Source organism: Malaya genurostris, chromosome 2, assembly GCF_030247185.1.
Source record: "Malaya genurostris strain Urasoe2022 chromosome 2, Malgen_1.1, whole genome shotgun sequence".
In the NCBI taxonomy this organism is placed as follows: Eukaryota; Metazoa; Arthropoda; class Insecta; order Diptera; family Culicidae; genus Malaya; species Malaya genurostris.
Window position 1 is genome coordinate 337,263,213 of NC_080571.1, and position 144,179 is coordinate 337,407,391.

Here is a 144,179-nt window from a genome sequence, read left to right on the forward strand (position 1 = left end):
AAAATTTTTGGGATTCCGGCGAAGATCAGTTTGTACCCGCATAACGTAGGCTTTGTATAACCCCGCATTCAACCTACGATAGTTTTCACTAGAACTTTTGAACATTCGTAGTGTTCCAGAGCTATGCCATCGACGATGTTTACGCTGCCAAACATTGCGAACCCGTTTTAATTCACGCAACCTTACTGTGGACCAAGGAGGATTGATGGGCCGTTTAACGAATGGTAAATTTGAGCTAAACCATTGAAGTAACGCATCGCAGAAAACGCTTGCCATTTCATTAACATTATCGATCCCTTGTAAATATGTCCAATCAACATTCCGCAAATGTTCTAGTAAAGCAGTAAAATTAGTTTTACGATAATTTAACATCCTCGATTCATGAATAGGCTCCGATTGCCGTGAATTGTTCACACAGTCAACTGGCACCGAAACAACTAGAGGCGGATGATGCGGGTCGACGGGTAACAGAGGAGCAACACTACGCTCAACGACTAATTGACGCTCTGAAGAGCAAAAAATTAGATCGAGTACTCGCCCGAGATGGTTTCTTTGTTGATTCGCTTGACAAAGATTCAAATAATCCATTCCATCGATCAGTGCCGTACTTGCAGCGGGTAGCAAAGAGGAACAGATGAAATGTTCTTCCTCATGCCGTTGATTCCATACAATCCGGGGCTGGTTGAAATCGCCGCACACTAAAATAATATCATTAGCAGAACCTTTACTGCACAGCTCAGAAACAGTTGAAACGTGTGCATCTATCAAATCGACGTTTTTGCTTTTATCAGGAGGAATGTATATACCGCATAGAAACAATTTTATTCCACGTACGGTAGCGCTAGCACACACTTGTTCAATAGAGTGTCCATTCCGCGTTTCGATGATAGAGCTGGCATATTTTTGTGAGATGGCAATTAATACGCCACCAAATGTTGATTTCTCACTATTTGCTGAGCTGCGATCGCAGCGGAAGACGTTGAAGGAGTTCTCAAACAGCTGCTGGGAGTTGATACGGTCGTCGAGTCCAGTCTCAGTTAAAATGATTATGTCAAAATTACAATCAGCTGTTGTCAAGAAAATTTCGTCGATTTTTGTCCTCAAGCCACGAACATTTTGGTAGTACACACATATTTGTGCCTCGTCTCGTTCCTCATGCTGCAACGCGGGATCATTTAGTGTAGTGAAAGAAAAATCAGTTGGAAAATACTCGCCTCTGGTGGAAACCCGAAGGTTTCCACCGTCCACAGTACAGCGCACGGAAATAGATTTATTTAATAACTCTCCGAACTGGTGGGAAGTACACGGCGATCTAAGTTTTTTGGCAGATGCACGAATTCCCGGAACAAGATTCCGACGGGCCAAGATGATGGGTCCAATGCTTTAGTTTTTAAGCCAGGCTCCAATCCAATTTTAAATGATATAAACGAAAAGCCGGTAACATCCTGCCCTTTTGGCACAAGCCGAACTAGATCCATTGGTTCTGTTACATCCAAGCAGCGAGAAATAATTTTCCGTACGTCGTCGTCCGTGATCAATGGATTGAGGCCAGAGAGGTAAAGCCAAAACCTATCGGCATTTTTTGCAACATTACGTACCGACAGATCGCTTAAATCGATCTGATTGGTACCACAATCGGTAGGAGCTTGAACGGCATTATTTCCTTCTGTTCGGCGACGCTTTGCACCCCTTGGTGTTGCTGAGTTTAGCGTTGGCCATCTAGGCTGAGCAGACGACATACCGTCAATTTTTTTATTTAATGCAATTACGGCTTCTGAAAGCTGCTGGACTTGCGCAGGCAATTGGACTAAATCGCTATGCGAGTCCGGCGACACGGTTGGTGCTTGTTGAGTCTCAGTAATATAGGTGCGAATGCTTCGACCATTTAACTCTTCTCTGCAAGCGGTACACAAGAGAATAAGCTTACCTTGGGTAAAGGCATCTCGCAAACCTCTAGTGTTTATGCCACAACAGTTTTGGCTGATGTGCAAGTAGGCATCACAGAAGCCGCAGCGCATCGGTTCGATGTCGTTCACATCGAGTTTACATTCGCCGCATTGTTTTTTATCCATCTTGTTGTCTCCACTGCTTCGTGATACACGGATGGTAGATAGCGAGACAGTAAGAACTTAACGAAGCCAGATACAGATGATAACAATGAAGTTGCTTGGCGCGTAAACAAAAACAAATAACCAGGCACTTTATCAAAAATGACACTGGGATTTCTGGCTAGATACAACACAACCAGGTGGTATTTCACGCTAGGATTGTTCCGAAGAGTCTTCCAATAACGATTCACGGGTTCTCGGTTCCGAAACGAGAGTTTAACAACGATAATTTTGAAATACTTTTTGCGCTCAACAATAGTAAACAAACTCAAACTTAACGAAACGATCATACATGATAGATAGAACCATAATCTCTTCAGTAAACCTTTAGTTCAGTGACTCCAAATTATGAAGATTCAGTTAGACGGTTTCTTTGGCAAAGTGTATTAAAGTTACAAGATCTATTAGATGATTAATAAAATACTTCTCATAGTATCTAGCGTTAGCGAGAATATGGAGTTCTAAGCATTTATAACTAGGAATGAGAATTGTTTTGAAGAGGTTCTTCGACACAGTTTGTGGACTACTTAGGAACATACAAATTACACATATATTTACTTGGTGGCTCCTCCAAGCCACTAAAGTATTATTAAGAATTAGCTCTAGGTTCTGAAATCTGAGACATTCAATGTTCGATGTTCGAACTTCGTAAACAATGAATTTTTCCATAACTACTGTTGGATATAAAGTTATGGATATTTTCAGAACGGGTTTGGCGAGTAGATTATTTTCGCCATCCAGGTCCCCGATTTCTGGATGCACTGAAAATAATGGTCTAATCGAAATATTTTTTTAACTGAACGCAAAAATTGTTACAGGATCGGATACTTAACGTATCTAGAAGGAAATCGATGACGTCAAATATATTTCTCATATCAAATTCTGAAATAAGCTCCTTCTACGGCAGACGATTAGCGAGATGGGAATGCCAAAGCCACTATTCAGATTGACCTGCTTCAGACAAACGTGGTACCGATGATCGCCAACTTACCTAATGCCTCACAGACGTGTGGTTTGACACCAATATTCTCGTGGTTAAAAAGGAAGAGCATTATTTGCGTTAAAGTTGAAAAAATGTTGAAAAAAATCGTTATGGTTGCGGTCAACTGCAGGATCTCGGCAGGATGTCAAAGCATTTTTGTAAAAGCCAACAAAGGATTGAAGGTATAATTCTTCCATTGAAACTTAACTTTGTATTTTTGTGCTACCATTTAAAATTTGCTCTATTTCAATGGATTCACTAAGTTGTTGATTTTAATATTGTAATTTTTTGAGTTTCACAAAGCTATTGCCTTTAAACAGCAAAATGATAACACAATGTGATATTAATTGAAAATTTGATGAGTCGATATCATATTAGGATTTCAATCTGATGTTGCTATCATAATCAAATATCAATTTGTTCTAATTTTGATGCTAGACTTTACTCGGGCTGTTATACCGGTTCCCAGTTTCTGTTTCCGTAAGTACAGGAAAATAGTGAATTTTCTCAATGAAGATTTCTCAGAAATGAATGAAGTGATTTTCATAGACTGAACGGTATTCGAAAAAACGAATTTTGGCAATCCGGTCAGTAGTTTCGTAGTTATGCCGTTTTAAACATTACAACCCTCACCTATAAAAATATCCCTATGGCCATCTCTGAAGCGCAAGAAGTACCTGTGCCAAGTATGAACTTCTCACTAAAATATACAAAAAAATGAGAGAAAATGCTGACAGTGGCACTTTAATACATTCATACATTTTTCACTGTCTGAATAGGAAAATAATAACAAAATGAGCTATCATTGTAAATTTATTCATTGCTTTACTATTTCCAGCAATTCTTGCAACATTTCGCAACCCATTATGATAGCTAAATAAGCAATGATAACTAAATAAACTATAGTTATGATATTCGTTTGCTCTTTCCTTATGATCGGGTTGTAGAATACCACTGCTGCCACCACTGGTTCTACGACGTCCACTAGGACAACATACCGATACGTACAACCTTAGTTTCAATTGGAGTGTCGTAGGACTATATGATTTTTTCGAATTTGTTTCGATATGCACTCACCTATATTCCTCATGCGATGTTATAATCGTTGAGATCGTTGAATCAAACACCAAACTTCTGCTGCATTAAAAATTTGTATAAATATCCTTTTACCATCCGTTGGGGATTCAAACACCTATTTGAGCATTGCACATTTATACTCTTCTGTATAATCACACATAATTTTGAACACTGAAGCAGACATCATTGACGAACAGCTGTTTGCACACACCGAACAATTCTACTCCAAACCGGACTTACACTTTCTTGTAGATCTCGTAGCAAAAAAATGAAAAATGACTTCGTTGGGTCAGGTCATGATCATTATTTCCACACGTCAAGTAATTTCCCTCTTGCCTCCGGAACTTCGAATGCTCGAATATCGAACGCAAACCACGTTCAATAACAAATCATATTTTATTTGTTTTCACTTCCAATCATTGGCCGTCTCCGCACCATCAGCCGGGTTTTGTGCTCGCGCTCGACTACCCGGCAGGAACTCGATGTGAAAGTATCGATTCACTAAACAAACATGTATAAATTCCCGGTTTTTTTTCTGCTTCTTCGCAACCAACCACAACCGATTGGTTGATGGTTTCACTAAATTGCACAACTTTACGATATTTCACTGATCGATCAACAAAACAAAACGAAAATAAAAAGAAACTTCCTCTTATGTCAATCGCTACTCGTCGCTACTTGCAATCACAGGACGAAATCACATTCAATTTGCTCCGTTTTTGTTGTTAGCGTTGCAGGCTAGTAGAGAAAAAAAATCTATCGAAAACCTTCTCTATCCTCCAATTTCACGTGCTGCCACACGAATCTTCGTCAAAAGGTGTAAGCACTTTTTCACTTCTTTTTCGCAATTACACTGCGCTCTGCTCCCATCCCAGCACTGACTGGCACTGGTAATCCAATTCCGCACTTGATCCCAGCCTCCCCCAGCGCTTCATATAAACGTGGTGTTGTCGGTTTGGTTATCCTCGCAGCATCCAGTTTCGCTTCTGCCAGCAGCGGCCACGGCAGCATCCGGGTGAACTGGCTCGAAACTAACGGCATAATCATCGTCCCCTTCGTGGCCGAACTGAACCCCTTCACAGCAACAACTCATTAGCCACTCGAAACACGTTCGCTGCTGCTCGGCATTCAGCAGCCAGCCCCAACCCAAAAGCAACCCCCAACCAAATCCTGTTCCACCACCACCACCCCACATACCGCCAGTGCTGATGTACTTCTTTTTTTTCTCCTCACTTTTCCACCGACAAGATACTTTCCAGTGTCAAACACTTTGTCCCCGCTGTCAGGTGCGAAAATACCACGGTCACGGTAACAACATATCTACTGAACGATCGCCGTGCGGGAACACAACCACTGCGCGTACATCCTCCGGGCAAAACCGCATCCTTCACGACCGACCGCAGATTCGCTACTACCGGGCTGGGCTATCGTACCAGTGAAACAATTTCCAATCGGATTCCAACCGGATCGGCCGAGCTCCTTGTTTACGTCCGCCCCGACGAGGAAAATGAGTGGAGGAAGTTCCTTCCGGATTTTCCGAACAACACCCGCGAGAGGCGCCGGGCTGTCGAGAGCGAGAGAGACATTTTACCCAACCAGGAGATTGACATGAAAACTGTGTTGCTTTGATTAGTCGTCGGTGCGTGCGGCAAACGTTTGTAAACAGAGAGTGAGTGCGAAGCCGATGAGAGCTGTTTTCACTGGGAGTTCGTTCACAGAACTTTCATATTTTGGGCTGATATGAAACGAATTTCGAAAGAACTGCTATAATGCGGGGACAGTTAGCGAAGACAACAATCATTACATGTAGTTTATCTAGTGAACGGTAGGATTCTGTTATAGATTGAACTGCTCGTCAACATTCCGCACCACAGAAAACAGAAATTCAGTTTAATTTGAACGGACGAAACGTAAAGCAGGGGGCACTTCACAGTATTTTTTCGGTGACCAGGTTCAGGAATGTAATTTTCTTTCAATTAGTATTTAAGATGCTTTAGTCACTAGATTTTGTTAATAGATAACCAAATAAACTCTCTTCTGTTCTACCAGTCCTCGTTTTCAAAAGTACCAGAAATAGTGATCAAAAACTGTTAGAACTTTGATCAATCTATCTAAAATCACAGATAACAGATATACAGGCTCGAACAAAATTTTTCAAAATCCTGTGTAAATTTCAAATTTGCTATACGTTGGAAACACTATTGCCACCTACTCGACTGTTCGCCGCGATCTTTCAAAACGTTCCACTACGTTCCGGAACGATAACAAAATCCTCCTGCCAGTTGTAGAAATATTCCAACTACAACCATTTTAACACTTATCACACGATTTCCCTAAGTGTTAAAGACAATTTTATTTCCATGTTGCATAAATCACACGAGAATTCGATCGGAATAAAACAAAAATAAACTTGTCATTTAAACCAACAGCAAAACAAAAATCTAGCGAGAAGTGAATGTTGCACCCAAAGTTGTGTCTCAAGTGAAAGTGGCACCCAAATAGTGGTGGCACCTCGTGTCGATCGTGGTGACATCTGCAAGTGTTCGCCATGTTGATTGAGCAAATTTTACACACATTTCATATGTGAGCCTGTATATCTGTTATCTGTGCTAAAATCTATGAACGGCCCGATTTTCACAAATGTCAATCTTTGAAATATCAAAATGAGTATCATTTAGGAGAGATCATTTCTGATATGACTGGAACCAACAAACGGGAACGGATATTAGTGAGGAAACGGTAGTGATTGCCACCAAATAATAAAATCGATACACTAGAGAAAGGTACAAATCTGTTTTAAGAAATTTGCTTCTTTTTACATCGTCACTTGAAATAAAATCAAAAGAAATTGAATTCATTCGACCTACCGCTCTGTAACTCCGCAGCCGGAAGTTGTATATGGATGATATTTAGAAATTTTTCATGATATTGTTATGTCTATAATTCGAATCTATGTTTGAAAAAATCGGTTTAGGCATCTCCGTGCACATTGAGTGTATATTTTTGTTACATAAAGGGTGATTTTTTAAGAGCTTGAGAACTTTTTTAAACAATAAAACGCATAAAATTTGCAAAATCTCATCGGTTCTTTATTTTAAACGTTAGATTGGTACATGACATTTACTTTTTGAAGATAATTTCATTTAAATGTTGACTGCGGCTGCGTCTTAGGTGGTCCATTCGGAAAATCCGCTTTTTTATCGACAAATTTTGTTCAGCGATGAGGCTCATTTCTGGTTGAATGGCTACGTAAATAAGCAAAATTGCCGCATTTGGAGTGAAGAGCAACCAGAAGCCGTTCAAGAACTGCCCATGCATCCCGAAAAATGCACTGTTTGGTGTGGTTTGTACGCTGGTGGAATCATTGGACCGTATTTTTTCAAAGATGCTGTTGGACGCAACGTTACAGTGAATGGCGATCGCTATCGTTCGATGCTAACAAACTTTTTGTTGCCAAAAATGGAAGAACTGAACTTGGTTGACATGTGGTTTCAACAAGATGGCGCTACATGCCACACAGCTCGCGATTCTATGGCCATTTTGAGGGAAAACTTCGGAGAACAATTCATCTCAAGAAATGGACCGGTAAGTTGGCCACCAAGATCATGCGATTTGACGCCTTTAGACTATTTTTTGTGGGGCTACGTCAAGTCTAAAGTCTACAGAAATAAGCCAGTAACTATTCCAGCTTTGGAAGACAACATTTCCGAAGAAATTCGGGCTATTCCGGCCGAAATGCTCGAAAAAGTTGCCCAAAATTGGACTTTCCGAATGGACCACCTAAGACGCAGCCGCGGTCAACATTTAAATGAAATTATCTTCAAAAAGTAAATGTCATGTACCAATCTAACGTTTAAAATAAAGAACCGATGAGATTTTGCAAATTTTATGCGTTTTATTGTTTAAAAAAGTTCTCAAGCTCTTAAAAAATCACCCTTTACATACGATTATACACACACATACATTTTTCGATCTTAACGAATTGAGCTGACATGCCACTTGGCCCTGGTCGGTCTTCACTATGATTACATAGCCCTATTTACATAAAAGAGGAAAAAGCACGATTACATTAAAAAAGATAATAATTCTAAAGTTCTAATAATAAATACAAAAATAAAGATGATGGTGACGTGGCTACCTAGAGTTTCATTGATTCAAGGCTTCAGTCTTTTTCAAGGCTACCTGAATCATTAACAGTCTTTTTAAAGACTAACAATTAATCAGCCTTTCTCAAGGCTGTACAAAAAGTGATATTCTAAGATAATCAGTCTTTTTAAAGACTAAGACATTAATCAGCCTTTCTCAAGGCTGTACAAAAAGTGATATTCTAAGATAATCAGTCTTTTTAAAGACTAAGACATTAATCAGCCTTTTTAAGGCTAGCCATTAAAAGAATTATTCTTCAAACTAATCAGTCTTTATTAAGACTACCACAAAATCAGTTTTTATCAAGACTTATCCGAACTAGGAATAAATCACAATCCGTTATTCAACATTTTTCTAATAACATTCACGATCTTATAGAATCTGAATGTAAAAATAAAAGACAACGGACGGATTTCCCTTCCGTTGATCCTATGCCGTCTAACAATATTTACGAGATTCTTCCTGAATCCGATTGTAGCGACATAGAAGAAAATTCTTCAAAAATTCCCAAAATGGACGCTTGTCGTTCTGAGAAGAAAAAAAATCTCATTTCAAATCGGACGAAGAGGAGAATGTCGAGTCTTGGTTGATGGATTGGAAGATTACGAACGTCTTATTCGATATTTGTCCGAAAAACTTTATAAATTTTATTCATATGATATAAAATCAGACAGACCCTTCAAGGCTGTCTTGAAAGGCTTATCAAATGATCAAAGTACTGATGAAATTAAAAATGAACTAAAAGAATTGCTTGGTTTTGCCCCTTCCCAAGTAATACTTATGAAAAAAAGAGCGAATGGTACTTCTAAACCACGCTCTGGAATTTCCCATGAACTTTACCTAATACACTTCAATCGAAGTGATGTAAACAATTTGAAAACTTTAGAAAAAGTACGTTTCATTTCCCACATTAAAATTCATTGGGAACATTATAAACGGCATAATCGTATTGCAAACTTAACGCAATGTCGTCGTTGCCAAGGCTTCGGTCATGGAACCAAAAATAGTCATATGGATATACGGTGTTTGAATTGTGGTAAATCGCATTCGAAAGACGTTTGTCCAATGAATGAAACCACTGATAAATTTTCATGTTCAAATTGCAATGGAAATCATAAATCCAATTATTTGAAATGTCCTGTCAGGGAAAAAATTATAAACGCTCGTTCGCTTCGACAACAAGTCAAATCAACGACCCTAAACTTACAGAACATACCTGAAAATCAAAAAACCGTTACAAATGCCACGCCTAATTCTTTTAAGGCACTGATTTCTTCGAAACAAAAAACAGGTACGCCTGTCAATTCGTCTTCTAACGAAAACAATTTATTGACAGGTAGATCGACCTCGTCATCATCTTCTTCTAATGTCAGTTATGCTGGTATATTAGGTAAAAATCTACCACCTATTTCTTCTAATCTAAATAATCAAAACAAAACAAAACAAAACACGCCTTGCAGTTCATCTTCTAACGAAAACATCTTATATATAGGTAGATCGGCCAAATCATCTTCTTCTAATGGCAGTCTACCTACAAATATTCTTTCAATGCCATTCGCTTCTTTAAATGAAGTCGATTTAGGCGATATAACTGAAAATAAAATTATCCACCTACAAGATCAACTTTTTCAAATGATCATTCGAATGAATTCGACTCGATATTTGTCTATACTGTATACAACATTTTCAATCCAATAGAAGATGCTACAAGAACTGTTTCTCAATGCATGAACCGAGAATTTTTCTACATTCCTTCGCTCCACTTCATACTCTGAGTATTTCACGGCCCTTAAAAAACCTACAGTCTGATAATGATCGGTGTAGTGTGGAATTTACCACGAAATAATCGTAAGTTGACAATTCTCGTAGAAAATCGAATCGATGGTCCGACTTGATGATTCTCACACTAGGTTGCAATATTTCAAAAACCTTGTGTGGATCATTCACATACATTTTCATAGACACAACTTATCCAAAGGTTATGTGCACATAATTAGAACAAGCGGCAATAGTAAAATGATTCTATCACAATTATCCACTGCCGCAAAGAACGGGGGAATGATTGGACTTGAACTGCTTTCAAAGTAAATGAATAGTATCCCAAGCCACCCGTTTTCAAGTAGTGATGCACAAATTAACCCAACGCAACTGAACGAACTATATGTAGTAACTGTATCTTCAAGTTTCCAAAAATTCATCATCTACTTTAAAGCAGCAAGAAAGTGGTTATTTTCATATAACAGATCGGCTGAAAAGTTCGTATCGTTTCTATGAGAGGGCGCCACTAGAATTAAATCCATACCATTTTCAGTTAGTACCAACCTTCAAAAGATACGTGTATGAATTTGACAGCTGTCTGATTATTAGTTTGTGAGATATTGCATTTTGAGTGGAGCTATTTTGTTATTGTAAAAAATGGAAAAAAAAGGAATTTCGTGTGTTGATGAAACACTACTTTTTGATGAAAAAAGTGCCGCCGATACCAAAAATGGCTTGATGAGTGTTATCCAGACTCTGCACCGGGCGAAGCAACAATTCGTAAGTGGTTTGCAAAATTTCGTACTGGTCATATGAGCACCGAAGGCGATGAACGCAGTGCACGACCGTAAAGTGAAGTTGATCGAGATAGCTGACACCCTAAAGATATCAAAGGAACGTGTTGGACATATTATTCACGAATATTTGGATATGAGAAAGCTTTGTGCAAAATGGGTGCCGCGTGAGCTCACAATCGATCAAAAACAACAACGAAAAACCATGCTGAAATTGAACGAATTGGGCTTCGAATTGCTCCCTCATCCACCGTATTCTCCAGATTTGGCCCCCAGTGACTTTTTCCTGTTCTCAGACCTCAAGAGAATGCTCGCTGGTGAAAAATTTAGAAGCAATGAAGAGGTAATCGCTGAAACTGAGGCCTATTTTGAGGCAAAGGACAAATCGTACTACAAAAATGGTATCGAAAAGTTGGAAGATCGCTATAATCGCTGTATCGCCTCTGATGACAATTATGTTGAATAATAAAAACGAATTTTGGTAAAAAAATGTGTGTTTCTATTAAACGATACGAACTTTTCAGCCGAACTGTTATTGTCATACTTTGGATTGCTTAGGGAGATTCCGCTATAATTTTAATTTGATCTTTATCTTACCAATTTGAAAATACTTCACAAAAATAAGCAACAAAAAATGCCAATGTAAAATCTTTCCGCTAATCATTATCTACACACTGGCATTTAATTGTCATTAACTATGTGCGCCTATCTAAATAATTTGTAAACTAAATATGCTAGGAACATCTTTTTCAACGGTTTCCAACAGCTTGGATTACTTGTCAGTCTTGAAGTGGATTACTTTGATTACTTACATTATTACCCTGATTATTTCTGGATTACTCGATTACTTTCAAAATCTGATTACTCGGGATTACTTCTTGTTTATGGTAATATTTCTTCTGGAATTACTGCATTACTTTCAATATACAATATTTCAAAAGAGGATTACGTCAATATAATTTTTTTGTTTCAATTATAGAGGTTTTAACCTTAAGGTTATTCACCTCTCCAGGCCAGAAAATCGGGGTTGAGAATCGAACCCAGGAGGGTTGCGTGAAAGGCATCAACTAACCCATCAAGCTATATTCGTCCCACTAATATACAACTTTTCTAAAAAGCTCAAAACACGAAATATAACTATTTCACATTTTCCGATTGTTTACATTTTTGTTTGTTGTATGAAAAATTTCCACAATCCTGTGGAAATAACAAACACATTCATTCGGAACATCGGTTCCGTGCAGGTCCCACGTAGAACCATTTATTCAATATAGCGTTGCAACAATCCAACTTGAACGATTTTGAAACCCCTTTGGTTGGACTTTGTACAGGAAAACGAGACACTTGAGCGAATTATTTCTGATTCCTGCTCTTCTCTGGCAGAACTTTGAAACAGTTTTAAAATTTACCGACTTATTGAATTTCACAAACTATTCCAATAATTGTCATAGAGAAAGGCTTAGTAATCACTGCGTTTGAGTCGACTCAGTTCTTCGAGTACGTACAATGTGTGTTTGTGTATAAGTAAAGTTTGACTATTCTCGGAGATGGACGATTTTCAATAACTTAGATTCAAATGAAATGTCTTCTGAACCCATACAAAGCTTCTGAAGTGTTGTTCGGATCCTACTTCCCGAATAATGGTGAATTGTTGTGTGGAGCAGCGATACAAAACACGGAAAAAAAATTTGGCTTCAATCAATTCTAAACGACAGTCCTTGTCAGTTGAAGTCCAAACAAACCGACTTCGGCTATATTAGTCCCAAACTTTGGATCCCGGAAGCATCGAATACAGTGGTCGAAATTTTGAAATTGGACACACTTTTCGCAGCCATAACTTGAATTATTTTCACATATTTAGGTTTAAATGGAAAAATGGTTTAAATCATCCAAAATTCCTTTATTTCATCCGAATAAGACTTCCGGCAGCAGGATTAAAAGGAGATGAGTGTCAAAATATTCAAACTGAACTAGCATATGCACACGTGCTCGTACGGATAAACAAAACACATGCACATGCACATAGAACATCACCGGTTCTTACAAACTCAGTGATCCGTCGTCAGTTTACGTCGCAGAATTAGCTGCTATTCGGTACACCCTCGAGATCATTGAAGCCTTGCCCAAGACCATTACTTCATTGTCACGGACAGTCTAAGCTCAATAGAAGCTCTCCGGGCAGTGAAGCCAGGAAAGTATCCCCCATATTTCCTGGGGAAAATACGGGAACACTTGCGAACTTTATCTGAACGGTCTTATTTAATATCGTTAGTCTGGGTCCCTTCACATTGTTCCATTCCGGGCAATGAAAAGGCAGACTCATTGGCTAAGGTGGGCGCATTAGAAGGTGATATTTACGAAAGACCAATCTGCTTCAATGAATTTTTCAGTATTTCTTGTCGAAGAGCACTTGAAAGTTGGCAAACTTCATGGAGCAATGGCGAACTGGGACGATGGCTACATTCCATTATCCCTAGGGTATCGACGAAACCTTGGTTCAAGGGGATGAACGTGAGTCGCGATTTTATTCGTGTTATGTCACGGCTCATGTCAAATCACTATACATTCAACGCACATCTCCTGCGTGTTGGGCTTGCGGAGAGCGGTCTCTGCACCTGTGGCAACGGTTATCAGGACATCGAGCATGTCGTGTGGTCATGCATAGAGTATCGCGATGCCAGGTCGACGCTATTGGAATCCCTCAGGGCCCGAGGTAGACCACCTGAGGTTCCGGTTCGGGATGTGTTGGCGAGTCGGGTTAGTTTATATATGCTTCCTATTCCTACAAGTATAATCTGTTATATCTCGCTCAGAAAGTATAACCTCCACCTACAAGTTCGACACTAACATCCGCCCGATTCTCTCGATCTCTGTCCCTGTCCACCATCTTCATTGGAACTAACAAGATATTTTTTTTGTCACTAACTTTTTCGTTCCTCCTTCCCTGTCTCTTCACCATCTCGATGGCAACTAATTAGCTCTCTGTCGTTTTCTGACATTTTGTTCCCACATCCCCTTTTTACCCCGTTTCCACAATGTTTACTATTTTTTCCGTAACATCACCATCGACGCCCACGGAAGACCGCTCCAGTTGATGACCAGCATGCGGGCCACCCGCCGGGCCCTTGGTTTCCCGCGGACCCACACCGGCCGAATGATGGCTTCTCCAACGCCATCTGACTGACAGAGCCCACATGTGCACGTGTTTCCAACCGTGTTGAAGAACCAAATGCACGGTGCAGATATGAATTTTTGCTACCGATGTGTAATTTAAAATGAAAAATGAAAGGATTTCAATGGATTGAACTTCATTTGAAATGGCATGTATCGGAATTCCATGCTTCGCGATACACAACTCCCGTAGTTTTTCACAAAAAAAACTTTCTTCTAGAACATTTACAATACACATTATTCAAACATTTATAATTCTCAACACTTCGCAATGCGCTGATCTCACTGCACAGTGGTCCGGATCCACAATTAAGGGGGTCAAAAACATTTGTGGCTTAGCCTTATACTTTAGAGCTATGATGTCTTCGGAACAAATGATCAGTGAAAGATAAGCCATATTTTGAAGCATATGGTATTAGGGTGGTTCTAATTATTACGGTGATCCAAAAAATTATTTTCCGTATGTGTTGAGATAGAGGACTGCATCCTTCGGCAAAATTGTAGGAAAACTTATATCAAGCAACTTTGCCGAAAACACTATTGTAGTATCTCTAACGGTTTTAGTGTTACAGCTATTTTAATAGAACAACTTAGGGTGTTCCTAAAAAAATCAGATTTTTTTGCTCTAGCTTTCTTAATATTCACTTCTCGATTTTGGTGTCTTTGAATATCTTTTAGAGTTTGTTGAAACAAATTTTTTCATGACTAGCGTATTCAGGTAGCGTTTTCTGAACCGAAGTTATGATCAAAACTAGTTCAAAAACAGATCATTTTTAAACTGCTATATCTAACATTGGAGCAAACGAAAAAAAATCGGTTTCTTTCATTTGATAGAAAATACTTTCGAGCATGTTTATAGAAAAAATGGCGGAGGAGATATTTTTTTAAATTTTTTAAATTGTGTTCAAACATTGGGTTTTTTCATTGAAAAATGCTCTTTCATGTAAGACATTTATTAGCTATACATATTAAAATAAGGTATTGCTGTCTTCTAGCGTGTTAAAATTAAAAATGTTAATTCAGCTGCATAATCGGGAAGATGGAGTATACTCATGTTGGTTGTTACTCTATTCGATAATGCTAATACAGGATCAGACGTTAAAAGAAATCGTTTGAATACATTCTCTAGATTCACTAACTCTCTTGCGCTTCCTTACTGTACATACCAATAGGAAGCAAAGCATGTTTTATAATTGCAGTCCCGTGCACCAGAAGTTTAGGCACGGTTGGCGACAGAGCATACCATCCATACAGCTCCACAAAACGAATTCTTGTTTGTTCAGTAAACTCCTGGAAAGCAGGTACCGTAATCTTCACATTGCGGTGCATCAACGTTAAGATTATAAAAAACCGTTCAAGTATATTTCCATTTAACTCGATGATTTGCGCTACTGTGTTATATTTTTTGAAAAATCTACGACCCCAGATACCATCATTCGAGTTCCAGGTAATGGTTCACCAATGCCAGACCCTGTCAGCTTGGAGCGAAATCAATCTTCAGTATAGGAACGCCATCGCACGGCATCACATTCAACATATCATGTCAATTGTGTGGGTGCGCAGTGCTGCTATTTTAGCGCGCAAGAATTTGACATTTCTCTTCCCTACTTCTATTTACGAGATTCGATGCGGACTCACCTGAAGGCACCATGCTTGCAAAAAAGGATGTTGTCAATGATTTATTCTGGAAATATGAGAGCTGGATATCTTGTTAATGTGATGTCTTTGCCAATACGTAACCCTAGCTGCTCTTTTAATGCCCTTAGTATGTTTGTCTCTTGCTCCTTGACATGCTGATTTCATCGGGACACGCGCCATGTCGGTTTCTCAATGTGCAAACATTAACTCACTTTTAGCCAAAGTTCCATAGATCGAATCATTGCGTGTAGAGGCGAAATTCCAAATTGATATTTGTTTGGATTATTCTCATTTGTTTCAGTTCTTGAAAAATTCAGAGCTTTTCCTGAGCGCTTGCATATGTACCAAGCTTGGGAGTGTGTGCCTGTTATGTCGTTTAACACTTTCGTATCGTTCATGCAGAACACTAGCTTCGTTGCTACACGGAACCACCCGCGATCCCATTTCAACCAGAATATTAGTTGATTTTCTGAATTCGATTGGTTAAAATTTGGTACAACTAATCGATTGTTGTTTTAACTAAACTGTCATTTTTGTTTTTCGATTAGCAGAAACGATGATTGAAACAACTAATTCAACTGTTTGAAAAAAAAAAAAATGCTGTCAATTAGTGAGGACACATACCTTTCAATTTCAACAAATATTTTAGTTGAGATAACTGGTGTTGTTATTGAAACAAAATTCTGTTAGTTGAAAAATAAATCGGTTTTATTTGTTTTAGACATTGCAAATAGTTGAATCAACTCTGATTCGATCGGAAATGATTGATGTAGAAAAACGTTTTTTATCAGCAAAAGTGCCCGGAGGGGCGAGTAAATTAGTGAAATTATTAAATTTACCTAAAATGATGCCTTCAAACGGTTGAACTAAAGTTATGCACTGATAATTTTAGTCAATTCATATGAGCTTGGATACATCAATCGCTGGGAATTGGAATTTTTCGACGGCAATTCAAACGCGCCATTCAATCGCAGCGCGTTCTGTGTGTTTGAAACCCTTCGCTCCTGTTACTTTCATAAATTAAATTCATGTCAAAAAGCGTTTTATTGCTAATGCATGAACATCATCATCGGTATCAAACAGCTGGAAGTAAAACCGTCTGCTGGAAGTAAATCAATGATCGAATTTGAAGCATAAAATTTTTGCGCATACCTGAAAGATTACGAGATGATCATTCATTAACCTTTTTCTAATTTGTCAACAAATCTTTTTCATCTTAAACAAGGTTAACTTTATCACAACACCGCTGTTAGATAATCACTTGTTATCATAAATTTCTCAAATCGAATGGACACAATTTCACCAAACGCTTTAATCAGCGATGTTGTTTTCATTGACATTTTGAAGCGACGCGAACAGATTTCAACTAAAAAAGTTGTTGATTTTGCATTGCGATTATTGTTTTGCTTTCAACTGTTTCCGGCATTTGACAGCATTCAAAACAACATTTTTTTCAACTACTTGAATATATGAAAATCAAAAACCGTATTGGTTGAATCAAAAAGAAATTAGTTAAATCAACTATCGCAAAAATCAAAAACTGCGATATCGCAATTTTATGATCGAAGGGTTCTCCGTGTACAAATACTTTTCCAAGTACTGTGGGAGAAAGCTCTGCAATTTCTGCATTTACTTTGTCCACTTCATGCTGCTGGTTCCGTGTTTTCCCTTTTGAAAGATTATTATTCTGGGCAGCAAAGGAAATCAATTCGCAAGTATAGGCAGTTCCATCCGCAGAACTTCAATCGTTTAGTAAATCTAGAGAATGTATTCAAACGATTTCTATTAACATCTGATCCTGTAATAGCATTATCGAATAGAGTAACAACCAACGTGAGTGTACTCCATCTTCCCGATTATGCAGCTGAATTAACATTTAATTTAATTTAAAATTAATTGTTAATTTTAACACGCTAGTAGACAGCAATACCTTATTTTAATATGTATAGCTAATAAATGTCTTTCATGAAAGAGCATTTTTCAATGAAAAAACCCAATGTTTGAACACAATTTAAAAAATTTAAAAAAATATCTCCTCCGCCATTTTTTCTATAAACATGCTCGAAAGTATTTTCTATCAAATGAAAGAAACCGATTTTTTTTTCGTTTGCTCCAATGTTAGATATAGCAGTTTAAAAATGATCTGTTTTTGAACTAGTTTTGATCATAACTTCGGTTCAGAAAACGCTACCTGAATACGCTAGTCATGAAAAAATTTGTTTCAACAAACTCTAAAAGATATTCAAAGACACCAAAATCGAGAAGTGAATATTAAGAAAGCTAGAGCAAAAAAATCTGATTTTTTTAGGAACACCCTAAGTTGTTCTATTAAAATAGCTGTAACACTAAAACCGTTAGAGATACTACAATAGTGTTTTCGGCAAAGTTGCTTGATATAAGTTTTCCTACAATTTTGCCGAAGGATGCAGTCCTCTATCTCAACACATACGGAAAATAATTTTTTGGATCACCGTAATAATTAGAACCACCCTAATACCATATGCTTCAAAATATGGCTTATCTTTCACTGATCATTTGTTCCGAAGACATCATAGCTCTAAAGTATAAGGCTAAGCCACAAATGTTTTTGTCCCCCTTAATTGTGGATCCGGACCACTGTGCACTGTAAGCTTTCTAATATCTAGTAAAAAAAAACTCACTTCATATTCTAAGAAACAACTGAATTTTCATAAACTTTTACTGAAATGAAAATTCTTATAGTCTCTTTATCTGTTATTGAAATTTGTCTGGATCCGACTTCCGGTTCCGGATTTACAGGGTTAGGCGTATTTGAAACTTTATGCCGGCATTTAGAGAGAAACTGCAAAAAAACAGAAAAAATCTTTGACTCTAATCTACCCAATTACGGATATGGATCGTATGAATTTCAAAATAGTTTACAAACCAATCCACCCAAAAGTGTTCGAGGCGTTGAAAAAACATATTTATCAAAGTGAGGGCACTGTTCTATTCCTGAAAGTACTACGATACACTTTATCTTCGTTCAAAGATTTTCATCTAACAGCTGATGAAAGAATTCGTATGTGGTATGCCATAAATTGCCTTAGGTTTTGGTATGATTGGCTGGTAGATATGAGTTTAACCGTTACCGATTTTTTCGTCACAAACAATTCATATTTCTGCATCGAATCGAATGAGCGTGGAATAATTAAAATTATAATGTATTGTCGTCAGAATAACTGCCCCGAGATATTCTTACCCCCGTTTCAAAACAATCAATGCAACGAGAGCTTTTTTCGAAAATCTCTTTACCGTGTGAAACAAGTGAATTTTCTATCTGAATCTGAGGCTATACTGAAAGATACGCAGAATACAGATGCCAGACCTAGCAATATGTATGTTCCTGAATCAATTCCCAGTATCATCATCGAATCAGCCAAATTAGAAGCCATTAAAGATATAAATGATGTTGGAGAACATTGCAAATCAGATTCAAAATGTAAAATCAAAGCAACGAAACTAGTCGATGGAATACATACTACATTAGAACCAGACAACGACGCTTCGTATATGCAGGCAGATTGTAAAGAAAGTATAACCGACGAAATGGTTGTTGACATCAAAATCTTCTCCCTTATGCTGATTTTGACGTTGATCTGAAAGACTGCGCTCAAGAGTACGGTAAAAAAAAAGTAACTGCAAAACAAACTTTGTTCAAATCAGGAGGCTTGATGGCGAAATTATTATCGTTAAAATATCTCGTTTATTGTCAGTATTCCGTATGCAGCCCGTGAGGGTATGTGCTGATAGACTTTAAAGATATGTTAGAAGCAGCATGCACCAAATTGAAGATCCAATTTCGAGTTGAGTCGAATGGTATATAACACTAGGGGTCTTCGTAGCTCTGATTTTCCAGCAATTCTTTTACCTTTCTATAGAGAAAGGAAAACGGATTACTATATGATTACTGGATTATTTTAAGATTTTTCCTGATTACTTGGATTATTTAAGCCGATTACCTGGATTACTTTGAATTACTAATGACTACTTTTGGTTTCCTAATGTAATCCACCGATTGCTAGATTACTTGCACAAAAATAGAGTAATCCTGGATTACTTGACACCTTTGCGGCTTGTTGGAAACCCTTGTGAATTCCCTTTGGGGGCAGATTTCACATGCTTATCCTGCTATAGCCTTTGAACACACCAGAGCGGTTCTAGAAACAATTTTCGAATGGGAAGATCTCCAAAGAGCTAAAAAATGTGACAATGGACCTCCTTTTATTGGGGAAGACTACGCACGCTATTGCTCTGAACGAGGTATTCAGGTTTTATTTCTATACCATTTTTTTTTCACAGCAAAAAGGCTTAGTAGTCGTAAGCAGAATTATGTGTGGTGCAGTATCTACTAGCACTAACAATCAGAATGAATTGTAAGTTGCAGCTCAAGCTCATAACGCCGTAGATCACACTTATAGCAAAGGTGCCCCTCGAGAAAGCCTTACCAGGCCGGAAAATTAAGCGTTGAGTGCCACTTCTGAAACGGGTAAAATTTGATCACAACGAAAATTATCTACAAGCTCGAGATCGAGAAGTCATTAAGGTTCCAACGGTCAGCAACTTCGTCGTCACGTTTTCCAGATAAAAAAGGTTCACAAACGGCGGCAGCTTGAATTAGTTAGCAAACAGGAATCTAAGGAGACGTCATAGGGTAAACTCTTCCCCCGTTGGCGCCTTCTCCAACGCCCAACGAGAAGAAAACGAACTCCATCTTATTGGTCGGAATATGAGCATGTAACCGAGCAAGCTTCGAACAATCTGCCGGAAGACTTTCTAAGAAAATCGTTTGAATTTTGTGAGAAAATCGTAGTTTATCGTATGGTTATAGCAAAGCCGCTCACTTGATATGGAACAGGTCTTGCATTCTTGCTGAACAAAAATTCTTTCAATACGTATTGAACTTCTGGACCGAAAATAAATCTGCCTGCCTCGAGCTATACATGGAGAATGATTTGTTACTCGCGGTTTGGGATAGTTAGAGTGCCAATCGCCAGAGTGACGACAGCTGTTCGTTTGAAAAGGTAGCTTCCAGTTCCAAACGAGCTGTCAATATTTCGGATTAAATGCTTTGAATTGTTCCCAACATTAAGGGTGAGAATTCGTCGCTATCCAAATCATCCCAATGAAGTAGAATTGTTTTCTTTCACATTGAAAATACTTTATTCCTGTCAATATTCTATTTAATAATAAGACTCTAATTCGTTGAATCGTTCCCAATAGCGAAAATTTCAACTAACTGACCGGTAAATATTCACTAAACGTTTATTTCGTAAGGCTGTAAGTGTAAGGCAGATCTCTAACAAGTAAGCTTAACAGGGTACACTCAAACGTAACCGTTTTCTTCCACACATCAGTCTCTTCCTAGGCTAATTTGTAAGTGAAATCCTTCAATAAATAAATTAACAACCGGTCGAGCATCTACTCGACCCGTGTTCCGAATTCCGTGATACGTCGGATGGCCACCTGAATCGCCCTGCGACCCGTTTCCTTAACAAACCGACCTAATTCATGGGCAGACCTCCAAACCGTATTCCTAATCCTAACGCAAAGCAAAAAAAAACCGAGTTTCATAAATTACAAATTAGCCAATCGGATGCGACAAGCTGAAGGCATCAGCGGCAAACTTTCCAAAGCAAAAAAAAACAGAAACTTCAAACAAAACCGTTTCAATTTCCAATCGATTCCGTCGAATCACGCGGATTTGACCGTCTCGGATCGACCACGGCCGACGATTTGTACCGCAGGACCATGTTTTTTATGATCAAATTATCCAACGCTACGTTGCTGACTCCCCGGAGACAGATGTACAGCGTATCGACATGGCCAATAATGTATCCGTACGGCAGCAGTTCCGGCAGGTAGAGTTCATGCGACCGCCTCGCTTCTCCCAGATGGTAGCTGGCAATCGATTCCGTGTTCAGGCCCAGATTACCGCTCGGATCGACACGCTCCAGAAAATCTCGGAAACTTCGTCCCACAATGTAGTCTAGACTTTGCCAGGCAGTTTTCCCCGATATGTAGGTGAAAGCGATCGTGAACTCATTCTGCTTGATCTTTCCATTCTCCAGGTGACCACTTTCGTTCATCGTCTCCAGATATTTGCTGAACTGATCCATCTGCCCGAGATAAACGGCGATGGCAATCTTCTTACCCTCGATATGATCGGTCTGCGATTCACCCGGCAGGGCAGTGATTCCATCGGCTATCGAGGGTCGTTCAACCGACGGCGACAGGTCGGCAATGAATGCCGGACTGAGCGGTTCTGGCGGCGGTTCCGGTGCCGGAGCCGGTGGCATACTGTCTTCGTCACATTCGTCCAAATTTACATCGAACATTGGCCGACCGTGCAGGTACTCGGTTGCGGCACTATGCCGCCGGTAATCAGCGGCCGAACTGCTGGACGGACTGGTGGATCGCAGTGACGCATCACTGCCGGATATCGAACGCCGCGTGACCATGTGCTGTAGTCTTTCGTTGTTGTGCTTTAGGTTGATCATCTCCTGACGCATTTTCATTACGGTATCCTTAAGGTTTTCCACCTGCGAAGCAGTGGTCAACGCTTCCATCCGGATGTCGGTCAGGACTAGTTCCTTCTGACGGAGCTGTTTCACCAAGTGTTCTACCACCGGGTTTCCGTCCAGATCGTAGGCTAGCTGTTGATCAACTGAAATGGAAGGAGATAGGATTGGTAAAAGTATGTTCGATGTTAGGTGAGCCACTGTTTACCGTTTTGAACCGGACTGGTAGAATCAGGTGGACTGGGCATAGTCGGTGATAAAGGCGGACTAGCGCAGATATCTTCGTGGCTTCGGTATCCTTGTAAGGACCCATCAACGCTACCCGGGTTGGAGTGCTGACTAACCGGGCGATTTGATTTCGAATCTTTGCTACCACGAGAAAATGCTCTGGTCAATGATAATCGCAAACCGCCCTTCTTCTTCGGCTTATCCTGCGGAACCGAGCCGCTGATTCCGGACGAGCTAATCGAATTCATTGAATCAGCACTTCGATGGCGCTTCATGTCACTTTTCGAAGGTGGTGGAGGCGGTGGTTGTTTCGAGGTGGTTTTCTGAAAATGAGAACGATAATTGGTTACTACGGTTTTAAACGCAACGGTAAAATTGCTCGTTCGCCGTACCGTCGTTCCACTGGTTGTCGTTCCATGGGCAGAGCTCAAAGCTAACAGCTGTGTGGCGGCAATTCCAGCCGACTGCTGCCGCAGAAGTTCGATTGTTTGCCTCATCTCTTGGATTTCATCCCCCTGCAAAACAGTACAATTTACCTTGAGCCAACCTAAAAAGGGTATATTCTTTACGGATGACGTTTACCTTCTGATCTTTGGAAACGGTCAGCTTCTGCAGCTTCTGGGACACATTAATCAAGCTCTGCTCGAAGGCCTCCACAACGTGAGTCTGTGAATGAAAGAAAGAAAAAAAAAAACAAAGAATCGTTAGTGCCCAAGCAATAATAGCAACCTAACCTAAGATAGTAAAACATTTCCATATGACTATTTGACTTGTGCCAAAACGGTATCATCGAATCCATCATTTTTCGTGATGCGATGATTGATGGGTTGGGATGCGCATCGGGGACGGAAGACCACCCAACCGCCTATCGCCAATCGATACACCGCACTTCCATACGGCATCGATCAAGTAGGCGGGTTGCGTTGCTAACTGTGTCTCCGCCTGACACAAAGAAAAGAAGAAAAACAAAAGCTAAACAAACACCCAGCGCATAAAATTTATGATCCATTTCGGAGTGTCGGGGCAAGCAATGGCTACTGCGATGTCTCGGTAATGTCACACCGCATTGACCACCACCGTGTTGACAGGCTTCGTATCCGCGTGTGTGTATTCAAAAGTACAACATCGGGCCCAAAAAGTGTGTAATTTATGCAACTCCGGCTATGATTTATGGCACTCGTGTAGGCGCACCTTTGCTACATATCTATTTACCGATGTTGCACTAATAAAACCGTTGCTATTTTATGAATGTCTATTTTGACAATGGAGAACGTCCAGTCCGGGTGGTCACGCGTGCTCCATAATCAAACACTATAATCGAGCGTACTCATGCGGGAACACGAAACGCAGAACAACCGACACGCAACCGGCGAAAAGCGAAAAACTTAACGCACGACTATCCGGACGGTATCTACGTCATCCGGACTAACGCGCGCGCTATCAGGTTGAGCTAAGTTAGTCGGCCTTCAGCTGGGGGTATTTTATAATTATAATAATAGTGATTGCACTTGGATAATTAAACGTATAGAGTGACGATAGGGTTTCAGTTTGTTGCCAGCGTTGCAGGTGAGATTTTTTTTCCGGCGTTACGCGAGAAAATCAAAGCTAATTGGATTCGTTCGGGACGAAACAATATCAGGCCACCTCAAAGCATTTCCATTGAAGCCGGTTAGCCAGATTAGCCGACATTAGCTAGATGTGTAACCTTCCCGATCAGATGCACATAACTTAATCATAACACAAGTATATCAACAGTTGATATGTATAACAATTTGTGTTATTTTGAGATATTTAACAAATGAAAACTGTTGAAAGTTAAAACTTATGATAACAATAAAATAACAAAATCAGTTATGATGTTTTATTTTCATTTGCAAGACTCATGGCAACGTTCATTCTTAGAAAAAATGAGTTCTTCCGTTGCTTTATATCGAACAATAATGATCAGAATTTCAAAAAAACTAAAAGCAGAAATCAGATCACTAAATAAATTATTCATATAATAAAAAAATCATTCAACAATTTTGGATTGAAACGATGCTAAAAGTTGGCTGTATTGTTTTTCTGTGTTAAATTTGCTATCTAATTTATCACAACTATTGTAATAAATTCCTGCTTTCGGACTTCTGTAGTTATATCAAATTCAACAATAATTGTGATACAAACGTTTCAAAATCTGTTACGATTTTGTTCCCGCTAGAGTCTTTTTTGTTATGATTTTTGTTATTTTAACAACTTAACAGCAGACAGAAATATTTCAAAATTTGTTACAAAATATTTCTGAAATAAATTACCCCAGTTGTTATAATTCTGTTATTCCCATCTGATCGGGTTGAATACCATAGATCGATCATGGCGTTGTAGTAAGAAAATGGTTTTAAAAGCGATTTTGTGTTTTTGTTGTGCAGTAAAAGAACCAATCATGATTCTTGTTCAAGTTAAATTCTAACAAAACAAAGAGAAAAATCACTCAAGCATCCAGCTTTCAGTGAATGCGAATTGGCATTCCTTCAAGTTTTGGGCAATTTTTTTTAACACAGAACACCCGTTTCCATTGAATTGCACCTCGCTGACAACTTGACATGAACATTTCAAATGGGCCAAAAGGTAATGACATATTCTCTTTGTTTACGTCCTTTTCTGTTGATAGCTCATTCATTATCACGTAAAATTCATAGCTAACAAATCGGCTGAAAAGATCGTATCGTTTCTATGAGAGGGCGCCACTAGAATTAAATCCATACCATTTTCAGTTAGTACCAACCTTCAAAAGATACGTGTATAAATTTGACAGCTGTCTGATTATTAGTTTGTGAGATATTGCATTTTGAGTGGAGCTATTTTGTTATTGTAAAAAATGGAAAAAAAAGGAATTTCGTGTGTTGATGAAACACTACTTTTTGATGAAAAAAGTGCCGCCGATACCAAAAATGGCTTGATGAGTGTTATCCAGACTCTGCACCGGGCGAAGCAACAATTCGTAAGTGGTTTGCAAAATTTCGTACTGGTCATATGAGCACCGAAGGCGATGAACGCAGTGCACGACCGTAAAGTGAAGTTGATCGAGATAGCTGACACCCTAAAGATATCAAAGGAACGTGTTGGACATATTATTCACGAATATTTGGATATGAGAAAGCTTTGTGCAAAATGGGTGCCGCGTGAGCTCACAATCGATCAAAAACAACAACGAAAAACCATGCTGAAATTGAACGAATTGGGCTTCGAATTGCTCCCTCATCCACCGTATTCTCCAGATTTGGCCCCCAGTGACTTTTTCCTGTTCTCAGACCTCAAGAGAATGCTCGCTGGTGAAAAATTTAGAAGCAATGAAGAGGTAATCGCTGAAACTGAGGCCTATTTTGAGGCAAAGGACAAATCGTACTACAAAAATGGTATCGAAAAGTTGGAAGATCGCTATAATCGCTGTATCGCCTCTGATGACAATTATGTTGAATAATAAAAACGAATTTTGGCAAAAAAATGTGTGTTTCTATTAAACGATACGAACTTTTCAGCCGAACTGTTATTTGCGGAGAACGACACCCAAATTTACATTTTGTTATCGATACTAGATAGTTAACTAACATTTGCATAAAAATGCAGCAATATTTGTGGGAGAGAGTGCATAAGGAGTGTATCTAAAATAAGCTATCCACATTTGTGTTGTACGCATGTATTTGTGATGTTTTTTTTATGCTCAGATCGCAGCATGCTGTGCGTTTGGCTGTCAGCTTTCATTTGTTTACTTGTTTGTGCGATTGAACTTCTGCGTTTTCAAAATGTCGCATATTGAAAAGGAAGTGAAAATTAAGGTTCTGGACACATGGCTAAGTGAGAAGGGTATTACTATGCGAGAATTGGCGAAGCAGTTTGGAATTCATCATGCCAGTGTTAAAACCATCATTAATAAGTTTGGGGAACACTATTCTTTGAATGAGCTACCAGGAAGAGGCAGAAAACCCGGTTCTTCCAACTCGAAACTGGACCAGAAGTGATATCTCTAATTATGAAGAACAAATCAATGTCAATACGTGATTTGGCGAAATCACCTGAAGACCTCCAAGAGCAGAACATCTCGAAACAAAGTGTAGAACAGAAGTGGCGAGCATCAACAAGGGCCCGGAAATTGTATTTGCGTCTTTCGCAGTGTTCGAATGCATGCCTTTTGAAGGACGATGAGACTTATGTAAAGGAGGACTCAAACACCCTTTCAGGGCCCCAATACTTTACTGTCGTCGTTGGGGAGGATGTGAACGATACGATCAGGTCAATTCAAGCTGAGAAACTCGGTCGAAAGTTACTGGTATGGCAAGCAATATGTTCCTGTGGTTTGAAGTCAACTATTATTTACACTACCAGAACTATAAATTGTGAAATCTAACGATCTGAGTGTCTCCAGAAGAGATTGTTGCCTTTATATAAGAAGCATAGTACACCTCCACTGTTTTGGCCGGATTTAGCGTCGGCTCACTATGCCAAAACCACTCTCAATTGGCTTGCAGAAAAGAGTATGAATTTCGTAGAGAAAAACATCAATCCAGTAAATTGCCATTAGCTTCGACCCATCGAACGTTACTGGGCAATCGTGAAGAAGACTGGTGAGACAACTGAGAACATGCAGGAGTTCAAAAAAATTTGAGCTCAAGCGTCCAACAAATGCGATGCAATACTTGTCCGGAACTTGATGACGAGCGTTCGATCAAAAGTTCGAAAATTCGTGAAAGAATAACTTAAATTTAATCCGGTTTCAATTATGGTCAAGTTTAACCTCGTACATTAAAGGATCGATTTTTAGTTTGAATAAAATATCGTTTTTTATCATAATTTGAAAGATAAATTTGTGGATAGCTTATTTTCGATACATACCATAAAAAAAATCTTTTATTTTCTTCTAAGATCATTTGAAATGTTCACTTTGAACATGGTTTTGACGTTTCCAGGAGATTGAATTTGACGATGGCCCAATTTTTGTTCAAGTTCAACATTTTGGGCTTTTTTATTTGGTTTGTACATTCGATTTCTGCACGTGCCGTCTCCGCCTAGCAGTTCAATTTAAACCATTGAGTAGACGCAAAGTTTACATTAGTTATGTAACACTTTAAGTACACTATTAAAAAACCTGTCTACACTATTGAACACTATTGAAAAACCTGTCTCATTTAACCCATGTCAACACTAGCCAATCAGAACGCATTCTGAAGAAGAGAACAAAATATCTGCTGCTGTACAACAAATCGTTCGAGAAAATGTTCCGAACAGTGTTTAATATCGTAGTGAGTTCCACAATTTGGTCCTTCTGAAAGGCAGGAATGAATCCCGTACAGCATCCGGATAGTTTCTTTCAATAAATTATGCAAATCCGAAATGAAATAATCGATATTCAAATTCTGTATGCGACGATTTTTATAGCCGTAAGGACTACCCATTAGTGAAAAAGCTACAAACGAAATCAGGTAAAAACAAACCTCTCAACAAAAATTGGATCAGTTTGGATTCTATCGCCACTGCGAGCAGATGTATTTTGTGTCGTTTGCAAAGCTCGTTTCGCTTCCGACAAAAGCGATTACGTCACAGCTGCCAGTCATTTGCATTGGTGAAAAAGCAACGGTGGAGAGCATTACACAAAATCAGCCGTTCTAATGGCTCTAAAAGTTTTCTAAATAACTATTAGGATTTGTTGTTCGCAAACCGAAGGGAAATATCCTCAGTTTAGTACAAATCTAGAACAGTTTGGTTAGATTTTTGCACTTTTCGCTGTGTGAAATTCACAGTAATCGAGATCAAGTGAAGCCTTCTTTGTTTTTGCGAGAAATGTGGAAAAGGGGAATGCTTGCATAATTCATACAATTGATCAACTAATTGATATTCGGAAGTGTTAAGGAACATGTTAGTTGTTTTCGTATTCACGACATCCAGTTATGTCTCTAAAATTACCCACCCGCCTTTTTTTCAAAAGAACGGTTCTGCCCATCACTAGTACAAACAAAAAAAAGCCCCAAAATGTTGAACTTGAACAAAAATTGGGCCATCGTCAAATTCAATCTCCTGGAAACGTCAAAGGCGTGTTCAAAGTGAACATTTCAAATGATCCTAGAAGAAAATGAAAGATTTTTTTTATACACTCTCTCCCACAAATATTGCTGCATTTTTAGTCTAATGTTAGTTAACTATCTAGTATCGATACGAAAATGAGAATTTGGGTGTCGTTCTCCGCAAATAGCTATGAATTTAACGTGGCAATTGATGAGTTATCAACAGAAAATGACGTAAACAAAGAGTCCATTTGCAATGTTCATGTTAAAGTTGTCAGCGAGGTGCAATTCAATGGAAACGGGTGTTCTGTGTTGAAAAAAATTGACCAAAACTTGAAGGAATGCCAATTCGCATTCGCTGAAAGCTGGAAGCTTGAGTGATTTTTCTCTTTGTTTTGTTCGAATTTAACTTGAAAAAGAATCATGATTGGTTCTTTTACGGCAAAGCGTATCCAACTTCTTATCGTACAAATGCAACTAGCAGGGAGTTACGGTCTGCACAACAAAAAACACAAAATCGCTTTTAAAACCATTTTCTTAATACAACGCCGTATTCGACCCGATGAAATGGGAATAACAGAATTATAACAACTGGAGTAATTTATTTCCGAAATATTTTGTAACAAATTTTGAAATGTTTTCGTAACAGATTTTGAAACGTTTGTATCACAATTATTGTTGGCCAACATAATTCATCTAACTACATCTACTGGTAAATGACATTAGGACTTGTGCTTCTGTTTACGCTATAGCTAAAACAGTCATTTGGCAAGTAATGATTTTGATACCCTATTAAGCACGTGTTTCCAAATGACGAATCAATCATGCATGTAAAATCTCCACCCAAAACTACCTTTTGCGCGTCAAACGATTTTCCAACGATCTAGTATTCTTTCTTTCAATGGTCAAGCACTTATGCAACTCATTGCGCGCCATCAATCGTAAATCTAGCAATCATTGGCGACTTTTTCGGTGGAAAATTCCATTGTCCATACAAAATAACTTTATTGGTTTTTCCCACTTTTCCGGTAAGTTTTCCTAATTTTTTTGATGTACGAACCCGGTGGGGGTAAAAACTGATCAAACAAAAAAAAAAAAGCATCTCAATCCGTCCATCCGTTCTTACGTGATGCGATTACAAAGAATGATCTCTGCATTTTTTTATATATATATAGATATATATATATATATATATATATATATATATATATATATATATATATATATATATATATATATATATATATATATATATATATATATAGATATATATATATATATATATATATATATATATATATATATATATATATATATATATATATATATATATATATATATATATATATATATATATATATATATATATATATATATATATATATATATATATATATATATATATATATATATATATATATATATATATATATATATATATAGGTAGATAGATTAGCACGTCGTCGCAATTTTCGAACAGTTCTGGAGGCAGTAATTTGAGACCATTGCTATTCACACTTTTTGCCTTTCATCATAGAAAGGTACTAGAATTGCTGGAAAAACCGACTATCGAACGAAGCCTCAAAGACCCATAGTGTTATACCATTTGACTCAGTTCGACGTGATCGGAAAATGGCTGTGAGTGTGTGCACATTTCGAAGATATTTGAAAACGCTCATTTTTCTCAGAGATGACTGAACGGATTTTACACAAACTTGGGCTCGTTTGAAAGCTACTGTCGGGCCATTGATCAAGTTTCGAAGATCAAATGGTTGTGACTTTTGGTTCCAGATATATGATTGTATAAGTGACGTAACCGACAAAACACGTTGATTTTTACCGCTCTTATATATAAGGGTGCCAATATTTTGGGATCACCTCTAATTTCGTAAAGCGATAGTGCTCAAAAGTTTAAGCACATCGAAAAATGTCCTCATGCAAAATTTGAGCTAAATCGGACATGCGTAAGGGGTGCTGCCCGGCGGTTAAGGTTTGAAAATTTTCGATCTTGAAAAAGCACCATAGGGGGGAGTACATGAAATTTCCAAAATCGAAATTTTTTTTTGATGCCAAAACTCTTAAAACTGCATAAAACATCGAAATTTAGTGTCATCTAAAAAAAAAAATTTTTTTTGAGAAAATCAACTTTCTGGGAAAAAATTTTGATATTTTTTCTAAGTCCCAAAAAGTCGATTTTTTCAAAAAAAATTTTTTTCGAGATAACACTAAATCTCGACGTTTCATGCAATTCTAAGCCTTTTGGCATCAAATTTTTTTTTGATTTCGAAAATTTCATGTACTCCCCCCTATGGTGATTTTTCAAGATATATGAAAATTCCACTAAGTGGACTGAGAAAGCTTTTTTTAGATTAGCATCACTGTTCTCATACAAATAGGCAACGCAAATGTCAAGCACTAGTTTGAAAAAATGATGCTGACTGTGTGACATAAACACTGAAGCATGCTTTTGTGAACTACTCGAATCAATATGAACCAATTGGTGTCAAAATTAGTATCCAAAATTATTTAATAAAAGTATGAAACATATTTTCATGAGACTGTTATGAAAGAAGAGAGAGGCATTATCACACCACTAAATGGATGAAGAAGGGTTTTCTTCAAAGAATTGTTGGTCGTTGAACCTCCTTTACTCGTACTATCGGGACACAATCTTCTGCGAACATTGAACGGAAAAAAGATATGAAATTGACACAACATGTAAATCAACAGTAATATGAAGTAGACATTAGTTGAATCGAAAACTCACCAACGATGTTAAACTATATTGGAAAGCATTGATTTTCAAATGAATATGACTGTAGATTACGCTTAGTTTTTTTTAAGATTATCGAAAAGTTAACAACTGTGAGGTAATTTTATATTCAATTTCCTGTTCCATTTTTTATCAGTGTGAGCTTTTATCTATAAAAAATTATGAATTCTTTACTTTTATTCGATTAGTTTTTCTACATTCATTTGTTTGTTTTTGTGACATCAACCTCATTTTTTGTCAATCAAACACTGCATCGTTTTTGCAATCGAGGACATCAAGTGTGATATCGTCCGTTCCCTGCATGAATTCGATTTTTGCTATAACTGGAACGATAAAATTTGCAGTCGGAACTGTCGAAAGTTTCATTTAAGTTAACTCAATTTTTTGAAAAGCATAAAACAACGAAGACAAAAATGGTAGCAATTCTCGTTTATCAGCAAGTAGCTGGCAGGCCGATTACTTTACTTTATCTCGAAGTTAGCGCCGACTCTAGTTAATGGCTTAAATAATTGTCACACTGCTGATCAGTCTGCGTTAACCATTTGCCGTGACGGTTTATTTTCTAGATAAGCCGTTCAACCGTGTCGCCACTTGTCCGTGACAATTATGGGAGATCGTGCGTCGTCGTCAGTAGATTGTTAGTCGGGCACCACTAAAACGATCTCAAGTCCATCCACAGCCATCCTTCTTATCGCAATTGCGCTCACTTCAGCATAACTCCGAACCGGTTGAGCAAATAAACTTCTCAACCAGACCGCAGACCACATGCTTCAAGTTTGTTTAGTTGTGTTTGCTCTCAAAAAAAAACTCGAGTGCCATAATAATAAGTACCAATTATACGCCATTTTCATTTTTTTTTCTTTCATCCGCGAAGTGCGATTTATCGACGTTTGTGTTTACTCGCACCTCGAAGATTATCGACTCCCTCGCCGTCGAAAATTTTTGCGAAGCCTCAACAAAAACGGCTGATCGACCCGGAAGTGGGGTCACCGTTTTGAAGCCTTTGTGAAACTGTTCAAAGACCAGGTTGTGCCACCCACCGCTGCTGGTCCGGTAATTGAAAAAAAGGTGGCACTTATTGGCGCCTTCAACTGTAATAACTTAGCCGTTGGATTTGCTACTCGGGGAGCGAAATTCCATAAACAAATGTGGCAGCCGGCTGGCCGAGAGACTGGAACTGTGCGAAACTAAGGGCCATGCAGGGGGGCTCTAAGAGGATTTATGACACAGGCTCCAAGGCCATAAATCATAATGGCAATCGTTTTGCCCGGATGAGAAATGTGACAGTGCGAAGGGGGTAATTAATAACCGCTTTAAAATAATAAACTCGTGGCGGGTGCCGAGTCTAAACGGGTGACCCTTCCCTGCTTCCTCTTCAGTAGATCGTGCGCTCGGCGTTTCGACGATCGAACGGAGCTAGCAAATATATTTCATCAATGTCGGCTGCAAAATATCCCGGATCGACTTGATTCAGAGCACGGCCGAATGTTTTGACCAAAACTGAAAAGTTGGTGCCTCGAATGCCGCACCAAATTTGTCCGCTCAATTATCCCGCAGATGTTAATACCAGTTTCGTCCGCGATCGTTGGGACTAACGGAACTGCGAGGCCACTTGATGATCGGTGATCGAAAATAACGTCATCACGTATTCCAGTTGGGCATTGGACTTGACTCCGACTAAGTACGGTAGAAAACTATTAGAAAACAGTTTCTGTCAGTGTCGCTCGCTTTCAAATTTGTACCGTTTTTCCTTCGATCAAGAGGAAATATAAGCGATGTTTTCGCGGCGACGACAATTCGAAAGGAAATTGACGTATTTTGTCTTTGTTGTTCGCATTTGAGCATTTGAACGTTGAACGATGGAGTTGACGAAGAACACGACTGGACGGTTTATTTTTTTTTTATTCGCTCTATTTTGCATAACAACGAAAAACAGGAATAGTCTGACTGGGAGCGATTTTTTTTCTGTCATTTACTACGACGAGTCAGGTTTCTTCGAGAACTTTCAAGAGAGCAGTTTTTGTTTGCTTCATTCGGGGACGTGGGAATCGATGCGGGAAGCTTTTTTGTTTTTCAATAATCGTAAACCGATTTATGAGGTGGTTGATCTAGCAGATCAACGACTCTAAACAATTGACTTGCAAACAATCCTGTTTAGAGCTTGTCGGCTGCATAACGCTGACGATCGAAAATTGATATCTTGAAAATGGTAAAAAACGTAATTACTGCTTCGTCTTTGACTGATCAGTGCATAGCAGTTCATGTTGAGCCACGAAATTAGAGGTGATCCCAAAATATTGGCACCCTTTTATAACAGTTCGGCTGAAAAGTTCGTATCGTTTAATAGAAACACACATTTTTTTGCCAAAACTCGTTTTTATTATTCAACATAATTGCCATCAGAGGCGATACAGCGATTATAGCGATCTTCCAACTTTTCGATACCATTTTTGTAGTACGATTTGTCCTTTGCCTCAAAATAGGCCTCAGTTTCAGCGATTACCTCTTCATTGCTTCTAAATTTTTTACCAGCGAGCATTCTCTTGAGGTCTGAGAACAGAAAAAAGTCACTGGGGGCCAAATCTGGAGAATACGGTGGATGAGGGAGCAATTCGAAGCCCAATTCGTTCAATTTCAGCATGGTTTTCATCGACTTGTGACACGGTGCATTGTCTTGATGAAACAAAACTTTTTTCTTCTTCAAATGAGGCCGTTTTTTTTTAAATTTCGTTCTTCAAACGCTCTAATAACGCTATATAATAGTCACTGTTGATGGTTTTTCCCTTTTCGAGGGAGTCGATGAAAATTATACCATGCGAATCCTAAAATACAGACGCCATAACCTTACCGGCCGATTGTTGAGTCTTTCCACGCTTTGGATTCGGTTCATCGCGTGCAGTCCACTCAGCTGACTGTCGATTGGACTACGGAGTGAAGTGATGGAGCCATGTTTCGTCCATTGTTATATATCGACGAAAAAAATCGATTTTAATTCGATATAACAGCTCCAAACACAGCTCAGAATCATCAATTCGTTGTTGTTTTTGATCGATTGTGAGCTCACGCGGCACCCATTTGGCACAAAGCTTTCTCATATCCAAATATTCGTGAATAATATGTCCAACACGTTCCTTTGATATCTTTAGGGTGTCAGCTATCTCGATCAACTTCACTTTACGGTCATTGAAAATCATTTTGTGGATTTTTTTCACGTTTTCATCGGTAACAGCCTCTTTTGGACGTCCACTGCGTTCATCGTCTTCATTGCTCATATGACCAGAACGAAATTTTGCAAACCACTTACGAATTGTTGCTTCGCCCGGTGCAGAGTCTGGATAACACTCATCAAGCCATTTTTTGGTATCGGCGGCACTTTTTTTCATCAAAAAGTAGTGTTTCATCAACACACGAAATTCCTTTTTTTCCATTTTTTCACAATAACAAAAGTAGCTTCACTCAAAATGCAATATCTCACAAACTAATAATCAGACAGCTGTCAAATTTATACACGTATCTTTTGAAGGTTGGTACTAACTGAAAATGGTATGGATTTAATTCTAGTGGTGCCCTCTCATAGAAACAATACGAACTTTTCAGCCGATCTGTTTATATATTGATTATATTTTATTGTGCGGTCAACAATTAATTAATTCGTTTATTTGTTATTAAAATATCAAAACCTTGAAACAAGTCCCTTGCTTCGGTTCTACACTGGACCCTTGATAAGATTTGCTTCTATGAGCTTCTACTTTAAATCAACACACAGACGTTCCTAGGCTATGATGCCCACTTGGTCACTGTTTTTCTTGTGCTGATTCAAATAGATTGAAAAAAATTGTTGTTTTAGTAATGACAATGGTCGTAGATCTGGTTTTGTGATAATGTAAATTGTGGTATGTAGTTCTTGTAATGGTCTGTATGGAATGTAGTGGTAATAATTGTAATAGTAATGTAGTAATGGTTATAGTAATAACACTAATAATAATCTTTTAAATGGCTTTACCTGTTGGGTACTTGATGTATTTTTTTTACATACCTATCCACTCTACTCTTGCGTTATTTATTAGTTTCTTTTTTTTATTTCTGGTATTCTGCATCATTCTTCTTCTTTTCATCTTTCTTCTTGTTCTTCCAAGTTTAAGTTTCTTCTTTTTTTCTCTTAGTTCGATTTTCCAGTTTTCTCAGTGTAAAATAATTTCATTTCATATGGAATAGAAATGTTGAGTTAGTAATAATTTACACATGCAATTTACACATGCAATTTACACATACATAAACATCTACATATGCACGCAAACATACTCACACACATACATGTACTTCACAAGCAAACATCGTAACATTGAGCTACTGTTTCTATTCTAATAGATTCTGACTAGAATTAATGTACCAATTATCATCTCATTTGTAGTGTCACCGTGTTATTTTAGCGATTACTCGACTTTCAATTAATGCATTGTGATCAAATCGAAAACAATATCTTTACTTCGGATTTGTGAAGCACTACCGTAGAAAAAGTAGTTCGAAAATTGTACAATACTGTTGTTATAGCGACGTGAAAACTTGTTGCGAATGCTCCTAGTTTCACTTTACTTTTGAAGTTATCGAACAGAGACAACAGATCTTACTCTAACTAATGGTTTCCGCATGTGAGATGACTAATGGAGCTGCGATAAATGAGGGTACCTTTACCCTACTTTTAGCTCTTCTATTGGTCGATCGTTAGTCCTGAGCTGAAACGGTGGCCTTTATTACCGTTCTTGCGTACACTTCCTCTTACACTTCACTCACAGATCATCTCACCCATCAGATCTCACATGAAAACGACACAACCTCAAAGAATGAACTGGATGAACATCGTTTGACAGCTATCAGTGGTTTGCTCATTTGTTCAGTTTGTATTATTTTATTCTATTCTATAATATTCTATTCCATTCCACAGTATTCCATGGTACCATAAATCAAATAAACATAGATTTCTCACTGTACGGTGACACTAACAGCACCTCTAGTGACAAACGGGTGTACTTTTTTCCATTAGCTACAGTGGTTGTGTTAAATGCGCAGGCAACTTTTTGCATGCATTTTAGGAGTATTTACGCACCCATTCTCCACCAGACGGTGCTTTTGGTGTCACGGGTTGCTCAACTACATTACTATTACACTGGGAAATCTATGTTTATTTGATTTATGATGGTACACAAACCACCAATAAACGTCAAAGATGGACTGCATTTACCGTTCGTTTGATGTCATCGTGGGGAACCCAATTGGGATACGAATTGAAACCTAGATTTGGATTTTGGAACTGGTTTCTTGACATTGTGGAACTGAATTTTATTCCTTTATTTAAGTTCGGAATTCAAATCCAGCAGTCTGATTTCTACTTCAGAGTACATTAACAAGATTCAGGATATAAATTCCAGATCTGGAATCTAGAATTAAATGTTATTTCTGAACTCCGAACCTGAATTTTGCAACTGAATTCAGAACCAGAATCGAATTTCTGAATTCAATTTCAAAATTTAGTTTCTATATTAAGCCTTAGGACTCATTTCCAGAAATCAGAACCAGGATTTTGTAAATTGATTTTGGAGCTGAGCTCAGTTCTTTTATTAAGGTTCGGAATTTAAGTTCAGAATTCAGTTCTAGCACTCAGTGGCGTCTCGTGGGAATATCTACGAGTTGGGCACTGATTATATCAGATGTAACGGTTCGTAGTAAGTGAAAACTAAAGATAGAGGAATTGATATTCGCTTGTGTTTTTCAATACAATGAAATGGATTGGACTCATTTCGAAAAAAATCAATAAAACCGCTTCGACGTTGCAACTGAGACAGTCAAGGATGCAAGATCAAGAAAAGGTCCCGTCACTTTCAAACGCTCTGTAGGAAACTTTGTTTGCCCTAGCAATTTGAAGATTTTTAGGGGCTCATTGTCAGTATGTGATTTATTTCAGAAATCTGTGAGAATCTTTGTCATTTTTGAAATTTGTGCTTTTTGCAAAAAGAAAACTGTCATAAGCATAAGCCACTGAAACCTCTCCTGAAAGTGTGCATACAAGTTCTCACTAAGCCAAACGTTACAGAGAGAACAATAAATCTCAGAGCTGAGTTCCCTCTCGTCTTAAATCAGTGCAGCAACTCATGTGCACGGAAAAGACACTGGATTCCAAACCTAAAAAAAAGACACTGGATTCCGAACCTAAATTTTGCAACTGAGTTCTGTGCCAGTCCCGCGTTTGGGCCAGAATTTTGTCGTGAATACGACTTACTTTACTATGGGGCGCCTTTTCAAAATTTACCCTCTGGGAGAGTGATAAGTTTTTGATCGTGAATATCTCTTGTTATACTTAACGCAACAACATAATTTTTCCTCCATGCTATCAGAAATATAATCAGGAATTTGTGATTAAATTTTCAACAGTGTAAAATATCCATAAATAACTCAAAATCTAGGTTTTCTCAAACTTTCGGAAACAACGAGGAAAACTCATCACGTTTGCTTGCCTTTTTCGCACCCGGACGACGGTTTTGAGGTAGTCAGGCACATATCAGTTCCGATGTTCTACTGGCCGAGTGTAATTGGTAAATCTTGCTGAGGTTCTTCCACCTACATCAGTAATAATGAGGTGGTAAAAACCTCAAATGGTCAGGTGAATCAATGTAGCTCTCCTTCGCATTCGGACGTCGTGGCTAGAAGTAAACCAGCAGTAGCAGAGAACTGAATTTTAAGTTAAATTCAAGAACTAATCTCAGAATCTAGATTCTGGTCCACCTGCATTCTGAAGTTAATTTTAGGTTCCGAATTTAGATTCATACTTCTATTTAAAAATTTAGTTTCAGATTACAGGTTCAGAATTTAAAACTATGACTCTAGAACTGAATTCTATTTCTGGATTTTGAAAATGGTTTCAAATTTAGGATTTTTCAGAATTCATGAACAAAATTCAGGATATGAATTTTAGATCTGGAATCTGAAATTGAATATTAGGTCTGAACACCAAACCTTGATTTAAAAACTGAATTGAAAACCAGAGGGTTATTCCTGAATTTAGTTTCAGAATTTAATTCATCAATTCAGTTTCAGCACTCATTTCCAGAATTCAGAACCTACATGTTGGAGCTAAATTGTGAACATGATTTCTGGAACTAGATGCTGGAACTGAATTCAGTTCCTATATCAAGACTTGGAATTCAAGTTCGGAATTTTGTTCTACAACGCAGTTTGGAAAATTATAAAAATAACTTCAGTTCCTTACTTCTAGAACTAAATTTAAGACCTGAGTTTTTTATCTAGATTCCGAAAATTTGCAGCTGAATTCGGAGTTTAAAATTTTTTGGATCGAATTTGCAATTTGCAGCTGAATTTTGACGTTTAAAATTTTTTGGATCGTTTTTATTACCTTTCGTTTCAAATTTAAAATTTTACTCTGCAGTTAATTTGGAGAACTTAAAAAAAACAAAAAAAAGAATTGTTACTATTTAGGCATTAGCCCTTCTAAAAACCAAATGCAGAATCAGAGATGCCATTCATACAGATTTATCTGTATTGTATAGATTTTTGCGTTCGCGTTCGTTAAATCAGATTACAGATTTTCTAAATTTAATACAGATTTGTAAAGTTTCATAAGAAGTGAGAAGTAAAACGTTGGACTTTTCTCTCTGAATATCTATTAGTATTTGATTACAGTTCTTCTTTAAAAGTTTATTAATCAACGGACAAATCACATGTTCAAATGTGTGCAAATGTTTGATGAAGAACACTGATAAACATTTATATTAAAATTTAAAACCAATTTGAATTTGATTCATTTTATTTGTGAAAACAGATAGAGCAGATACACATTTTCTATGAAAATATCTGGCATCTCTGTGCACAGCCGATGAAACACACACATTTAACAGTGCTATGGAGATGTATAGCGGAAAGAAACCAGTGCTACTAGATTTGCCACAATGGTTATTTGATTAGTATTTAACACGCTCTATTTGGTAGTATTAGAATCCGAAACAGTTTTATTTATAAATAAATATCAATTATATAATTAAACTAATGTCACGGATACCAAAAAATACTTGTTGATGATAATTTAAAGAAGAAAAAATATTTTTTTTATTTAACATTATGAGAAAACCTAGCAACCTTGCGATAGGAAATGAGATGAAAACAAAGCGCAATCAAGTGAATTAAGTGCAAATTTTCATCTCATATTTTTCATTGCTTTTATTGCTTATCAGGTAATTTCAGAAGTCTTTAATTGTTGAATAAACAAGTGGAAAGTGAACATTACTAACTATAAAGTCATCCAACATTGAATAGTGGTGTAATTATGTGAAATAGTGATCATGTTTTGAGACGAATCGATTAGTAAATATTCAGAAACATGATGAATTGTAAATCTTCAGACGAAAGTGGTTCCTAAACTAAAAAATGAGTTTATTTAAAATGAAAAAAGCGATCGTTGAAGGTTTTTTATCTATTTTTTTGTTTTAAAACGTTCCACAGTTTTGTTCAGGTACGTTTAAAGATATGATTAATGTTCAAAGTTATGAGGTGAAGGAATGAGATGGAAATTGGAGCTGAGATGAACTAGGGAGCCCTTACCCTAGTATCTAAATCTACAAAACTGTATTTGTTCCGTGTTATTTGATTGTATGGTAGAATATGTTTGCCGTCAATTAGTTGTACTGTAGTATAGATGCTTCGTTAAAATCCTGGAAACGAAGCAATGAAAGTTGAAAAATTTACACAATCTAATACGAAAGATTGTCTTTATCCAGAAGTGAGAAAGAAACATGTCAGTTTTATTCGTATTCACGTCCTCCAGTTATGTCTGTGACATTACCCACCCGCCTTTTGGTTCTGGTGCAGATAAATAAATGATGTCTAAAAGTGTTCAACAACTGAAAACATTGGTTAAATTCCGCAAATCGGTTCTTCTTCGAAGCATTAAAATTCTGTATATTGAAACTTGTGAAAATATTGTGTGACTAATTTATGTAAGTAAAATAATAGTTGCCCTGAAGATGAAGGAATAAGTCTTCAAAACGTTGGACGTCGACGTGAAATAAATATTTTAAAAGCAGCAAATAACCAAAAAACATCTTTCAATTTAATCAACCAACCCGATTCGCAGTAAAATTACTGTGCTTGGTTAGCTCATAAATGAGAAATGCATAGAAATATACACTCAATTATTCATGATTAGGTTAAAATTTGAAAACAGAAGAATAATTGATATGATCTGAAAGCCCACAAGTATTTATAATGACGGATTCAAAACTCGGATCAGTATGAAAAATCCTTCGCTAACCGTTTCAAACCGTGAGAGGAATTTATTCTAGATGTAACTTATACGCAAGCACGTAAACACTGTGACACAATCGGTCAACTAAAATTAAGAGGGATTAATGTCAAGATCAGGAGGCATAAGTCTTGTCAAAATACTGGCCGCCATCATTACGACTCAGCGTAGCCGGCGGGCCCGGGAGGGGTGGGGGCTGTACGACTGCTCTACTCAACTCGCGTGGAAACAATCCGTTTACACTGTCCTAATGAAACGTAATTAAGGGGCTATAGGTATTAGGAAGAATCAGGTGTTACCTCACCGGTCACGCCAAGCTACGGCGCGTCATCTCTATGCTAAACACACCTCGCGGCCGCCGGCTTCTGCCATGATTAGTCGGACAAACGCAGATCGCACGACGAACAGTAACAGCCGTAAAAGGTTCAGCATTTCGAGTAGGCGTCAAAAAGTTAATGACTTGCAACCACAGCAACGCAAAGGTGTCTTTGATAATTTGTATGTTTGAATTATTAAATCAACACTGTCCGATCCTCCTCGGAGCACACGGTAGCCGTCTGCCGTCAAACAGGGCGAAGCCTGCTTGGATGGGTTCCGGTGCCGGGCGGTGCCTGACCTGCAAACGATCTATTTTCGGAACGACATTGCGTGCGATGATGAGCAGTGCTGAAATGCGGCTGGCAGTCATTACGCGAATCTCGACTGGTTTTCTGGTGCTCCCGATTTCGCGCCCATTGGCAAGCTGTCAACTGATGGGAACCGCCGCATGTACAAATGTGAAATTGTCGACGAAGCAAAATGCAAAACGGTAAATAAACACGATACTTAATTAATGCAACATGTGATCAAGTGCATTTGCTAGTGCGGCAAACCGTTTTCGATGCAGTAAAAATGGTTGCTTAATTAAATGCAACGCTGACAGAAGGGTGGGCAGTGGCTGGCATGGGGATTCCACTGAAATCGAACACCTTACAAAGTGAGTGTAACTTGTACTTTACGAGACGTACACGGAATCTGAATTAGCTGGGGCAAAGAGAAAAAAAAACGGTGGACGGCATGACAAAGACCAAAAGCGGGGTTGTATTTTGTGGTTTGGAAAACAACCAAACAACAAGTCTCCGATCGCATAATGCAACTATCATCAAACAAATCCCCCCTCCCCACATCATCATCATCATCATCGGTAGAGCAAGGCAAACAACGTCTATTATTGAAATCTCCATCTTAATTCTAATAATTTGTGTATTCTTTCTGATCCCTGCTCGGTGCAGTCAAGTCGGATCGAAGACAAAGTGAGACTCCGTCTCGATGTCGAACGTGACCTCTAGAACATTTTAGTATGGTAAACAAACCCGGATCGACGGTTCGTTCGCCGGAATAGAATAACAATAAATTTAAAACGCGAGGTCGTTTTTTTTCCGCGCTCTCTGCATCGGACAAAATGCTCCTTCACTGGAGGGGTACTCCAGCATGCGTGGGCCGTTGGGTCCAGCATAATACGCCCTCTTCCAGCGCTCTGAAAGAGCAAGCAGAATGGGCCCTTTTGTGTAGAAGTTTTGTGCGTGACTGCTGTGAAGTGACTGAATTACGATCAATTAGGCAAATATGTTTACATTTGGTTTCGGCGATTGGCTTTGTTTTGGTATATTTGTTTCCAACAAAATGATTGGTTGGTTTACGTGTTGCCGGCAGATGTTTCGTTACTTGTTGACATTATACGAACTAAGTTCCCGGTTGAATGCAATGTTTAGTTGATTCCGACATGGTATTTCGGAACACAAACAACAGCACCATTCACTTCTCGTATAATCGATCTGCTAAATTCCCCAAAACATTGTTTAGGTCCCTCAAATTTCACATTATTGATTGATAATTTGATCGCTTTCCTACAATGACGCTTTGTTTCACCCTAGTCAATAAACAAACCATCTTTGACAGCAACCCTCTGAGTTCACATCATCCATCTAGTAGCCCATCAGTATCACGTTCCAACAACAACAAAAAAAAAACAGTACTTCTTTCCTGTCATGCATGCGGCCGTCTTCGATTACCACCAGGGTACTGTTATTCTATCCTGCTGCTGCTGCTGCTGGAAGGTACTGTACCAATTTCAGTTGTTGCTTCACTATCAGCAGATCAAACTAAAGGGCACTGGTGAAAAGGCAAAAAAAAAGAAATGAAGACGACCAAAACATTACCCAGCAGATTTATTACCCTTGCGTACTGTTGTAAACTCGCAGTTGGTCCGATCCGGTGTCAGCCATCAGGTCGTAGGAGCAGAAAAAAGAAGCACCAAACAGCTTATTTTTTTTCTAGCATTTCCTTTCTCACGATTCCCGAGAGGAGCAAGAAAAAAAACGGACAACTAGATCGGCACGGACAAAGTGGCAGAGTTCGATCTAAGCAGATGTGCCCAAAACTTATCGTCAGTTGGCACCTTGTTAACATGCGTGTCACAGACAAACGGGCCGAACATTGCCGGAATTATCCCGAAGCGATCCATCTGTCAGTTGCACTACAACTGAAACAGGAGAAGCTTCCTCCAAAAAAAGAACATCCATTAACCTGTGCCCGCATTGCATTCTAGCGTAAAGCTGAACGAAATACCGGCAGGAAATCGAGTTTGGAAAATTTTCGGTTTTTTTTTCTCTTTCGAATGCGATCACCCGACCCAACATAACTAATGGCGTTTTCGTTTTTAATTTGCACTACACCGGTGCAGTGCTACACTGAGGCATGAATAAACGAACAAAAATGACGAAAACATAAACAGTAACCATTGACTACAATAAACGATTCCATTGCACAGAGCTACACCAAACTTTTCATGAGTGCTACACCAGTGGTATCGGTGCAGAAAAAGTGTAGCACTGGTGTAGTGCAATTGGTAAAAACGAACGGTTTAGGTGCAGCTTTCGCTACACCGGTGTAGTGCAATTTAAAAACGAAAACGACATAAGAAACATAAATTTCAAAGCAACACTTAATCGGTCCTGCGTGCGGTCCCCGATTGAACTTTGGTGGCTGTCATGTGCGAATGATAAACTTCCGCGATGCAGAATTTCACCGCCAAAGTGCGCCCGACTTCGGCTTCGGCTTATGATTTGCAAACGATTATTCCTTTGCGGTGATGCCGCCACGAAGCGCGCGCGCGACGCGAACCGTAAGTTCGAAGGCTTTTCCCGGATTACGTGTTCGGTACGCGGTTCGGACTTCGAGCCGCGCTGATCCGCATACCCGTCGGTTGAGCAGAAACTTTGCAAACCCTCGGATTCGAACGAAATTAATGTGTTTTGAAAATTTCGATGACGTTTGAATTCACCGCGTGAGAAGACAAATGGGCGCTGCCTACTGCGTTCGCATATTCGGGTAACGGAATCGTGGTGGTATTTTGTGTTAGTTTTGCAACCCGCTTTTTTGCCTAGCACATTTCAATCGAGTTTCACTGGATCTTATATATGCTAAAAAAACCTTTTTCAACCCACCTAGTGATGCGATTATGCCTTTCTCATATTACTTCTATACATATTAAATACATCATTAGAATATTCTGTCATTTTTATTTCAAACTTGAATGAAATCAAAAACTTTCTTTGGGTATAAACTACCAAAACCTTTTTAATTTATAAACAGTTATGTCATGTAAATTTAGATTTAAATATGACCACTAAAATATTGATTTCGGCTCCTTCGAACTTTTCGTTTTCCTTTTGGATCCCATAAGCACCATGCAAAATTTTAGCTCGATCGGAAAAACTATATTTTCGCGCCCGAGGTTTAAAGTTTGTATGGGATTTAGTATGGAGAAATTCACTTTTTACAACAAAAAATCGGTAGTAGACGGCAAAACAATCCGACATTTGTAGAAAAAGTTATTAAAGTAAAACCGACACAAGGTCCGAACAATGGCTTATTCCTTAATAGAGCAATTCCAGAAATGCTTAGCAGATCATCAGACTCGACCTTCTCCGATTTGGATGAAACTTTGCACATGGCTTCAGTATGGCAAACCATAAGTTTTGAACCGATGGAGAGGTCAATCCGACTCACGACTGATTTTTAAAAAGGGCGTATGTATTTTTGCATTTCACAAAAATTGCCTTTTTCAAATCGTTGTAACTCGGAAACCGTTAATTGTTCAAAAATGGCGTTCAGGAAGAAGTTGTAGGGAATAGATTTGGCACTTAAATATAATTATTCATGTACATGTAATAATTGTAGATATAGCAAGCAAATAAACAATTCATGGAAATATAAAAAATGGTGTTATAATTAAATATCCAAGTATCTCAAGAACAGCTACTTTTAGAAGAACGGATATCATGAACAAATTTATTGCCTTTAACCTGTAGAATAATATTCTACTGTTTAAATGATTATCTTTCAACGAGAACTTGGAATTTCGAATATATCTATGAACTGTTTTAGCTGTAACTTCTTCATTTTTCAAAAGGCACGGATGGGATAGCCATCAATCTGTAGATTTCAATAACAGCTTTAATAAATAATTATCAAATAAAATTAAAACCATGATTTTTTTTTATTTAGCTTTTTCGGATTATTTTGTAATTATTAAGAAAGAAAATCAAAAAGGTTTTTCAGTGTATATTTTTTTAGAGTGCCCAATTGATTCCCTACAACATCTTCCTGAACGCCATTTTTGTACAATTAACGGTTTTCGAGTTACAACGATTTGAAAAAGGCAACTATTATGAAATGCAAAAATACATACGCCCATTTTAAACATCAGTTGTGAGTCGGATTAACCTCTCCATCGGTTCAAAATTTATGGTTTGCATAACTGACGCCAGGTGCAAAATTTCATCCAAATCGGAGAAGGTCGATTCTGATTTTGTCACTTTTTCGTTTACTCTTTCCTGGAATTGCTCAATATATCTGCTGCTAGTGATGGTGATATGATTTTGCTTTCTTTTATCATGCTATAATGGTTAATTTGAGTTTTTTTATGGTATTTCAGCTCATTATGAAGATTTTTTTTAAGTAACAAGCCATGTTCCAAAATTCACTGTAAAGACACAGGTTTTTGGAATCTTCTACAATATTTTAGATAAACTCAAATCCAATTACTTCGAGGAAGACATAAACTCTCTATCTTTTATAATTTAGAAGATTAGACGGTACTATTTGATGCCACCAAAAACACAATTTACATGACTTTTTTGTGTTTTTACAGTAAGGTTTGGAGCATAGTTTGTCACTTGAAAAGAATTTTCATACTCGGCTGAGTAATTATCAACTGTAAGATTGTTTTGCGGTCTTCTCAAATTTTCTTTTCCATTAAATTTCCTACAAAAAACGATACGTGCACTGATTTTAAGAGCTTATAAGTTGATCTCCAGACGATTTTTTTGTAAAAAGTGAATTTCTTCATATTAAATTCCATACAAACTTTAAACCTCGGGCGCGAAAATTTAGTTTTTCCGATCGAGCTAAATTTTTGCATGATGCTTATGGGACCCAAAAGGAAAACGAAAAGTTTGGTGGAGCGAGGAAATGAACATATTTTCTTTTTCTATTTTATATAAATGAAAAATAGGTATAGAATTCGCTCAAATTATAGATAAATTTTCCGGAGGGCCGAATGTCATATACCAATCGATTCAGCTCGACGAACTGAGCAAATGTCCGTGTGTGTGTGTGTGGTGTCAACAAAGAGGTCGAGATCTCAGAGATGGCTGGACCGATTTTGATCAAACTAGTCGCAAATGAAAGGTCTCCCCGTCACCCAGAACGCTATTGAATGGTTTTCAGATCGGATATTTACTTTTTGAGTTATACGAAGTTTTATGTCAAAATTTTTTAGTTTTTTGACAGTATCTGTTACAACTGACCTTGAAAAAAGAATATGTTTTTAGACTTAGATTCCGCATGGTAATAGCTATCCAACAAGCCATAGATTGTCAAAATCCGTCCATTTTCAACGGAGATATCGATATTCTTGTGTAAACGACTTTTCGCCTTATTCCAGTAGTAGGAGTTTTACGCGTTTGATGATAAAGCGCTGTTTCAGAGCCAAATGAAACACGATTTTTTACGCTGTTACATGTAGTTGTTTCTAAGTACCAAAAAGACTGTGTACAACATCTTTTTCATGGCATTTTGGTTCAGACCGATTTTAGCACGGTTCCTTTTTGGCAACATCTTTCGAGTATGACATATAAACTAGATGATGGGAGTTTCAAGTTGAAAGTAATTCCATAATTATTTTGATTTAAACTACTTACAGTAATAAATGCTGGAAGAGCATAACTCCCATATACCATCCAACTCAGTTCGTCGAGATCAGCAAATGCGTGTGCGACAAATAATTTCACTCAATTTTCTCGGAGATGGCTAAACCGTTTTTCTGTTTTTTGAGAGTTTACGAATTGCTCAATTGGAAAAATTTTCTCGTCAGAAAATACAATGTTCGGAAATTGACCGCTTTCGGCAAAACGAAGCAACTCCTTCGCTCTCTCAAGTCATCAATTCAAGGCAAAAGATGGTCATATCGAGAAAAAGTGAATTGATTCTGAATTTTGTATTATTTTTACACATTTTGTACTTTGAATTAAGTAAAAGTAATTTTCCAAACTGAATTTATGGCCTTTTTAATTGGTTTTTTAACACTTCGAGTGCCGGACCCTGTAGTTCCGTAGGTCAACTGACTTCGGCTACACCGATTTTCGAACTCCGGCTCCGGTATCGAATCGGTTCTCAAAGCTCAATCCTTTCCTTAAATAGACCAAATCGAACTTCAAAAACAAAAATTCAAATGAAATGACTTATGGTCCCATACAAAATTGATGAATTTTATCCGATTCTGGAATTACAGAATAATGAGTTTTTGCCTTTCTCTATAGAAAGGTATTAGAATTGCTGGAAAAACCGACTTTCGAACGGAGTCTCCGACCCATAGTGTTATATACCATTCGACTCAGCTCGACGAGATCGGAAACTGTCTGTGTGTGTGTGTGTGTGTGTGTGTGTGTGTGTGTGTGTGTGTGTGTGTGTGTGTGTGTGTGTGTGTGTGTGTGTGTGTGTGTGTGTGTGTGTGTGTGTGTGTGTATGTGTGTGTATGTGTGTGCACTTTTCGAAGATATTTGAACGCGCTCAATTTTCTCAGAGATGGCTGAACCGATTTTAACAAACTTGGGCTCGTTTGAAAGCTACTGTCGGGCCATTGATCAAGTTCGAAGATCAAATGGCTGTGACTTTTGGTTCCGGAGATATGGTTGTATAAGTGACGTAACCGACAAAAAGCGTTGTATTTGAACGCGCTCAATTTTCTCAGAGATGGCTGAACCGATTTTAACAAACTTGAGCTCGTTTGAAAGCTACTGGCGGGCCATTGATCAAGTTCGAAGATCAAATGGTTGTGACTTTTGGTTCCAGATATATGATTGTATAAGTGACGTAACCAACAAAAAGCGTTGTATTAGAACGCGCTCAATTTTCTCAGAGATGGCTGAACCGATTATAACAAACTTGGGCTCGTTTGAAAGCGACTATAGGGCCATTGATCAAGTTCGAAGATCAAATGGCTGTGACTTTTGGTTCCAGATATATGATTGTATAAGTGACGTAACCGACAAAACACGTTGATTTTTACCGCTCTTATATATATAAGGGTGCCAAAATTTTGGGATCACCTCTATTTTCGTTAAGTTCTAGTGCTCAAAAGTTTAAGCACCTCGAAAAAAGCCTTCATGCAAAATTTGACCTAAATCGGACATGCTTAAGGGGTGCTGCCCGGTGGTAAAGGTTTGACAATTTTCGATCTTGAAAAAGCACCATAGGGGGGAGTACATGAAATTTCCAAAATCGAAAATTTTTTTTGATGCCGAAACTCTTAAAACTGCATGAAACATCGAAATTTAGTGTCATCTCAAAAAAAAATTTTTTTGAAAAAATCAACTTTCTGGGACTTTCATATTTTTTCCAAGTCCCAAAAAGTCGACTTTTTCAAAAAAATTTTTTTTCGAGATGACACTAAATCTCGACGTTTCATGCAATTCTAAGCCTTTTGGCATCAAATTTTTTTTTTTCGATTTCAAAAATTTCATGTACTCCCCCCTATGGTGATTTTTCAAGATATATGAAAATTCCACTAAGTGGACTAAGAAGGCTTTTTTTTTAGATTAGCATCACTGATTACAAATAGGCAACGCAAATGTCAAGCACTAATTTGGAAAAATGATGCTGACTGTGTGACATAAACACTGAAGCATGCTTTTGTGAACTACTCGAATCAATCTGAATCAATTAGTTTCGAAATTAGTATCCGAAATTATTTAATAAAATTATGAAATACATTTTCATGAGACTGTTATGAAAGAATAGAAAGGCATTATCACACCACTAGGTGGATTAAGAAGGGTTTTTTAAATTCATATCGATATAGAAGATGTAAATTGTTTGGCGTATTAATTTTTGGCCATTCGAATCATTTTGGGTTATGCTACACAGATAAAAATATTTTGTGAATTTACATCTATTTTCATGCACATATTTGGAGCAGATAATTAAACATAAAATTACTTTACAATTCTGTACGTTTCAATACAATTTGATCGCAAAATAAGCGTTAATTGAAAGATACAGTTATATTCATTGAAAATTCAATGCAATTCAATTTAGTTTTGCATCGATGAAGGTTTTCAATCAAAATTTCGATTCAACCCATGGCTATTCCATGTTACTATTGATTTACATCTCGTGTAAATTTCATTATTTCTTTCTGTGTAGTTCCTGAATACCGGCTCTGGGAGTACCACAAATAATGACGAAAAACTCTAAAGTGGAACTTACTTCGACGTCTCATGGAATGTTCAATCGATTTTCACACGTTAAGATTTAAATTCGATACGATTTGCAGTTTCGAAATTACAGGGTAATGAGTGATTAAAATCTTAATTTGGCGTTTAAAACGACGATAGTTAGAATACTGTCATGACACCGAAGAATATCTATGCAAAAACACATACGGATTGATAAAAAAAGGTACCATCTCACGTCTAGGTGGATTAATCACATTTTTCCATATAACCTTGTCCTACCCTAATGACCACCATGCACGCTATACAAAATTGAATAAAGCACGCTGTGTGCGAGGCGGTGGTGTTTTCTTTTTCCATACCAGCACGTACCGATGTGTACCGGTTTTGCAGCACAGTTCGTATGACAGTTTGAAAGTTTTGATACTAATCGCCCTATAATTTCGGAACTGGAAGTCGGATCTGGATAAATTTGCCCAGTATATTTTAAGACACTAAGAGTTTTAATTTGAATTATGATTTGTGATTATCGGTATAACCGTTGCTGCGAAATCGAAATAAGTTCCTTTTTTGGAATTTTTTCTTCACTATTACCGGTGCGTTCGGAAGCGGAAATCGGGGACTAGGAGTCCCAAAGTAGATTTATATATCCACTAACTAACAAGGTCTACCAACAAGATGAATTTACCAATAAGTTTTATAAAAATTTGCACCCAGTTTCGCCATCACTTGTGAAATAATACTCATGAAATTGAAATTGTTTTAATTATCGCGTTGTAATACCGAAACCGAAAGTCGGATCTGGATAAACTCTCTAGGGATTTTTTTTTTGAAGAATTTTAAAACATTTTATTTGCATTTTAATTTGTAAAAATCGGTTAAAAATGTCTGAGAAAATCGAGTGTGAGTACATATTGCCTTGTAATTCCGGAACCAGAAGTCGGATAAAGATGAAATTCAATAGCGATCTATGGGATCATAAGACCTTTCGATTGAATCTAAGTTTGTGAAAATCAGTCACGCTATTCTATTATTATATACATGATTTGCACTATTTTTTACCTGGAGCTTTTAGTGGAATGTATTCAACAGTTTCACTTTTTCTGTACCATTTAATTCCACTATTTCACTGTCACGTTATTACACTTTCACAAAGTCACTCTACTTTAATGAAGCATAACAAACGTTACAATACAGATACGCGTATTTCGGAATGTTACTTACATCCTTCTTCAGTGTATCGGTTTTATAAGTTTGTTTGAAAGAATGCTGTAATGCTGCTCCTTTTATACGAAATGTCTTATTGTCAACGGGTAAAAACGGGAAGAAACAGGTAGTAACAGACGGGTAAAACGGTAGTTTGATTGTCAGCGGAGGGCAACAAACTGGAGAAGTCGGATATTAAGGGATTAAGTATTACCTGAATCTATTTGTATCTTATGTGTCGGTAATAGCTTGAATAGCCAGGAGGGCTTATTTCCTTGGTCACGATTCAATAAAGAAATGGAGTTATTTTTGAAGATTTCTAAACTTTCAGCTGTGTCTAATTTCCATGGGTTGGAAATTTGTCTTATGATTTTTATGTCGTTGGTAGTGAGTTCATGATCTTCAGAAAAGGCATGTTCAGCTACTTTTGACTTGAAATGATGTGGTAGTCCTTTCTCTAATTCTTTAGATGCTTTCGCTATTTCAGCGACGTGCTCTTTGAAACGAATGTCTAGAGTTCTTTTTGTTTGACCAATATATATTTTATCACAATGAGAACACGAGATTTTGTATACCCCAGATTTTTTCAAATTATCCGTAGGATCTTTTGTAGAACCTAGTAAATTTTTCAATTGACAGTTCATGCTGCTGAATACTAAATCCAAACCAAATTTATTTAGTTTTGATTTCAAAGGATGTGCGATGTTTGGATTGAAGTCTACCGATATTCTTTTTAAATTTTCCGATGGGGGAGACAGAGTTGTAAGTGATTGTTTTTTCAACAATCTTAATTTTTTGTCGAGGATTGTTTGAATTGAACGCTCCGGATATCCATTGAGCTTTCCAATTTCGAAAATAAAGTTTTTCTCTTTTATTGCAGTATCTCTCTTAAGGGGTAAGGTCAGCATTCTGTGAATCATATGGTGGAAAGCTGCCATTTTGTGTTGGTGGGAATGATTAGAAGTATTTGGTATGACCCGATCTGTGTTGGTTGGCTTCCTGTATATCTCGAAATTTAAGGTTTTTGCCTCTCTGATAATGAGGATATCTAAGAAAGGTAAACTGTTGTCTTTCTCCTCCTCATAGGTGAATTTAATGTTTTTATGTAAGTTATTAATCATTCGTAAGAAAGTTGATAAATCATTGCGTTTGATGATACAGAATATATCATCAACGTATCTCCACCAGCGATTAGGTAATAATCCCTGGTTTTTCAAAAGTTCTTCAAGATTTGCCATAAACAATTCGCATAAAAACGGGGAGAGCGGATTACGCATTGGTGCCCCTTGTAACTGTTTATAAAATCCGCCTCTGAATTTGAAGTAATTTACATCCATACAAAGCCGAGTTAGGTTCAGATATGACCTTACTTTGCTTTTCCATAAATTGTTACTATGTAGTTGAAGTAACCAATCTTCTAATAGATTAATTGAGTCTTTCACCGGGACACTTGGGAATAAGGTGGTTACATCGAATGACACCATTATTTCGTCTTCTTCGATTTCACCAGAGTTTTGAAGTTGACTCGTAAATTCTTGTGTGTTGGGGACTGATCTACTGAAATATTTTTTTGGCATAGAATGGAATTCTTTTACTAGCCATTTGGCGATTTTTTGGGTAGGGGCTCCCACTGAAGAAATAATTTCCCTTATTTCGTTACCAGGTTTGTGAACCTTTGGTAGTCCTTTGATTTTGGGTAAAGAAGGGTTAGGAACTTTGAGGTGATTGAGGTTGATATCGAAGTTTGGATTACATTCAAGAAGAGTTTTATCCACTTTTTTGATAATTTCAGGAAGGGGATCGGTTCTTTGTTTCCTATAAGGACCGTCATTAATTTTTTGGGTTATCAAGTCGTCATAATCTTGTTTGTCCATAATAACTACTTTATTTCCCTTATCAGCCTTTACATAAAAAAACAGGCTTTTCTCGCAATTGTTTCACTAGTTCTTTTTCATCAATGGTTTGCTGATTATTCAAAGAAGTACTTTTAATGACGTCAGCTACGATAGTTCTGGCGTCATTAATTTTAGGAAACGAAAGATCACAGTTATTTAAACCTGTTTCTATGTCTATAATAACTTGTTCAAGATTTACTTTTGAAGAAATTGCATAATTTAAACCAAGATTTAGAAGATTAGTTTGTTCATTGGTAAAATTTTGAGATGAACGATTTACAAGAAAATCCTCCAAAAATTGTACTGGAGGTTATGGGGGACGGTCTGAAAGATTTTTGGAACGTAAATTTTCGAATTTCTTATGAAGAAGAATTCGTTTGCGTTCAGATTCACAATGTTCTGCAATTTTTACTTTGTTTAGAAAAGTTTCGAAGCCTTGGGAATATTGTTTCGCTAGTTTCAAGTGAAGGTTATAGCATTCCAAAGTTTTTATGCTCTGAATGCTATACAATTTTTTAACCTTCTCTTTCAAAATTTCGTGTTGAATTTTAATTAGAATTTTTCTAGAAAAAGATCTCCCACCTTACAGCATGTGAGAATTAATCCAAATCTACTGCATTTTTTCAAAAGCCAAAAGAGCCAAACAGGTTTATTAAGTTAAGAAAGAAAATTGTGGGAATATCCAAAGATATTGCGTTTAGCACTAAGCAGTTCAATTTGAACTGCTCTGCACTGATGAGTCAAAGACGAAACGTAAAAATAATGAAAACGGTTATGTGCCCTAGCACAAAATTTGGCTAACCCCTAAATGACCATACCTGCATCGGCCAGAAATAGTCGAAAACACGTTTTCGTTCGGCACGTCAGAAAAGACATTGCACTTCGTTGCAAAACAAAAAGTGTTCTGTAAGTAGCAGAAACTTTACGTCTGCTTAGCGGTTCAAATTGAACTGCCGAGTTTAGCACTAAGCAGTTCAATTTGAACTGCTCTGCACTGATGAGTCAAAGACGAAACGTAAAAATAATGAAAACGGTTATGTGCCCTAGCACAAAATTTGGCTAACCCCTAAATGACCATACCTGCATCGGCCAGAAATAGTCGAAAACACGTTTTCGTTCGGCACGTCAGAAAAGACATTGCACTTCGTTGCAAAACAAAAAGTGTTCTGTAAGTAGCAGAAACTTTACGTCTGCTTAGCGGTTCAAATTGAACTGCCGAGTTTAGCACTAAGCAGTTCAATTTGAACTGCTCTGCACTGATGAGTCAAAGACGAAACGTAAAAATAATGAAAACGGTTATGTGCCCTAGCACAAAATTTGGCTAACCCCTAAATGACCATACCAAATACTTCTAATCATTCCCACCAACACAAAATGGCAGCTTTCCACCATATGATTCACAGAATGCTGACCTTACCCCTTAAGAGAGATACTGCAATAAAAGAGAAAAACTTTATTTTCGAAATTGGAAAGCTCAATGGATATCCGGAGCGTTCAATTCAAACAATCCTCGACAAAAAATTAAGATTGTTGAAAAAACAATCACTTACAACTCTGTCTCCCCCATCGGAAAATTTAAAAAGAATATCGGTAGACTTCAATCCAAACATCGCACATCCTTTGAAATCAAAACTAAATAAATTTGGTTTGGATTTAGTATTCAGCAGCATGAACTGTCAATTGAAAAATTTACTAGGTTCTACAAAAGATCCTACGGATAATTTGAAAAAATCTGGGGTATACAAAATCTCGTGTTCTCATTGTGATAAAATATATATTGGTCAAACAAAAAGAACTCTAGACATTCGTTTCAAAGAGCACGTCGCTGAAATAGCGAAAGCATCTAAAGAATTAGAGAAAGGACTACCACATCATTTCAAGTCAAAAGTAGCTGAACATGCCTTTTCTGAAGATCATGAACTCACTACCAACGACATAAAAATCATAAGACAAATTTCCAACCCATGGAAATTAGACACAGCTGAAAGTTTAGAAATCTTCAAAAATAACTCCATTTCTTTATTGAATCGTGACCAAGGAAATAAGCCCTCCTGGCTATTCAAGCTATTACCGACACATAAGATACAAATAGATTCAGGTAATACTTAATCCCTTAATATCCGACTTCTCCAGTTTGTTGCCCTCCGCTGACAATCAAACTACCGTTTTACCCGTCTGTTACTACCTGTTTCTTCCCGTTTTTACCCGTTGACAATAAGACATTTCGTATAAAAGGAGCCATGGAGACATCATTTGCTTCCGCAATTCTGAAATCTTTGTGTAAGGAAAATTCTAAACCTACTTGTATTGTGTAATGAGGAAAAAAACTTTTATACTAACTTACTAACTAATACAGAGAGCGAATCGATTCAATTGAAGATTGCATCGATTTTTGTCGGAATTGGCTTATAATATTATGTGACATTCCATCTAACGGTTCTATATTTGTGAGTCTGTGTAATTCATTTGTACTAAACCAGGGAGGACGCTTCAAAATCATTTTCAGAATTTTATTCTGAATCCTTTGAACCGTTTTCTTCCTGGTGGAACAACAACTTGACCGAATTGGTACTGCATAAAGCATGGCTGGTCTGAAAATTTGTTTATAAATTAACAATTTGTTTTTTAAACAGAGCTTAGAATTTCTGTTTATAAGACCTAAGTATTTAGCTTGATCATACCATGTCAATTCCAAGCCATTCAATTTGAGAATGTGATTATTGTTTGGTTTAAGAAAAGAAGCTCTTGGCTTATGAGGAAAGATAATTAATTGCGTTTTTGCTGCATTCGGTTTAATTTTCCATTTTGACAGATAATCACTGAGAATATTTAAACTTCTTTGTAGGCGACTGCAGATCACTCTTAGATTTCCACCTTTGGCTAACAGACTTGTGTCGTCACAGAATAGCGATTTCTGACAACCAACGGGTAGATTTGGAAGATCAGAAGTGAAAATATTATACAAGATTGGAGCTACACTCGAACCCTGCGGAACACCGGCTCGTAGATTTACAACTCTGATAGCTAACCTGAAGAGTACGATCAGTTAAATAATTTTGAATCATTTTGATCAAATAAATAGGAAACTGGAAATAAGACATTTTTGCTATTAAACCTTTGTGCCAAACACTGTCGAATGCTTTTTCTATGTCTAGAAGAGCAACTCCAGTGAATAAGCCAGAACATTTATTTGCATTTATCATGTTCGTTACTCTGCCAAGTTGATGAGTAGTTGAATGTTCATGACGAAATCCAAATTGCTCTGGTAAAACAATTGAATTCTCATTTATATGAGACATCATTCTCAACAAGATATTTTTTTCAAAAAGTTTACTGATAGAAGAAAGTAAGCTAATTGGTCGATAACTTGATGTTTCTGCTGAGTTTTTATCAGGTTTGAGGATGGGAATTACTTTAGCGTTTTTCCATCTTTTTGGGAAGTAAGCTAATGAAAAACACTTGTTGAAAATTTAAACCAGGAGTCTCAAGGCAACATCGGGAAGATTTTTAATAAGAATATTAAAAATTCCATTATTACCAGGAGCCTTCATGTTTTTAAGTTTCCTAATAATTGATTTAATTTCATCAAAATTTGTCTCAATAATGTCATCTTGTGATAACACTTGTGTTGAAATATGATCATATTTCAGTTAGACTCCATTTTCAATAGGACTCACAACGTTCAAATTAAAATTGTGGACACTCTCGATCTGCTGAGCAAGTTTTTTAGCTTTTTCGCCATTTGTAAGAAGTATTCGATTTCCTTCCTTGAGAGCAGGATTTGGTTTCTGGGGTTTCTTAAGAACCTCAGAAAGTTTCCAGAAAGGTTTAGAATAAGGTTTAATTTGTTCAACTTCTATAGCGAAATTTTCATTCCGCAAATGAGTAAATCTATGTTTTAATTTTTTTTTGTAAATCCTTAACTATGTTTTTCATAGCAGAATCACGAGGACGTTAATATTGTCGTCGACGAATATTCTTCAACCGAATGAGCAGTTGAAGATTGTCATCGATGATAGGAGAATTTTATTTAGTTTGAGCTTTGGGAGAAGAAAACAGTACGCATCACGTGTCGCACCCACACTGACTTCACCCTAAGAGTGTAGACAATTCCACTCCGCCGCCAGCTTGGAATGCCTTTCAGATTCCGCATCAATTAAAATAAGTTACTGGCCTGCTACGACTAAAACTAAACACAAGTCATTCCTTTTCTTCGTTCGGTGCAATTAGGTTTCCATAGTTATGGACGACGGTCATGGTAACTCCTACCAAGTCATAAATTTGCCCGTTTGCGGAAGCGATGGTAAAATATTCGCTAACTGGTGTGGATTAGATTGTACCAACCAAAACGTTACTCGAGCTGCTAAAGATCTGCTACCGAACCGGTACCGAACGTTTCTATGGAACGTTAAGCTGGCGCCATGTTGAAAGATCAATTAGCGATCTTCTGTTGACCACCCGTGCGAACCCGATTCCCGTGAGCTACCGATCCTTTCACTTCTTAACATTGCTCACCGGTTAAAAAGGCTAATTTGTTACCCCTAATTGGTGGAAAAGTGACAAAAGTATGTTCATTAACACCTTATCTGAAAAAAAATAGCTTCGACTCGGTACAGCAACCGTCACAACCGCCGCCGTATGGTCTGAAATCCAAAATTTATTACCCAATTTGTCGAATCCAGCCTTCAAACAACCGACACCGGCTACGGACTTGCTAAATGAGAATGGCCTCTCCGCTTGCAAAGCTTGCAAATCCCCATGTTTAGCAACTTGTGCGGCATCACGGCCTGGACGTGCCAGATATCAAAATTCGCTGCTTGAATGAATAAAAGAAATGGAATAGACTTGTTTGCCGGCTCGAATTAACATCCCAAACGGAACCGTATCTCGTTTTCTAACTGTCTCTGCCGCAGTTCAGTGATCAGATTTATTTCACTTTCAGCGAGCAGAGCAATGCGCCTATCAGAACAACGGTTTTCCGAGCTTGGAAAGTTTCCTAGTTGTTCGGTTTAATCGGACACCAAAGCGGACTACCGAAGCCCGAACTGCATAAATCCATCCATCCTATGCCGGACTGAATTAGTGTCGAGTTTCAAACGGAACGGAAGAAAACGACTGACTGGGGCACTGCAGTGAAACTTAATCGAGTTCTTCGGCGGTCTTCTGGCACAGGAGACTTGACTTGACTTGTTGAGAGGTTATTGAATTGCTGTTACATAACATAACCTGGCTCCACACGTTTTCGTGTGCTGGATAATCGCATTTAGAACACGTGCCGAGTGCCGAGCAGTGCTGCCAGTATGGAATCTTAATTCACTGGAAAACAAACAAATGAAAACAAAATTTGAGAAAAAGATCAAAAAAATCACCGATCCAGAACGGGGCCACCCACGGAACAAAGGCGCAGATCTCACGGCACAGATGTTCACATACCAAACAACAAAACTTCGAAGAAAAGAAAAATAAAACAATTGAAACCTCATATCACAAACGAAGACCTGCAGCACGATATTCTCTCAGTGCCGGGGGAGTGTCACTGCGAATTTGCATACAACTGAAAGCAATTTGTTCGAGGCTTCGAAGAAACCAACCCAAATAGGGAATGCAAGCGGCACTGGCACTGATTGTTGACTAATGATAGCCGGAGTGGAGGGGAGGAAATTTTTTAGGTAAACCACTTGGGCTGTGCGGAAAAGGTCGTGCTGGAAAGCCTTTAATCGCTTACCGGCAGACTGCGTGTTGCCGTTGAGGAGTAAACAATTTTTTGCTCTCTCTCTCTCTGAGCAGTGACTTGCGTCATTGTTATTTTCTACATTCGCTTCCAAAGTAATCTAACCGCTTAATGTTTTAATAACAACTGTCAATCGCGGTGCAGACGAATGAACCTCGCACCAGAAAGCAATGCTCAGCTGATGTAATGGCCGTTGTTAACATCGAATGTCCGCACGTCTGATTAGTGACCGAGGAAACAACATAAATTATTTAACGGGAATTGATTAGACCTTTGCTGCTATCGGTGAAGCTAAGATTTCCGCGCTAAGGTGTTTTTCTTTCTTCCTTCGTACGGACCATTAATTCTTCAGTTCGACTGCGATTCGACGCTCTGTTCGATAACAAGTTCATGCCGCACCGTCGCGTCGCCTACTGCGTTCCAAATCGGGTTGTCATTGTTTTGTTATTACCTTCCTAATCGTTGCCGGGATTTATGCATCACTGCATCGAACCATTCACCGTCGCAGTGTTATGACATTTGAGACAACCGAAAACTACTTATGGGTGCCGTTGCTTTTGTCTCTAGTGTCTCCCGCATCGAACCGTGATCATGTCGAAGGATCACGTTTCCAAATTTGATTGAATTTCCCTGTTGTGATGTGATGGGGTGTGACACTGACAACCGGTTGTTGTGGTTTTCAAATTAAGCCGGAAGAAACGCAAACGAGGTGCTTTGTATCTCAGTTTATTATAACCTACTCAAAAAATGATTGGGTATTTCTATAATTCTAGTCTCTGTTTACCGTAACCACTAGATTGAAAAAGGTTAATAAAAAAATGTCATAAATGAATTGAAACGAACTCCCTACTTGTCATTATCTAGTGTACACTAAGGTCTCTTTTTACACGGGGGTTACGTACCGTGTTAAAAAATCCGTGTAAAATAAAACCGTGTTGATTGCGGAAATCGTGCCAAAACACCGCTTGGAAAATTTGACGAAATGATTCCAAAAACCATAGATTGAAGTATTTATTTTTGTTTTTGATCAAATGTAACTGATTTTTCACAATAAAAACGGAAATCTAAAAACCAGTCTGAGGTTACGAGAAGGTCTAGTCATACTTGATAAAACACATTGGATGACATATTAAAACTCAGGAAACACGTTGTACGATAAGCAAATTAATCTAAATTGGCCTTTTGTTTAATGAATTCGGTTTTCAAAAGAACGATAATACGTACAATTTAGAACGTTCGACTAAAGAAGTGCTGATAATGAGTGGAAAGACATGGGTATTAGATGAAGATCTATGCACGCAGCAACAGAATTAAAGGGGAAGAATTCATAGAATATGGATCAAATTAGAAAAGGTATTACTATGTGTCATGCTGAAGCAACTCATTTCATCGGCGTAAATCATAATACTACTAGAGTTATATCATTCAAATGGGTATAAAATACTGTACTGCTCGATATGATGAAGAGTTGAAGAGATTAGTAAACCCGACTATTTCTTCAACCCTACGAAATTCTCGATGATATCAATAACGATGCTGACATCATACACCATAACTGTGCGGAAGAGACGTTGCCGTGTAATTTACAACAGGGATTGAAGATCTGAAGACTGATAATTCATTTTATGGAACGACAGTCAATGATCTCGTGAATTGTTAGGTGAATGATTTTAGGTAACTTTCAAACTTTAAATTAGTTCTCGTAATTGTTTTCTTACAGACAACCTGTTCCCTTTTTTTAAATTTTTCTCAAAAAACAAATGTCAGTGCTTTTTAAACTCTCATCAGAAACCGTGTTAATTGCGAAAACCGCGTAAATAAAACCCGTGTTAATTCCGGAATCCGTGTATAAAAAAACCTTGCGAAAAAATACCATGTAAAAAGAGACCTTAGTGTACAGCTGTGATTTTCGAAATTATATCATATTGTCAAATCAATTTTTGATGAATCGATGTATTGTTGATGTATCTTTAAAATGTATGTAATTGTTTTCGCCTTTCTTCTATATTTATTGAATAAATCAACATAAAACAGGTTTCGCCCTTTTTCCAAATGTATACTTCTATGCCTCCTGTATGAATAATAGAGTTACACCCTCGTGCATTTTTAGTGAAATTGGCTAGTGTTAGCGATTAAAACCAAATCTGCAGGTAATTTTATCGTATGTAGGTATGTAGTTACATAGTAATAGTCTGTGCGATAGGTCACCTCTAGTCGAAGACAATAAAGATAACACATGGATCAATAAGTCCCGAGACTAAAACAGAGATGGCGCTCATAGTAGTAAACCAGTAACCACGTCATTGCTTGAAACGGGTCAAAATTTTAAGTCGATCCGACCAGAAACAGCTGAGTTATCGAGGTTGGAGTAAAGTCGTTTTGTAGTTTGTTTAAAAAATGGAAAACCGAGTTTCGTGTTTTGATAAAACATTGTTTTTTAATGGGTAAAAACACCGTGCAAGCGAAACAATGGATTGAAAAATGTTATCCGGACTCTTGTCCATCAAAAGCATCATACTCGCCAGATTTAGCCCCCAGTGACTGGCTCTTTGCTGATCTTAAAAAAAATGCTCCAGGGAAAAAGATTTGGCTCAAATGAGGTCATCGCTGAAACTGAAGCATATTTTGAAGCGAAAGATAAATTTTTTTTATAAACATGGTATTGAAAAATTGGAAAAACGTTGGAACCATTGTATCACCCTAAAAGGTGATTATGTTGATGAATAAAAAAAATTTTTGCAAAAAAAATGTTGTTTCCATTGTTAGTCTCGGGACTTATTGATCCATGTGTTAAAGATATACCTTTAACCTTACAAAAAAACTGCAGTCATAACCTTCCCAACTGACTATTGTGCCTATTCCGAGGTGGTTTACTAGCTGCAGTCCAGTCAGATGATGATCGTTTTGATTCCGGAATGAAGTAATGGAGTAATGGATCCATGTTTCATCCATTGTCATTTATCACTTGTAAACGTGGCGAAATACTGCTCTTAATCATCAACACGTTGTTGTTTTGATCGACTGAGAATAAACACGGCACCCACTTTGAAAAGAGATCTCCATGATCATGCATAACTATAAACACAATACTTTCTCATATCTTTATGACTTCAGCTATCTCTTGCAATTTCAATTTACGATTAGATATAACTAATTTGTGGACATGTACGAAGGTTGTAACGAAGTGTTGACGTCTTTCTCAGTCACAAATCACTAGCAAATGATTAATTTCGTAAATTGCCGGACGTTTCGGCCGTTTTTGATGCCCTTTTTTTCCTTTATAAACTTTTTTATTTTTTTGGAATAACCACCCCAATTGAACGACCATTACGTTCACCATCATCGGCGCCAGTGCAACTACGTTTAAATTCACCAATGAAATAACAAATTATTCCTTTCGATCGAGCAGAGTCCGAAGAACACTTTTGAAGTATAGTCTTTCTTTCAACAAAAAGCATTGAAAAATTAACACATGAAATCGTTTTGAAAATTACAAAAGAAGCTTAGCTTAAATCACTGTCACTTTTTTCAGGCTATTCGAAATGCTTTGAAATTTCACATATAATCTTTTAAAAGTCACATGGATTTGACAATGTTAGCGCCATCTGTTTGTCAGTCACATGACTTATTGTGTGATATGTGTGGAATTTGGATAAACAAACTTGTTGATATATGCGTGGCAGTCTTGGAACCTTGTGTCGGTAAGGTCAAAGATGCGTGGGAGAAGCACATTGTTTGGTCTGAGTTGTTTGACTTGTTCAATTTAGTGTAGGACAATGGACAAATCACTCTGAACTCAGTTCATGTCCTGTGCCTTCTATGCCCGTTAAAATTTTTCTTATACAAATTGGAATCAGCCAAAGATGGCTCTCGGTTAGGAAGGTCTGATTTTCCATTGCTTTGAATATCTGATGGACTTGCTGATTCATATCAATTTAGCATAGATTCCGGTTCTCAGCATTTTTTATCCAGAAAGTGTTCCTACGATCGGGAACCAAAATAAGGATCCATGCACAAAATAAAGTTACATGGCGATTGATGATAACGGAGACGTTTTGTCTACTAGTTAGAATCTCAAATTCCAATGCATGTTGTCAAGAATATGTAGGTATATGTCAAATTTTCTGTGAAAGTTTGACAAATGAATTGTTTACAAGAAAAACTCACAATCCTTTCATCGTTACCAGAAAGACGAATATTTCTCACTTCACAATATATCAAATGTCTGCGAACCCGGCGAACGTTAAAAAAGATTAAGCCGGGTCTTTTTAATGAATTTTCAATCCTGTTCGTAATAATCCGAATGATTGTCCCATATAACTAGAACACCTTTACAAAGTGGGGCCACCAATGTACGTTGGAGCAGTGCAAAAGTATTCACACAAACACTGATTGTTGTTCGATTCAACTGCAAATCGGACCAGTCATGTTTCAAAATGGATAATAATCCGAGGGAGCCGAATCGGGCGAGGAATGAATTTGAACCTAAAAGCATTGAATATCACCACGGTAGTATTACTCTAGCGTACCGGCGTCATGTCGTGTAAATATAAATTTTTCCCGTTTCATTATGCCTTAGTGGAAAGCCTCATCCTTTGCGACCCATTGAGCCTTCTTAGACCACTTTGGAGCATTCGCATCGGTTTAAGTTCATTACAGCACACTCAAAGTCCACCCGATTGTACATCAGTGTGGTCATACACGCTTCCAAAGTGCACTCGCGGTTTGTATTTTTGGTACACAGTGGAAAAAATCTATGAAGAGTTACAAAAATCTCGGGAATGCTTAAAAAGGTCAACAAACAAAACCGTCTCTTCTTCAAAATAGCATTTGAAATTCAATGGAAAGATTAACAACGACCGAACAAATCATGAACCTTCTTGTTTTGCCAAAGAATTTACTGTACTTTTAATGTCTCGGTACCCTTTATTCGCTCTGTAACTAAAAACGAAGAAATAAAATGCGGAATGCTGATTTTTTTTATAAACAGTTTTGAAAAAGCGAGTTAAATAACTACTAACAATGACCGCATAATTCAACTTCTCTATCATTTCATGAAACTTCTTTATCATTTCATAAAGAAATTTATTTATCATAAATTATTGATCAGATTTCCGATGGCATGTAGCAAAAAGTACGTTGATACGTTAGATACAAGAAGGGATATTCACGATAAAAAAAATTACCACCTTCTCAGAGGGTAAATTTGAAAAGGGGCCCCATAGTAAAGTAAGCCGTATTCACGTAGGGTGGTCACTACGAACAACAATATTTTTTCCACATTTCAAATAGTGATTATAGCCACGAAATGCTGTTTTGATTCCATCTGGTTGATTACACTCATGCACTATTAGGATTAAACCCAATGCAACTCTATTTAGCATGAATTTGATTTAAAGAAGCAACAGGAGCGCAGCATTTTGCATATCTCGAACACGTAGCAGGCGTTTGAATCGGTGTAGCAATTACCAGCGCTCTTGTTACTTTTGCATATGATATTTAAACTTAATTAGGTAATAATTTTTAAACCACTGCACACCATGCTTTGTAATTGGTGTTTTATTATTGTTGTTATTTTCATTATAACTAACATCAATCGCAGCACTAGCTGCTTCTTTTGATGATATTACTCCACCATAACGGTATTGCTGAATAAATTTCGAATACATCACCCCTATTGTTCCAGTTATCAACAGAGCAACAAATTGCAAGAGTTAAAATTAAACAGTTTTCTATTTCATTTTAACCTTCCTAAGCGCACTGAACATTTTCAGAAACGTTTAGTTTTTGTTCGTTGGCGAATTTGTTTATTTTGTACTCTGCAAAGGGCTATAAAAATTCATTTCCCGAAAATCTTCTGTTCAAGATATTCAATATTCAATGAGCGAACTTTTTTTCCTAAATATCATTCAGAAGAATATTCGCTAGTGAACTTTTCACAACTGATTCTTTTCCATGTGACATCTCGTTTGCAAAAAATCAATATTGAACTTTTCTTCAGTGAGTTTTTTGATTGATGATTTGAATCATACTTCGAAGTGCTTCCTCATCCACCGGTTAGTCCAGATCTGGCCCCCAATAACTACTGGTTATTCGCTGATCTCAGAAAATACACGCCGGTTAGAAGTTTAACTCAAATGAAGAAGCTATTATGAGGAGTTGGAATGATCGTATGTATCTCTTGGTTTTTTAAGCTTGTCACAGAAAAATGAGCCCTAACATTCCAGTTAAAAATTATTTTCAAATTTCTCCCCCATAGAGACTAACTTTCATCAAATTCGATATAGTCATGCAAACTCGTGAAGCATCTGTCTCCCGTTACCAAATGAATGTCCTTAGCTAATTCGCTAGTAATTTCACGTACTCGAGTAAAACCCAATTAGGCATGCAAGCAGGCGTTCAGCAGCAGCAGCAGCAGCACCTTCACTCGTAAAGTTGATTGTTTTCTTTCGCCTGTTCCTACGCGGCCCGAAGCGGTCAAGCTGCTAGTTGAAGTTCAATGGAGCTCAGAAAATAAGCCGTTTGCATGACAATTCCCACAACAATAGACCGTAAATGCTAGCTGAAGTTAGAGGCAAAACGAACTGGCAAAGCAATTCGACAAGTAAAATGAAAGTTGGATCGGATCTCCGGAAACTTCGAAATGAAAGGAACTGTTTGATTTTACTTGTTTGAGTATTTTGCCACAAGCTAATTGATTCAAGTTGATTGACGTTTTTTTTTCTCGTTGTTTTGAGTGATTGTAAGTTGTTTGGCATTTGCTTATTTGGTTTGGATGAGATCCAAAATTCATCACAATTTTGCTCATTACTTGATAGTCGTATGGAAATAATTTGTCATTCTAACGGATTCGTTTCTGCCATTCGCGATCCCAAATATCTAATCTCAATCTCTGCAAGCCATCTGTCTAGCGCTGGAAGTGAACCCCCTGCGGAGTTGAAGAGGGCGTGACTAATATCACACAACGTCGTCACGCGTGAAATTATCTCATCCGAAACCGCTGAGTCCAAGTCGAACTGCCAGGGTCTCTCTCTAACGGCATCGTTCAACATTCGTATCTCGTTCGTCTTGGTTGGTTGCGATGCGGTTCAACAGGCCCCGACTGCGTACGAAGTACGAGTTCCAGTACCGAGTACGAGTACGGAAAGGCCGCACATTTTGAATAATTTTTACACCTTCGTCACTGGGTGCGTTCGTAATTTATGGTATCACTGTCGCATGATCTTGTTCTCCGCGATCGGGTTATTTGTAGAGTGACTGGTTGGCTGTCGATAGCTCAATTTCGAGTGTTACCTTGCATTGCATTGCGCAGCGCCTTGTCCGATCGGGTGGTGCTAATCGAGTTTCGCCATCTCCCTCGACTGCAGCAGCTTAGACAAGCGAATCGTCGTCCTGGTCTGGTCCGGTAGATTAATGACCAGGTGTCTGCGCTCGAGTTTGCCACGACGAGAGGTTTCAATTTACAACGTTGGAAAATGTCCTGCCATCGATGGAGAGCAGTTCGCCCTTATATAGGAAAACTCGATGGATGGTTCCATTGATTTACGGTTTTGCTAGCGGCAGACTCTGGCCTTCAGACGAAGGCCAGATTGTGCGTTGTGTACGATAAAATATGCATCGTATAGTACCAAACTAATGAGTATTTGAAGAGATTGTTCAAAAATGATATTTCGTTTTATTGAACTTCTCGTGTTTCATCTCAATTCTCATTCTGCTGCTATTTTGAAATCCAATTTCGAATTGTTCTAATTTTACAAGGGTTTTAGAAAACTGCAACTTTTTTTGTGGTTATATGTATGTTACGCAATAACACAAATCCTTGAATTTTGGCTTTGCATTTAATTCTAAACGCATAAACTTGGCTATTTTCTTGGGTACTTATTTTCTATAACATCATTTATTCCACTCTTTGGTATTCGCTGGAAAACAACGCAATTTTTCAGTGCGTTTCGGAATCGTGTGAGTATTTATTCAAGTTTTCTCACTTCAAACAACGATACGCCAGCTGCTGTTTGTGCGATGTTCTATTTGATGAACCGAAAGAAAGAACTTCCACATGATAAACTTGAATACTTTCATCGTTACCCCGGAGATGGTTGAACGCTCCGAGAAAAAAAAACTGGAAAGTTTACCCACTGTTATTTTACATCGCTGTATTACTGCTTTGGCAGGACCACTAAGTGCTATTTTCAGTCGATCCTTTGAGCAACCGAAATTTCCGTGAATATTAACGTCAAAGCATGCATGCCAGCATGCAAGCTACAGCTCAGATAGATGTCGTTTACATGGAATTAAAAAAAAACTTTCGACAAAATTGATCACGTGTGAAACTGGGCAACAGTACATCATCACAATTCCCTTACAACTCAGAAGCTCCACAAGGCAGTAATGTGGGACATTTGCTTTTCGTGTTATTTTTCAAAGATGTCTCTTTTGCTTTGGGAAATGGTTACAAGCTGAAATTTGTAGACGACTTGAAATTGTACCTCGTTATTCGTACTGATTGTTAATGATTGTTGGCGGTTACAACATGCGCTAGAGTTGTTCTTAGATTGGTGTAGCGAAACATACTTTGGCATATTGTCGTAAAATGTCAAAACATCAGACTTCACCGTACTCTGAAACGTGTAAATATGGACTAAAGTTCTATCCAGTTTGAATCCATGAATCACTTATTATGTTGCAGCGGCACGAAAAGTGCTGGTGCCCACTTTATGTGAATTGAATTTCACGGTGTTTCGTGCAGTGAGTCACCAATACTCGAGCTCGGAAATTGTACCAATAAGGAGTGTATCGAAAAGTAGTTAGCAACATTGATTATTGAATAAAAAACCGAAAGAAAAAACATATTTTGACATCAGTTTTCGATATATTGAAGAAAAATTACATTTTTATGCATTTCACTGATTATATTGAAGAAAATCCTAGTTTCTGTGAAACGCTCGCGCTTTTGGACTTGACATTCTTCATTAAATTCTGCACAATTACATTTGTGACTTTCCTGGTGGCAGCTGTCCAGTTTTTTTCGAACTCCTGCATGTTTTGGGACACTGTACCTTCCTTCCGAAAGAGCCGCTTGACAATTGCCCAATACCTTTCAATTGGCCAAAGATCCGGGCAGTTCGGTGGGTTGATGTCCTTTTCCACGAATTGTACATTATTTTTTGACACCCACTGTAGAACGGAGTTGGCGTAGTGGGCTGAAGCCAAATCTTACCAGAAGAGAGAAGGAGCCTTATGCTTTCTGTACAGTGGCAGCATTCTCTTCCTCAAACATTCTTCCTCGTACACCTTGGCGTTAATTGTGCCCTTCGTGAAGAAAATCGACGACCGCAAACCACAGGTACAAATTGCTTGCCAGACCAACAACTTCTGCCCAAACTTTTCCATCGCCACCGTGGTGTCAGCGTCGTCCAGGTCCTGGTATACCGATTTCGTATAATATTACGGTCCGGGCAGCGCTTGAGAGTCTTCCTTGGCGTAGGTTTCGTCGTCGATCAGGATGCATCCGTCTTTATTCTGTAGAATCCGGTTATACAGTTTTCGCGCTCTTGTTTTGGCCTGAACTTGCTGTACCAAAGACTTTTTCGGCACCTTCTGTTTCTTGTACGTTTTCAGGGAGTTCCGAACTTTGATCCATTGAATCATCCCGATGCTGGTGTTGAACTGCTTGGCCAAATCCCGCGTCGACGCCGATGGGTTTTTCCTGATGTACTCAACTGCTTTTAAGTCCCGGCCGGGCTGGCTGGGACCCGTTTTCCTACCGGAAAACACTCTGGAAAGGGTCTTACCGAACTTCTCGATAATATTTTTGACACTGATGTGGTGCACTTTCACCCGTTTTGCAATTTCATTGTACGTGACACCACTTTCTGAGCACCAAGTGTGCAGAATTTTCTTTCGCGTTTTCGGATCAATTCGACTCATCATTGAAACGATAAACCGTACCGAAACCAATCGATTGCGCAGCTATTATTGACATGTAAACAAACATATCACTGCAAAACACGCTGCAAAAAATTGAGCCATTTCAGAGTAATAACTGTTTGAATGTTGCTAACTACTTATCGATACACTCCTTAGGTTCATCGACAATGAAACCTACGCTTCCTGGCCAAACATTCTACATGTCATCGGCTGGAGGAGATGTTCCTGAGAAGCTTAAGTTTTCTTTTATGGACCAATTTACCGAACAACTGATGATTTGGCAAGGAATATGCAGCTGTGGAGTAAAAACCAAGTGTTTGTGACGAATAATACGATAATATCGAAACTCTACAAGAATGAATGCTTCAAAAACTGCGGGTTACTTCCCGATAAAGCCCATAAAGGCCTTGTGAAGTTTTGGCCAGTGGTACAGCGATAATAACGTAGATTTCATCGACAAAAACATAATTTCATTCAACTGCCCGAAGCTCCGGCCCATCGAGAGATTTTTGGTAATAATAAAGCGGAAGCTTAAGAAAAGTAAATAACATAATATCAGGTGTACAACTTTGCTTCCGCAGTTTTTTCCAAAATTAAAAGCTTTATTGCGAAAAAGTGCTTACAGATGTGTTATTCAAAGTATTGTCAGTCGCTAGCGACAACTTTCTTCCATCTTTCCGGAATTTTTGGATCCCGGTTCGAAAAAAGGAGTGCTTTTTTGAAGCTATCCATGAAGCAATCCATTTGTCCAACTCTTTGAAGGATTGAAAATGTTGATCTGCCAGGCCGTGTGCCATCGAACGGAATAGGTGAAAGTCAGAAGGGGCGACATCTGGGGAATACGGCGTGTGAGGCAAGACTTCAGCATTTCCAGGTACTTTTTGACCACTTTTGCGATGTGAGGCCGAGCATTGCCATATTGGAGGATGACTTTGTCATGTCACTCGTGATATTGTGGTCGCTTTTCTTCTAGCGCGCGACTAAGGCGCATCAGTTGCGTTCGGTAGCGATCTCCTGTGATGGTTTCACCCGGTTTTAAGAGCTCGTAGTAAGTCACACCGAGCTGATCCCACCAAATACAAATCATAACCTTTGCGCCGTGAATATTCGGTTTTGCCTTCGATGAAGTAGCTTTCCCCATGATTTTCTGCGTTTAGGATTATTGTATCGAACCCACTTTTCATCACCGGTTACGATTCGATGTAAAAACCCCTTACGATTTTGTCTTTAAAGCAGTTGCTCACATTCAAACAGACTGCGCTCGGTGTCCCTCGGTTTCAACTCGTACGGCACACAGTTTCCTTCTTTCTGAATCATGCCTCGGGCCTTGAGACGTTTTGAAATGGTTTGCTGACTTACTCCCAACGATTCTGCAAGCTCTTCTTGAGTTCGGCACGAATCTTCATCAAGCAATGCTTCTAGTTGTTCATCTTTGAAGGTTTTTTCTCTTCCATCACCATGTTTGTCTTCGACATCGAAATCACAATTTTTCAAACGTTGAAACCACTCCTGACACGTTCTTTTACTCAGAGCAGCATCACCGTAAGTTTCTTAATGCATTCGATGCGCTTCAGCTGCATTTTTTTCGAATTGTAACAGAAAAGTAAAACTTCCCGCAAATGGCGAGAATTGGGCACATTTTCGAGCGTGAATAATACGAAAACAAGAACAACTGTCACTGAAACGGCGATGACAATTCGTTAGGCACTGTACACACTCACTTTAAAGGCATTATCATCTATGTATTTTGACCAGCCTCACCTGGTACAGCCACCTATCGGAAAACGGCAGAAGTAAGTTGTACACCTGATAATAAAATAATCAATTAAAATATGAAGCTATTTGTATCTTTGGCGATGTGACACCAACATTAAAAGAGATGCCTTTCTAGCACTCAAAACGCACCAAGTCCTGGTATTTCATTTCGTTTGTGGATTAGGACTATTCTCTTTCAGGAGGTCGATTTTTGTGACCTGACCATGTTCAAATGTATCTTAAAAATCTATCGCATTGATCCTCAAAGGCCGATTTTTCAGTTTGATTTTAACGCACTAAGATTGTGAGTTATCCCCAATTAACGCTCAGTCGAAACCACTCATAATTGATAACGACAACAGGATATTTGGTCTGAGTCTATCTGAGTAACATTTATTTTTCATTAGCTGTGACTAATTACTTCAAAAATCCAATCGAACATGGGGTATCAACTTGACACTAGTGCAATCGAATCTTACATGCTTGCTCTACTAATACATTTTTTGAAAGGCAAAACGATGATGAGAGATACAGCAAAGGTGCCACAGGTGCATTTTTTAGGCGAGATTCATAAAAAAAAACTACAAGGATCAGCCCCATAGGGTTTTTTGAGCCATTGATGTAGAACAAGGCAACCAAAATTTCTAATTATCAACATTTTTAATCAATCGTCACACTTTTGAATCCGCAATTGCACAAGAGTCTGCTTAGAGTGATCTTTATTAGGAACCAACACCAAACACGTTAACTCAGAATATAGACCCTTTGTTTTTTTAGATTTGTATTTGTTTTGTAGCCGACGAAATTGCATCAATAGCCCATACGTATGCAATTATATCTATGTTCATACTTGCGATACGGATTTCGATATTTAAACTTTTCTTCGCCAAGCTTGTGTTCAAGTTTTGTATGCAAGCAGTTATTTTCATAGCGTTAAGCTTCTCTATCTCTATCTATCTATTGCTAATGAGAAAAAGTTCATCGCTTCAACCAAAATCGCAGTTTGGTTGAAGCGATAAACTTTTTTTCATTAGCAATCGAGTTCATCTTATATAAATTAGAAATTAATCTTAAGCACTCAACTTTTACCCTTTATAGCACTTTTTGTCTTGCTGTCTAGCAACAAACTACCTCTAGCATGCTACGCGTAGGACTGAAACGTTAGCTGTAATTTCACTTCTATTTATAGATTCGCGTGCTTCCAACAGCTTCGCTTTTGCATCGATTGACCAATCAAATAATGAAATAATATTAATAATTCATACAACATATAGTAAGCTGTAAGTGTTTAAAACCTAACCACATTTCTACGTGTATTTTTTCTTGAGTTTCTAATTTGCACCCCTATATAGAAAACAAAGATGTGTTAAACATCAAAAAGTTAGCAACACTGCTTCAATGCATTTGTATTAGATTGCGCTACACAAAATAAACAAAACTAAATATTTTCTGTTACAAAAGCAGTTTGCCGGAAAAATAAATAGTTTTACGCCAACATTCCATATCCATTGCCTTTCGCGTGTTAAATTAAACGTTCCTATTTTGCGGGTTTACTTATATGTTAGAAGGTACGTAAATCTTTATATCGCAATAATTTCTGCAAGAGGAAATCCATATAGGAATGTGTTTGTTGCTTATCAAATGTGTCAGTGGAAGTAAGCTGAAACTGAAATAATTTTTCTCGAACAGTTTTAAGGAAAACCGAAAAGTTTTAGACTAAGATTTTCGCTTTTCTTGAATAGCAATTTTAGGCAGAATGAACCGATTGGTTTATTTTATAACCATATGGAAGTAATATTGAGTAAAATCAGGAAAAAAGCGCCGGAATTTGCTTTAACGCACACATTGTTGGCATTACTCGTACGCTTGGAAAGAGTCTTGCTCCTTGAAGTAGATCGGAGAGGAATCGTGTTAAAAGTATGATCTAACAAGTCATGAAGAAATTAGCTGCTCAAAGAGACCGAACTTCAATCAGATTGCTAATATCCTTCAAAAACATCGACGGTGACGAAGTTTAATTTTCTCTTGCCGATGCACAGTGGTTTGAATCGACAAAAACGTGAACTTAATTCTCTAGCTGCTAAACCGTTGATCCGATATACATAGTTCCTTTGTAGAATTCACAAAAATATACCTCGTGATTCGATCACAATCAAAAATGTTCAAAGCCTACTACGAAAAGTTCATTTCAACAACTTTGTTCCCTTAAGAGATAGAAAAACGATGTCTTCAACTAAGTTTTAGAACTTTTAACGAGAAAAAAACTTTGCCTAAGAAGCTATAGGTCTAACGCAAAAAATTTCGGATATAGCATTTTCGTTTAAAACCACTTAAAATCAATTATTTGTACATAACTTTTTTCGCGATTATTTTCAGTGTCTACTATGTTCGAGACAATTATTAAAAAAGAAAAGTTACACATTTTTGTTGAAGACTATGCACGGTTTGGCCTTTTATTTAACATCCAAACTTTTATATACACTAACTTTATCTACTAATAGGAAACAGGGTCGCAGACTAACAAGCACATATAACATATAATTTTTTCTAAAGCTTAAATCAAGTAATATAAAGCTACGAAGTGCGTAACGTGGCCCTTTTAAATTGTGTAAATAAGACAACGAAATATAGAGTGCTTTTTTGGCCATTTTCTTAGCAAAAACATTCACTAAAACGACTTTTTTTGGTTCATTAAAAAGAGCTTTGTAGGAAATTTCCAAAAATAGGAATCGGTATTTAGTGTAGCTTTGGTACAATGGTGTAATGATTGAATATAATTTCATGATGCATTCTTGTATGCAATTGATCGAACTTAAGAAGCATGTTAACGGGCTCATTAAATTTCGACAAGTTTTACTTATTCTTTTAATAGAATATAGTTTTAGGGAATTTGTATCTAATCTGTTGCCTTACTGCAATTCTATTACATTTTCTACTGAAGTCGGTAATATCTCGTGATTTTTTTGTGATAACAGTAAGTCATAATAGTAAGCTATAGTGAAATTTCTTCTCTTTCGTCTGGTGTTAAAACGAATACTCTGCAATTTCTTGCAAAAGTTTTTGCCTAAAGGTAACTTATCGGTCGATACCCGATCAGATGGTAATAACAGAATTATAACAACTGGAGTAATTTTTTTTCAAAAATATTTTGTAACAAATTTTGAAATATTTTTGGCTGGTAAACTGTTAAAATAACAAAAATCATAACAAAAATGACTCTAGCCGGAACAATTATTATTGAATTTGATATAACTACAGAAGTCCGAAAGCAGAAATTTAAAACAATAGTTGTAATAAATTAGATAGCAAATTTAACACAGAAAAACTATATCACAGCATCGTCTCAATCCAAAATTGTTGAATGATTTTTTTTATTAAATGAATAATTTATTTAGTGATCTGGTTTCTTCTTTCAGTTCTTTGAAATTATGATCATTACATTTCGATATGAAACAACGGAAGAACTCATTTTTTCAATTAATGAACTTGATGAGACTTGCAAATGAAAATAAAACATCATAACCGATTTTGTTATTATATAGTTGCCATAAGTTATAACTTTCAACTGTTCTCATTTGTTAAATATCTCAAAATAACACAAATTGTTATACATATCAACTGTTGATATACTTGTGTTATGATTTTGTTATGTGTATCTGATCGGGAATCACAAATAACTGGTGATATGAAGATAAACAATTTTATTAATGTACGTTTCTCCTAAGAAAATGATCAAAAGAGCACTCTATATTTTGTTGTCTCATTTACTCAATTTAAAAAGACCACGCTACACACTTCGTAACTAAATATTACTTGATTTAAGCTTTCCAAAAAGTATATGTAGGTGCCTTTTGGTCTGCGATCCTGCTTCCTATTAGTTGTTAAAGTTAGTGTATATAAAAGCTTAAATTTTAAATAACTTTTTAGGGAAAAGGAAAAACCGTGCACAGTCTTCAACAAAAATGTGTAATTTTACGTTTTTAGTAATTGTCTCGAACATAGTAGACACTGAAAATAATTGCGAAAAAAGTTTTGTACTAAAAATTGATTTTAAATGGTTTCAAACGAAAATGCTTCATATATCCGAAACTTATATCGTTTGTTGTTGTTGTTGTTGCAATGAACTTTTATCGTAGTAGGCTTTGCACATTTTTTATTGTGATCAAATCACGAGGTATATTTTTGTGAATGAGTTCTTCGAAGGAACTATGTATATCGGATCAACGGTTTAACAGCTAGAGAATTAAGTTCACGTTTTTGTCGATTCAAACCACTGTGCATGGCTCCTACGAATTAATTATTTTCTTCTTTTTTTTTTCAAATGTCAATTTTTTCTTTTTGAGCTTGACTGGAATTCCAAATTAGGGAAATTTGTTTGCAATTTTCATTTCTTTCAAGAAATTTTGTGACCGGATTTCGGTTGCTGGTCAGTAAAGAAGAAGGTTACTTTGACAACTTTGTGTTCGAAAATCCTAGAAAAAAAAATCGCCGCAATATAAAATCAAACGAATCGATCGAAAATCAATTATTCATCCCATACTGTATCATTAACTAACTCCCCCTTCGTTATGCGAAACAGCAACAAATTCGCACTCAATCAGCGGCCGCCGAGTATCGCGGCAGATAGTAAAACGATTACGTTTTGCGAATATCAATTCAAAACGATGAGATTGCGTTTGCTTCCACGGAACGGACGCCCAAAGTCGCACGTACGCAAAAACAACCCTTGCGGCTTTGCGTGAGTCGGTTCCAAAATGCGGCGGACATTGCCACCTTCAAGTCCAATATCAGAATCAAGAATTTATTGTCACTAACCTGCAACGGCGGACAGCTCTGGCGGTGATCCTTGCGGATGGCCAACTCGTACCACGGAATAACCGGCTTACTCCGGAGAGTTGTCTGATCGCCTACTTTCTGCTCCAGCAGCTTCTCCGGTTTGCGGTCACCGACGTCGACGTCGACATCGCCAGTTTCGTCCAGCGCCGGGGTTGACTTACTTTCGCCGCACCGAGGATAACCGTTTCCAGCAATGTGAACATCCCGCGAATGTCCCAACGTGGAGCATCCCCTCGTCCCTAGCCGTGGCGCTGGCAACCGACCATTCGAATCCACCACGTTCAGCAGTTCGGCACTTTTGTGAATCTTCGAGTAGCTGCTCTGGCTGCCATCGTAACCGGAATCGGTGTCACTCGATTGACTGCCGTTGATCAGCTTTTTCGATTCTTCGTAGATGATCTCCGATCGCGAGCTGGAGTAGGACTTTCGGTACTGTAGCGAGAGTGATTTTGGATTCGGCGGTGGTTTCGCCGTCTCTTCCTGTCCCAGAAAACCACTCAAGCTGCTGTTCTTTCCGCTGTTGGTCGGATTCGAATAAGTGGACGATCCGGAAGAACAATCGCAACTCTCCGGCGTTGAAGATCGGTAGCTGTGTCGTATTTTACTGTACGGTGGGCTATCGGGTCTGGAAAAAAGGCTACCACTTTCCATCGCTTTCGATTGGATCAATTTAAGTTCTGTGATGTACTGCGGACTTTTGAGCGGTGGCATCTCGAAGTCATAATTCAACCGATCCAAACAATCTGTGGACTGCCCTAAATTCACGTAATCCGATGATTCCGAGTTTAGCGTTGGACTTTTCAGTGGTTTAAAAGTTTCGTAGGTCAGAGTAGCTGTAGAGTAGATGTCGTCTTCGTCACGATAGGAGTTTTTCTCATCAAGCTCCTTAACGTCATTTCGCATCGTAAGTTCCGAAGTGGTTCTCGGTGGAACCGGCGGTGGAACACAAATCAATGTCGCGGAAGTACTTTTGTACGCCAAACCATTACCGCCGTTGTGCTCGTACAGTGGACCGGAACCGGCGGCTTTCATTGGACCGGCACTCCTCCGGGAAGCCGCAACTTGTTCAGCTCGGCTGGTACTCCGTGTAAGGCCCCGCGTCCGAATGGTGGCAAAACCCTCCGGAACGGCTGGTTTCACTAAGTTCATTGCGTTTAATTTTACTCGCACGAAAGGTCACTCGTTCACTTCGGTTGCACTGCCGCCATACCGACGACCGTGGCCGGTGTGTAGAATCTTCGGCCTGCCTGTTCCGGGGCCTGTAGGGAATAGAAGAAAAGGGAAATCAATTTAGCTTGTTGAGCTCAATCAAGGCATGATGTTATGATATGAGACTCTCTAGGTTGCAACGTTCCGAACGTTGACTTCATACGATCATTCAAGGAATTAGTGTTTAGTCATTTGTAACACGAAGACGCTAAAAAAAATCCGCATTCCGCAAGTAAATATTTCAAAAAGTCCCGAATCCCATTAAAACGATTCGCATCGCTTCTGCCGCCCAGCAGTTTTCCCAGAATCGTCCCACCGAGGCTCTCGGCCCATAAATTCAAGCTGACATTTGCGCTAAGCCCGGGATGATCGCAACAGGTGATTTCACCTTGCGAAACTTCGAGCCGCCGTCGCCGGCTGGAGACGACCTTGATTCAACAGTATTTCCGAGACCTTACCAAACTGCGCCCCTCATTCTTCTGCCGGGTAATGGTTTTTTTTCTGCGCCTTCCATCTGTGCATCGAATCAAAGCCAAACCGGTTTCAGAATATCGCGAATTCATGCCTGCTAACAGGCTCCGCACAAGATGACGGTGTCCACTATCGGCTTAATTGATCGTATGTTGCGCGCGAAGGCTTATTTACATCGTCCCTCACGGAACTGTATGTGCGTCGTCGTCGTCGTCGTCGTCGCGAGGATCGCAATGATGTCATCGATCGGTTTTGTTTTTCATGCTATCAATGGGGGAACAACGAGCGATACGACGACTCCGATCGGCGATGAAACGGGTCGCACACATTAGTTTGGTTATCATTTTTATGTGTTTTTGCTGCTGACAAACTGGTGAGTCAGTTTCGTTTTCTATGGCATTCACAAACCATGATGGGTCTGGCCTTTATTTACACTTGTAAATCGAAGCAGGCCTCAACAAACAGAGTCTATAGTTTCGTAAGGGAAAATGCTGAAAATGTCAAATCTTTTGGCCTGCTCTGATGTACATTTTATTCAGTGTATTTTTTATTATTGTTTTTATACCAATTTTTGTTACAAACTTCTGTGAATATACCTTGTTGTTTTGCAGTCTCTATGAGTGCACAAATTCGAAAACATTTTCGACGTGAATACGTTATTTTTCAAAATTCTAAGTTATTTTACTGCACGATTTTTTTAATTTTATATAACAAAAATCGTCAAGTCACCAGTAAACTATTGAATGTTTTAGAAAGTTGAGAGGATGATAAATAAAAAAGTTTCCCGAGGAAAAACTTTTCAACAATTTTCGAAGAACGATGCTTTTATATCCTAACAATGAAATATCAAAATTTTCTCCAAACTATCTTCAATGAAAAAGCTCATAGGAAGCTACTTTCTAAATGCAGTCATTTTCGAAATATATGAAAAACTAAGTCGTGAAAATGGATATTTCATGAGAATATGTCTGGGTTCTCTATCGACTTGTTTATTTTCAGTAATGTCTTTTCAAAGTAAATCAATAACTGATTATGCATACCAGATATGTTTTCGTTTTTTGATAATAATTTCATATTGAGAACAAGTTTTTTTTATTAGGCCGAGAAATTCTATATCTTATTTAGATTTCAGTTTGCGTTCGCTGTATAGCAGAAATACTTTTCTATTTCATAACATCGGAATATCTGTATGCTTTTCGTTACCACTTATAACGATCAAAACAACAGCAAATTAAGTAATCGATAAATGCGAACTTCACAACATCAAAATGTGTTTTCTATTTGATCTCACACAATACATAAAAAGTTCAAAAGATGTACAAAAAATATATACAAAAAAGTACAAAAAAAGTACTAAAAAAGTACAACAAAGTGCAAAAAAAGTGCAAAATAAGTACAAAAAAGTACAAAAAAGTACGAAAAAATGCAGAAAAAATACATTAAAAGTACAAACCAAGTACAAAAAAGTACGAAGAAGTAAGAAAAAGTACGAAAAAGTACGAATAAGTACGAAAAAGTACGAAAAAGTACGAAAAATACAAAAAAGTACCAAAAAAGTACAACAAATGTTTAGAAAAAGTACAAAAATAGTACAAAAGAGAAAATACAAAAAAAGTACAAAAATAGTATAAAAATGTACGAAAAATACCAAAAAGTATAAAAATAGTTCACAAAAAGTACACAAAAAACATAAAAAGTACAAACCAAGTACAAAAAAGTTCGAAACAAGTGTAAAAAAAGTACACAAAAAATACATAAAAAGTGCACAAAAAGTACACGAACAGTATAAAAATAGTATACAAAAAGTACACAAAAAGTACAAAAAAGTACAATAAGAGCACAAAAAAATACAGAAAAAAAAGAAGTACAAAAAAAGTGCAAAACGAATACAAAAATAGTACAAAAGAATTACAAAAAGTACAAAATAAGTACAAAAAACCTGTTTTAATCCACCTAGTGGTGTAATGATGCCTTTCTCATACTATCATACTATCATATATAATACTGTGGTATTCTTCAAAATAATTCTCTGCGATTCTTGAAAGAATAACCGAAATCGAGTTTTTGACCGTCTACTGATAAAAACTATCAATTGGAAAAGATTTGAGGTCGATTTAGATTTTTTTTAAAGGTTTTTCCCCATTTTCAGTGATGGTATACAATTGTTAACACACTTTACCCTATATTTCCGAATCCGGAAGTCGGATCCGCATGAAATTCAGGAATTACGCATGGGACCACAGGACCTTTCATTTGAATCTAAGTTTGTGAAAATCGGTCGCGCCATCTATGAGAAAATTTAGAAGACTTATTTTCTTTTTTTTGCACATTTTACCCCATAACTCCCGAACCGGAAGTCGGATCCAAATAATATTCAGGAATTTTTTACGATACCTCAATACATTTCATTTGAACCTAAGTTTGTGAAAAACGGTTCAGCCATCTCTGAGAAAAAACTAGTCCACTTATTTTCACAATTTTTTTTACATTTTACTCCATAATTCCGGAACCGGAAGTCGGATCCAAATATTATTCAGGAATTTTGTATGGGACCACAAGACCTTTCATTTGAATCTAAGTTTGTGAAAATCGGTCGCGCCATCTATGAGAAAAGTTAGAACACATATTTTCTTTTTTTTGCACATTTTACCCCATAACTCCCGAACCGGAAGTCGGATCCAAATAATATTCAGGAATTTTGTATGGGATCACAAGACCTTTCATTTGAACCTAAGTTTGTGAAAATCGGTTCGGCCATCTCTGAGAAAAGTTAGTGCACTTATTTTCACAATTTTTTGCACATTTTACCCCATAATTCCGGAACCGGAAGTCGGATCCAAATAATATTCAGGAATTTTGTATGGGACCACAAGACCGTTCATTTGAATCTAAGTTTGTGAAAATCGGTTCAGCCATCTCCGAGAAAAGTTAGTGCAAAAAAACGTTACATACAAACATACGCACATACACACACATACACACACATACACACACAGACATTTTGCGTACTCGACGAACTGAGTCGAATGGTATATGACACTCGGCCCTCCGGGCCTCGGTTTTCACGTGATTGCATAACCTTTCTATATGAGAAAGGCAAAAATACCAAAAAAATGAAAAAATGCAAAAAAATACAAAAGAAGTACAAAAAAATACAAAAAAATACAATAAAAATACAAAAAAATTACAACAAAAATTACAAAAAAAGTACATAAAAAGTATAAAAAAGTACAGAAAAAATACAAAAAAATACTAACAAAGCACAAACAATACAAACAAAGCACAAAAAAGTTCAAAAGAGTAGAAAAAGGTACGAAAAAGTACGAAAAAATACAAAAGAGAACAAAAAAGAACAAAAAATGTTAAGAAAAAGTACAAGAAGGAACAAAAAAATACAAAAAAGTGCAAAAAAAAGTTTAACCTGGTGAACGACCAAAATTAGATTGAAGCCGGGTATAAATAAACGATATAAAAAAAGTACAAAAATGTACAAAAATAGTACAAAAATGTACAAAAAAATACCAAAAAGTACAAAAAAAATACAAAAAGTACAAAAATAGTACACAAAAAATACACAAAAAGTACAAACCAAGTACAAAAAAAGCATTAAACAAGTACAAAAAATGTACACCAAAAGTGATGTGATGTGAAGTGAAGCCACCATCAGTTCAAGGACTTGCCAGTGGATGCGGGTAGACTTACAGTAGCCCCGATATGACTCATCCATTCACCTTCTTACTATAGCTGTTACCGAAAAGCGAACAAAAAGGGTTGGGCGGATACGTAAGTAGAGTCACTTTCTCGTATTCCGCGGGAATAAAAGATGCTCTTCCAACCATAATATCCAGTGCATGGATGAAGCATATCGCTATACATGCTTGAACCCGCCTGATGGTTTGTTTGAGAAGGGCGCGTCAGACTCATTTCAAACCTTCAGAAGGAAACAAGTTTCCTTCAAGTGACTTGGGCTGGCTATCCACAATCCCTCGTCCAGTCGTCAATTCGTCCGATGCCCTGATGCTCCCTACCCTTTACGACCCCGTGCAAAATGTTTTATATTGAAAAATACAATGAAACATAATGTAATGAAATTAATATAACATGAAAAGATATAATAGATTACAAAATAATACAATATAACATAATATAATATAATATAATATATTTTAATTTAATATAATATAATACAATGTCATACAATATAATATAATATATCATAAAACAATATATAAAATAACATTTAGTGTAGAGTGTCAGTTATGCTCTTCTATATTCGCAATACTGCAGGAAGTAGAATATTTCTCTTCTAATAACAATAATAATATCCACATCTTTAAAAATAATATGTGTTATTTTTTTTATATCGTTTATTTATACCCGGCTTTAACCAATATATATGTTATTATTATTGATAACAAATTAATAATAATAACAGTAAATATAATAATGAAAATAATAATAAAAAACGAATCTAATATAGTACAATGAATTATATAATAAATAATAGAATGAATAAAATGATATGTTGCGATATGCTATGATATTATATTACTTCAATTTATATGTCATTTCTAATCCTCTCATTCTGCCATCAACGCATTCCCTTGACCAATTGTCACCACAGACACACGTGTAGGCATGAAACAGGAACCAGTGAGGACCAAGCTCACCTTGTGACGACCTTGATAGTTAGTTAAAAGATTACTTTAAAAATGATAACTTATAAGGAAAACAAATTTATATTTTGCGCAGAGGTACGTAGTACTACTCATAATAAACCCTATAATATAATATAATATAATATAATATAATATAATATAATACAACATAATGCAATACAATATAACATAATATAGTAGAATACAATATAATATAATATAATAAAATATAATATAATTATATAATATAATATGCTATGATGCAATGCAGTATAATACCATAATAACATAAAATAGTGTAAGACGATAATATATGAAACAATATGCTATGATATAATATAACAGTTAATGTCGCAGTGTAAGTTACGCTCTTCTCATAATAAAAATAATACTAATAATACATGATGTAATAAACGACAGAATTATATGTTACAATATACTATGATAAACATTGCACTTTAGGATGGGCTTCAACCTACAAGCCATTTCGCACCCTCTCATTCTGCTACTAACGCAGAAGGCGATAGCACCCAGTCGACGCCGTTCTATTGACCAAATGTCATCATAGACACTCGGGGAGGCATGAGATAGGGACTTGTGAGGACTTAGTTATCTCACCATTTGACGACCAGTACAAAAAAAAAGGTACACCAAAAGTACACAAAAAATACATAGAAAGTACACAAAACAGTGCACAAAAAGTACAAAAAGGAACACAAAAAGAACACAAAAAGTACACAAAAAGTACACAAAAGTACACAAAAAGTACACAAAAAGTACATAAAAAGTACACAAAAAGCACACAAAAAGTACACAAAAAGTACATAAAAAGTACACCAAAAGTACACAAAAAGTACACAAAAAGTACACAAAAAAAAAACAAAAAGTACAAACCAAGTACAAAAAAGTATTAAACAAGTACAAAAAAAGTACACCAAAAGTACACAAAAAATACACAGAAAGTACACAAAAAATACACAAAAAGTGCACAAAATGTACAAAAAGGAACACAAAAAGAACACAAGAAGAACACAAAAAGTACACAAAAAGTACACAAAAAGTACACAAAAAGTACACAAAAAGTACACAAAAACTACACAAAAACTACACAAAAAGAACACAAAATGTACACAAAAAGTACACAAAAAGTACACAAAAAGTGCACAAAAAATACACAAAAATATACAAAAGTACAAAGAAAGCAGAAAAACACACATGCCAACCGTTTTTTAGTGATGGTTGAAACTGAGGCCACATAAATGATAAACATTTAGAAAAACCTGTTATATTACAGCAAGCTGTGTAACGGTGCCTTACTCATATTATTCATTACTTTCTATGTATTTCTGTGGGACTTTTCAAAACACTACATATATAAAAAAAGGCGAGTGGGTAATATAAGAAACATAACACGATGACGTGGATGTGAACAAAACTGACGTGATTTTTCCATACTTCCATCGAACATCGTACGTACTAGTTGATTGATTGTGTGACGGGAACACGAGAACAATAAAGACGGGGGATAAGACCGATTACGATGACATAAAAAATGCAATGTTCACATTCATTCAAAAATTCATTTAAATTTGAAAAATCCACAACAAATCATTTATGGCCATCTATAGAATCTAGAACAAAATGTGTCGTAATTCCACTGCACTTAATCACTGAAAGTATTCCTTCATATTATGGGAACTTAAAGAAATTGTATATTTTCTTAGTAGGTGGAATCCCCTGACTTCAGACTTGTTGTACATTACCCACAACGCATTGAATTTGCTACACTTCGTCCCTGACACTACCTCTGCAAACCAAAATTACGAGGGGCCACACGTCGGATATACGTCGTTGTTGCATTTGCAAGCCTGTCTACTGAAATGCTAACAGAAAAAAACAACTACTACTGCAACTGCGCTGAGAACGCGAAGGCTTCCATCAAAGTCAGACGGTTCATTCTCGCTCGGGATTTGCCTCCCAAACCGAAACTGTTGTATTCAGTACCATGCGAGTAATGATGCTAGTTGCCAATAATTACCGTGCTAAATTGGAATCAAACCGTTTCGATGTTTCGCATCAGCTGGAAAATTGATTTCAAGCTTACGAGACGAGGAATTGTAGTTGATTAGAATGGGTTGGCTAAATAAGGCATGATTTGAGATAACTGTACAATCTACTCGTTATATCCACTCACTTAAGATGCAGGTAGCTTTATTTTGGCAATTTTTACTGGTTGATTCATAATTTGATGAATTTGTATCAACATCAACAGACAGAATTTATATATTCAAACAGAAATTCAATATTCTTCTTAGCTATTTTAGCTCTCAATTAAACCTCACTCTAACTACCACTTTAAGCTCTTTTGCTAGTCGGAGAGAAGGGCATAATAGAGTACGCCTTAACTATTGTGTTTCCCTTGCGAATCTTGTCTGCGGCTCGGTTTTGAATTGATTTGTTATTTTGGTTTGATTTTGGTAATGCTAATAATTGGAATCGCAGTAGGCCTGTGTGACGGACGCTGAATTCTGTCGCTCTTGTCAAAGTTGTTAGAGAGTGAATTTTTTGGGCCCTAATAATCAACTACGCGAGAGCTTTTGTTTGATGAGTCGTCGTCCTTGCTAAAATTTGATTATATTTCTGTTTCCGCATCATAAATCTCGCGCTGAAACTGTAAACGCCAAAAAAAAGCATTCCGAAAACTATAGTAAGATTATATTGCAGCCAAGTGGACAGTTTCCACAGGAACAAAAGAATACGGCCACCATCGACAGGTACCCACGCCAGCTGGACCATGCCTATGTAAGATCCATCCCATCAGCCATTGCCGACTAAAACTGGAGACTGGATCCCTCAGAGTTGCGGTTATCAGTATATTACAATGTGTACCAAAAACAACAACGTTACAATTCATGATATTATCTTAGTCTTAAGTACAGTTAAGAAATACTCTCGGCATCTCAAATACTAAGGAAGTGTGCTTCAATAAAAAAATATACTGTTAAATAGAAAAGAAAAGTAGACAGAACCAGTATACCCCTACATTAAATCTATTTCGAAATGGTTCAAAACTCAAGAAAGTTTCAAAACCTGCTTTACGATCAACATTAAAATTCCATAGTGATAATATATAAGATTTTATTTACGACTTTGAGGCTTTTTCAGAATTAAAAAATATGCGCTTTCATTTTTATTGTCAAGGCAGGGATAAAAATAAGTATTATAAATAATGAAATCTTTTTTGTGATTTATCGTCATTTTGGTATAAATCAGCTATGTTGCGTCAAAACTAGTGCAAGAGTTCAGAAAGTGAAACATCTCCCTTTTTTAAAGTATTTTGAAATTTATTTGTTCTTAATGAATGCAACCGTAGAACATCAAAATGGCGTACTTTAAATTTAGATTTTTACATCGTGACAACAACTAATTGTATCGAAATCAGATATTTTTACATTTACGAATTAAGTTCGATAGTATATGTCTAATCAAATATTTTTCGAAATCAAACTTCATTAAAGTGTGAAAAATTCATTAAAGGTTTCGAAAAGTAGTTTAATATAATTATAATTACTAACGTGAATACTCTATTTAAATCTAGATCATGTTTGAATGGTTAAGAGATAGAAAAGCTTTAGAATGATTGAAAAGTTACAGATATTTTACCCCGCTTTCGAAAACCTAACTATTAACAATTGTGTCGTACGCCAAGGAAAGTAAATAAACAAGGCTTAGAAAACAGAACAGCCAAAAAATGTAGGGTTTTATACTCATACGAAACTGCATAGATGTTATATTGAGATCGGGGATTTATCGGAGAGTTAATGCATAAGGTTTGCTGCTACTCTGTACAATATACAGTTCCCAATTTACAAAAATATAGCAATTTTAGTTTTGTCACCAAAATTTTTTAATTCACGGTGTTCGGTTTTTTGATTCACAATCGAAAATTGGAATTCACATTTTCGTGCGCAAAATCGGCTTATTTCCACCTCTGCTTTAAACCACACATTGACACGAAAGTAGTTTTGTGAAAGAATTGAATTAACAATATTCAATTGTTTGATTCTCGCTCTAGTTATTTTACTTTTGGTGAGTTGTGTTTTTTCTAAGTTGTTATACCATGCTTGGCTGGATTCTGGAAATAAATTCTGGATCTGTATTCAGGACCGGTTTTATTGAACTGAATTTTGCACCTGAATTCTGGTACTGGATTTTGGATACGAATTCTGACTTTGGATTCTGGAAATGAATTCTGGAATTGAATTGTCGGTCTGCATTTTGAAAGCTGGAATCTGGCAGTGAATTATGAACCTGACTTGGATTTTCGACTTGGATTCTAGACCTGAATTCTAAAGTAAACTTTGGAACAGAAATCTGGACCTGTTAATCGTGATTCTGGAATTGAATTTTGCACCTGAATTTTAGATTCTGCACTAGAACTCTAGAATTTGATTCTGCATCTAAATTATAAATTTGTACACTGGTGCTGGATTCCGGTTCTGGGAATGAATTCCGGACCTTAGTGCTGAACTTTTATTCAGAACCTAGATTCACCATCTGACTTCTGGACTTGAATTATAGATCTGAATTGAGTCTCTGGGCTAGAATTCTAGAACTGTATTCTGTATCAGAATTCTAGATATGAGTTTTAGTTCTGTATTCTGGAGTTGGAATCTGTAAACGAATCCTGGATCTGGAACTGAATTTTGGACTTGGATTCTGGTTCTAGCATCTGGGAATGAATTCTGGACCTGGGTTTAGAACTTTAATTTAGGACCTGGATCCTGCATCTGATTTATGGACCTCTAATGGAGTCCTGGGTTCTGGAAAGGTATTATAGAACTGGATTCTGGACATAAATTCATAGATTCTGCACCGGTACTTGGATTCTGTAAATGTATTTTGAACCTGAATTCCGGAACTGGATTGCGGACATGAATCATTAAACTGGACTCTGCACTTGAATCCCAATTCTGAACATTAACTCTGGATCTGAAATTTGAGTCTCAATTCTAAACGGATCTGCTAACTTTGGACCTGCTTTCTGGGCCTATATTCTAAACTAAATTTCGGAGTAGAACTCTGATCCTGGATTCTGAATCTTAATTCTAGACCTAAATTCTGGAAACGGATTTTGGACCACAATTCTGGATTCTGGACATGAAAAATAAATCTGGAACTGGTTTCGGTACCTGGATTCTAGACCAGAATTCAACAACTGGATTCTGTATCTGAACTCTGGACATGACTTCTAAATCTGCTCTGAATTCTGAATTCTGTAAATAAATTTTGGGCCTGGATTCTTCATCAGGAAATCCAGATTTTGAATAGGGATTCTGGTTCTAGAATCTCTGATTTCTCGACTTGACTTCTGAACTTTGATTGAGAAATTGGATTCTGCATCTGATTTCTGGAGTTCTGTACTTGAATAATAGAACTGGATTTAGGACATGAATTCTAGATTTTCGGCCAGACTAGGATGCAAGTTCGCCGAAACCCTTCGATTGTTTTTTTTTGGGTAAAATCAACTGAACCCAGTGAACATGTACGGAATGCGATTCAATTGCTTCGTCGACTGTTGTTCACCAAAATTTATACGAGTTTTACAGTTTTACGAACATTCGGCAGAATCGTGTTAATTTATTAGGAAACGATTTTTCGAAAATTTACATTCACATTAGATTAACCTAAGCCATAAAACCATAATCATTTTGACTAATTTGTCGTTCATGCCTCTCGAAGTACACCCAAGCCTCCGTTTACGAACACTTTGTTTACGTACCTCTTTTTACGAACCAAATCCCAAATAACGTAAACTTTTTTTCGAACCAACTTCGTAAAAAGGGTTTTTGCATCCAATGAAAACAATTTCCGGCTCCATGGAAATTACTACAATATGGGTATTTTCGGAACGGGATTGATGAGTAGATGACGGAAAACGATATTTTAAGTAGTTCGGAAATCCAAGATGGCGATTTCCGGTTTGTCGATATTTCTTAAAAACCTTTGCAATGTGGGTATTTTCGGAAAAGGATTGATGAGTAGATGACGGAAAACGATGTTTGAAGTGGTTAGTTACGGTTTTAAATTTCGACATTCTAAAAATTAATATTGAGACGAAAAGGTTCCTTTATCAAGAAAAAGAGATTGCCATACTGAAGAGGTGTACATTGTTTCATCCGATTCGGAGAAAGTCGATCCTGCCAGTTCATCTGCTATATATTTCTAGAATTGCTCATAAATGTTAGAAATTCAATGTCATATGGTTGTCTAACTGACTCTTACCACTTGAGCCAAATAATATCCCTTTTTCTCAATGGCCATGGATTTCCAAACCACTTCAAACATCGTTTTCCGTCAACTACTCATCAATTCCAGATCGAAAATACCCACATTGTAAGGGTTTTTAGGAATATTGATAAACCGGAAGTCGCCATCTTGGATTTTGAAAACATCATTTTCTTGCACCCACTTATCACATGGCCATGCAATTGGGGGTTTCCACATTCATCACACAAAACTTTTTTTACGATGTAAATTCCAAGTAACGTAAACTTTTTTTACAAACCAAATCCCAAATAACGTAAACTTTTTTTACGAACTACCTCCATGTACGAGTCGGTCGGTGAATGCTGTTTCTGGATAAAACGTTGCGTTATCTTAGAACGGTATGGTAGTTTTTATGACAAATGTCTTGGATCTTAAAACTAAATTAATTTTTTTCTTAAACCGAGATCTTAAATTTCGAAATTTGTTTCTAAAAAATCTCGACTCTGAAACTAACTTTTTCTGGCAAATATAATAGATTTTCATAAAACATTGAGATCTAGTGTCATCTCGAAAATAATTTGAAAAAATTGACAATGGAAAGAATTCAAAGAGTAGTCCTACGTCAACACGTGCGGTATCAGTTCAGTGAACAGTAGTACAGATATCTTCGCACTTGCACATTTGATTAATAGTCAATTTTCCGGAATGGTAATTCCTTTCAGGGAACCTTTTAGAAAATCTATTGTTTGCTTTTTAAGGGGTTCGAAGGTTTGCTCTCTGAGAATTAGATTTTTGGTAGGTCCAAGTTCACACCTATAGTCGAGAAGAGAGCGTCTCTTGCTCATGAAAAATAATTGTTAGGGTCGTCGCTGAATGGCGGTTCTGTATTCTACATGACTGTAGAATTGCATTTTCATGTTTATCAATGATAATGATTACGGCGACATCTCGTCGGATCTTTGTAGCAGTATAGTACTAATCGGAAACTTAATCTATTGTTAATTTTTCATAAAATTATTGCAAAACATTTTTTTCCAACTTCATCGTGTTTTGGCGCCCCCGGATGTTGGCACCCGAGGCGGTCGCCTCACTCGCCTCACCCTCACTACGGTACTGATCAGAAAACCCTTTCTCGTGTGAAAACAGTGAAACGCCTACCAATTAGTGTGTGTTTTATCGTTCCTTTCCTAACCTGAGATTTCACCGGATTGCGAAACGAATGTGACGGAACTATGAAACCATTAACTTAGGTCATAGCTAGATAGCTTCATTCATTGGTAGCTGCTTGACCGATTCTTACATCATTTCGATGTTATCTTTATGGAAAGTGCACTCTCACCTTTCGTGCATTGCTGATTAGTTGCGTTTCTTATGCCCTACGGTGTAGGTTTGTGTACTACATTCCCTTTTCCAATCGGACTGTGTCCGTTGCCCCTTTCCAGCTAATCAAATGATGATCAGTTCCAAAAGTCTCTCGCGGTGAACACACCGCAGGCCGTATCAGAAAGTGAAAAGTCTCAAAACCTGCCCCGGAAGGTGACGCTGGACACGGCGGACCGGTGGTAATTAGTGATGTTTTCGGGGTGGCTTCACCGGTGACATGTCGTGCGTTACGAGACAAACACACACGCGGAATGACTTTTTCCGTTTCTTGTTTTCCGTTTTTTTTCTTTCTCTATGCAATGAGGTTGATAATAAATCTTTCCGTTTTGGGCGCGGGATATACGATTACGTTGGGTGGCACAGCGGATCACGTACGGCCGATAGTCAACTAGGTGCGAATGACGAATGAAAGTGAAGGGAGTGGAGGACTAGCCGAAGAACTAGTGGTTTTTGTTTTTCATTCCGTTCAATGCCGTATCATTGTTACTAGGCTTTCGAGTGGCCCTTAGGTTGACTGTGTGAACTGCAAATAGCAGTAATGAGTTATTTTTTGGTCTATGTCGAGCTACTGTCTTAAATGTATCGATATGACTCTATTTCGAATGGAGTTGAACAAAACAAATGTTGGGAATTGATGGATTTTTTCGCTTTCGGATAATATTCGAAAATTTGAGCTTAAAATGAACATTTATTTATTGGGTTTTTGTTAAATATCCATTACCATACCTCAGAAATATCCCAAAACCTCAGGAAATCACTGAAAATATGCACGCTTCTTTGTAGGCGTCTGCATATCACTCGAAAATTTATAAGAAAAAAATATTTTACAAGAATACCGGCTCGTACGAGTTGCGATTCAAATTTACGTTTTTTTGTTTCGAGTATGGATGTTTTAACCTTAAGGTCATTCGCCTGTTCGAATTTCGGTGATCGAACCCAGGTAGGCTGCCTGAAAAGAATCGACCCACTTATCTATACCTTCATGCCAAACACTTTCGAATGCTTTTTCTTTGCAACTCCAGTGGATGAATAGGAAGTTTTGAAACTGGAAGCTGGATCAGGACAAAATTTATTAACATGTTATGGGATTATGAGACCTTTCATTTGAATCTAAGTTTGTGAAAATCGGTCGCGCCATCTATGAGAAAAGTTAGAATACAAATTTTCTTTTTTTGCACATTTTACCCCATAACTCCCGAACCGGAAGTCGGATCTAAATAATATTCTGAAATTTTTTATGGGACCTTAAGACCTTTCATTTGAACCTAAGTTTGTAAAAATAGGTTCAGTCATCTCTGAGAAAAGTTAGTGCAATTATTTTCACAATTTTTTGCACATTTTACCCCATAATTCCGGAACCGGAAGTCGGATCCAAATAATATTCAGGAATTTTGTATGGGACCACAAGACTTTTCATTTGAATCGAAGTTTGTGAAAATCGGTCGCGCCATCTATGAGAAAAGTTAGAACACATATTTTGATTTTTTTTGCACATTTTACCCCATAACTCCGGAACCGGAAGTCGGATCCAAATAATATTCAGGATTTTTTTATGGGACCACAAGACCTTTCATTTGAATCTTAGTTTGTGGAAATCGGTTTAGCCATCTCCGCGAAAAGTTAGTGCACTTATTTTCACAATTTTTTGCTCATTTTACCCCATAATTCCGGAACCGGAAGTTGGATCCAAATAATATTCAGGAATTTTGTATGGGACCATGAGACCTTTCATTTAAATCTAAGTTTGAGAAAATCGGTTCAGCCATCATCAGAGAAAAGTTAGTGCAAAAAAACGTTACATACACACATACACACACACACATTTTGCGTACTCGACGAACTGAGTCGAATGATATATGACACTCGGCACTCCGGGCCTCGGGTCAAAAATCGGTTTTCACAGTGATTGCATAACCTTTCTATATGACAAAGGCAAAAAATGAGAACGAAAATGATAATGTATGAAGGAATGTATTCAGACTGGGGACTTAAGTCCACTGCTCTCTGCTCTGCGGGGAAATCAGTTTTACTAATTGAACTACTTTCAAAGCAGCCCGGGAGACTGATATAGCGTGCTGGGTAAGTTGATGCATTTCACGCTGTCCGCCTGGGTTCGATTCCCAACCCCTCACATAGAGTCAGACAGTTTTTCGGGCCAGAAGAGAGGCGAATGGCTTTAAGGTTAAAATATCATATAATCAAAAACAAAAAAAATACTACCAAAGCAACGGAACACAGTTCAGAAAGGAACTCAGCTTTGTAGTATCTCGTACATGCACATGTACTTTGCACGATCGAAGCGTGGTTCATTTACAATCTGACTCCACTGTATACGCTGATAAAATACGCAAGACTTTCGTTTTATTTTCCGCTTGAGGAGCTAAAAATTCGTGACCTTTTTGTCTGTCCCATAAAGAAAGACTGTGAACGAAGGTCCATATACCTTTCGACTCAGTTCGTCGGGGTCAGAAAATGTCTATGTGTTTAAAGGGAAAATGCGAGGCGTGTTCTTGAAGTTTAGGAGTCTCCGATTTCCGCTTTAAACAGTGGCATTGCTGAAAACGTGAAAAAGTGGCAACACTGAAATCGTAAAGAAGTATTCTAAATTCCATTCAAATTTAAGTAAGTTCATTTAGTTCTATTAGTTTATTTATACTTACTTCAGATATATTGGATTCTGGTATAAATAAAGCTCCACATCGAAATCGACACCGATTGTTTAGGAATGGTTGAACCAATTTCCACAAACTGAGATCTAGATGGAAAGCCTTGTGCTCTCATAAACTTTGGTGGAATTTTTTGCTGACTCGATTCTCTGCAACGGGGACACAAAAAGAATACGAATCTCTAAAGCTCGGCTACGAACAATTTAATTTTTTAGGTCTTGAAAAACCTGATACCAAAACAAACTATCTGTTTTCTAGTAAAAGCATTTTGAGGAAATTTTCTGTAATACATTCACTTAAGAGAAACACATCATTACACCGCCGGGTTTAGTTTTTTTCAATAATTTCAAGCAGATATTTGAACCCAATTGTGGGTTTAACCCCACCCCACCGTAAAGAACCATTTTACATTCAGTGCTCGGCTCAAACGCATCAATTGCGTTTGGTATCGATATCTAATGCTATGTGGTGATGTGCTTTGAATTATCGAAAAGAAATTTCCCGATGAGCCGAAATCACTATTCTGAATTTTGTCCCTGGAGCACTTTTTCCAGTCACAAAGAAACGCCCCTCGACTTTTAACTTGTACCGATTCTGTTTATTCATCTTCGTCATACTTAGTAATGCTTCCAGTTCGGTATTTTCGAAAACCTTTGAATATCTTTGACATGAAAATCATCCTTCTAGAAGCGATGAGGTCACTTGCAGAATCTTCTACGAGGACTAAACCAATAGATGCCACAGAGATCTACTCCTTAGAGACATTAATTCGAACACCCAGTATACCATGGCCAGTTTATTATTTCTAAGTTCTCCCAAGCAAAATTTTGAACGTAATTTTGAGTTATTATCGAGTTTGAAGGACATGATTTCCTTTTTACAGAACTATGGACTAAACCTGGTTTTTAAAATATTGTATCTTCAAGTATTGTTATTCTTTTGAAACAATTATCAAACAAGTTGCGAAGAGAGTTGAGTTTTCGTTAACAATCAACTATTTGCACCCTAACTTCCTGATTCCTGTTCGCATTCCTGATCGCTAACCTTCGTCACGCCCTGCAGCTCCGGATCTCGAGCAGCATCACACATCAGTCCACACTCGCTGGAGTAAGTTCTTCCATCACTTGCACAAATGGGTTGCCAGACTGCTTCGCACTCGCAGTCTCCCGATAGCGGTTCGTCGGACATTTCTTCCTGGGCGGTCGTAGGATACGTTCCGATCATGATCATTACTGCCACTGCTTGAAGTAACAGAAGAGTCAGGTTCATTTTTTGTTGTTGGAGTCCTTTTTTTTCAGTTTCAAACTCGCGATTAATGTCCGATCAGTTGGTTAATGAGTTGGAAATGTGTTCTGAACAGTTTAAATGCTACTGCTTTTTTAATCCGTGAAACCGTTTCTAAACTGAATCGAATTCTGTTGAACACGGATTGCACCGATATTTGATATGCTTGCGAGAATGCACTGATGAAAAAAACGTTGTGATGTTTCAACGAATGGTAATAATTTATTATGGAAGTTTCAGTATAGTGAAATTGATGACAATTCGTATCAACGTTTTCTCACGCTTGAAAATTGTTAATTTTTGATGTAGCTTTTTTCATTGAATCATTATAGTCTCAAACCGTACCTAATTTAGATCCTATCGAATTGATCCATATATCTTAGATTGATTTAGCTTCAAAATCCAACTACAAACTATTATATTACTTGTCAAAAGGGGAATTATTTACAGCTGTCATGAACAGGTAGTCATTGCTGAATTATTTACAAAACCCCTTATAAATTTTAATTAAAACTTAAATTTTTGACTTGGGAATATGTTTTATATGAAACAAAAGGTTTGTTCGTAGAACTACTCAACTATTTCATAATGTCACCCCTGATCCTGACCCTTTCAGCACTTAGAATGCGAAAAATCAGCAGTGCTTCGACAAAAATCATTCCCTCTCATGAGAGGCGAACGGCGCATAAAAATTCACAGAAGGCCTGCTGATGAAAAAAAGAATCCATTTGCATGGCGTTAGCGAACCGCACCGAGTTCAATTCGGCTCAATACTAATTTTGTGTGTGTGAAGTGGCTCAGTTTAAATAATCGCGTCTATGCTATGCAAAATGCAAAAAGGTTTTAGATATACAAAATTGTCGTCTCGGTTAGGGGAAGTTATGAGAACGGTTTGGTGAACAGGGAAATTGATACATTTTCCGTTATTAATTGAAGTGTTGACCACCAATTCTTTCAAATATATAGTTTTATCTACTGGAATCGTTACAAGCTGACCACTGTTTGCACGGTTTTATTTTTCGTATTTCGAATTCGCAGTTCTATATAGGAAACAAAGACGCAGTTCTACGTCTACTTGTGCGATACCAGTGTATTGAGTAGTAGTACAGAAATCTATACATATGTCCTTTTTTCAAATTTCGGCCTTCTAATAGAAAATTCTCGGGAAAGTATTTTTTTGTGAAAGAGGAACCTTCCGACTAAGCAAAACAATCACGAAAAATGTCCTTTTTATCCAAACACAAATCAGTGATATTTTTTTGCTTTTAGAACACAGGTTAATTTGCTTTTTGGTAAGCCCAAGTATACATCCACAATAGAGAAGAGAGTGTTTCTTACTCGTGATTACTTACAAATAATTGGTACGGTCGTCACTGAATGACGGTTCGGTGTTCTAAATGGTAGAAGAGTTTATAATAGTTTAATACTAATCTAATTTAATTTAAATAGTGTTTTTGCCTTTCTCTATAGAAAGGTATTAGAATTGCTGGAAAAACCGACTTTCGAACGGAGCCTCGGAGACCCATAGTGTTACATACCATTCGACTCAGTTCGTCGAGATCGGAAAATGTCTGTGTGTGTGTGTGTGTGTGTGCACTTTTCGAAGATATTTGAACGCGCTCAATTTTCTCAGAGATGGCTGAACCGATTTGAACAAACTTGGGCTCGTTTGAAAGCTACTATCGGATCATTGATCAAGTTCGAAGATCAAATGGCTGTGACTTTTGGTTCCGGAGATATGATTGTATAAGTGACGTAACCGACAAAAAGCGTTGTATTTGAACGCGCTCAATTTTCTCAGAGATGGCTGATCCGATTTTAACAAACTTGAGCTCGTTTGAAAGCTACTGTCGTGCCATTGATCAAGTTCGAAGATCAAATGGTTGTGACTTTTGGTTCCAGATATATGATTGTATAAGTGACGTAACCGACAAAACACGTTGATTTTTTACCGCTCTTATATATATAAGGGTGCCAAAATTTTGGGATCACCTCTATTTTCGTAAAGTTCTAGTGCTCAAAAGTTTAAGCACCTCGAAAAAAGCCTTCATGCAAAATTTGACCTAAATCGGACATGCTTAAGGGGTGCTGCCCGGTGGTAAAGGTTTGACAATTTTCGATCTTGAAAAAGCACCATAGGGGGGAGTACATGAAATTTCCAAAATCGAAAATTTTTTTTGATGCCAAAACTCTTAAAACTGCATAAAACATCGAAATTTAGTGTCATCTCAAAAAAAATTTTTTTGAAAAAATCAACTTTCTGGGACTTAGAAAAATTTTCATATATTTTCTAAGTCCCAAAAAGTCGATTTTTTCAAAAAAAATTTTTTTTCGAGATAACACTAAATCTCGACGTTTCATGCAATTCTAAGCCTTTTGGCATCAAATTTTTTTTTGATTTCGAAAATTTCATGTACTCCCCCCTATGGTGATTTTTCAAGATATATGAAAATTTCACTAAGTGGACTAAGAAGGTTTTTTTTTGATTAGCATCACTGTTCTCATACAAATAGGCAACGCAAATGTCAAGCACTAGTTTGGAAAAATGATGCTGACTGTGTGACATAAAGACTGAAGTATGCTTTTGTGAACTTCTCGAATCAATCTGAATCAATTGGTGTCAAAATCGATGCTTCTTGACTAATTTCTATATAACTGACTCATACGCTTTTACGAAACGACCAGTTAATGCAAACCCCTGCAGCAATCGTTAAAAATCGTTCAAACATTTACTAATAATTATCTCTCACAAATGCTTCTCTCTCGATCGATTCCCACTTCGAATGTGGGTTTCTGCTGACAACTGTTATGTTCTCCGAATGCCCAATGGCTGGGCGAAACGGACCCCACATTGGTCGAACGAATTGACGATAGAATGGTGCGACGATTAAACCAACAAAATAGTGAAACTAGTCCTGTTCCCCTCCCGTGGGTTCCCGAACTCACCGAGCAAGTCCCCAGGTATCAAACACATCACAGCCCATCAGACTCCAGCGCGGTCGAACTGATCAGCATCGATTTAATCAGCAACAGCCGCCCATGCTCGGTTGAACCATGGGCGCGCGCGCCTTGTTCGAGATTCGATGACTTTTAAAGGGTGAATTATTAATTAGAGAGAGTAGCGACGATACAACTAACTTACGTCGTCTATCGAATTGCGCTTTTGGCTGCCACCGGCCGACCGGACGGATACGGGAACGGAATCGGTGCTGCTCGTTGATGAAGTAATGAATTATAGAAAATGTTAATTGAATGTGGAAGTTCCATGACCGGGCCGTTGTCCCACGTGGAAGTCGTGGTTTGTCGAGCATTAAATTTCTTGCCAGTAGTGGACTCGTGATATGTTATCACGGTACGTTTTAATACTTTACATAAGCGAAAAAAAACCGATTCCAAAGCGTCATTGCCGATTTGAGTTACAGAAAATGGATCTACGCTTCAGACCACCAGATTACTCAACACGTCTCACTTTCATGCACCAAGGTCTTCAAAACTGGCTACGGGTGCTGTTTCTTTTTTCATGTGTCGCATCGCAAAACCGTAATCGGAGACAGTTCATTAGTCTTTGTTTACGACGCTATCAATCATTTCGAGGTGCTGCGTGTGTTCCAATTCGAAGGAAATCGCTTCCAACTTAAGAGCTTCGGGTTTACATCAAACCGAATTTAACGGATTTATTAAAAGTTGCAAAAAATTTGAAGCTTCGTCGTTTAATCTCCTCGAGAAAAAAAACGAGCAACCTTCAATTAGTCATTATGGTGAACTGATAAGCCCGAACATGCGTTAGAGAAGAGAACGAAAAGAAACGAGTCCACCTGATAAGACCGAACCCGGTGAACCTGTTCGCCTGATAACTGTGTCGGTTGTGCGTAGAGATTACATATGAGTAAATATTGACTTCAACACACAGCACACAATGATCCTCTACGGGAGTGTGCCAGACTTTGTGCAGCCTCAAAGGCGTAGATTACTTCACACCCTGAGGGTTTGTCAACAACAACAAAATATCAGATTTTATAAACATGCACTCGCAAGTGTTGGATGGTTATTAGTAAATATTCTTTTTATAATTGTGATCCAATTTCTGTATTACCTCTAGATCGTACTTCGTCAGGAAGCAACAGTGCTTCCGAATGTCAGATTAGGTGGACAGCGCAAGGAAAAGTATTACAGTGTGGAATGGGAAACACGTACTCTTCCGAGCAGTATAAATCCACATCTCATCACAAATGTTGCAGCCTTTTTTTCACCAGCTCATTTATAATTCATTTCTTATGAAGAGTCAATGGCAGACTTGGTTTCAAATAAAAGGTCATGTAGTCCCTTAGAAAATTATTTCATATCTACATCATTATCAACTACCCATAAGGAATATTCCAAGGAAAACAACGAAGAACTAATCGAACAAATCTTCGCTGTATCGACTCGATTATGCGAGTGCCATTGAGGTAAAGAGGCTTCCAAAAAACTGAGCAATAGTTCAGAGTAAAACAAACGAGTAGACAGTATAGGGATTTCATGCAGTAAACATCAGTAAAATACTTGGTCATCCTTATCACACATACCAGGTAGCGAGGAACTCTAGCAGCCATGCAGCTGGTATGTTGCTTGAATGTCATCTGCTCGTCAAGAATAAAACCAAGATCATTGATACCAACTACTAATCACAAACCCTTCAATGTAGTATCTCGTAAACGTAATGATAGAGCATTTATCTGGATGCATGGCCATGCGATTTAATTTGTACCAATCTGCAAAGATTACCAATTGTCGATGAGGGAAAATTAACATCGTTATAGTACAGCAAAAAGATCAAAGGGCTGAGATAGCTCCCCCACGGAAGTCCAGATCTTGCTTAAAAAAAATCTTCCGCAACATAATCGTAAATTTTAACCAAAAAATGAGTATTTCGGAAGTATGACAGTATCCATCGAAAAACGTTTGCATCAAAACCAAGTTGATCCAGTTTTTCAAGTGTGATGTCATGATTGGTTTTATCGATGGAGCTGCCAGAAATTGTAGAAATTGGTAAGCCTCTTCGAAGATGTCGTTCCAGAAACCACTCGGCTTAACAAACAGCGTCGACTGAAAAAGAAGCCTCCTAAACTTGCAGGTTTAAAGATGGGGAAAGGGAGTTTCACTGACTAATAATAATGGCAGTTGTAAACAAATAAAGACTGTACCAGAAAGTATGGACGCAACCAAAATTCGCTGCCATTTCGCAATGGTTCAGAGTCTGTAAATTTTTGTGGCTGCGTCCTGTTGTTTACACTCTTCTCTAACCACTTGTGCAGTTGTTTATTCGTTTTAATTAGTTTGTTTCGAAATGCGTGGACTTTCCGCAGAACAACGTCGAAAAATTGTGCACAAATAGTGCACAGAACGCGGACTGTCACTGAGAAAGATAGCAAAAATGGAAGGAGTAAGTGGAAAAGCCGTGCGAAATGCAATCAGGAAGTTCGGTGAGGATAACACCTTTGAGGATAAACTGAAAACGTGTCGAAAAAAAGGTCCTGCTAACCCTCAGTTGGATAAACGTATACTGAAGGCGTTCGAGCAAAAGAAGGAGGTTTTAGTTCGGGATGTGGCCAAAAAAGTGGGCACTTCAAAGTCAAATGTTCTTCGTGCTGAAGAACGTTTGAATCTTCGAACCTATAAGAAGCAGAAACAACCAAAACGTAGTCCGAAACAAGAAGCATCGATCAGGTCGAGGGTTCGAATACGTACAATACGATTCTTGCTGGAAATTTAAACTGCATAATCATGAACGACGAAACCTACGTGAAACTCAATTACAAATCCTTTCCGGGACCACAATATTATACGGTGCGAGAAGGGCAAGTGTTAAACCAGTCCGAGACATCAATTAAAGTCGAAAAATTTGGTAAGAAAGCTATGGTCTGGCAAGCAATTTGTAGCTGCGGTAAGATTTCGAAACCCTTCAGCACCACTGCTTCAATGAACAGCGAAATATACATCAAGAAATGTTTACAAAAACGACTTCTACCCATGATTCGAAGTTACAAGGATCCTGTTGCCTTCTGGCTAGATCTTGCTTCTTGCCACTACTCGAAATCAACGGTAGAATGGTATACTACCACAAATGTCACTTTCGTCCCAAAAGACATGAATCCACCAAATTGCCCACAACTTCGACCAATTGAGGAATTTTGGGCATTAACGAAGGCACATCTTAGGAAACATGTCTCGGCAGCCGAAACCATTCAACAGTTCGAAAAAGATTGGAAAAAGTGTCAAAACTTGTCGCCAAGAAGTCTGTACGGAATTTAATGAGGAACGTTCGCAAGAAGGTGCGCCAACTAGTCTACAATGGCTAAGTAGCCATTGTTGAGAATAATATTTTGTTGTTGTAGTCTAATATTATCAGTATATCGGATAAAATTTGAGTATCTAACACTTTTGATTTATTTACAGCGAAACAAAGTGCGTCCATACTTTCTGGACAGTCTTTACTAACTAATATAGAGAGCGAATCGATTCAATTGAAGATTGCATAGATTTTTGTCGGAAAATGTGGAATTCTGTTAGTGAGAATCATCGTTCCCTACCGAACTTCACACGAGTCTATCATTATCAGTAGAGTAACCAATGCGATGATTTTGTAAGATTCAAAATTTTTATGTTTGAGAGTGATGAGCAGGTCTTTTGATTGTTGTCAGCAGATATTTTGTATTTACTAACTTACACTGTTTTCATGAAACCACTCATGAGACTAGGATCTTATATAATAAGTATTCAAATTAGAATCAATTTAAGATGGTTTATCGAAAAGATTCAAATTTTTAACAATGAAAATGTTGTTTGGTAAGCTACTGTAAAAAGCATTTTATTTAAAAGTAAAGAAATCAATAATCAATGTACCCTCACATTGCGGGATTAAAACAGGTGATAACTGCTTCATAAAAGCGTGTAAAAACTAAAACAGCACTTTCGCGAAAATAAAACAAATCAAAACAGATTTACTACATTCCAATGTGCGGTTGACAAACATAAAATGAACGGACTGAACAAATTCGCTTAAAACAGTAGAGCATTGTCTGCGCCCCGCACCGTTTTCCTCCGCAAATTTCCCACTGATATTAGCTGTCTGATAAACCTTCGCGGATTAAACCGCAACCATGGCACATCGATTATCGTCTTCGAATAGCATTGAACTATTTTATGAAAACTAAACTAAGCCACATGAAACCGATCTACCAACGAATAGAAACTAAACCACACACCGGAATTGTATCTTCAGCGGCACGCATCGGCATCGGGGCATCGATTCCGCTCAACCACAATCGCTAAACATTGTACACGAATAGCACCTCCTAGAGCAGGCAAAAATTAACACCCGTTTAGATCCGGGGGGGGGGCTGGAAAACAAAAATTATGCTCCGCCATGCGCTTCGGTCCCATGGCCGTTGAGTACCGTTGAGTACCGGGCGAAATGAGCCTAGTTTGTTCCAATCAGTGATCGAACGATTGAGTGAAATTGCAGAAGTAAAAAGCAGAAAACCGGGTGGCAGCTAAACAAACAGAATACATACCAAAAATCGAAGCAGGCCAGGTGAGAAGGTTTATATTTTTTTTTTCATTTCGGTGCTATAATCCGGATACGGAATACAGCACAAGGGCCAGTCAGTGTCAATCAAGCCTACTACTGCGAGTTCGGTTGCGGTTCGAATCCACGTGGCAAGAATAAAACTATAGCAAATAGTGAACAGTTGCGGCGCAGCTGCCTGTTTGGTTCAATTAACTTCACGAATTCAGGTAAAAACTGTCCTCACCGGAAGAAGAAAAAAAAAGGACCTTGAAACAACCGTTCAGATTAAACATTCGAGGAAGGTCTCCGGCTTAGTGCCGGGACTCTAATGTTTATGACCCTCTGCACTCCGATAAAGTCCCTTTCATTTTATGGCCCCACTTGCTTCGTCGGAAGATGATTTATCGATGGGTATCGAGAGGTCGTAAAATGTCTAAAACGTCCGAGCGACGAACCGACCCAAAACCGAAGCTTTTACTTTATGGGTCCCGGTTAGCCTAACTGCGCCAGCACAGGGCGCGGGTGAAGAGCGATGCTACTTACACGTTGAAAAGTTCAACAAAACCCAAAATGAACGAGCGACAAGGACGGGAGAGAGAGAGAAAAAAAAGGAGTCGTAAAGTAAGTGTAAACATGCAGAGCGCACAACAGGGTCGACTGATGATGAAGCAGTACACCGGTGAATTGGGGTAAAATGTGAAAAAGCTGGAAGACTAGGTAACAAGCAGAATTTTACGCTTTCACCAACGATGCATTTTATCCGGCTTTTCCTTTGGATTGCAATAAAAAAAAGCGAAGCACTGAGAGACCGTTCAAAGATCGAATAATGAATGACCGTTCGGAAAGTTATTAATTTCCTTTTGGTGACTTTATCGGGGCGATCTCTTATTCGATAGGACAAAAATACAGCAGATCATAAAAAGAATGAAAATATCAAACACTGCTGTTTTTTTTCAATAAATCATGGGTTCAGAGGCATTAACGGTAGTGTGATGAAACATTAAGTCGTTTCCGAAGCCTGTGAAAATTACCTATCCGAACTCGTCGTGTAAACTAGCATCTACGGTAATCTCGAATTAAGTCTTTAACGAATATTTTAGAAAGTTCCAATCCGTTGCCGGAAGATGAATGCCGAATGAAGAGCGTCCGAGAATTAACGCAGCAAAGTGAACGATTTTGAGTTAATTTATCATCCAACGTCAGAAACCGTACCGCAAAGTCCGAGCTGTATCCAGTGGGTACTACGATCCAGTACGATCACTAGCTAGCACAAGGAACGGAACATATCAAACTGTCACGGCTGATTGTTGTCCTCACTTTTCTTCTAACCCTACGTCAAACGCATACCGAGTATTATTTATAGTAGCAAGGGTGCTGGCACATTGGCTGCCACTGCAAGGCACTTTCATGCATTCGCTCTTATAAATATTCGTTTGCGCAATTATATCTCATTTCGCCAAGCATAACACGATAGAGTTGATGTTCTTTTTTGTTTTTGTTCTGTGTCGACCTGGATAGTGGTCGATTGTAGGCATCGGCATTGGTCAATACTAGAATTAAGGTGAAACAATTGGGACGTTTTTGATGACACGAAACAATTCCAGATTAATTTTCAAAATGTTAACAACTTTTCTTCATTCCAACCTTAAAGCATCCCTACCGCACAAACCACGATCATCACATTAGCCATGTTTTGTTTTCCGTTTGAGAGTTGCGCGTCGCCTAGGGAGCTGCCGACATCGCCTCCTATGCAGCTGCACCGAGAGCTGGTTGTTTCAGCGCGGTGTTGGAAAAACTTGCCCGGCTTGCCTCTCTCGGATACACGTACTATTGAGACAACAGGCGCATAATTAATATACAATAAAAGGAGGAAAAAAAGTTGTCGCCACTGGTTGGCCGATCGCCGCGCTATGAATAGGAACAACAGAAGCCAGCCGACAAGCGGTTTGATGTTCGTCAACATCGTCGTTGATGTCGCGGTTGTCGTCGTCGTTGCGTTATTCCGAAGGGCGACGGATAAGTTCCTAAAAGTAAGCAACTGTTTTTGATCTGCTCGGACGATGTTTAGCCGTAAGAACGTGGTTGTTTTGATTACCATTAAATCCGGTAAAGCCAGCAATATCCAATAAAACGCTTCACAATAATGCAAAGTCTTGAATAATCCTGCAAAACCTAGAAAAATCCAACACGTTCTACAAAATCAGAAGATACACAATTAATCCTGCAGATCCTTCAAAGTTCTACAAAAACTTGTAAAATTCTGGGATTTGCATTCTGAAAATGCTATAAGATAAGCAAAATCTTATAAAATCTGTAAAATTTTACGGCTTCGTTCAAAATCCAGTAAATTCCCTAAACTTCGTCGAATCCTGCAAAATCTATATAATCCAACAAAATCCGGGAAAGTCCTGAATATTCCTAAAAAATCCTGCAAAATTCTAGATAATCCTGAAAAATCCGGCAAAACTCTGCAAAATATAGTCAATCCTACAAGTTCTACGAAATGCAATGCAAATCCTTCAATATTCTACAAAATCCGGAGAATCACATCTAATCCTGCAAATACCTAAAACCTACGAAATCCTTAAATTCCATTAAATCCTACAGATCCTATGTAACCCAAAAAATCCTTCTAAATCAGGCGAAATTCTTGAATACCATTAAATCCGAAAAATCCTGCAAAAGCCCTGAATATTCCGGCAAAATCTTGCAAAATTCCGGTTAATCATGCAAAATCCGGTAAAACCTTCAAAATATAAGAAAATCCTACAAGTTCTACGAAATCCGAATAATCACACTTCATCCTGCAAAATTCTTATAAAATCCTACAAAAATTCGGCGAAATCCGAAGAATCACATTGAATCCTGCAAAATCCTGTAAAATTCTTAAATTACGTTATAATCCTACAAAACCTGCAAAATCACTGAATACCGTTAAATCCGGCAAATAAAAAAAATCCAATAAAATGCTTCAAAATAATGCAAAGTCTTGAATAATCCGACAAAACCCTGAAATATCTAATCAATCCTACACGTTCTACAAAAGCCGAAGGATCATACTTAATCCTACAAATCATTCAAAGTTCTGCAAAAACTTGTAAAATTCTGGGATTTGCATTCTGAAAATGCTATAAGTTAAGCAAAATCTTATAAAATCTGAAGATTTTTACAGCTTCGTTCAAAATCCAATAAAATCCTTAAACTTCGTCGAATCCTGCAAAACCTATATAATCCAACAAAATCCGGGAAAGTCCTGAATATTCCTACAAAATCCTGCAAAATTCTAGATAATCCTGAAAAATCCGGCAAAACTCTGCAACATATAGTAAATCCTACAAGTTCTACGAAATGCGATGCAAATCCTTCAATTCTTACAAAATCTTGTTCAAAATCTTACAAAATCTTGCAAAATTCTGCTAAATCCGGAGAATTACATCCAATCCTGCTAATACTTAAAAACTACGAAATCCTTAAATTCCATTAAATTCTACAGATCCTATTTAACCCCAAAAATCCTTCTAAATCATGCGAAATCCTTGAATACCGATAAATCCGACAAATCCTGCAAAAGCCCTGAATATTCCGGAAAAATCTTGAAAACTCCGGTTAATCATGCAAAATCCGGAAAAACCCTGCAAAATATAAAAAAATCCTACAAGTTCTACGAAATCCGAAGAATCGCATTGAGTCCTGCAAAATCCTGTAACATTCTTAAATTACGTTAAATTCGGCAAATATTATATAATCCTATAAAACCTGCAAATCACTAAAATAAAAAAAATCCAATAAAATAGTAAATCCTACAAGTTATACAAAATGCGATGCAAATCCTTCAAAATTCTACATAATCTTACAAAATTTAGCGAAATCCAAAGCAAAGTCCTGGCATTACATTCCGTCCGTGGAATTTGGCCTTTCTGTTTCAACAGACTTCGCAGCCGATTCTTAGCGTACAGAATCATTGCATGGCTAGTACTATGGATCCTACTGACACTAAGAATCCTTCCAGGTCGGGGCTCGAACATACGACAGTTGGCTTGTACGACCAGCGTCCTATCCATTGAACCGCCAACCCGGGACATCAGCGAAATCCATTCTAAATCATGTGAAATCCTTGAATACCGTTAAATCCGGCAAATCTTTTAAAATCCACTAGAATCCTTCGCAATAATGCAAAGTCCTGAATAATCCGGAAAAACTCTACAATCCTGAAATAATGCAAAGTTCGGAATAATCCGTAAAAGTTCTACAAAATCCGAAGAATTACACTTAATCGTGCAAATCCTTTAAAGTTCTCTAAAAACTTGTAAAATTCTGCATTAGTCTGCAAAATTCGGAAAATCACATTGAATCCTGCAAATACCTACCAAAAATCCTTGAAAACTGTTAAGTCCAGCAAATCCTACAAAATATAATAATATCCTAGAAAATCCTGCAGGACTGTGCAAAATACAGTAAAATATTACAAGTTCTACAAAATCCGAAGAATCACATTTAATCCTGCAAATCCGTCAAGGATCTACAAAATTTTGTAAAATTCGGCGAAACACGGAGAATTACATTAAATCCTGCAAATTCATTAAATTCCGTTAAATTTGACAAATGTAATCGTACAATATCCTGCAAAATCATGGGAAATGAATAATTCGGCAAATCCTAGAAAATTGTGGTTGAAATCCTGCGAAATCCGGTTCAATATAGTGAAATAAGTTCTACGAAATCCGGAAAATAATACTTAATCCTGCAAATCCAGTGGCGTCTCGTGACGATATTCACGGGTTGTGCATTGCATATGTGGTATGAAATCAGTTGTAACAATCCGTTGTAAATGGAAGATAACGATTGAGAAATGGATATTCGTTTGTGTTTTTCAATACAATGAAATATTGATATACTTTTGGATGGGATTTTTTTATTAAACTTATGTCGTATCAGCGCCCTGGACATCGAGAAAATCTGTCAATAACTTTATCAATAAAATCGTTTTGACGTTGCAACTGAGACAGCAAATTGTTCTCAACTGACATAAGCATAAGTCACTGAATCCCCTCCTGAAGCTATGCATACAAGTTCTCACAGAGCTAAACGTGACAGAGAGAATAACAAATCTTAGAGCTGGGCTGAGTAATTCGTTCTTTTCTTGAATCTGTGCAGTAACTTATGTGCATGGAAAAAAACACTAACACAGTGACACTTGAAATTTTGTAGAATTGCTGTGGATAAAATCGCTCATAATTTCATATTCGGTACCACCCGACCTGCTTTTGTCGAATCAATTGGGAATCTAAAAAACAATTTCACTTAACTTTACCGGTTGTGTGGTGCACGAGATGCACATGAGGACGAGACGCCACTGTGCAAATCCTTCAAAATTTTGCTAAATCTGGAGAATCGCATTGAACCTTGCAAATCCTACACCATTTCAAATCCTGCAAATACCCATCAAAACCTAAAAATCCTTGAATTCCGTTAAATCCTGCAAACCATACAGAATCCTACCAAATCCTGCAAATTCAACAAATTGATTCACATTCACATTGATTCCTGCAAATCCTACAACATCCTTTAAAATCCTGCAAATATCCTAAAATTTTTTAATTTCGTCATATCTTGGAAATCCTATGAAACCCATTAAAATCTTTCAAAATGCTTAAATTCCGCTGAATCATGAAAATCCTATCAAATCCTATAAAATCCTTCAAAATCCTACAAATTCCTGCTAAATCCTGCAAAATTCTTAAGTCCCGTTATATATGAAAAATCCAATAAAATGCTACCAAACCCAGCAAAAACCAGTGAATCACATTGAATCCTGCAAATCCTATAATATTCTTCACGGTCATTCAGAATTGTACAGAATTTTTCAGAATCCTACCAATCCTGAAAAAATCTGGTGAATTCTAAGAAGTCCGTCTCGAACAAACTGCAAACAGAATTTGTAAAACCGCCCAGAAGAAAAACGGCTTCTGGTATTTTTTGTTTAAATATTAATTTTTCCCCCATAAATACGTTCATTTCTTAAAGCAGTTTACATAAGTTTTTCTTCGCCGTAGCATCACTTTTACGTAAAATTCTTATCCTAATATGATTGTAAAATAGTCACAACGATTTAAATTTACTAAAACATATTCCTCTTATTACTTCAATATCATCTTAGGTAATTCGTCATTAATTATGAAATCTACTCGGAAATATTATTTGAACCAAACGATTAAGGTCTATAAATTATAAAATAGGCTGTTATTTTCAGACATTTTGTTGATAATTTAATAAACTATTTCGAGTTTGTTCACAGATAAAAATATTTTGTGAATTTACATTTATTTTCATGCACATATTTGGAGCAGGTAATTGAATGGAAAGTTACATTACAAAACTAAGCGATTTGTAAATATACAACCTTGTTCAATGAAAAAGTAAATGCATTTCAATGTAATTTTACATCAATCATGGTTTTAAATCAGATTTTCGTTTCAACTGACGTCTGTTTAATAGTACTATTGGTTTACATGTCGTGTAAGTTTCATCTTTTCTTTCTGTGTTTGTATCATTACATAATATCTATTCTAATTTAGCTATTGGTTGAACACATGGCCGCAGCTGGAATCAGAACTAAGTCTTAAAAGGGTCCTTTATTAAATTGAAACTCCAGTTTTCTTTATGAAATGATAAAGAAGTTTCATGTATGGAAGGTCACGACAAGCAAGAATGTCTCGAACTGGGACATTGGATAGTCTACCTTGGGTACGCAAAGAATTTATTAGTTGAGATCTGTCATCACGATACTCCACGCATGTCCAAACGACATGATAAATATCCCGATAACCTTCGCCACAAGCACAATGATTAGTCTCGGAAAGCCCAATTCGAAGGAGATGTGCGTCTAACGTGTAGTGATTGGAAATGAGTCTGGACATCACACGAATGAAATCCCTTCTCACATCCAGTCCCCTGAAACATGCATTTGTCGATATTTTCGGAATAATTGAGTGCATCCACCGACCCAAATCATCTCTATTCCAAGAAGATTGACAGCTGGAAAGTGTTCTTTGACGAGATGCGCTATATAATTCGTTGAAAGCAATCGGTCTCTCATAAATTTCACCCTCAATAGCACCACATTTGGCTAAACTATCTGCTTTTTCATAGCCTGGAATGGAGCAATGAGCCGGAACCCAAACTATTTTGATTTGATTATTATTGTTCAATATGTCGTTCAGACATTGTTTTATTTTGCCAAAAAAACGGTTCATTTTTGCCAGCAGCGTTTGAGCGAATGGCTTCAATTGCACTCAGACAATCTGTGAAGAGAAAATAATGGTTTGGAGATAATGTGAAGATTACACTCAAGCTATAATGAACTGCTGCTAACTCTGCTATATAACCAGATGCAGGTTCTTGAAGCTTGAATGAGGCCGAAACTTTATTGTTGAACATACCAAACCCTATTTAAATATTGATAATTTGGGATATTTGGGATATTTTCCATTTAATCATAAAAATGACTTTCTAAAGGTATAATTCTAATAGTTATTCTAATTGTGATAGTAATCTGAAATTTACTGTCACCTTCTCAACAGAACCCTAACAAATAAACATATTTGAATGAAAATTTAATATATCACCGATTCTACAATATACTTAAATCTATTGTATCAAAATGAAGAAAAATATTTCAATATCAGATATAATACTACACACTCTTAGAAAAAATGAAATTTACGCTTGACGTAAATTCAAGTATGCCGTAATTTCTTCGGTAATGACACAATATTCCATCTACTAACATGTAAACATAAATTTTGCGTCTGTATCGATGTGAGTTTCAACTAAAACAACTGTGAAGTTAATGATATGACTTATCTTTGAATGCTTTGTATTGTGAATGTAAGTAAATCGCGACGCTCCTTTTATGTGCATCTATAAAGATGTAACATTTTTTAAGTGTGCACAGTTCGAAAAATTCTTGTGATTTTATATCATATTTCACACAAATTTATATTCAAGAACATGTAAAATGAAAACTACTTGGCTTGAAATCAAATGAAATAAAAAAAAACAGAAGATCGATAGCAACAGCGCGGCTTGAACCGAGACACATTAGATCACAAAGCACGCAGTTAATCGACTGAGTCAGATTCAGTTGCATTCTGAAAACTGAAATAATGATTGATTTACAACAGATGAGCTTCCAGATTGCAGATATAGAGCTCAAAGCATTTTTGGTGCTAATAAAATGCTATTTTAATGCCATTATTAGTGCTTACTGGTTACCTGGGTCACCTGTAAAATTCATATTTTGTCTGTGTATTAATACTAGAAATAGCTGAAGAAAATAAAAGAATAGTCACGATAGTCGTCATAACTAAGTTTAGTTTTTGCAATGACTGAGTGGAAATATATGTATATTGGAGAAGCCAAATGAATGAAAAACTAACAGAAAAGATGATTTTTTGGAAGAAGATACGCTCAGAGGCAGGACTCGAACCTGCGTTTTTATGCATTCCGTGCATACGCGCTACCATTTCGCCACTTTAAGCCTTGTGATAGACACAACCCTAACAGATCGGCTGAAAAGTTCGTATCGTTTCAATTAAAGAGGGCGCCACTAGAATTAAATCCATACCATTTTCAGTTAGTACCAACCTTCAAAAGATACGTGTATGAATTTGACAGCTGTCTGATTATTAGTTTGTGAGATATTGCATTTTGAGTGAAGCTACTTTTGTTATTGTGAAAAAATGGAAAAAAAGGAATTTCGTGTGTTGATGAAACACTACTTTTTGATGAAAAAAAGTGCCGCCGATACCAAAAAAATGGCTTGATGAGTGTTATCCAGACTCTGCACCGGGCGAAGCAACAATTCGTAAGTGGTTTGCAAAATTTCGTACTGGTCATATGAGCACCGAAGACGATGAACGCAGTGGACGTCCAAAAGAGGCTGTTACCGATGAAAACGTGAAAAAAATCCACAAAATGATTTTCAATGACCGTAAAGTGAAGTTGATCGAGATAGCTGACACCCTAAAGATATCAAAGGAACGTGTTGGACATATTATTCACAAATATTTGGATATGAGAAAGCTTTGTGCAAAATGGGTGCCGCGTGAGCTCATAATCAAGACAATGCACCGTGTCACAAGTCGATGAAAACCATGCTGAAATTGAACGAATTGGGCTTCGAATTGCTCCCTCATCCACCGTATTCTCCAGATTTGGCCCCCAGTGACTTTTTCCTGTTCTCAGACCTCAAGAGAATGCACGCTGGTAAAAAATTTAGAAGCAATGAAGAGGTAATCGCTGAAACTGAGGCCTATTTTGAGGCAAAGGACAAATCGTACTACAAAAATAGTATCGAAAAGTTGGAAGACCGCTATAATCGCTGTATCGCCTCTGATGGCAATTATGTTGAATAATAAAAACGAATTTTGGCAAAAAAATGTGTGTTTCTATTAAACGATACGAACTTTTCAGCCGAACTGTTAAAACACGACTAGGACGACTTCATTAATTTGGCTTCTCCAATATATGTTCCCACTCAGTCATTGCAAAAACTGAAGAATAGTCCTAGATCTGACCCAGATAAAAAAAAAACTACTCGGAAAACTGCACTGAAAAAATCTCGAAAAAAAACTTCAGCATCTAAACTAGATAATTGTTTATCTTTCTGAAAAAAAACAAGTGCTGATAAGAAAAAGCATTTGTCGGCTACGTCACTTTTACGATTATGTATCCGAAACCGGAAGTTTTTCATCTATGAACTCTAGCTATAGCTTTCAAAAGAAATCCATTCTTCAAATTAAGCAGTTTTTCGAATACGTCAATTCTATTTTGGGTCTCATAATAACTATGCAAAACATGTGTAAGTGTAAACGAAGTATAAGACTGAAAGTAATTCCACAACGACCGGACTAACTGTTAATGTACGGCACTTTTCTTAAGCGGGTTACCTTCTAAATTGTGCTTCTTCCAAACCCCAAAGACGTACAATTCTCAGAAAAGTTTCACGATTCGGAGAAACTTAACAAATACGAGACATGCTTCCGAAGGTATAGATTATATTTTTCAAATTTTGTAACATCTTTTATTTTACTTTTTCCCACATGGTTTGATACTCGCATAACATCATAACTACCAAAAGTGAAAGACCAAACCTAGCTTGAGATTTCGTTCCCAAGTTGGAAACGTGAAAAAGAAAATGATATTCAATTAATGTGTTCTACTTTGGTAGCTAGTCTACGAGCACCGTTATTAAAATAAACCTTCAATCAATACTTCCTAATGACGTTCGTTCGTTTGTTTGTGCAACCCATTCTCACACTTACGAGTACAAAGAACCTGCTTATTCCGACTTCCCCGGGCGTACAAGAAACCCACGACAGACACTTCGATTTACGTAGATTTCCTTTTTGCAAGCAGCCAAGAAAATATGAAACAATATTTTTTGGCAAACTGACAGGGCTGGATCAGAAGCCAACTTCCCACTACTACCAGTGTTTCAGAATAAATTCGCAATCCGATGAAAATAGTCATTCTCTTCTTCACCTGTCAGAGAACTGTATCCGCCCCGAAACGACAGCTTGAAGCAGAAGCAACGAATATTGGAGGAGTCTCTAAAAGAACCAAATTTAAAGTTCTTGACATAAGAGCAACAAAAAAAAAATACTCCTCAGTGGCAACGAACGAGAAACGATCGTAACGTTCAGTAGTCGATTGTTGATTCGATGTTCGCCTCACCTTCTTTTCCTTCTGCGCCGTTTGATCCCGTCGTTTTCTTCTTTATCCAGCAAAGCACTCGAACTGAAATCTTAATCCATTAATTAGAAGAGTAATTTATCCACTCAGGTCCGGTTCTAGAACGACAAAGGTGTCTGTTGATTGGGGCACGTAATCACCTGAAAACCTGAATTATCTTTTCACTAACTCATTCACATTCATTATCTCCGTTCGGCTTGATAAGAATCGGTGACAATCGAACTCATTCTTCGACGTTTGTGTTATTCATATTCGTATTCAACTCTTCGCCGCGAAAAAAAATCAATTAACCAATCTTCTCTTTCATGCACTGTTTATTTCCAGCCGATTTTTGTTCGATTCTCGTGGTATCGCTTCACTCATCGCCAACAGTCCGTCGTTGATCGTTGCCGGAAATTCGTCGAACCGGTCTCTTCTCAATCCGGCCGGTCAATTTTTTTTTCAACCGCGCAACGCGCTCAAGTCTCACCAACCAGCACAAAATAGGATGTCATGAAATTTTGCCTTCCTTAAAGCGAACCTTCGTCTGCTTCACCTCCCGTTATCCACTTTCTCACATGACACAAAACAAGCTTAAGCTCTAAATTGCTGCTTAATCCTAAACCGTCGATTATTTTTCCTTTAATGGACAGCGGTCCTGTGTTCGATGGATAGCAATCTTTAGTTCGCCAACCGAACCGAAAACGCAAACTTATTAGCAACAATAACGAACGAATTGAGCCGAATGTCTTGGAAGGGGACGCGCACGAGATTAACCCCTAGTCACCGCATAAACTCAAACTAGCTAACTGAGCAGGGAAGCAAATAACCGTTTACACTTGGGCGCAACAAAACACCACCTCCAGTGAGAACCGAACGCGACGCCGTCTATGCTCGAACTGAATGCAGGCGAACTGACGGACTCTGGTGGCTGCTCGTTCGTTCATTCATTCATTCATCCGTCAACGAGCCGTCCGCCATCCACCATCCACTGCCTGCCTTCTGTCGATGAAACGCTCACACCGATCGGTTTGCCTGTATTGGTACAAATGCATTTCGCTGCATCACGGTAAAGCTTTGCCAGGTGATCGAGAAGGGTAAGAACGTAAAAAAAAGGAACACACCTTCACCGGGACCGTGTTCATTAGCATAACAACAAACCCGGTGTTCATTCTGTGCAATACGACGACGTCAGTTGGGAGCTTTTATGCTGCCCGTGTGTGTTTGTGGGAAACTTCTTCGAGTTCATTCACAGTAGCATGCTCATGACGGCGCAGTGTGTGTTTTAAGGTAGGCTCATTTGGTTGTGATGAATTAGTTCAAGAATGTTTAGAGTAACTTCCCATCATTGGTTTTCAATAATTGAAGCATTGTTTCTAAGCGTAGTACACTGAAGTCGTTATGATGCGGAGGATACGTTCGCATAGGTTTGAAAATTCACATAAAAAACTACTTAAAAAAATTTTTTTTATTGATTTAGAAATGTTATTTATGTTAGATATGTTTAGAAATATATATTAAAATTGGTTGTGCAACTTATCACTGTTAAGTTTCACAATACTACCGCAAAAATCACTGTAAAACACCTTTAAGTACATCTAAAACAATTGTGCAGTAAATCACCAACTTGTTTTTGTTTCACTAGAAGCTCTACAAAAAATTTTACATCGTCATGTAAAACGGGAGTAACTATAACAATAGTGCAACTTATCAAAAACTTTCCAAAGGGCTGTCATAATTTTACCGGACACAATATACGTCGAAATTGCTATAAATCTTTTGTGGAAGAAAAATTAGTGAATTGATTGATGCTCTCCGCAAGGCAAAAAATGCTAAGCCGACTTTATAACCTTGCTCTAAAAAATATATTTCTGCAGAGTCCGCATTGTTTTGGCTGCCTCATGAATTTTTAGATCAGTGTGCGCAGTTTTCTTCAGTTTCAGAAAAACATTGATATAAAATTCAAAACTTGCAAAAAAGTAGTGCAAGATGTTTGAATTGAACGCAAAACTTGCAGACATGAGATTATTATCATAATAGTTGCAGGAATACAGCGTTATATACGCATATCAATCAGATAATTTGTATTCGGTTTTCATCTCGCGAAAAAAAATAAGCAGACCTAACATCACTTTTCAAAGATATTGAATAAAAGTTAATTTCATCATAGTTAATCCCATAATTATATATTACTGCTTGTGCAACTTATTTTTTCAACACCAGCACACGGACTTGCCAAAATAATACCTACAGTGCGTATCACAAAAGTCGGGCCCTCTAAGATAAATGACTATACTGTATTGTTGTTTAATTCAACTAGAAGATTAAATCTGATGAAAAACAAAACGTAGAGAATTTCTTTCCGAAATATTAACATGTTAATGTTTCCTGTTATTTAGATAATATATGTCATTACGTTGGGTGAACCATTTTCTATTCAACTCACTGTCACTCGATGTCATATTGGAAAATATTCAAGAAAAAATCATTTCGAGATTTTTCAGGTTTAATTACACATTAGTTTGATCAAAATCATCTGAGAATTATAAAGAATGTTTGAATACACGTATTTTAAACACCAGTCCGAAGATTCTCATTAAAAATAATAGACTGTTATTTTCACAGAAATTTGTGTACAATCATCAAAACACGATAATTCTAATGCGCTTGAAAATTTCGGACGTACGAATACATGTTTCACCATAAAAATGCAGTTCGTTGTCGATTTTTCATTTACAAAAACACAAAAGATTAATTCTACAATATTGCATTATCAGTTTTTATGTGCAGATTATTTTACAACATCCATGTTTGTGTTGAGAGAAGTTGTATTGAAAATCAAATGTGAAACTTGTTTATTAGAAATTATGTTTGTTATGTTTTTGTAAAGGTCATTCCATTTCTTGTTTACATTACGTAGTAGTTCTCACAAGTTTCACAATTGTTTTTCCACTGATTTTATTACTGCCTTTGTGATGGGATCGACGCAAGAATTTTTGTATCAGTTGCACAATCGTTGTGAATAAATGTTTGTAATAACGGATGAACTTGAATGTATGTTGCACAACACAGAAAAATTACGCTTTTTCCCTAACACGATAGTTACTAGATTAGTGATATAAACTAACTTGATAAATTGCACAATCAGTAGAAATATACAGGACAGCAACTTAACATGCTACTTGGGTAAGAAAAATGCCAGGAAAATTTACAATAAAAACCGCATAATTTCTGAAATCGGCATAGAAGCACACATAAAATAAACTTCAGCGCTGTTTAAAACCGGAAAATCACATGAATTTGGCATCATTGAATCAATAGAAATGCTAATTTTTTTTGTCGTGAATACGACTTACTTTACTATGGGGTGCCTTTTCAAAATTAGCCATATGGAAGAATGGGCAGAACTTAATCGTGAATATCTCGACTTGTATTAATGGTAGCAACATAATTCTTTCACCATTTCATCAAAAATATGATCAGGAATTGAGCATAATATTTTGAACAGTGTGAGATAACCACAAACAACTTAAAAATTAAGTTTTCTCAAACTTTGAAAACAATGCGGAAAACTCTTTACTTTTGTTTGGCTTTTTCGCGCAAGGACGACGATTTTGAGGTAGTCAGGCACATATCTTAAACTGACTGCGTATAAAAGGGGAACCGTGGTCAAAAATCGATCATTTCTTCTTGTGCGTTGGGCTGAAGCTTCTGCGTGGTTAAATATCTCAAACGCTCAGGTCATGCTCTTATTTGGACTTCAGCCGTCAGGTGGAGCAGTCGTCAATGAAAGCAGACCTTTTGCGTGGTATAAAGCCTCAAACGCTCAGGTCGTGCTCTCATTTGGACTTCAGCCGTCAGATGGAGCAAGCAGTCGTCAATGAAAGCAGACCTTTTGCGTTGTACAAAACCTCAAACGCTCAGGTCGCAGAGCCAGTTTCCCTTCGAAGAAGATCGATTACATCATCCTGTTGGTGGTCGTTTGCATGCAACGGGAAATGGACAACAATGTGGAACATTATGCAAAATCAGCCTTTCTAATGGCTTTAAATGTTATTTAAAGAACTATAAAGATTGCTTCTTTGTAAATCAAAAATTAAAATTAGCAATGCAGTGCTAATCTAAGATAATATGATCAGTTTTTTTTTGCAATTTTCACAGTTCTAAATTCGCAACAGTGTTCAAAATCGTTTATATCCAATCAATGTTTAATATCTTAGAAAATTATACAATTTGGCCCTTCACGCACGCCTTCATAAGAGGTTCTTTCCAAAACCACCAATATTTTATCATAAAGACTATACTGGTTATTTTGTAATATTTGTGTTTGATGTAACTAATCTGTACTGTAGTTTGGTTGTATCGTTTCAAATTCTAGTAGTGTAAAAGGGCAAAACTTGCACAAATAACACAATCGTTCAACTAATTGATATTCGGAAGTATAAAGAAAGAGTGCCAGTTTTATTCGTATTCACGATATCCAGTTATGTCTCTGACATTACACACCGGTACTTTTTTCATATTACAGCAATACTGGCTTATGCCTCGTTAGTGAAAGAATTTGACTATTAAGTGAAATTTCATTACACACTTTCATTTGTACTTCACCCAATTCTGTGCATTCATTTTTCCCAATACCAATATTGATGTCTCGTTTTCTGAAAAAAAAAAAACATTTATTGAACTGGTTTTGTCACAATAAAAAAATCCGTTTGAAAAAAAGTATTAATTCGAGAACCCGTGATAAAAAATTCTGCGTTTTGGAAACCAGGTATAATTTTCTGTGAGGTTAGTCCAATGTCGGTCACAAAAAACCGGTTTGAATATTCTCTTTGAAAATTTTCGGCATTTAACATGTTTTTTGATGATTTATGTTTTAGTCTTTGTTAAGACGTAGAGCCTTCTTGAATTAGTTTCAAATATCGGCAGTATCTAACGGGGAAAACATATTGGAAAATTGACATGCGAATGCAATTGTGTTACGAAAACCGCGAAAATGTTACCGCAGAGACGCGACTCGAACCCGTAGCTAACTCCTACCCAAGTAACGATTTTTGTTACGCTAGCTTATTTATGACTAGTTTGCAACCAGAAATTTGAGTGATTGTTACTAAAATCTAACCACTTGCGTGACTTGCGCAGTTTGTACTAGTTGCTAAGTCGGCTAAGAATAGGTTGTCGTTACTTTGTAATGGCATATTGAAATAATTTATTTTTCCGTAACATGGAAATAACTCGTTTTCAAATAAATAGTTGAAATTTAGTCACCATCGACATTATAAACATTGAATGAATCCAGAATACTTTTCTATCAGCAATAAAAAGGAAGTATAGTACTTGAAACTTGATTGAAGTAAACAGTTGAAAGCTAAAACTTATGATAACTATATAATAACAAAATCAGTTATGATGTTTTATTTCCATTTGCAAAACTCATGATTAAGCTCATTATTTGAGAAAAAAAAATGAGTTCTTCTGTAGCTTTATATCGAAATATAATGATCAGAATATCAAATAACTAAACGAAGGGATCAGATCACTTAATAAATTATTCATTTAATAAAAAAAAAATCAACAATTTTGGTTTGAAACGATGCTAACAGTTGGCTGTGATATAGTTTTTCTGTGTTAAATTTGCTATCTAATCTTTTACAACTATTGTTAGAAATTTCTGCTTTCGGACTTCTGTAGTTATATCAAATTCAATAGTCATTGTGATACGAGCGTTTCAAAATCTGTTACGATTTGGTTCCCGCTAGAGTCTTTTTTGTTATGATTTTTGTTACAGGGTCCGGCACTCGAAGTGTAACCAACTTCAGACCGCTCGCGCAGCTGACGCACGGGCATCAGCTCTCTAGAAATTTGCTAAATGACAGTTCGGAGTTGTATTGTTTACAAGCGCAAGAAAGTATTTTGCCAAAAGTGAACGCGAAAAAAAAATCTTGACTTGAGAGAGCGAAGGAGTTGCTTCGTTTGGCCGAAAGCGGTCAATTTCCGAACATTGTATTTTCTGACGAGAAAATTTTTCCAATTGAGCAATTCGTAAACTCTCAAAACGATAGGCTTTACTTGACCGACCGTTCATACGAGAATTTGAGTCATCGATTGGCCACCAGGAGGCAGCACCCGCAACAGATAATGGTTTGGGCCGCTGTAACCGCAGATGGGCGCTCTCCAATCGTTTTCATCGAGCCTGGCGTCAAGGTAAATGCGACATATTATCGGGAAAGTATTCTGGAGGTTGCTTTGAAGCCGTGGGCAGACAAACATTCCGGTGGCAGACCATGGACGTTTCAGCAGGACTCGGCACCGTCTCACAAAGCTCGAGTGAACCAAGAATGGCTGAAAAACAACGTTCCGAACTTCGTCACGTCCACACAATGGCTCTCGAATTCACCAGATGCGAATCCAATGGATTATTCTCTTTGGGCCATTTTGGAGAGCAAAGTCCGAACTAAAAGATACACCAGTCTCGAGGCGCTGAAAAAAGTTATTGTCCGCGAGTGGGCCAAAATACCTGCAAGTCACATTCGGCCAAACGAAGCAACTCTTCCGCTCTCTCAAGTCATCAAGTCAAGGCAAAAGGTGGTCATATCGAGCCAAAGTGAATTGATTCTGAATTTTGTATTATTTTTACACATTTTGTACTTTGAATTAGATAAAAGTAATTTTCCAAACTGAATTTATGGTCTTTTTAATTGGTTACACTTCGAGTGCCGGACCCTGTATTTTAACAGCTTACCAGCCAAAAACATTTCAAAATTTGCTACAAAATATTTCTGAAATAAATTAACCCATTAAATTCTGTTAATACCATCTGATCGGGTATCGATTTGCCATCACTGTTAGTTTTGAGTACGAACAGTGTTGGTGATTGCCGATAATTTGACAGAAGCTGCTCGAAATATTTCTATATTGTATACAACATTTCCAATCCGGTAAAAGATGCTACAAGAACTCGTGTCTTTCAGTACATGAACCGTGAGAGAATTTTTCCACATTTCTTCGCTCCACTGCATACTCTGAGTATTTCACGGCCCTTGAAAAAATACTACAGTCTGATAGTGATCGGTGCTGTGTGGAATTTACCAAGTTGACAATTATCGCAGAAAATCGAATCGATGATCCGACTTGATGATTCTCATACTAGGTTGCAATATTTCAAAACCCTTGTGTGGAGCATTCACAGGCATTTTCAGAGAAACAACTTATACAAAGTGTACGAGCCTGTGCTCGCTGTGCGTGTCTCCCGTCGTTGGGAGTCCCTTGGTTGGACTTGACTCCAAAATATTATATGCCACGTGTTTTATGAAACAGTGATGGCGGGCGTTCGATCTTCCTACCGAGTAATAGCAGTAGGTCTGCTATCTATGAGCGTACGTTTTCAACTCCCGTTTATTAAACCTTTTATCAATATCGGTACATGCCACACTTATCGCTATCCTACTCTTTCGTCATCCGTGACGGTAAGTGGCTAACTGTGTGATGTTCACTGAATTCAAGATAGTGTAATATGTAGGTGTGCTTAAATTAGTGTAATAAATATACATGTCACTTATTCTAGGTATTCATTTGAATATCATGCTTGCTCGTACACAAAGGTTATATGCACATAGTGAGAATAAGCGTCAATAGAAAAATCGCCACATACAATCGGATCGCGACACGAGAAAAAGCGACCGTTTGTTGCTTCAGAAAGAATCCCCACAGCAGCGTGCTAAATCGTGATGCTCAGACAGGTCATCGAGAGAAATTCGCTCTCACACTGGTGTCTATTCTATGTTAGATAAACTATGCCGGTTTTTTGATGCTGCGATGATATCCGTCTCTCTTTGAAGTCACTGATTGAATCGTATGAAAAGTTGCTAGAGAGCGTTCTTTGATACGATTAATGCCATTCTTTGACACGATAAATGCCATCGAATTACTGGTATCAAATCGCTGTAAAACATTACAGGTAGTAAACAATAATTAATGTGTATTGAAAATTTCTAACATCAAACATTTTAGACTTCGCAGTAAACAACAATGGGTTCGAAATATATGGAGTTTAAACCAACCGAATGCTCGTTCAAGTATAGTAAGTTTTAATATGTGAACAAAGATTTAAAAACCATCCCCTGTTTTCTCCAGACCTGACCCCCAGCAACTATTATCTATTTCGAAACCTGAAAAGGTTTCTCAGAAGCTGATCTGGGGTCAGAATTCTGGCTCTGAACCAAAGTCCAAGTCCAGCATAAAAATGAAATTCCAGAATCCAGATGCAGAATTCAGATTCAGGTAAAAAATCTCTGTCAAGAATGTTGGTCCAGAATCTGAGTCCAATTTCAGAATTCATATCCACAGATCCAGATCCAACATCCCGTTCCAGAATTCACATCCAGACTAAGAATTCTGGTCCAGAATCGATGTCCCGATTTTAGTCTCAAAATATATGATTCTTCACTCAGATCACAAATTCATGTTCAGAGGTTAGGCTAATTTATTCAATTCAGGTCCAGGTTCTGAGTTCCAATTATAAAACGGAATCCTGGTCTGGAATTCAGATCTTGACTTAGAATCCATGTACAGAATCCAGGTCCAGATTCAGACTCCAATTAAAGAATTCTGTATCAGGTTCAGAGTACTGAATCAGGATCCAAGGTCAGAATGCTCACGATTCTATTGCATGCCTCGCATCTGTCAAATTTTTTGATTAAACATCGTGTCTGGAATCCTGAATCCAGCTCCAGACTTCGGCTCAAGATTTAGACCCAAAACCTTCATCGACCGCTCAAGCCAAGAAATCGGGTTCAGGTGTAGAATCTAAATCCATGCTCAGTATCCGAGTGTAAATTTCGGCCTCAGGTAAGGAATCTTAGTCAGAATTCTGGTTCAAAAACCATGTCCAGATTCAGTATTCAAATACAGAAACCTTGTCTAAATCCAAACCCAGGGTCCTTGTTCAGAATCCTGGTCTAGGTTTAGAAACTCTGTCATTAATTTAGGTTCAAGTTTAGGAAGAAGAATGGAAAACAAACGTCTTTGCAATTTGGTGTACTAATCAACTGACCTTGGTATTTGCTAAAATTTGTAGAAACGAATAATTCCATCAATACTAAGAAATCTTTAAGATTCCATATTTTACTGAAGTTTTCAATTCTTAGGGGTATTCGAAGAATGCAAACCTAACATCCGAGCATTTTTTATCACCAAACGATCAAAGCTAGAGCCAACTAGAACTACTAGAATAAAATTATATTCTAATATAATTTTTTATATTGAACAAGAATAGTTAACAACCATTTGAAAACAGAAACGATTCGGATCAAAATTGGTTTGCATATAATGATAATTGCTGAGATGGGCTGAAGTAGATCGCCCGTAGTTGCACTTCGTGATTGACCGAATGAGTGGAAATGAACAATGAACCAAGAAAATGAAGCTTGGGAAAAGCAAATCATTTCCACTGTACATACCCACTCACTCCTAACTTTCTATTAAATGATCAATAACGACGCTGGCTACGACCAAAGGCTGTGCTACTGAGGGAAAGGAAGGAATGTTAGTCCGATACTCGTTGTTTCTAGAGACCGCGGGTACCACTGTATCTTCACGAGCATCACGGGATAGGAGATTTGTTAGTAGGGAGGGAAAGAGATCCGGATATGTTTTGGCAAACAAAACCTGATTCTCGATACTCAGGAGAAATATAATAAGTAAGAAAGATATAAAATATCTGCAAGGAACGATCTCTTTCTCCTGCTCGCTCCGCTGTCAGCAACGCGAGATGAAACACGACCACCGAAAGAATAAAATAGAAACACTCGTGAATGAATCCGCTGCAGACCAACCCTAGACCTTCAGTCTGAATGACACGATCGACTTGAAAATTTTCGCACACTTTCAGAGATGCCAGGTCAAAATTTCAAATATCTGCAGACAGCGTTGTAAAAGTATGTATATCCGAAAAAGCATCTGCATTTAGCAAGTATGTCTTGCTGGCAGCCATTTCTCTATAAAGTATAGTACGCAAAACTGAAGGTCGCGACAATTTCCAAAGTCTGCAAATTTTGGCGAAAGTCTGCGAAAAACTCGATTTTCAAAAGTCTGGAAAAGTCTGCACAACAAAAATTGTCTGCAGCACTATGAACGAAATCTGCAGATTTACAGACTAATCTGCAGATCTGGCATCTCTGCACACATTCCATACACTGAAAGAATTTACCGGCCACAAGCTGAATGGTTTTTGCTTCATCCGATCCCCATAACGATTTCCAGATGGTTTTAATAAGTCGGCCATTCAATTTCCCCTCTGTCAAAAACAAATTGATCTGTATGAATATCATTGAAAATTTGTTTGAAGCACATACACTTATAAATTGAATGAATCCAAAATGTAGATGATTTTCGTTTCAAAATTAATCATCACAGCAGCCATGTAGGAAATACTATTCATTTTGTAGTGCGTATGATGTTCGTACATATAATTGCATACTACAAACCGAATGAATTTAATCTACACCAACCGTCAGACGATATTAAGGAGATTTTCATGTAGTTTTATGTATAATGGAGTCCTTATAATGCGGATGATATTAAGATGAAATAATATTGAAATTATACAGCTTGAAATAAAAATAAATTAAAATGCAAATGACCTACAATTAAAAAAAGTTTTAATTATTATTCACATCCATTTGCAAACATTTCTATGACAGTTGATTTTTTTTACAATTGCATTGGTGTTCAATGAGTATGAATAAGAACTGGTCAAAGTGTCAAAAAGGTATCACAGTATATCAGAGATGCCAGATATTTTCATAGAAAATCTGTATTGCTTTGTATAAAAAATCTGTATTAATCTGTATTCACTAATAAAATGAAATTCTTACAACAAAATGATGCTAAAAGATGTTATTCCAATAGATTGTGATTGTAGGATGGTAGATTCAATCAGTCATTGCATTCCTCACAAGAATATATAGCGACGAAATTTCATAGTTTTTTTTATCCACAACAGTTGAATTGTAATTCCATATATTTACCTAGTTTGAAATTGTTGACGTCATAATTTGATATGGAATTTCAATGCCAAATATGCAACGTCAAGTCGGGTCATACAACTCGCAGTTTGACAGTAAAATTTGATGATGCCATTAATTCCTTGAATATCAGCTCAAATTGGTTTCAAATTATAATATGAATGGATTTCACAACAAATTTTCATATTAATTTGTGATTTGTCTGTTGATTGATGGACTTTTATCTTGTCACTGGAATAAAATACTAAAAGATAGCTCAGACAGAAATTTTTTTTCTTTCTTAATTTTTGTGAGATCTGTATAAATCTGTATTAAATTAAGGAAATCTGTATAAAATCTGTACTCTGTATTAAATCTGTATGAGTATGTAAAAATCTGTATAATACAGATAAATCTGTATGAATGGCATCTCTGCAGTATATGGATATTTTTCAACATCGATGAACTGATATGTAAGTGCTCCTAACAAAGGTGGAAATGATCAGATTTGATAAGAAAAATTTGACGAAGAATGTCCCACACACTTTCGTCAATCAAGATGTTGCAACGGATTTTGGCGTATACTATTGCTTACAAAAATTGATAAGATTATTCGCAAAAGTGTTTTGAGCTGGAACCGCAGGATGCCTAATAAAACTATGAAAGATTGTACGAATAATTAAGTGTGGGCAATTTCAATTTATTTTATCGAAATAGTAACAAAGTCATAAAAAAGTTAATTTAATTAATAGAATTGGTTGAAGCTGCAATTTGTTTTGCTTTCAAATTTTAATTTGGTTTATTTTCGCATACGTGTTATTATAATTATAATTAATATATTTTAAACCGATCAGCAGTATCACCCGATTCATCTGGAAGGGTTTGCTTCTAACCATTACGACGACAGTTCTTTCAAGTTTTGATCTGCTCTTTGAATTTTGTCGTATTTTTGTTGTTGATAAAACGGTTCATAATAATCGAATGATTTATTGCCGAATTTATGTAAATCCACTTACACTGATTACACCAGAAATTACCGAGCGTTCTATTTTTCTTTGAAATAAATTGCGGATCAAAGATAGTTTCTTCTGGCTTCTTGCCCTTGACTAAAATAGCTGAAAGACAATTGGTTGAATAGTTGATAATGTTTCAAGAAACTTGCCTTCCCACTCCATGGTAGTAAAAATAATATATTTAATGAGGCACTCTTCTTTAGTTTTAAGATGCCGAGAGCAAGGTTTTCACATATACCACTTAGACACCTGAGACAATGTTGCAGAGAAACCATAAGATTTATTGTTACATTTTCATTGAAACTTTTCCATTTAACATAAGTAGACATTTCAATATTCTGTATAAACTATACTGGAGTCGGTTGAGTTATCGTACTAATTTTCGTCAGGGTATTCAATGGATTGTACACAAACTTTTTACAATGAAGTGTGTAGGTTGTTAAGTATCGTAACAATTAAAAGCTTAATTTTTCCCCTCAACAATTTTTCGGAAACGAATCAAGTGTACAGTTTGAATAAATGCACCATTTAGCAGCAGAAATCAACATAAGAAAAAAATATTGCACAGTGGAAATATATTTTGTCATCAAAATACAATAAACTGTATTTAACCGAATAGTTCCGATTGAGAATCACTTATTTCTGTGGAGCTGGTTGGTCAAATAAAAAATACAATGGTTTATTAATATAAGAAAATGTAAGAAAACTTTAAAGTTGAAAGTATCAATTTCGTATAAAATATTGTTTGCTGTGAGATACACGACTTTTCCGTTTCCATTCAAATGCAAATTATATTACTGTTGAAAACCGTTATAACCTTTTCAAACGATTTCACAATAAATTCATTTAGGCAGCCAGAAAAGATTTATTTTCGTTATTTATTGTCTATAAAAGTAATGGTTTTAAAATAAATTTCCACGATTATTTAAAATAATATTTTTATTTACAATAAAATTGATTGATAGTAAGAACATGATTGACTTGTTCACTAAAAATCGGCAGCAAAGTATGCAGATGATCAAGTTCTGCATTGCCATATAGTTACAGAGATTTGTTGGTTTCCATCTCGATAGCAATCCTGGAAAAAGACGCTTGTAAAAAGAAAAAAAATTCAGATTTGATCCATTCCAAGAGAATGCAGTAGATCCATGGTAGAATGAAAACTTTCTTGTCAAATTTTGATCATGTTTCATTCTACTGATTAAATCTGAGCTTTTTTCTTTAAAAAGCGTCGTCATTCATTTTAATTCAGTTCTTCAGTTGTATGAAACACTGCAAGATGAAAATAATACATGCATGGAAAGATTTTTGTTACGGGAATATCATATAACAAATTCATTTCGATTTTATCAATTTTACATACAATTGTAATACAATTCCATATATTTATGCCAACCATATAAATGATGAAAGAAAATCAGAAGAAATGAGTATGAAACTCATTTTTCGCTCATCATAAAATTATACGAACTGTTCTATAATTCATTATTAGGAATAAACTCTTCTCAGGAATTAAATGACAATGGGTAACATACATTCAGTCTGATTCATGATGATTAACACACAGTTCACAAACATTTCAAACGTAACTGACAGTCATATAATATATGAATGGTAATCACACATATAAGAAGTAAAACTCACTGAATATTGATCATATGATCATGCAGATTGTTCTATCATTCAATAGTCGGAATTCTCAGTTATTTATCGCATTGAATGAAGTTTCATTCAAAATGCGGCTGGCGTTTTCTTTATAGAAATCCAACAACACCGACAATGATATGCAGACGCTTCGGTCGGTTAACAGGTCAACATCGTTGAACTTTGGGGCGGTAAATTCTCAGTTTCCGCCGCTTGAGCATCTTTAGTTTCGCGGATCAACATTATTCAATAAATATCACTCTCACTACTATTTAGTACACTTGCCACACCTGCATCATCACTCAAAATAACTATTTCAAACAAAATTTTTACTATACAACTCATACTTTTTTGAGAGCACCGCATCGCAGTGATGCCAACTCTCCTCCCGGTTGGCATATAATGATAGTTGCACCAAAAAACGGAATGGGGATTTGTATTGTTGCAAATAAATTAGACATAAACTGTAAGCCAATTGAAGAAAATTGAACAGCTTTGGTACCTTCGGATAACAACTCTAAACGTCACTGAATAACTGTTAAAAGTGGCATTTATCTAACCAAAACTGCATCGAATGCGCCTTAGCCATCTGATCTGAACCGGAAAGATCCACTTTCCCGGCGGTTGCTTACTAACCCATAATCACAGGATCATAGCTGCGCTGCAACCGAACGAAAAACCGCGTGCCGTGCAAGAACTGAACAATGACCTCCAAGTGTTTCAAGTGTTTGAGCTGAGTGATAAAATTCACTCAAACGTCAGTCGAACACAAGAGCACTGCACACTGACGGGAGCAGCACGAACAAGACGAAGAAAAACAACACGATTTTCAAGTGGTGCAGATCCGTTCGCCCTACAGCCCGTGGAAATAGAGTAAGAGTGTTCTTACTGCTAGGAATGTTGGTCCTATTTAGGGATTGGAAAGTACAGTGACTGTTTGAAAATCTTTTCCTGGTCCAATTTAGGAACGATCCCCCTTCGAATTGCAGCGAATCTCCGCGCATTTACACTCCAGAGTCCAGTGCCTACTTTTCCGTAGAAATCTCAGCTCGTACCAACAACAACAACAAGAAGAAAAGGTAGGCACATCAAACTTCAAGACACGACCGTCAACTTAGCAGTTGTGTACTGCTGATTGTCATATGATTTTTATCTCATTCCCGTTCTCGCCTCGGTTTGTTTATTATTTTCCTCGGGTTATTATTTCTTTTTTATATTTTCATCTTTCTATCTAGTTGCGGTTCTGTTTTATATGCTTTCGGGGCCGTTGGTGAATTATGGATGCAACAGAGACGCCAGCAGCATAATAAAACATCAAACCGAACCAGTGTTTGAGTAACTGGAGGAGGGTGGCAACCCGAAAGGAGCAGATGAGGAACGCAAATGAAAACAAAAGGTTTTATTGTCATGTGTGTTTACAGTTTTTGGTTCGGTTGATTCAATTTAACACGTGTAGTGAAAACTTGAGAGTGCACTTGTCTCAACGGGTATTAATTTTGGGCAATTATTATTCATAGTTACAAGTTATGGGTCCAAGTTTTATTTCGCTATTACTAATTATCAATTTCTACGGGGTACCGATCAGTTTCGTCACATCATTCGACAAACACTTTCCGGTGTCAAAAAATCACCGACCGTGGAGAAGCGAAAGTTCACTTCAGTCGAAGACTCTTTTTGCACTCATACCGGAATCAGTTTTGAAAATCACGTAACTTCGGCTCCAATTCAAAGCCAAGATCTGCTTTAATTGGTTTGTTCGGTAACCAGCGTACAGCTGTTGCTTTTTTCAGATTAGACCATCTCAATTACGTTTTAGGATATCGCATTCAAAATCCATGTTCAAGGTCGTAAAATAAACATCAAGTAGGCCGCGCGTTTGGTTTTCCACTTGGCGCTTCGTGATTGGTCTTCACGGATGGGTGACATGCATCAGATAAAATTTTTACATTGACTTTGAATTATTCTGCTTTCTTTCGGCGACGTTTATCTGATGAAAGTCTTCAACATGTTGCATGATCCTTTCAATTTTTTTCTTGTATTTTTTAATTCGTTTGTGACAAGTTAAGGCTTTTAAATTGAATGCGTATTGCCTTTACGTTCGGTACACATGGGACAATTTACTACACTCAAAATAATAATCAGGTTATAGTTACGTGAAAACTTATGTGAATATTTTCCACCCTACTTTTCACGTAAATTTTAATGGACTGGCATTTAAAAGCTGTTTAATGCATAATCTAGTAAAAGTTACGTGTTTCATAGGTAGAATGTAATGTATTGTTCATATCCCATTTACCTATCAGTTCATATCAAATTTAGACACCAGAGAATTACTATTTTATATATTGGTTGAAGTCAAAAGGGAGATTTCAGATGTTTATATAAATCTATGAAATGGAAAATACCATGAAAAATAAAACATTTATTTCAGAAAATAGGTATATAATTTCAATAGCTTAAGAAGAAACTAATAACGTCGTGGTATCTCAAATCGACAAGCCACCAAAAATCATTTTTGTTGTCACTGCCATCCAACCGAAGCCGCAGTCGCGAGTCGAGAACTCCCACAACACAACCGGTGCAGGTTAAAGTCGCATTACATGGTTCCAGTATCTCTAGCTTCATACCGATTTCGAACTCGTTTTTCAGTGGACCAAACTTCCGGACTCACGCAGGCACTTGGTTCAGTTGAACACATTAACACTTTTATACTGGAATGGTCCGGACGATGTAGTCAAAAACTGTAACTAATTAACATTTTTCTCAAATATTTACACTACTTACACTTTAGCCCTGTTCGCCATTTTCAAAATCGAGTTTTTCACACTGGAAATTCACGTAGATTGTTTGACGTTTGGTCAATTCACGTAAACCTTATGTGATGACTCTATTCATTTTAGGGGATGTTCATATAACATTCATTTTCGTCACGTAATATAATCAATTTGACATTTGAAACCATTTTACGTGATTTTTCAAGTAAATCGAACGTGAATTTTTATTTGAGTGCAGATATTTGCACTGTGGTAAAAAATACCCTGCTCAAAAGTAAGATTATTTATGACAGACACTGAAAAAAAAATATAGCAAAAAGTTACTGCATTTTCGATGAAATCACTTTTGAGTAATTTGTTTGTATATTTTGCCGTCCAAAATCAAATCTCTTCAAATATCTAGAATATTTCAAAAATTGAAGCAAGTTATTTAGAAATTTCTGTATTGCAAGCAAAAATCATATTATTCCCTAATCAAACAGTTCCAAATAACATTTCTTTCTTTGACTTTTAAAATGAGTCGTTTCTGAAAGATGCATTATCCGGAGTGTTTTATTTTATTTAGTTAGAATTTATTGTTATTATTAATAATATAATTTATTTTACCCTTGCTTCAACCTTCAGTTCGTCCACCCGTGGGAGTTACGGTGACTCTTCTAGTTTCCTGAAACATCTACTTTCTATATTTTGATTAATGTCTGTTTTATTCCATTTTAGTTACGACAAATTGTGTTCCACTCAAAATAAGAAATTTGCATTTGTCTAATTAATTAATTGAATTAATTGTTCCATCACTCTTGTAATTTTCAGCTCTCATCGGTAGCTGTTCTATTCTCTACAATCTGAGAATGGCTAGTCACAATAAACAGTAGCTCCTTCCAAATTCAACAACTTTAGACAACGAGAGACAGTCGCCAACAAGGCTCAACTTTGAAACCCCTTTTTTGCTACGATTCTCATGAGGTATAAGGGGACATAGTAAATAATTGCTTAGACTTCCAGAATTTGAATGGCAGCTGGTTAATTTACACCAATGCACTTTTCGATCAAATAATTAAACGCCGTTTAGCATTAACTAAAGTTGTAGAAGTAACAGGAGCGCAAGATTTGTTGTCTCTGCGGTAAGGTTTCTTGTCTTTGGGTCATACCAGAAAGGCATAAGTTGCGCTCCTGCTACTTCATGTATGAAATTTAATTGAATAGCAAAATATACAAACAAATTACTCAGAAGTGATTTCATCGAAAATGCAGTAGCTTTTTGCTATATTTTTTTTCAGTGTCTAGAACCTAATGAATTGTCATAAATAATCTTACTTTTGAGCAGGGTATTTTTTACCACAGTGCTAGTTTTGGTAGTTTTGATTTATCTGCACGAACAAGCTTTGCGATTGAAATTTTACCATCCAATTTTTATCTCAATTTTAAAAGCAGATACAAATATGTTGAAAATTTATTTACGCATGAGAATTACTTAACGCCGCTCGAAATTGAAATTGAACCGGTATTGAAAACACCGCCGTTCGAACTTAATTTATCGCCACAGAGCGGATATGACAGTCCAGTTATAAAAATGTCATGACATTTTGAGCTCGTGACATTCTTGAAAACCGTGACCGAAAATGAATACAGTAGCTAGCTACCTATCCAGTATGTACGTATACAACCACAAAGCGAACACTGTAGCTTTGACTACTGTGAGAGAGTGCGACAAAATGAACTGCTCTCAATATTGCTGTCGTGTGTCGTGGCTCTCATGATTGCGCCAAGCTCTCGTGTCATTGCGTGTTGGCTACTGTTGAATATAACAGCTGCGCGTATCATTGGCAGTGATTGTCTTATGCTCAACTGGAGTGATGCTTTACTAACATATTCAAACAACTGGTAGTCAGATGGCATCAAGTCTTCACTATAAGGCAGATATGAGAGGTAGAATATACCATTTCATATTATCCAAATTTGTTATTGATTGCAGCCACATCGTCCAGTGTTTTCGTGATTAATAGTCCTCCCAACCATTCAATTGTCTAAAACTCGTATTAAAAATGTTACATCTGAAATCTTGCCAATTTTAAATAACGAATAAAATTTCTTTCTTATGTCATTTGTTCAGAAAAAGTTCTCTTTTATTAAACTTCGCAAACTTCAACCGAAAATTTTAAGTGATACTAGCTATCTTTGGTCAATCAAAAATTAGGTGAGTTTTAACCATTTTAGACAAATTGCAAACCATTTTTTCCTTTCCCGGTTTCGTCTTCAATTAATTGAGTGCAGAACAGTTCAAATTGAACTGTTGGTGCAAACTTAGCTATCCAATTGAATCCGTTAAGCAGGCGTAACATTTACTCAGTTTTAGTATCTTTAGTTCACGATAACGCCGAAGCGTTGACTGACTGTTCTGACATATCAGACGAAAACAAGTGACGGTATACTGTTCGGGTCAAAATGAACAGTTAAGTTTGCATCATCAGTTCAATTTGTACTGCTCGGCACTGGCACAGTCGACGATGATACGTAACAAGAAGCCGTGAACTTTTTTAAATACATAACATCAAAGTATTTGCATTTAAGTATCAACCAAAAATTTTCTATACTTTTCAGTTAACCAAGTGCAAGTGAAAAAGTGAGTTTTGTGTTATTTTTAGACCTCTAGATAAGGCAAAGAAACCTAGCTTAGAGTAGACCCGTAAACGAGGCGTTCGCAGGTTAGTATGCAATAAGCCAACGCTTCCGGCGGTGGGACGAGGGTTGGCATTAGGAATGGAATTTAAGTTTAATGTTTAAGTTGAAATTTGATTTGGGGTTTGAATTGGTAGTGGAAGCAAGAATTATATTTTCCGCTTTGATCACCGCTTCGTAATGTTTACTGGTTTTAAACATGGGCTGAAAAGTACCGAACCTAACACATAGATGGCACTAGTTTTATTGCAGTCACCTTTATTTAAGTTAATACTAACCTTCAAAAGACAGCTGTTAATATTTCATTATATTATATTCATTAGTTTGTGAGTTATTGTGCTAAGAGTGACACTACTTTTGTTATTTTCAGAACAATGGATCAAACACAATTACGTGTTTTAATTTTACACTGCTTCTTCATGGGAAAAAATACCGTTCAAGCGAAGCACTGGCTTGGAAAGTGTTATGTAGAACGCTCCATCAGAAACAACAATAAAACGTTGGTTTGCTGACTTCAAACGTGGTCGTAGAGACATCGATGATCGATCCGGTAATCCAAAAATTAGTTTTGAATGATCGAAAAGTGAAGTTTCGTGAGTGACCTGCCATCATAAAGATATCAAAAGAACGCGTTGGCTTTATATTGCATGAGCATTTCACTACGAGAAAGCTCTGTTCAAAGTGGGTGCCGCGTTTGCTCTCTGTTGACGAATAACGAAAACGTGTTGATGAGTCTGAGCAATGTTTGGCCATGTTTAAATATCACTTCACTCCGGAGTCAAAACGATTGTCATCTGAGTGGAGAGCAACTGGTGAAACTCGTCCAAAGCACAACAATCGGCTGGAAAGATTATGGCCTCGGTATTTTGGGATGTGCGTGGTGTAATATTTATCGACTATCTTGAGAAAGGAAATACTATTAACAGTGAATATTATATAGCGTTATTAAAGCATTTGAAGGCTGAAATTGCAAAGAAACGACCCCATGTGGCAAAGAAAAAATTTTTGTTTCATCAAGACAACGCACCGTGTCACAGGTCAATCAAAACAATGACAAAACAACATTGAATTGCTCCCACATCCACCGTCTTCGACAGATTTAGCTCCCAGCGACTACTGTTCGCCGGTAAGAAATTTCGCACGAATGATCACGAAGGTTATCGCTGAAACTGAGGCCTGGGACTGGGACTGGGACTGGGACTGGGACTGGGACTGGGACTGGGACTGGGACTGGGACTGGGACTGGGACTGGGACTGGGACTGGGACTGGGACTGGGACTGGGACTGGGACTGGGACTGGGACTGGGACTGGGACTGGGACTGGGACTGGGACTGGGACTGGGACTGGGACTGGGACTGGGACTGGGACTGGGACTGGGACTGGGACTGGGACTGGGACTGGGACTGGGACTGGGACTGGGACTGGGACTGGGACTGGGACTGGGACTGGGACTGGGACTGGGACTGGGACTGGGACTGGGACTGGGACTGGGACTGGGACTGGGACTGGGACTGGGACTGGGACTGGGACTGGGACTGGGACTGGGACTGGGACTGGGACTGGGACTGGGACTGGGACTGGGACTGGGACTGGGACTGGGACTGGGACTGGGACTGGGACTGGTGATACTCTGAACAGCCGTGATTGATCTTCAATTCATCATCTTCAAACTTTAGTACCGCTCCGGCTCATTCCTCGTCCTCCAAACCTAAATTTCCACATTTTAACCTTGCAAACCACTTCCTACACAATCACTCAGCTAGATCCCATACGTTTCCACCAAAAAACGACTTCTTTTGGTGGCTTTAAGGAAAAAAAACCTTCCTGATCCACCTAAGAAGCTTTCAAACAAGTCTAAGTCTTTCGAAATCCATTCTTTCATCTCCGGGAAAATTTGGTGCTTTGAAAAATACTGGAATCTCTTGAACCAGAAAAGCTCGCAAAAACCATTCCAAATTTGATTGACTTCGTACGCTTTCAAATAAGCCTTAGTTTATCGAAATTCGTTGAATCAATCTGTGAAAATTTCGAGAAATGTGCGGTTAGTCGGCTACGTCACTTTTACTATTATATTTTCAAAACCGGAAGTGACAACCATTTGATTATCAAACTTTATCCAAAATTCAATGGCGGAGCTGATTTCTACAAGTCTAGGCTTTCAAACGAGCCTAGAGTTGTAGAAATCGGTTCTAGCATCTCTGAAAAATTTGAGCGGTAAAAAAACAACGCGTTTTGTCGTTTACGTTACTTATACCCGTATATCTCTGAACTAGAAGAGACGGCCATTTAATCTTCGAACTTGAGGAATGGTTCAACAGTATCTTTCAAACAAACCTTGGCTTGTTGAAATCGGCTCAGTCATCTCTGAGAAAATTGAGCGATAAAAAAACAACACATTTCGTCGCTTATGTCACTTATACCATTATACCTTATGATCAAAAAAGAACCGGAATTTTCATTTTAAAATTCCCGCGCTTACCCAATCGGCAAACTTTTATTCTCTCAACGTTGGCAACACTTTTATATCAAAATTCTGTCAAATTTTGACGCATATCGTACGATTAGTTTTTGTTTGGCGTCTATACAAAGAAGTTGAAAAATTTTCGTGTGGCGATTTTTATAATTGGATGAAAATTTAGAACAACGGCTCGCCTTCGAAGCGCCATTCGGTCGATTGTTGTGAGGTTTCGACGTCATATTCATAGATCCACACCTCATTACCAGTTATGATGCATTCGATGAATGTGGGGTCACTATCTGCGTTGAAAATCATCTCTTTGGCCACATCAACACGACGCTGTTTTTGAATGAAATTCAGCTTTTTTGGCACCAGCCGAGAAGCGACGAGTTTCAAACCCCAAAACATCAGTTAAAATGTGTTCGGCTGATCCATACGAGATGCCCAACAACACAGCAATCTCTCTAATCGGTACAGAACGATTTTGCAACACGATTTGCTTCGCCGATTCAATGTTTTCTTCAGTAACAGATGTTGTTGGGCGGCCAGGGATCTCATCATGATCCAAGCTTGTACGACCACCTTTGAAGCGTTTCTACCACTCGTATGCCTGTGTTTTTCCTAGACACGATTCACCAAAGGCCTTTTCTAACATTTTCAACGTTTCGGAACACTTAAATCCATTTGCAACACAAAGTTTGATGCACGCACGTTGTTCTAAATTTTCATGCCACTTCGGCAAATGACCGTAAGGTTAAAACCGAGGGTAAATAAAGCAACATAATAATAATAATAATTTTCATCCATTATAAAAATCGCCACACGAAAGTTTTTCAACTTCTTTGTATAGACGCCAAACAAAAACTAATCGTACGATATGCGTCAAAATTTGACAGAATGTGTATAAAAAGTGTTGCCAACGTTGAGAGAATAAAAGTTTACCGATTGGACAAGCGCGGGAATTTTAAAATGAAAATTCCGGTTCTTTTTTGAGCATAAGGTATCTTCGGAGTCGGAAGTGCCAGCCATTTGATATTTACACTTGATCCACAATTCAATAGGGGCCTTCAAACGAACCTAAATTTCATCCGGCCCAGTCATCTCTGAAAAAATAACGCGTTTTGTCGGTTTATATTTCCGGAATCAGAAGCGACAGTGACTTGATATTCGAACGTAATAAATTGCTCAATAGTAGCCTAAGCCTAAATTTGTTGAAATCGGTTTAGCCATCGGCGAGATAATTGAGCGGTAAAAATATCTTTGAAAATACATACACACACATACATTTTCCGATCTCAACGAGCTGAGTCGAATGGTATACAACACTACGGGTCTCCGAGACTCCGTTCGAAAGCCGGTTTTCCAGCAATTCTATTACCTAAGGTTAAATGAAATTCACGTGTCACGAAATCATCTCAAACACTAATGACTTTTTTAACTTGAAATTGGGCATGAATGTCAGAAAACAATACTGGCACTTGAAAAAATTGTTGAATATTTTTCGTATGCAGTACCAATTGAAATGTCCAAGAAGCAACATAAAAATCCCTTATGCATAATAAATTAAGTTTTGTACGTATTATCCAATTTTTGAGTAATTTGCTCTCATATTGGAGCTTAGTCTAGTTTTTCATTCTTACTGTTTAGAAAACTGGAACAGAGATTATTTGCCGGTTGAAAATCGTTTGTTCGTTTGTTCGTTTGTTCGTTTGTTCGTTTGTTCGTTTGTTCGTTTGTTCGTTTGTTCGTTTGTTCGTTTGTTCGTTTGTTCGTTTGTTCGTTTGTTCGTTTGTTCGTTTGTTCGTTTGTTCGTTTGTTCGTTTGTTCGTTTGTTCGTTTATGCACTTTTCACTTTTTAATAAATCCGCGTCAAAATCTACTACTACATAATGTATTTACTGACTACTAACTGCAAACATCGAACCAAAAAAAAAACGTGTTTAAAATTACTTAATCATCTTTCCTTTTTTGTCAGCAAAAAAAACTGTCCTTCGGTGCTAGTTTCAACATGTGCTCAAACAACCGGGCTTCAATTCACGGCTCATCACAGGGAGTTGAACAGCGATGAGATGGGAAACCCAAGGCGTCACCGGTTGTGGATCAGACCGAGCGACCTCCTGCAGGGTTCGCGACATGTATACGAACTCAGCATGGCTGCCACCTGTTGCGTTGCGATTATGTTCTGGAAGTGCGCCGGCAAACGCACTGAAATTTAAACCGGCCTGCTTGGACCAGGTGAGAGCCATTTGCTGTTGATATTAGTTCTACCCCAAGGCATGCTTCGTCGCAAGGTGCATACAACGTTTGGGGGGGTCATTTGAAGCGTGTAATTGAATCACCTTTCCAGGTTCAGGGTTATGTCAGTGAAAATCATCGATTTACTGACCGTATGATTTGTGCGAACGTGCACAGATTCCATAGCGGGAATCGAATTCCAGCACAACTCGTGACATCTCATTGACCTGATTTCACAGTCGAGTAGGTATCGGAACTGAGGAACAACAAATGACAACACACACGTCAACACAGGCCCAGTCATCGCATAAATCAAACGCTAGTAGCTCAATTGATTTGGTCTAGTGCTAATAGTGACGGCTGAGAACTGGTCATTCAAAATGCCTGCAAAAGGCACTTGAATGATGATCGACAACTTGTCCGGTTTCGGATTTGAAGTAAGCTCTGTTTACCCTGGAAGCGCGTCGTTGGGAGCATCAATTATTCATTTCGAGTACTCAGCAGTGGTGATCAGTGGAATTAGATTTGATTTTGTGGTTGTGTTGTAGAATAGAATAACCCAGTTATCGGAAAGTCTTAAGTGCTTTCCAATAACTGTCTCTATTAGCAAACCAGTTGCTGTGTCACCTTGGTGGGACTGCAGGCGCAGAGACAATCCGGACCAAAAACGGTACAGAAAAATGCCCATTCACAATGCAAACAATGCCATCCGCGCCAGCTTTTCACCGCGTAGGGCAGTGGCTGCTGCTGCTGCTGCGATGTCCTGTTATGGCAAATGGGAATGCACATTTTCAATGCGTGATGCCGATGCCGATGATGCTCCGTTCGATAATGGCTATCTTCGATCGGACAGCGGCCTATCACTTTTTCTGACCATGGGATGGTGCGATGCTCGTGCACAACTGTCTGCACTGGTTCGGGAGGGTCGGTTGCTTGGATGTTCAGTTTGTTTGAAGTTTCTTTCCAGTTGACAGTTTTGAGCAGGAGCCCGGGAACTCGCGGCAGCTGACTTTCATAGCAGATGTCCCACTGGACGCTGCTTGACCCAGTTGTTCGTGCGGGCTTCGGCGATGGGAAATGGAATTCACACTGGCGTTGTTTAGCGAATTGTTCGGACTACCGGGCAGAGTAGCTGATGCTGGGAAAGATGAGGTGATTTATGGTTCAAACAGTTTAGGATTGAATGGAAGCGTGCAGGAATCTGCATGGTGCCCTCATTCGAACGATCATTTCTGTCATATGAATCATTGTTCGGAAGAGTTTTCCACCAGAGATGATGCCGTGGGTCCGAAGAATGCTAGTTTGAGATTAATTAAACTTCACTCAAGTGGCAAGATTGAATCAAAACGTTGCGAATATAAAACCGCAGGCCTCACACACTGTCCTATCGAGTTCGTTTGGTTTGCATCAATCGTATTAAGGTTTCCATAAAAATCAAATGCATCTCGGTTCGGATTGAGCTACTGGCAGTTAAATCTGGACAAACGCTTGCAATGTTTTGATACGGACGGCATGCTGCACTCGAATCGATGTGCATATGAAAGAAATAAAAAGAAATCATAATTTCACTTACCATATGGTATTGTCGTTTGCCACAGCACAAACACGCAGTTTCCCACAGATTCGCTCGGGAAAGGAAGCAAGAAAATCTTATGCATATCTGTGTCAAGCAATCAGGAATAAATATGCACAGTTAGTTTATGCAATCTACTGTATGGATTCCGAAATTGGTCGAACCCCGGTCGTGTTTTGCGCGTTTAGGCAGGATAATTCGCTTAGTTGGGTAGTCCGCACTCCGCGTACACAGATTTCCATGGACAAGCGGGGCACAGTTGAGAATAGCACTAATCAAAATTGGAAATTTACACAAGTTGACTGAGACGACTTTGACCACGAACGGTACTGAACCGTGATTCACTGTGATTCGGTTGATGATGGCCTTTTATGGCCGATTCTCTCGCCGCCATGATCGGGTGTACGGTGGACAGATCTAATTAAAAGGAACTGCTCATTTTAATACTCGATCTTGATGACAAGCGTTCGCAGGCAGGCAGGCAGGCTACCCTTTTTCGGCCCAGGCTAACGCAATGTCAATCAAATCGAACCGGTGAGAAGTTGAACGGCACTAACGTAGAATCTCAACCAACGGAACTGGTCCAGTCAATCGAATGCAAGTTTACAAATGAATTTCACCTGGAAGCAAACGAAAAAAAAATCGCTTCAACTGACGGCAATTATGATGTTTTTTCCCATACCAGCAAAACCGGAAAGCACTCAGCAATGCACAAAAGTTGGCCCCGAAAAGTAAGGGACAAAATTAAAGACCTATAATTATGGTATTCCTTGATCGACCTTCGCGCTCTGGGATCCTTGCTCCCGGGACAATTTTCAACGCGTCCGGTCGACGTGGATGCGTTTTGCCACATTCGGTTCGATTGATAAAGTGGAACAGGTTTTGCTTACATGGGAACAAAAAAAAACGGTTTTTTCTCTCTTGGAAATAAGTAGCAATGTGAAGCCTCACCTCCGATAAAAGGCCAACGATCGCTGTTTATCTTCATCGGTTATTTATGTGCCCAAAAATATCGTAAAAATGCAACACAATGTTTGCAGGCATCATCATTCATCCCCAGGAAGATGATTTACGTTGATCGAACTTCACACGAGACGGTTATTCATCCTTCGTATGGAAGCATGTTGCAACTTATTCAACTAGAGAACAATTGACAATCGATGGCTTTTGTCATTTGTTGAGATTCCGTACATCACAGTAGGCTGTCTTTGTAGTTTCCTGTGAACGTCAAATGCTTGATTTTTACTCATACAGGAATACTTGGGATTTTAAACCACCTAGTGGTGTAACGATGCCATTCTCATATAACTCATATTTTCATAAATGTTACAAAAATATTATTTAAAGATTTAAGGATTTATTTGTTTAATCTTGAATGAAAACAAAAACGTTCATTTGGGCAAAAAAAGGATACGCCTTTAATTTTGTCTACAATGTTGAGTCAAGATAAGAAGTTTGCTTCCACGGAACGACCGAAATCAGCTCTGTGCCTAATTCGTATTACTGTTTTTGAATTACTTGATTTTAACAGCAAAATTTCCAAAATAACTATGAAATTTGTTAAAATTGAGAATTTACTTTGCTGGAAAAAACTCTTATTTTTAGAGAATGAGTTTAGTTGGCGAATATCCTGGACAAAAATCAGCAATATTTCAATCCAACACGAAATTCTCATTGACAACTAATTTGTTATTAAAATCAGAAAATTTGTTTCTATTTTCTATCACCATCAGTACTGAAGGACAGAACAAAGAACACAAAAATGAAATTGATTTTATTAACAAGTTTATTAGCCAAAAACTCATGAGAAGTGTCAAAGCAAAGCAATCCATTGAAAGGCTAAAAAGGACAGTCTTGTTGAAACTGCTTGCAAATTGTTTTTAAATGTTTTTCGCATCTGTTTCGAAATATCCATATATAAATTTCTAAACCGATATGTAAAAACGACGTAAATTCTTAGTGGAAACTGTATTTATTCAGAATTTGTGCGCATTTGAAGCGATTGTGCGAAATAATGCTTTTACACGGAACAGTGAAGTGAAATTCGAATGTTGCACTCTAATTGCATACGTCAAATGATGTTTTTTGTATCTTCCAGCCTTCCGAGCTACGCCGTCCGGTGTACTACTTGTATTCGCTTTTTGTTTTCCGAGTGCTCAAAGTTTTCAGTGAGAGAGTCGATTTCGCGAAGTCGAATGAAGAAAGCAGCAATTTAGAAGAAAAATTTTCAAAAAGAAGTTTATGTTTCGCTTATGTCTTTTTCTCCAATACAACATCGTATTTATATACCTGCCAATATAGAAAAGCCTACCGCGACGGAAATATTTTTCGGTAATAATGTGCCATCTAGTGGCTAGTAGTCATTACGGTGTTAACGTTTTTTTCGGTAGCTGCAAATTTCCGAAGCCAATTCAATCATTTATGTTGGTTGAAAACAACGTTTTATTTCTCTAATTCAACTGAAAAATTAGTTGAATGGAAATGAAGTGTGCCGTAGCTAAGAAACGACAGCACGTTTAATTGGTGAATTCAACTCAAAAATAGCCATTTCAACAAATATTTTATTGTTATTAAGAGAATTAGAATTAAAAAATCTAAATTAGCAAAAGTAAGATTTTTTTTAGTTGTCTCAAAAAATAACTAACTAAAATCAGAAAATCAACTAATTTTTTCGAGAAAATACTGATTTCGGTCTTTCCGTGTCCGTGTTTCTCATCGTCACTTTCAAACGCTTTCTAGGTTCACGAAAAATCGGCTAAGCCATCTCTAAGAAATAGTAGTGATCGCCGTTTGGGAATACTGAACTACACGGAACCCCTCGCGATCGTGAAACAACCAAAATATTAGTTGTTTTTCTGAATTTGATTGGTTAAAATTTGGTACTACTAATCGATTGTTGTTTTTTTTTTCTAAACTGTCATTTTTGTTTTTCGATCAACAGAAGCGATGGTTGAAATAACAAAATTTTTGGTTGAAAACCAGATGCTGTCAATTAGTCAAGACACACACCTTTCAATTTCAATAAAGATTTTAGTTACAACAACCGACCTTGTTTTTGATTTAACAGTTATGTGAGTTGAAAAACAAATCGGTTTTAGTTGATTTAGAGATTACGATTAGTTATTTCAACTTAAGCAAAATTATTGATTTTGAATGACAATCAAATATTCCTTATTGATATACGTTCTGATTTTTTAAATGAAAATTCGGTATGTTAATATATATGAAAAATAGGTAGTATTAAATATAAAAAATATACTGTCTTCTAGTAGTGCTGGTGTCAATGAAACTTTCTAATTGTGACCACTATATTACATTGCAACTTACAGTTGCATTTTGGGACACTGTTCAATTTGAGTTTGTTGTGGTTTTCGGTCCGTATTTTATGCGTTTTTAAGTTGTTTCTACGTAATCGTTTCGCTTAAGTTTTTGATGAGTGATTGACCGTTTGCTGTCTGAACCGGTTTAAAGTGTTGTTTTTGGCCGTCAGCTGTAGGTCGGATAGTGATTTGCATTCTTTCGTTCTGTGCCTAGTGCTATACGCTGTGCTGCGATTTGAACAATAAGCAACCGACTCGATCAAGCTCCCCGCATACCCCTGTTCTGTGTGAAGCCTAGTGTTAAAGGCGCTTTCCTGCCGTTGAGATAAGCATGGAGAAGAATTGTGCCAAGTGCTGCCAGGTTATCACCGGCATCGACTCAGTTGTCTGTCGTGGATACTGCGGTCGTATGTTTCCTATGGCATGTTCTGGTGTCTCCCGTGCTCTTTTGGGCTATTTCACTACGCATCGTAAAAATCTCTTTTGGATGTGTGATGACTGTGCGAATTTATTCGAGAATTCACATCTTCGATCTATTACAAAAGCGGCAGATGAAAAGTCTCCATTGATGTCACTCACGGAAGCAATAAACGGCCTACAAAGCGAGATCAAATCGTTGTCCAAGCCAACACCACAAGCACCTAAACCGTTCAATCGGCCCTGGCCATCCTCTGAATATCGTCGTCCAGCCAAGAGGCCTCGCGGACCTGATCTCGAAGGTTTTGCGTGTCAAACCGGGTCGAAACAAATAGGGGAAAGTGTCGTTTGTGTTCCAGTGTGTGAACAACCAATTGATAAATTTTGGTTGTATTTGTCACGCATTCGCCCGGATGTCACCAACAATGACATTTCCGCTATGGTACGTGCCAATTTGGGAATGACTCAGGATCCAGTGGTAGTCAAGTTGGTTGCCAAAGGTTCTGACATTAGCAACATGACGTTTGTCTCGTTTAAAGTTGGCCTCGATCCTGCTTTGGAATCCGTTGCTTTGGATCCAGCAACTTGGCCACAAGGTATATATTTTCGAGAATTCGAGGAAAAGTCTACTCAAAAATTTCGGAACCTTACTCCTGCGAATTCGTCTCCAACGCCTACATTAACGGAAGTAACGGACGTAGCTGTCCAGCAATAACTGATTGCAGAACACTGGGACGCACTGTTGATGGCAATGTGGAAGCCTCCGACCCCTCCGACCCAGTCCTGCCGCCGCAGCCAGCGTTCTTCAGTCGTCCCGGTCCTGCGGGCGGATGTGGTGAAGGGGGCTTCCAAACTTTCCACCTTGGCAAGTATTCGTCAATTTCTAGTTTTGCTTGTGCTGATTCGTTTTCCGGTTCCAGTTCGATTTTTTCAATCCAGACACCGGGACGCACCGCAGTTGGTTTTATGGAAGCCTCTGACCCGCTCGCTACAGTCGAGCCATTGCAGCCAGCGCTCATCAGACGTCTCGGTCCTGTGTGCGAGATCGGTGATGAGGTCTTCCAACCCGCCACCGCCGGCAAGTATACAAAACGTTTGGACAATACCGGCATTGACTTCTTTCCTGCTTCCAGCCCGCAATCGGTTCTATTGTATTACCAAAACGTCGGCGGTATGAATACATGCCTGACCGATTACTTACTGGCTTGTTCGGATGAATGTTTTGATATTATCGCGTTAACGGAAACTTGGCTGAGTGATAGTACCCTCTCTACGCAAGCATTTGGCACCAATTATGAAGTTTTCCGTGGCGATCGTAACCCATGCAACAGTTCGAAGAGTTTCGGTGGTGGCGTGCTCGTTGCTATTCACCGCCGCTTGAAAGGACGGCTAATTATTAGCGCATCTGGGAGTTGTGTCGAGCAGGTATGGGTGCAAATTAAACTGAGCGACTGTTCGTTGTTTCTCTGTGTGGTTTATATTCCACCGAATCGGACTCGCGATTTATCATTGATTGACTCGCATATTCAGTCATTAGAAGATGTCATTGCTGCCCATATGCATCCGGCAGATGAAATACTTATCGTCGGTGATTTCAACTTTCCAAGCCTGAAATGGCTCACAGCTTCCGATGGTTTTCTGTTTGCAGATCCAATGCATTCCTCGTTTCACGCTGGTATTATCAACTTGCTTGACCGGTACAGTTTTAATTTACTGCGTCAAGTAAATCACGTTAAAAATGAGCACAATAGAATCCTCGATCTATGTTTTTCAAGCAACTCGGACTGTGCACCTAAAATCAGCGCAGCACCCTCTCCTCTTGTGAAGTCCGTTAGGCATCATCCTCCTCTGCACATTGAGCTTGAATGGAATCGATCGTTGAACAATTGCAAGATATCTCACATCGTCAGATATAATTTTAAAAGAGCTGACCACAATAGTATTATTGCATTTCTTACAAGCATTGACTGGAGTGAAATTCTTGACAATGGCGATGTTAATCTTGCAGCTCAAACATTTTCCAACGTTCTGATGTATGCTATTGACCAATATGTCCCTAAACAAATTAGTAAGCCACCCGAACAAGTACCGTGGCAAACCGTAGAACTACGACGACTGAAAAGTTTAAAAAGGACAGCACTAAAGAAATATTCTAAGAACGGAGTTTTGTTGCTCCGGCGAAACTACGTAGAAATCAACAAAGTTTACAAAAAGACAGCTGAACGTTGCTATGCCAACTATTTACGCTGTGTACAGAGGAGATTAAAGTCTAATCCAAAATCATTCTGGAAGCACGTTAACGAGCAAAGGAAGGAGTCAGATCTTCCTTCATCTATGTTTTACAATGAACAGACAAGTTCTAGCATGCAGGAAATTTGCGAAATGTTCATGAAAAAATTCTCTGAGATATTTTCTAGAGAAATCTTAGCACCTTCCCAAATCACCCAGGCGGCACTTAACGTTCCCGTTTTGGGACAGTCAATGAATTCAATGAACATAAGCGCAAGTTCCGTAAAAACAGCAATCGCAAAAATGAAGTCTTCATACTCTGCTGGACCCGACGGTATCCCGGCAGTTATTTTGAAGCGATGCTCTAGTGGTATTATAGTACCTCTATGTCTTCTGTTCCGACTGTCACTCATGACTGGAGTATTTCCTGATATCTGGAAATCTGCTTATATGTTTCCTGTGCACAAAAAAGGAGACAAGAAGAACGTCGACAATTACCGTGGTATCACCGCTCTTAGCGCCATTCCTAAATTGTTTGAGCTTATCGTTTTGGAACCTATTTTTAATCACTGCAAGCAGTACATCGTTGAAACTCAACACGGGTTCATGCCGAAACGCTCAACGGCCACTAACTTACTAACTTTCACGACGTTTATAACGGATGCTATGTCTAAAGGTCATCAAACGGACGTTGTCTACACGGATCTCTCTGCTGCTTTTGATAAAATTAATCACGCTATCACTATTGCCAAATTGGACAGACTGGGCTTCGGTTCCAACATTCTTCGGTGGATTCAATCGTATCTTTGCAATCGACGGCTGGCGGTTAAGATCAATGAAAATGTTTCCAAGGAGTTTTTTGCTTTTTCTGGTATTCCACAAGGCAGTCATCTCGGACCACTGATATTTCTACTGTATTTCAACGACGTGAACTTTTCATTGAAAGGTGCACGATTATCTTTCGCGGACGACCTAAAGTTATTCCAAATTATCAAGACTCTTGAAGATGCCTGTCTCCTTCAAAGTGAGCTTGAAATTTTCTCCGAGTGGTGTGAAATTAATAAAATGTCGCTAAATATCAGCAAATGCTCGATTATCACCTTCACACGAAAAAAAACACCAATTCGTTTCAATTATTGTCTTCGAGGATCAGTGATTGATAGAGTCAATTGTGTCAAAGATCTTGGCGTTCTTCTCGACGAACAATTGAATTACAAGCAGCATATTTCGTACATCGTGGCAAAAGCTTCTCGTTGTCTAGGATTTGTCATGAGAACCGCCAAGCAATTCACAGATATATATTGTTTGAAATCTCTCTACTGCTCGCTTGTACGGTCAACACTCGAATATTGTTCGTCAGTATGGAACCCTCGCTTTCATAATGGAGTTTTAAGACTTGAATCAATACAGCGCAGATTCGTTCGTTTCGCTCTTCGTCGTTTGCCCTGGAATAACCCTCACCAGCTGCCTAGTTATGAAAGCCGTGCCATGCTCATCGGACTCGATACTCTACAAGTACGCCGAGATCTGTTCCGTGCAATGCTGATTGCCGATATTTTGACGAACAATATTGATTGCCCTGCACTACTTAGTGAAATCAACATCAACGTTCGTTCTAGAGCTCTTCGCAACAACAACCTCCTCAGAATGCCTCTACGTCGTACTAACTACGGAATCAACGGTGCCGTTATTGGATTGCAGCGAACCTTCAATGGCGTATCGATGGGATTCGATTTCCATTTTCCTCGTAGCAGAATAAAAGCGATTTTTTTGAATATTCTTAGAAATAATCATTAGGACTTTAGTTTGTCTGTTGATTGAAATATATAAATAAATAAATAAATACAGTTTCAACAGATTATATGAATGAATATTAAACATTTTCAATTTAATCACTTTGTTCATACAATTTTTGTACATGACTTGAAG

At 37.6% G+C, this 144,179-nt stretch overlaps 1 protein-coding gene across 2 annotated transcripts; it reads right to left on the reverse strand.

Moving 5' to 3' along the window:
* Positions 1–20,859: 20,859 nt before the first annotated feature.
* On the reverse strand, positions 20,860–111,793 carry LOC131431709 (protein sickie-like). Of its 2 annotated transcripts, none has more exons than XM_058597571.1 (6): positions 110,911–111,793; positions 74,663–75,942; positions 23,024–23,107; positions 22,834–22,956; positions 22,422–22,764; positions 20,860–22,359 (listed from the first exon to the last, which is right to left on the reverse strand). In XM_058597571.1, exons 2-6 carry the CDS (start codon positions 75,830–75,832, stop codon positions 21,362–21,364), a joined length of 2,718 nt encoding a protein of 905 aa, XP_058453554.1. In that variant the 5' UTR covers positions 75,833–75,942; positions 110,911–111,793; the 3' UTR covers positions 20,860–21,361. The 2 variants fall into 2 exon arrangements, with proteins under 2 accessions (XP_058453554.1, XP_058453556.1); XM_058597573.1 differs by lacking the exon at positions 110,911–111,793 and adding an exon at positions 91,335–91,617.
* Between the last annotated feature and the right edge of the window lie 32,386 nt (positions 111,794–144,179).

What these genes read in the sequence shown, in the direction of transcription:
- LOC131431709 (XM_058597571.1), bottom strand. Translation starts at nt 75,832, where the DNA reads ATGAACTTAGTGAAACCAGCCGTTCCGGAGGGTTTTGCCACCATTCGG. An exon ending in CCGTTTCCAAAGATCAGAAG is followed by an intron (nt 22,957 to 23,023) that starts GTAAACGTCATC and finishes ACTGTTTTGCAG; the next exon opens with GGGGATGAAATCCAAGAGAT. An exon ending in TACCAGTCCGGTTCAAAACG is followed by an intron (nt 22,360 to 22,421) that starts GTAAACAGTGGC and finishes CTTCCATTTCAG; the next exon opens with TTGATCAACAGCTAGCCTAC.